Source organism: Bufo gargarizans, chromosome 3, assembly GCF_014858855.1.
Source record: "Bufo gargarizans isolate SCDJY-AF-19 chromosome 3, ASM1485885v1, whole genome shotgun sequence".
Classification (NCBI taxonomy): Eukaryota; Metazoa; Chordata; class Amphibia; order Anura; family Bufonidae; genus Bufo; species Bufo gargarizans.
The window spans coordinates 296651253-296795431 of NC_058082.1; positions in this window are offsets into that span (position 1 = coordinate 296651253).

The window sequence follows — 144179 nt, forward strand, 5'->3', positions numbered from 1 at the left end:
TTAGTTAAATTTTGATTAATAACAAAAAAAGTAAAAATTTCAGCAGCAATGAAATACCACCAAATGAAAGCTCTATTAGTGAAAAGAAAAGGAGGTAAAATTCATTTGGGTAGTAAGTTGCATGACCGAGCAATAAACGGTGAAAGTAGTGTAGTGCAGAAGTGTAAAAAGTGGCCTGGTCATTAAGGGTTTTTAAGCTAGGGGGGCTGAAGTGGTTAATTGATCTTTTCTGTACTGTGAATGCCTAATGTTTGGGGCCTGTACTCCAGTGGGCTACAGTAAAATTGTTATTCAGTGACCGCATAATGTACCTCGAGCCACATAACCACAATTTATTTTATGTCAGATGAATGCCTAATTTTTAGGGTCTGTACTCCCGTGACCTAAAATAAAAATTTTCTAGCCTCAAGCAGGGCATATTTTTGAGAATTTCCCTTTAAGACGTATAAAAATGGCCAATGATTAAAATAATTTTTGGGGTGGGAATTTTTGTCATTGATCCCTCTCTAGTATGTCACTGTCCATGTTGTGGAACTATTTGTGCACTTTTAGTATTAGGTGGCTACAAATATGACCTTGTAGTATTGGTTTCTCTGAGTATTTTTGTTTTAAAAGTAAATAATAAAGGTTAAAGTTTTAACATATAGATAGGACCCTAAAAAGAGTTTTTGGTCAGGTGACCGTGGTTTGATCTATGGGTACTACCCTATGTAGCGGAGGCCCCCGTCTCCTGCTCCTCCTCCTATCGTCCAATTTGCGCTGAGAAGACGAACTGAGGGTGGTCTGGCTATCACCCTGTGTAATGTCTTCCCCCATTTCCACCTCTTCCACATGCAAAGCATCATCCTTAATTGTGAGCAGCGAGCGTTTGAGTAGACACAGAAGTGGGATGGTTACGCTGATAATAGCGTTATCGCCGCTCACCATCTGTGTTGATTCCTCAAAGTTTCTTAAAACCTCACAGAGGTCAGACATCCATGCCCACTCCTCACTTGTGAATAGCGGAAGCTGACTGAAAAGGCGATGACTATGTTGCAGCTGGAATTTCACTACTGCCCTCTGCTGCTCACAAAGCCTGGCCAACATGTGGAACGTCGAGTTCCACCGCGTGCTCACGTTGCACAACAGCCCATGAGCTGGCAATTTCAAGTGCTGCTGCAGCGTTGACAAGCTGGCTGAAGCTGTCAATGACTTGCGGAAATGTGCACACACACGCGGCACCTTCACCAGTAGGTCAGGAAAATTGGGGTAGGATTTGAGAAACTGCTGAACCACTAAGTTTAAGATGTGAGCTAGGCATGGGATGTGTCTGAGCATGCCGAGCTCCAAAGCCGCCACCAAGTTACGGCCATTATCAGAAACAACCATGCTGGTTCTAGGTTGAGTGGCGAGAGCCACAGCTCAGTCTGGTCTCTTATCCTCTGCCACAGCTCTGCGGTGGTGTGCTGTTTGTCCCCTAAGCATATCAGCTTCAGCACGGCCTGTAGCTGCTTCCCCAATGCAGTGCTACACTGTTTCCAGCTACCGACTAATGACTGGTGCTGCACGCGGAAACTGGTGCTGATTTGGAGGTGGAAGTGGAGGAGGAGGCGGAGGAGAAGTGGAGGTTGGAGCCACTAACGTAGGTGCTGGCGGAAACCCTGATCGACATAGGGCCCGCAATCCTCGGCGTCGGTAGCACCTGTGCCATCCCAGGGTACGATTTGCTCCCGGCCTCCACAACATTCACCCAGTGTGCAGTCAGGGAAATGTAGCATCACTGGCCGAATGCACTTGTCCATGTGTCCGTGGTTGAGTGGACCTTCCCAGTAACTGCGTTGGTCAGGGCACGTGTGATGTTACGGGACACATGTTGGTGTAAGGCGGGAAAGGCACACCTTGAAAAATAGTGATGGCTGGGGACCTTTGTAACGTGGGACAGCTGCCGACATCAGGCTGCGGAAGGTCTCAGTGTCCATAAGTCTAAATGGCAACATTTCCAGGGCCAGTAATTTGGAAAGCTGCGCATTTAGTGCTATGGCCTGTGGGTGGGTATTTGCGCTTGTGTTAAAATGCCTGGGGTAAGGACATTTGGACGCTGTGCTGGGACAAGAAAGTGAATATGGTCGCTGATGGTGCTTGCGAAGGTCCAAATGCAGGGCGGGAGGCCTTCAGGCCTGCGTCTTGGACAGGAGATTGGCCAGCACGTAACACCAGGGAAGAGGAGGCAGTGGTGTGACCCGCAGACACAGATTGTGACCCAGGCGGTCGGCCCACCTAATACGGTGCTTTGATGCCATGTGGCGGATCATGCTGGTGGTGGTGTTCATGCCCCTGCTCATTTTTGTATCGCACAGGTTGCAAAAGACAATTCTTTTGTCATCTGCACTTTCCTCAAAAAAGCGCAAGACTGCAGAACACCTACCCCTTGGCAAGGGAGATTTCCGCAAGGGGGTGCTCTGTGTGAACAGTTACGGGCCCGTTTGGTGTGGCCCGCCTTCTCCATTTTGCCACCCCACTGCCTCTTCCAGCCTGTTGCGGTGCTGCAGATCCCTCCCCCTCTGTACTGCTGTCCTCACTCGGCTTTCCACCATCCCAGGTTAGGTCAGTGACTTAATCGTCCACCACCTCCTCTTCCACTTCTTGTGACTGTGGATGCTTCAAGCGTTCTTGGCGAGAGGGACAAATCAAGTAATGGCGATGAAAAGAGGTCCCCGGAATATCCGAGTGTGGGATCACTTGTTTGGCCAGACTCTTCATGGTGGGAAGAAGGAGTATCAAGACTGGACTTGGTGGAAGACAGGGTGGTGCTTGGACTGGAAGCGTTATCTGCTGCAATCCAACCAACCACCTGGTTGCACTGGTCTGACTTCAAGAGTGGTGTCCTGTGCTGCCCTGCAACCTGGGACATGAAGCTAGGTATCGTGGATGACTGTTTTTCCTGTGCTCTGGCAGCAGGCACAGATTTAACGTGCCCAGAGCCACGGCCTCTGCGTGCACAATCAGCATCACGGCCACTCCCCCGTCACCTCCTGCTCGCCTTCTTCATTTTAAATGTGATATATTCTTGAAAGTATGTCACACGTACAGTAGCATAGGATTTGAAAGTGTATGCTCAAAATAATGTAAAAAGTTATTTGGATAGAACATAGAATGTGTCGGCAGATAAGAACCATTTGGCCCATCTAGTCTGCCCAATATACTAAATACTATGGATAGCCCCTGGCCCTATCTTATATGAAGGATGGCCTTATGCCTATCCCATGCATGCTTAAACTCCTTCACTGTATTTGCAGCTACCACTTCTGCAGGAAGGCTATTCCATGCATCCACTACTCTCTCAGTAAAGTAATGCTTCCTGATATTACTTTTAAACCTTTGCCCCTCTAATTTAAAACGATGTCCTCTTGTAGCAGTTTTTCTTCTTTTAAATATTCTCTCTTCTTTTACCTTGTTGATTCCCTTTATATATTTAACATTTTCTATCATATCCCCTCTGTCTCGTCTTTCTTCCAAGCTATACATGTTAAGGTCCTTTAATCTTTCCTGGTAAGTTTTATCCTGCAATCCATGTACCAGTTTAGTAGCTCTTCTCTGAACTCTCTCCAAAGTATCAATATCCTTCTGGAGATCCGGTCGCCAGTACTGCAAACAATACTCCAAATGAGGTCTCAATAGAAACATAGAACATAGAATGAGAAACATAGAACATACAATGGGATGTGGATATGTCATACAGGAGATATCCTACAGATAATGTTAATGCTGTCAACAGCGGCAATTTTTTTTTACAGGGAATGTAACAGGTATTTGGGATGAGGAAACATTATACAGGAGAGGTACCACCGGTAATGTCACTGTCCAAACCGTCTACGTAAAAAGTCCACTGTATGTCACAGATAAAAATTTTAGGCGCACACTAGAGATGTGGCACTGGTAATGTCACTGTCCGCAGTGGACACTGTCTATTGAAATAGTACACTGGATATCACAGATATTTTTTGTATGCGCACACTTTTCACAGGATATGTGGCGCAGCTAATTTCACTGTCTGCAGCGGACACCGTCTATTGAAAAAGTGCACTGAATGTCACAGATATTTTTTGGATGCGCACACTTTACACTGGAGATGTGGCACTGGTAATGTCACTGTCTGCAGAGGACACCATCTATTGAAAAAGTACACTGGATGTCAAAGATATTTTTTGGATGCTCACACTTTACACAGGAGATGTGGCATGGATAATTTAACTGTCTGCAGGAGACACCGTCTACGGAAAAAGTACACTGGATGTCACAGATATTTTAGGGATGCGCACACTTTACACAGGAGATGTGGTGCGGATGATTTAACTGTCCGCAGCGGACACCATCTATGGAAAAAGCACACTGTATATTACTGATATTTTAGGGATGCGCACACTTTACACCGGAGATGTGGCGCAGCTAATGTCACTGTCCGCAGCAGACACCGTCTATCGAAAAAGTACACTGGATGTCAAAGATATTTTTTGGATGCGCATACTTTATACTGGCGTTGTGGAGCAGCTAATCTCACTGTCCGCAGCGGACACCATTTATTGAAAAAGTACACTGGATGTCACAGATATATTTTGGATGCGCACACTTTACACAAGAGATATGGCACGGATAATTTAACTGTCCGCAGTGGACACCAACTATGGAAAAAGCACACTGAATGTCACTGATATTTTAGGGATGCGCACACTTTACACAGAAGATGTTCAGTGGCCAGGTACGGGGGGATAATATTCTGTATTGGTTCGTGATGCCAATTGCAGCATGCGCAGGGTACTATCCCAGAGCCCTTCCAAGGTGTTATAACGCACGTCCCAGATTAGGAATGCCAGAGTGGTGTAATGGCCTATAATGTCTCTATAGCTTGATGTTAGTTGTGTTACAGTGTCTCCTACCTGGGTACGGCTGGACTCCTGGCTCCTTGGTCACTTGCAATAAATTTGAGTGTAGTGATAGTAGGAGTAATATGGAGGGGAATATTGCAGAAGAAATGATGTCCAGACCTTTAGATGAAGTTCAAACGTTGCTTTACTTGAAACAACTTGCATCCAAGCAGTATACAGCTTTGGTCTCTTGGTCCCAGGAGGTTTTGGCAATCATTGGCAGGAATGAGTATTTCTGCTTTAAATGTGGAGTTTGCAGGATAAACATCTGCTTGGTAGCTCTGTAACTGTGGCAGAATTAGCTTCTACACTTATCTGGTACCGTCTGCTGTGTGGGAACAGACTAGCTGAGGAGCAATAGGCTTCTCCTAGGACTCTGGACTTATCAAACAGTTGATTCTCAGGGGATGCTTTCTTCCTTTAACTGGAGTTGGTCTGTAGTTTCTGCTTTCTTCATCCAGCAAAGCTGAGGGTGCTCAGACTGGGTAAATGGCCAAGTCTCAGCCGAGAAGGGGTCCTTGCTGTCTTCCCTATGCAGGGGTGCTCCACACACATACCCTACCCTAGCAGGGGGTGGGCTACACTCCCTCTAACTTCCTTCTCCACCCATGCTGCAGGATGTGGGACCAGCCTACCTCTCCACAGAATAATCCATTCCAGCTCAGATACACTAAACTGTAACTTATACCTGCCAATGTGTTGCTGCCACCTACTGGTAACCAGGCAAAGTACATTAACAATTTCAGTAAACATAGATTTATATGCACATTTGTGGAAGACATGAGCAAAATGACATCAGATGACAGTATAAAGGCTCTTAGGAGATAGTAGCAGGGTAGAGGAGTGTAGTAACACAACTCTGGGGTGTTACAGATGTCCTGCAGATAATTTAACTGTCCGCAGCGGACACTGTCTATGGAAAAAGTACACTGGATGTCACAGATATTTTAGGGATGTGCACACTTTACACCGGAGATGTGGCGCGGATAATTTAAATGTCCGCAGAGAACACCGTCTATGGAAAAAGTACACTGGATGTCACAGATATTTTAGGGATGTGCATACTTTAAACTGGAGACGTGGCATCGTTAATGTCACTGTCCGCAGCGGACACTGTCTATTGAAAAAGTATACTGGATGTCACAGATATTTTTGGGATGCGCACACTTTACACTGGAGACGTAGCGCAGCTAATCTCACTGTCCGCAGCAGAGACCGTCTATTGAAAAAGTACACTGGATGTCACAGATATTTTTTGGATGCGCACACTTTACACTGGAGATGTGTAAAGTGTGCGCATCCAAAATGTCATTGTCTGCAGCGGACAACATGTATTGAAAAAGTACACTGGATGTCACAGATATTTTTTGAAAGCGCACACTTTACACTGGAGATGTGGCGCAGCTAATCTCACTGTCCATAGCGGACGCCGTCTACTGAAAAAGTGCACTGGATGTCACAGATATTTTTGGGATGTGCACACTTTACACTGGAGATGTGGCGCGGATAATTTCACTGTCCATAGCGGACGCCGTCTACTGAAAAAGTACACTTGATGTCACAAATATTTTTGGGATGTGCACACTTTACACTGGAAATGTGGCGCAGCTAATCTCACTGTCCGCAGCGTACACCGTCTATTGAAAAAGTACACTGGATGTCACAGATATTATTTGGATGGGCACACTTTACACTGGAAATGTGGCACGGATAATATAACTGTCCGCAGCGGACACCGTCTACAGAAAAAGTACACTGGATGTCACTGATATTTTAGGGATGCGCAGACTTTACACAGGAGATGTGGCGCATATAGTTTAACTGTCCGCAGCGGCCAATTAGACACTATTTAGCGCAGGTTGTGCTACAAACATATATATTGCTGCTGTCACACACAATAGTCCTTAAATGGACCTTTGGGTCTCTGAAATTATTATTTTTTTAAATCTTCCAATAACACTCAGCTCTCCCTGACTAAGACTGAGCTTGACACGTGTCATCGGGTGCTTTATAGCACCCTATGACGCATTTCGACCAGCCAATCACTGTAATGCCAGTAGTCAACAGGGTTATGGAATTACAGTGCGTACCAGGACCTCCCTGCACATTTATTGGCTGCATAGCAGCTGAGCATGCTGGATCATCACTACTTGACAGCTGCATTCTGTCGTGGTTGGTCGCACCTAGCAACCGCATCACGGTTCCTCCGCCCATTCTCTCCAGTGCACACTGGCTGTAAACACTTGTACTTTTGAGAGCCCCACCGCTCTCCATCACACTTTGTTCCCGTCAGTTGCCCTTGGCAATGGCACACACCACCTTTTCCTCCAAACCTCTAGGTCCATCACAGACACCTTGGACTTTAACAAAAGTGTCTATTCAGTGTTGAAGACTCTCTCTCCAGCGCCATCTGCAGCTGTGCCTCCAAAGCCTCCAGCTCCAGATTCCAGCACAGCAATTTCCATGGGGAATATCCCCTCTCCTTGGCCAGGGTTACTCGCCATTTTATATGCGACCACCGTCTGGCACATTTCTCCACAAGACCTATGGCAAAAGACTGTCAGCATGCAAGTCCATTTAATCAGAGACCACAATTTTTTTCCCCAGGTCAGTCTCTTTCACTTTTCCGTTGCCCCTTGCAACAATTTACTTTCCGTTGCCCCTAGCAACATGTTGTGCCCTTTTAACATGGACACTGCCCAGCAATTCCGCAGCCTTCAGCATGGACAACACTTGCTGGTGCCTGCATCCTCCACCAATTGTAAAGGATCACTTCCGGGGGTCGTCATCACAGGTTACTTTACCAGACACGGATATAATGTCCAAACTCGTGCTTTATTTTGCACACTCCAACCAATACACGTCATCATGAAGTCGCAGCTTCACCTCTCCATGTGTTACATCAACACAAAATAACAAACTCTTGCCCGGCTAGGCTCTAACTAATACATTAATTTGACTTCCTGACTTACCTACAGAGTACCGTTCACACCCTGTCTCAGGTGCGGCTTTCTCAGCCCAACGTCTATCAGCCTCCTGGCTGTACAGAGCACAGTTCACACACTGTCTTAGGTCCAATGTCTCTTGTGGGGCTGAGACCACACTCACAGAGCCATCCCAGGCCTCTGCTTCCAAGTCTCCCCCTCCTGATACAATGAGGGTTGTTTATAAGCCCTTGAGTACCTCCAGCTAGTTTCACCTGTGGTGGAATAAGGGTGTGGACTGTACTATCCACCCCTACTCTACCTCTAACCTGTATGAGACCTGTCACTGTCTCACAATATATCTTAAGATAAATACCATTGTTAGGTCCATCAGCTGGTATAGATTGTGCTGTGTGGTGGTGGGGTGGGGTGGGGTGGGGGGGCTGTGTGTCGCTGAATTGCCTGGATAGGAACTAGCTCTTACCCCGGCTAGAATGCAGTGGAGCAAGAATGCAGTCATGTGCATGAGTCATCACCCAGTGAAAATCAATGTATATTTCCAATTCTATTCCAATGTCTATTACCATGATTTTTGCATAATGGGGATAACTGCCTGCTCGTTGAGAGAGATGAACAACGCTTTCATCCAGTGCATGAATGAGCCTCGAGTATCAACCATGTGTCTATGTCCTAGTTACCTTGGTCCTCATTGCTCGGAATTTTCTAAAAATCTTGTCTAGCAAACTTTGTTAGATATATAATTTCAGACTACTATCATACACAGCAGATTTATTGGTATTAAGAAACTGGAAAAAAGAATGATAAAATAAATAATATATAACATAATACAAATGCTGCCATGTTGCCGTTGCTCTAATAACAATGCATTATTTCTAAAACATATAAATCAACAATTGCCACCCCTAAAGAATATTTTTCATAACACAACAGAAATTTGTAATATTGCATTTCTAGGCAGACATTTTTTTTATTGCTCATATTCTCCAGGTACTTCATTGCTGGCTCTGACTATTTTCTGTTTCCCTGGGGTATAACTATGTTGTTACATACTGTACATGCAAAATTCCTTAGTTATCCATCAATATGGGTTAGGAAAAATAGCTGTCCAGTCAAATGTAAGGAATATTTCCTTTATGTTTATATCAAGGGAAATGTACTCAGTGAATTCCCATTTAGAAGCATTTCTGAGACATCTGGTTGTTTCAAGACAGTATTAGGAATATTTTTTTTATTTTATTTTATATATTTTACAAGTGTTAGAAATATATTTTTTATTTCTGTAATTTTCACATTTTTGAAATGGAGTTGTTTATATCATGATAAATAGCTCATGATAAAGATGACAATTAAACATGTACTTGCTATGTACTTGCACATATTGTTGGATCCATTATACTGTATGAATTTTTATATTCTAAAACTAGCGAACATTGTATTGAAAAAATAAATAAATAGGTGCCAGGAGAAATAAACATCCCAGACCACCTTAAATAATTCAGTGAAAGTTTATTATTGCAGTAAATGTCATAAATAGCAGGGCTCCATCTAGAAACATATCCAGGAATCACAGCATGGAAAAATAGAGGGATTGGAATGCAAATTAAAATGAATCTATTTAATAAAAATGTTCCACATGTTATATTAAGAAAAACTCTTGTTAAAAACTGAATTGCAATAAACTAAGTGAGGGCTTTTTTGGACTGATATATTGTTCTTTCATTAAGAACTATAGCATATCTAATACATCAAATGTACAAAGACTAACGAATAAATGAATGGCAAATGATTAATGAATGAATAAATAAAATCAATGCACAATAAAACCTGTAAAATATATAAATACATGCACAGTGCAACTCTCTCTAATAAAACAACAGAACATTAACATGCTTTGCATTGAAGTGCATTATTGTGCTGAGATAGCAAAATATTCAATATGGTCTAAAGGCCCCTTTTACACTGGCCAACAATCAGGGCAATTATTGCACAGGAGAGTTCCTAGAAACTGTCAGGCAGCCAGGGAGACAGACGCAGTCTCGCTGGAAGCATGTCACCACGCAAAGACGTGTCTCTCATTCTCCAAGGGGCTCTCTGGCCCTCCGGCGGGACATTCCTTACCCCTCGCTTACCAAGAGGGGCAGGGTGTCACCTCCAGAGGGTGTAGCTAGTAAAGGTTGAAGTGTATCCTGGCCCTCAAGGGTGTTCAGAGTGTGACGGCTTGCCACACAAGAAAGGCAGCTGGAGATTAGGGAGATTAACAAGTGGCTCAATAACTGGTGTAGGAAGGAGGCGTTGGGGTTCCTGGAGAACTGGGTTGACTTCTCTGTTGGCTACAGGCTCTATTGTAGGGATGGGCTGCACCTCAATGGGGAAGGGGAAGCTGTGTTTGGTGAGAAGATCGCTAGACGGTTGGAGGAGTGTTTAAACTAGGGACTGGGAGGGAGGAAGATTACATTATAGGATGGGAAGATAGTGCAGATAGAGACCGGGGGCAAGGTAGTGGGACTGGGGGAGGAATGGAAGGAGGGACTAGAACAGCTCAGAAGGAAAAGTGTAGGGTACAAAATATACATAAACCTCTTAAATGTATGTATACTAATGCCAGAAGCCTGACTAATAAAACTGGTGACCTGGAATTAGTGATGTGTAAGGAGGACTATGACCTAGTGGGAATAACTGAGACATGGCTGGATGATAGCTATGACTGGGCGGTTAATGTACATGGTTACAGTCTGTTTAGAAAGGATCGCCAAAACTGGAGAGGGGGAAGGGTCTGCCTTTATGTTAAGTCCTGTCCAAAGCCCACACTCCGGGATGATAGGGACATGAACACGTGGAGTCACTGTGGATAGAAATACATGGAGGAAAAAACAATAATAAATTACTAATAGGAGTTTATTATAAACCACCTAATATGCCAGAGTCTACAGAAAGTCTGCTACTAAATGAGATAGACAAGGCGGCAAATCATAATGAGGTGGTTATTATGGGGGACTTCAATTACCCAGATATAGACTGGGAAACTGAAACCTGTATATCTCATAAAGGAAACAGGTTCTTGGCAATAACCAAAGACAATTACCTCTCCCAACTGGTTCAGGACCCGACTAGACGGACGGCCATACTGGACTTAGTATTAACCAATAGACCTGACAGAACAACAGATGTGCAGGTCGGGGGATAGTGACCATAAAGTAAAAACTTTCCAATTATCATTCAAAAGATGCCAAACTTCAAAAAAGCTAAATTTAGCCAACTAAGAAAAGCCATAGGCCTAACTGGGACAAAGTCCTCAAAAAAAAAAATAGAGCCACAAATGGGGTATTTTTAAAAGCATCCTAAATTCTAATTGTGAGAGGTACATACCGTAGGCACGCGGACCACCGGGTCAGATAATGAAGGAAAACACCCACCCCTAGGTGGAGTGAGAAACGCGGCCGCTGCTAATGAGAGAGCAGGATTGGGACAAACCCAGTTAGGCTCAGCCCCCTCCAGTCAGCTCATAGCAAGTGTGCAATCTCGCTTAGATTAGTACAGTTGTGTTCAAAATAATAGAAGTCAGACATCACTAACCTGATCAAACACTGTTTTTGGTAGAAATTATATTTCTACATGGCAAATAATTTACTAGTTACAGTGCATTTCTCTCTGAAATTCTGAGGAAAATGGATTGTTCCTTGATTAAAAAGTTGATTGGAGAGGGGGAATGTTACGGTAATGTTCACGCACACATAGGCGGAAGGATAGTGACCACTGCGCTCCACCCTCACCCCTGACCCTGCCTACTTGCCACACAAGTCCTGATGACAGGGGACAACTGGACAGCAGTCCCTAGCTTAAAATACATTGTGAGAGGACAGACAAGACAAACAACGAATAGTGAACAGACCGAGTCAATACCGAGAGGGCGACGAAGTACAAATGGAGAAAGCAGCGAATAGTCAGGGGAAGCCAAGGTCAAATACCAGGAGAGTAGATCAGTACCAGAGGAATAAACACAAACAGGTCAGGTCCGAAGCCGAAGGTCAAGCCAAGAGGTCAAGTCTAGAACTAAGAAGCAAACAGTAGTGGGTCAAAAACGGGCACAGGTCAAAATCCAAATAGCATTGGGAACAAAGTAACAACTAGCCTTGGACAATGAAGCACAGGCAACCTGTGGCTAGCAGGTTGCCTGTTTAAATAGTGAAGAGCAGAGGTCATGTGACGTGGCCAGCGCCACATGACCTCCCCCCTGTGTGTAGTCGAGCGCCGAGTGGCCAGCTCGGCACTCAGCCTCTTTGAGTGTAGCTACGGGGACGGGGAACACCGGCTGCACAGAGAGGAAGCGTGTGGCCGGGCGAGCTCCGCCCCCCGTTACTCCAGCAACCAGGACGCCGAGTGGCTCCCCGCTCTGCGCAACAAAAGAAAACGGCGAGCGAGACTGCCGCTGTGTCATCCCAGGATGCCGGCGGTGCAGTAGGGGAGAAGCATGCCGCCGGCGCCCTGTGACAGGGAAAACATAAAGAAGTGCAGAAAATTATAGTCTGTTTAGCTAAAATGATCGCAGGTGCTTTAAAATGGCTACCAAAACCTGAAAAACGTGGAAGAAAGCAAAAAACTAGCATTCACATGGATAGAAGAATAACCAAAATGGCAAGGACAATCAGCTCAAGGAAAATCAAAGAAGGTCTAAAGTTACCTGTAAGTACTGTTACAATTACAGGATACCTATGTGAAGCCAAGCTATCTGCAAGAAGCCCCTGCAAAGTCCCACTGTTGAAAAAAATATGTGCTGAAGAGGTTACAATTTGCCAAAGAGCACATTGACTGGCCTAAAGAGATATTTTGTGGACTGATGAAAGTAAGATTGTTCTTTTTGGGTCTAGTGTCCGGAGACAGTTTGTCAGACGACCCCCAAACACTGAATTCAAGCCACAGTACACTGTGAAGACAGTGAAGCATGGTGGCGCAAGCATCATGATATGGCAATGTTTCTCATACTAAGGTGTTGGGCCTATTTATCGCAGACCAGGGATCATGGATCAGTTTGAATACATCAGAATACTTGAACAAGATTGACGTTATGGAGTGACGAGCCCAATCCCCGGATCTTAATCTAATAGAAAACCTTTGGAGTGACATCAAAAATGCAGTTTCTGAGGCAAAACCAAGAATTAGAGAAGAGCTGTGGAATGTAGTCCAATCATCCTGGGCTGGAGTACCTGTTCACAGGTGCCAGAAGTTGGTTGACTCCATGCAACACAGATGTACAGCAGTTCTCAGAAACAGCGGTTATACAACGAAAAATATTAGTTAAGTGATTCAAAGGAAAGTAAAATCTTCAAACATTTTTCAGCTTATATTGTGAATGTTTGAGTTTGTAAAGAAGAATATAAACACTGCTATTTCACTTTTCTTCAATTTTTTAAGAGGAACAACACAAATTTGATATATTTTTCTTCATGTTTTGATTTGGAATAGAATGTATAGTGTTCCCAATGCATTTGTGTGTATGGAAATAAAAGCTATTAGGATTTTAAACTTTATTAAAAAAATTTAAACACACTGCTATTATTTTGAACACAACTGCATACCACGGTGTAAATGGGACATACAGGCGGCGTACAAGACGGGGAGAAAACAGGATATAAGAAGGGGTGGAAGAGGGTAAAAAAAAAGGTGAAAAAGGAATCTTACAGTCATCCCCAGGCAACAAGGGAACCATTAAACCCAGGTATCACCTAAAATACAGCACCCAAATCCTGAATTTACAGTATTTACAGTATACTATGACAGAAGGTATTGTCACAACACCTTGCAATCATCATAAGGGAACCATTGGCCATAGATCTCAGATAAAGCAAGCATAGCTTATCTGTTCAATTAGTCCCACCGGCTGTATGGTATGAAGTCGAAAAATCAACTGTGCTTCTTTTTAAAGTAAGAATTCATCAAAGTCGCCCCTGGAAGGACAGGACTTTCATATCGTTATTATGGCAGGTCTTGACATGTCACGCGATAGGGATCTCTTTTTCACTTCTAATATCCCCTACATGCTCACCTAACCGCCGTTTGAATTCCCAGACTGTCTTGCCAACATACTTCATTCCACAGCTTCAGGAGGCCAGATAAATCACCCCTGTAGTTCTGCAGTTATAGAAGGAACGTATCACACACACTTTGTCACTTTACATGCAAGTGCATGACTTCCCCATATCAATAAAGTCACACTCTACACAGTTCACATACTTGAAAGTGCCTGTGAGACCATGCACTAACCAGGTACTGGGAATTGAGGATTCGTAGAGGCTATGCACCAGACGGTCCCATCTAAATGTAATAGACGGAGCAGACCCAACAAGATGTCCAATGTCAGGGTCTGCCTGCAAAATGCTCCAGTACTGTTCCAGTACGTGTTGCACTTCCCGATGAACAATGTCAAACGTGCCAACAATGCGAATAGGGCATTCAGCTTCTTCCTTAGGTCTGGGGTGTAAAAGCGATTCCATGTTACTGCACAGTGCGTGTTGGTAAGCGGACTTAAGTGTCTCTTGCGGGTATCCCTGCTGTTGGAACCTGTTGGTCAGATCTTTAGCTGCCCTTTGAAAGTCAGATATAGTCGAGCAGTTGCGTCAAATCCACAGAAATTGGCCCTTTAGAATCCCGCGATTAAGTGGTAACAGATGCCAGTTATCCCACCTAAATAGATTGTTGGTAGAGGTGGGTTTGGGGAATAAGTCACCACGTGACCATCTGGTTCCTTGGTGATACGTATTTCCAAAAACGTAATCATAGTCTCGTGTATTTCAAACGTTAACAAGAGGCCTAAATGTCACGATCAGTGTGGGGGGAAAAAAACAGGTCACCTCCTAGACAACCCTAATCTGGGCCCTAACTATCTATCAATATGAATAGACCCTAAAGGTAGGAATATTCATATGCAGGATATCTAGGTCTTTATTCCCTATTAAGCCCTGGAAAAGGTTAGGACCAGAGACAACCTATTCCTCCCCAGATGGATGAATGGAAGTCTCTGTCTCAGGCCCAGATATAAACAACATGGAATATAACAAACACAAACAAACGCGACACTTAACTTCTGTAGAGATGGACGAGCAGGAACACCAGAGACAAACTCATGCCAACTCAGCCAAACCCAAATGAAGCTATCTACCGCATAGTCAGAAGGGTGGGGTCAGACTATAAAGGGTAGAAGTGATGACCACTGAGCAACAGCTGAGAAAAGGGAAGTGGTCATTAACCCTATCAACACTGAACCAAGAGAAATCAAGGAGGCTGTTAGATTCCTCCACGCTCAGCCAATCTCTTTTATTTTCTGACATCAGTCACCCGAGGGACCGAGACACTAGGTCAAAGCTCCATCTCCTGCTTTCTCCCTGTCTCTTACAAGCTGCCTGTATGTCCCATTTACACCGTGGTATACTGTAAGCAAGATTGCACACTTGCTGTGAGCTAACTGGGGGAGCCTGACAGGTCTGCTAGTCTCCTGTCACTGCATGCAGCTCCGCATGGGCAGGGAGTCTCCATCTACTTCCTGATAGAAGGGATCAGAACTGGAAGAGAAGTCTGAGGAAGAGGACTACAGGTGACACAGGAGAAGGTGAGGCATGAGTGGGTTCTGATATGAGGTGTGCCTGTATGTATGTATGTATGTATGTATTTAAGTATACATGCTTGTGACTGTAAGGAATATTCTTTACGTTCCCCCTTATTTATACCCCTGGTATAAGACTTCAGTATTCAGCTTGATTTGGTTCTTGTCTGGCCAGAGAGAGCAACGATGACACAAGACACACTTCTGTGCAGTTCAAAGTCACTCTGCATCTTTATTGATCTCATGAGACATACAGGTCCTTCTAAAAAAATTAGCATATTGTGATAAAGTTCATTATTTTCTGTAATGTACTGATAAACATTAGACTTTCATATATTTTAGATTCATTACACACAACTGAAGTAGTTCAAGCCTTTTATTGTTTTAATATTGATGATTTTGGCATACAGCTCATGAAAACCCAAAATTCCTATCTCAAAAAATTAGCATATCATGAAAAGGTTCTCTAAACGAGCTATTAACCTAATCATCTGAATCAACTAATTAACTCTAAACACCTGCAAAAGATTCCTGAGGCTTTTAAAAACTCCCAGCCTGGTTCATTACTCAAAACTGCAATCATGGGTAAGACTGCCGACCTGACTGCTGTCCAGAAGGCCATCATTGACACCCTCAAGCAAGAGGGTAAGACACAGAAAGAAATTTCTGAACGAATAGGCTGTTCCCAGAGTGCTGTATCAAGGCACCTCAGTGGGAAGTCTGTGGGAAGGAAAACGTGTGGCAGAAAACGCTGCACAACGAGAAGAGGTGACCAGACCCTGAGGAAGATTGTGGAGAAGGACCGATTCCAGACCTTGGGGGACCTGCGGAAGCAGTGGACTGAGTCTGGAGTAGAAACATCCAGAGCCACCGTGTACAGGCGTGTGCAGGAAATGGGCTACAGGTGCCGCATTCCCCAGGTCAAGCCACTTTTGAACCAGAAACAGCGGCAGAAGCGCCTGACCTTGGCTACAGAGAAGCAGCACTGGACTGTTGCATGTCATTCGGAGATCAAGGTGCCAGAATCTGGAGGAAGACTGGGGAAATGCCAAACTGCCTGAAGTCCAGTGTCAAGTACCCACAGTCAGTGATGGTCTGGGGTGCCATGTCAGCTGCTGGTGTTGGTCCACTGTGTTTTATCAAGGGCAGAGTCAATGCAGCTGGCTATCAGGAGATTTTGGAGCACTTCATGCTTCAATCTGCTGAAAAGCTTTATGGAGATGAAGATTTCATTTTTCAGCATGACCTGGCACCTGCTCACAGTGCCAAAACCACTGGTAAATGGTTTACTGACCATGGTATTACTGTGCTCAATTGGCCTGCCAACTCTCCTGACCTGAACCCCATAGAGAATCTGTGGGATATTGGGAAGAGAAAGTTGAGAGATGCAAGACCCAACACTCTGGATGAGCTTAAGGCCGCTATCGAAGCATCCTGGGCCTCCATAACACCTCAGCAGTGCCACAGGCTGCTTGCCTCCATGCCACGCCGCATTGAAGCAGTGATTTCTGCAAAAGGATTCCCGACCACGTATTGAGTGCATAACTGAACATAATTATTTGAAGGTTGACTTTTTTTGTATTAAAAACACTTTTCTTTTATTGGTCGGATGAAATATGCTAATTTTCTGAGATAGGAAATTTGGGTTTTCATGAGCTGTATGCCAAAATCATCAATATTAAAACAATAGAAGGCTTGAACTACTTCAGTTGGTGTGTAATGAATCTAAAATATATGAAAGTCTAATGTTTATCAGTACGTTACAGAAAATAATGAACTTTATCACAATATGCTAATTTTTTGAGAAGGACCTGTATATAGTCCTAAATGACATGATGTTTAAGTTAACCAGTAGCACACGTCTTAGTCAGCTACACATTTCAGTTATCTTATCTTTTATTAGAGTCCAAGGCTATATATGATATGTGAGTAAAAGCACTTAGTAGTAGTTTTCCAAGAACTTTGTCCCCTATGTGTTCCTGTGCGTGATGTACTAATGTATAGATAGTGATGGAATATAAGCTTATATAAGAAATAGACTTTGGACTGTAATAGAACCCTTCAGGGGGGAAGGGAGAAGGGGGATCTTGGAATAGTGCACTGGCCTGATGTAATCGTAATACACGTTGCTGATGAAGACAAAATGGAGTTACTTATACCCCATCAGTGACCTCAGTAGATGGTGTCTAATCAGGAATAGTATGGTTTTAAGGATTTATTCACATGTTCACATTTCTCAAATTCGCCCTCAAGGCAAAAAATTATGTATTCACACACTACCACCTTCCTCATGTTTATTATTGGTGTTTTAAAATTTGACTTTATTGGTGTTTTTTTTTCGTAAATGTGTTGGGCAAGTCAAGTGATTCTGATTAATATTACAAAACTGCCTTTGAAGTTTTCCCTCATCCATCTTCACAGCACAGTACTGAACAGTGAAGACCCCTGTGGTTCACTGTTAATGCACTTACTGCCTCCCTCCTATATCACTGGCCATATATACTATACATATTCTGCCCTGTCTGGCTGACATCAGTATACCGTCTGTGGTAAGAGCTGACAGTGTACGATATGTGTGATCTGTCCAGGAAATGCAGGAGATCAGTGATCTCATGCTTCTTCTGGGGGCTAAATGAAGTACATTCACACGACCGTATGTATTTTGCAGTCTGCAAAATGCACATCTGCGGAAGATACAGATGACATCTGTGTGACGTCCATGTTGCATCAGTTTTTTTCTGCAGACCCATTGTAACAATGCCACAGCCACCATCTGATTTCTTATGTGCCTGCAGGTCACATTGGCACTGTAAGATCAACACCCAGAACTGCGGGTCACAATTATTAGAAAATACGCCCCCACCATAATTCACTAGTAATTTGGCATTCCAAGGGTTTGGGGTCAATGACATTATTGGTTGCATGCAGTCAGGTGACAGTGCAGGACGGGCCCAGAGGAAGACCAGTGAGTGCGACTGGAAGTGAGTAGACACTGGACCTGGAGAGTGGCAGTGGAGCAGGAGAGGTAAGTTAATTTTATTATTTTAAGATCTGATCTGATATGGGCATCTGACATGGAGGTCTAATGAGGGTCTGATCTGAGGTCTGATATGGAGGGTCTAACATGGAGATTCGATCTGAGGTCTGATGTGGAGGTTGACATTGAGGTTTGAAGGGGGTCCGCGGGAGCTGATCTGAGGTCTGGAGTGGGGGTCTAACATGGAGGTCTAATGAGGGTAAGATCTGAAGTCTGATTTGGGGGTCTTTGGCAGAAGAATCCCAGCAAACGCTCAGTGTTTCAATAAGGTATATTCTTTATTTCAGCAGATAATCAAAGATAAAAAAAAATTGTTTTGGCGCATCCACCCTTCTTCAACTGCTCTATTACCCTGTATGTTTCGTAGAGCTGTAGGTAATGTTTTCCAAGTATGTCTTCAACAGTAGGGCTGGAGGGAAGGGGTTAGGTTGAGAATTTGGCATTAGGCTATTTCAATTTTTATCTCAGGCAGAAAGGCAATGTGCTCCCCTGCCCATGGCAACAAAGCACTAAGGGACAAGGGGCCTAAGCTGAACTCTTGCAGCAGGGCCCATGAGTGATTAGCTACGCCAGTACAGCATAAACCTGACTGAGCCCACCACTTGGTAAGTGGGGTGTTTGTGGACCAATCTCTGAGTTGGTATTCTTTGGGTGAGAATATAGCCTATATCATACTCTAAATCACCATGCGGTCTCAAATAAACGGCACACTCCAAATACTTAGATAAACCACAGAAATGAGTGCAAAACATACCAATAATAAGTCATAAAAGTTTATTAATAACAAATGTTAAAAATAATATTCACAGTACATAATTGTGAATAGGTGGGGACAAACAGACAGTTACACACCACCTCAAATACGGACTCTCCAACTATATCAAAACAGTCAATATCATACTCTACCTTAAGCCACCAATATATCAATCAGTCAACAATGAATTGCTTAAACATCAAATATCACATACTATTATATTGCCTAAATGTGAACCTTTGTCTTAATTGATACTGCTTAACTGCTTAATTGATACCGTATATCACATTCCAGTTAGTATTCTTGTCAGGTTTTGCACAGAGCCAACAGAGATTCAATATAATTACCTATAGTACTTAGGCTAAGCATTGTGGGCCAGATTTATCATTACTCTTACATCTTACTCCACTTTTAGATATGTCCAAAGTCACTTTTGGCTAAGTCAGATTTATTAATGGTCCTTTAAGGCCTCATGCACACGGCCGTTGTTTTGGTCTGCATCCGAGTCGCAGTTTTGGCGACTCGGATGCGGACCCATTCACTTCAATGGGACCACAAAAGATGAGGACTCTGTGTGCTGTCCGCATCCGTTGCTCCGTTCCATGGCCCCCGCAAAAAAAAATAACATGTCCTATTCTTGTCCTCGCTTTGCAGTTATATTAAAGGCTGTCCGTGCCTTTCCGCAAATTGCAGAACGCGCATGGACGCCATCCGTGCTTGCGGATCCGCGATTGGCGTACCACAAAACACACCACGTAGCCTAAGACCGTTGTGTGTTTTGCGGTCCGTTGTGTGTCTTGAGGTTTGCGGATCGCAAAACACACCACGGCCGTGTACATGTAGGCTTGTGTGCGTGTGTGTTTTGCGGCCCTGGGTGGGCCATTTACTGAGGTAACCAACAAATGTCTGACAAGTATTGCGTGCAGGTCCTACTAATTAGAATAGGACATATGCATGATTGTTGTGTTGAATGTGGCTTACTACCATCTCTCAGTCCCAAATGGGGCTTTTGGGGTACAAAAGGTTGGGTACCACTGCTCTTATAGAACAGAAATACAGAAACCACAGTGAAGATGTGACCTTAGCCTTATCTGCATTCTAATTGGAAAAACCAACATGGGGGTACAGCAGTGGCAGATCCAGAGCCTGGTCTCGGGAGGGGCACTTCCAGATTATTTTCTGTCCGCTGCCACAAGACTACACAGTGTAGCGGTATACTGTATACTATGTGGCACAGTGTATGCTATATGTGTATAACAAACATATTTCACCTGAAAACTTACAATTACTTGGCTTGGCCCTTGGGGATCCCAGACACCACTTTAACACTTTGGCTGGGGGCTCGGCAGAGCTGATGTGTTTTATCCTAATGAGAAAGATTTCATAATAAGGATTTGGAAAAGGGGCAGAGGGATAGCAGAGCAGGGAGAGGCTGGTGCTGCTACTAGGGGCTCATACCATGGGGGAGTAATAAAGCCTACCATAATGCCCCCCAGTAGTAATAATTCTCCTTATAATAGACAGTGCAAGAAATACCCCCTTGTAATGCCCCCAGTTGAGCTAATGTCCCCATAGTGCCCCCATAATGTGCCAGTATAAAATACCCCTATATAGTGCCCCCAGTAAATGCCCCATAGTGCTCCTCTCCCCCCTTCCTCCTAGTGCCCCCCATAATGTACCAGTATAAAATACCCCTATATAGTGCCCCAGTAGATGCCCTCAGTGTCCCTCATAATTTGCAAGTAAAAAATACCCCTTCATAGTGCCCCCCGTAGATGACCCCATAGTACTCATCTCCCCCTTCCCCATAGTACCCACTATAATGTGTCCCAGTATAAAATGCTACTGTACAGAGCCCCCATATAAAATACCCCTTCTTTGTGGCCTCAGTAGATGCCCCTATAGTGCCCACCAATAATGTGCCAGTAAGAAGTGCCCCCAATCATGGGCCAGTAAAATGTGCCCCCATAGATTCCCCCCAATCTTGTGCCAGTGCCGTGTGCCAGTAACAAGAGCCCCCATCACATGCCAGTAACAAGAGCCCCCCTAATGTGCCAGTAACAAGGGCCCCCCCCGAATGTGCCAGCAAAACTATTGTACATATAAAAAAAAAAAAACACTTATGCTTACCTCCATGTCAGCGATGCGATGCAGGCCTCTTCCGGCATGTGTCCCACGCTGTACAGCTCAGGTGGCGCGATTATGTCATCGCGCCGCCTGCGCCAGCCTCTGATAGGCTGCCGGCCTAGTGCCAGCAGCCTATGAGAGGAAGGGGAAGGGACACTCCTCTCCCTCCCCTGCCCGTTCGCATTTGCAGCACAGCCACCTGTATCGCTGTCCTGAGGATGGCGATACAGATGACTATGGAGATGAGAGCTTCACAATGGAAGTGCTCATCTCCCTGTGCCCTGTGGCCGCCGTCCCCATTTCTGAGCAGCTCGGGGGGAGGGGGGACAATTGCCCTGTTGCCCCCCCTCTGGATCCGCCAGTGGGGTACAGTAGATATTACATATTGTGCCTTGCTTGGAGCTATAGTTAAAATGTTTTAGATATTCATTAAACGTTGTCAAAAGATTTGTAGGTATTCTTATATCGGCCTCCATGTAATACAGTATTTATGCAAAAGTCAATAATTAAAAGGGTTAGTCTGGTTTCTCTAACTTTATTGAGTCCTAAAAGCACTGACATGTAGTAATATACCTGTTTATGAAATGTAGTCCCTGAGCTCAAATTTCAGGAGCCATAGCTGAACAGATAGAGTGTGTTTGCACTTCCATATAACAGCTATCATGGATCTGCTGTATGCAGTGAAGCCTATGGATATAGAATATCTATAGAGAATGCTCTGCGGAAGGTAATGCCATGTAGAAGACTGGAAGGAAAAAAACAAAACTGGAGAAACTCTTCAATTTATTCAGGTTCATTGCCCATTGCCATTACTAACCTATTACGGTGCCTATTACTAAATTTTACATCAAGGACAAGGCACCTATTAATTCCAGTGCCCCAATTCATTTATTGCAGGTAAAGTACTGATTAAAAAACTCTCCATGTCATGGAGAGTTATAGCAGAATACTTATGTCCACATTTATATTCCTGACCTGCTTGAAACATGTAAATGTGTTCACAAGTGCTTGTTAAAATTATCTGTGTTGAAAAGTCACCTCCGGAATGAATTTTGACCAGGACGTCCATTTATTTGTACTGTACTTGATCTGGAAAAAATAATAATAATTCAAATGATTGTCCAATTGCAATTTCTTTGAGATTGCAGGGTATGGAGTCATAAGACAAAAAAACTTAATTTGTCAAGGTGAAAAGTGTAAAATAAGTTATTGGCTGTTAACCATATGCATCCTCTGTTCACAAATAGTAACATTTATGAGATAGTAATGCTTACAGCTGTATTCTTCCAGCTAAAAACCTAGATAAAAATCCATTGTACGTTATTGGAGGCAACCTGGCACCAGTGCCATCCATCATATATGGGATCCAGCAACGCATTTTGGCTTCCAAGACGACACATTGCAACTTTCAATATAGCCTAATATGCATCTAACTATATTTAGTTTGGAATTACAATGTTACCAATAATATTACTTTAAACAAGAATTCTTAGAACACAAAGTATATGTGACCATCCTCCACATCATGGAAAGATTTTGCTGTATAACATGTTCAGTTTTGGACTGGGGTGTTTGATGATGTCATGAGTGGGAAGGGCCAGAACCAGAAAAATATTTTAAGAAGAGAAATGTGATCTTTTAATGACCATAATAGTGAGTGTATGTGTGTAAGATGTATATATAGCAAAGCTGTGTTTGTTAGGTGTGTATAGGAATTCTGTGTGTATATATATGTCAGCTGTGTAGCAAAACTGTGTTTCTCGTGGGGTGTGTGTAGCTGTGCTGTGTTTATATATAGTATGACTGCTGTGTAGCAAAACTGTATTTCCCATGGGGTGTGTGTAGCTGTGCTGTGTTTATATATATAGTATGTCTGCTGTGAAGCAAAGCAGTGTTTGTTAAGGGGAGTATGCAGCTGAATGTGTATGTTAGCTGTGTATCAAAGCTGTGTTTTTCAGGTGTGTATGCTGCAGTGCTTGTGATGCAGCAACCGGGCCACAGGACGCATGTAAGTGTGGGTCGCCAGATGGGTGCGGTAGTTTCCTGAAGCTCCTGGGGCCATCATGCAGTGACTGGAAGAGTGCACCAGTTGTTCTCTTTCGGGCACACTCTGGTTTTGGGGCTATCCTGCCTGATGGCGGTTGGCGCCCTTGATGTTGACGTTTTACTGTGCAAGTCAGGGTCCCTGTTGTCGTGAGTCCAAGGTAACAGCAAATGATTCTTTGCTGAAGCTTCAGATGCAGCAAATTCAGGACAGGTCTTACTTGATATGGAACGGCTGATGCTACACAGAAATGCAGTTTCCTCAGATGTTACAGATCTCACAGCTGTACAGATAACCATAGGCCAAACCGGTGTCTCCTCAGATGTTACAGATCTCACAGCTGCACAGATAACCATAGGCCAAACCAGTGTCTCCTTAGATGTTTTTAAGCAATCTTCCTTATCCTTCACTTCTCTAGCTTGGGTGAATAATCTTTTTTCTATTTTTATTTTATGAAGTGCTACCCGTTTTTTGACATATATATATATATATATATATATATACGCTTGATAAAGGCTTCATGTTGGAGACGAAAGGTCGCGTCACCACTGGGTGAATAAACCGCTTTCTTTTTTTCACCTTACTGGAGTGCTGCTCTGTTTTTCATTGATGCTGTCCTGGGACGCTGTTCCCACCGGAGCTTGCACCCAGTCTCCAATGTATTCCAAGGTTGGTGCTGCCATTTATTATATTTTATATATATAGTTATATATAAATTCAGGTCCATAAATATTGGGACATCGACACAATTCTAACATTTTTGGCTCTATACACCACCACAATGGATTTGAAATGAAACGAACAAGATGTGCTTTAACTGCAGATTGTCAGCTTTAATTTGAGGGTATTTACATCCAAATCAGGAGAACAGTATAGGAATTACAACAGTTTGCATATGTGCCTCCCACTTGTTACGGGACCAAAAGTAATGGGACATTTGGCTTCTCAGCTGTTCCATGGCCAGGGGTGCGTTATTCCCTCATTATCCCAATTACAATGAGCAAATAAAAGGTCCAGAGTTAATTTCAAGTGTGCTATTTGCATTTGGAATCTGTTGCTGTCAACTCTCAAGATGAGATCCAAAGAGCTGTCACTATCAGTAAAGCAAGCCATCAGGCTGAAAAAAACAAAACAAACCCATCAGAGAGATAGCAAAAACATTAGGCGTGGCCAAAACAACTGTTTGGAACATTCTTAAAAAGAAGGAACACACTGGTGAGCTCAGCAACACCAAAAGACCCGGCAGACCAAGGAAAACAACTGTGGTGGATGAACAAATAATTCTTTCCCTGGTGAAGAAAACACCCTTCACAACAGTTGGCCAGATCAAGAACACTCTCCAGGAGGTAGGTGTATGTGTGTCAAAGTCAACAATCAAGAGAAGACTTCACCAGAGTGAATACAGAGGGCTCACCACAAGATGTAAACCATTGGTGAGCCTTAAAAACAGGAAGGTCAGATTAGAGTTTGCCAAGCGACATCTAAAAAAGACTTCACAGTTCTGGAACAACATCTTATGGACAGATGAGACCAAGATCAACTTGTACCAGAGTGATGGGAAGAAAAGAGTATAGAGAAGGAAAGGAACTGCTCATGATCCTAAGCATACCACCTCATCAGTGAAGCATGGTGGTGGTAGTGTCATGGCGTGGGCATGTATGGCTGCCAATGGAACTGGTTCTCTTGTATTTATCGATGATGTGACTGCTGACAAAAGCAGCAGGATGAATTCTGAAGTGTTTAGGGCAATATTATCTGCTTATATTCAACCAAATGCTTCAGAACTCATTGGATGGCGCTTCACAGTGCAGATGGACAATGACCCAAAGCATACTGCAAAAGACACCAAAGAGTTTTTTAAGGGAAAGAAGTGGAATGTTATGCAATGGCCAAGTCAATCACCTGACCTGAATCCGATTGAGCATGCATTTCACTTGCTGAAGACAAAACTGAAGGGAAAATGCCCCCAAGAACAAGCAGGAACTGAAGACAGTTGCAGTAGAGGCCTTGGAGAGCATCACCAGGGATGAAACCCAGCGTCTGGTGATGTCTATGCGTTTCAGACTTCATGCTGTAATTGACTACAAAGGACTTGCAACCAAGTATTAAAAAGTGAAAGTTTGATTTATGTTTTATTATTATGTCCCATTACTTTTGGTCCCTTAACAAGTGGGATGGATATATGCAAAGTGTTGTAATTCCTACACCGTTCACCTGATTTGGATGTAAATACCCTCACATTAAAGCTGTCAGTCTGCAGTTAAAGCACATCTTGTTTGTTTCATTTCAAATCCATTGTGGTGGTGTATAGGGCCAAAATGTTAGAACTGTGTCGATGTTCCAATATTTATGGACCTGACTGTATATAAACCCCAGAGGAATTTTGTCAATTTTGCGTTTACGGTTTTCACTCTCTGCCTTTCCGGGGCAAAAATTCCAAATGGTTTAAAATAGGAAAAAAAATACGCAATTCTGCAACAGTTTTGGTTTTACATAATTCTCTATACGATAAAACTGACCAGTTACTTTAATTCTCCAAGTCAATAGGATCATGGCAATACCACATATGTTTAGTTTTCTTGCATTTTTATACTGAAAAAAATAAAAACTTGCAGACATTTTTTTTTTTCGCTGCCATATTCTGACCTCTAGAACTTTTTTGGAGTTATATGTATGGAGTTGTGTGAGGGCTAGTTTCTTGCGGGGTGATCTGCACTTTTCATTGATAACATTTTGCAATGTCTACAACTTTTTGGTCACTTTGGTTATGACCACCCTGCAATCTATCAGTGGTGGTCATGATTGCACACTATAGAAAAAAGCGCTGGCCTCTCTGATGGCTGGGACCATGGGAGCACACATAGACTAATGCTTTTTCCTAGGATTGCAGGGTAGTTGTAACCATGGAAACGAGCAGTGTATAATGCAATGGAAAAATGAATGAAGCCAGCAAAGGAGGCAATATGGACAATCGCAATACATTAGTAAGTGCCTTGTATTAAATTATTCATAATAAATGCTATTTGCTCAGATGAGACAACCCCTTTAATTTTTTTTAATTTTTTATTAAAGTTGATCATCTCTGGCCACATATATAAGGATATGTTGAACGAAGAAGAAAAGTAAGGAAGGACACATCTTCATCACTGGAATTATATTATTGTATGCATATGTATTACTATTATTACACATACTTGTACTATGTTATTATTACTGGTAAATTGGAAAAGTGTGACATTAGTATTAAGGGTGCCGCATGGCATAATTGGTTATAAAGGCAGATATACAGTGTTTGGTGTTAAGGTCTGGTCAAAGAGGTACTTTGAGTATGCATGCCATTGCTTCTGCAGGTATTACATAGTAGCTGATATATAGAGACTATATAGTTTTTTTATTCAGATGTAAATTCTCCCCATAGTATCTGTGTCAGGGAAATGAAAATAATATTTATCCATGTTGTATTAGCTCTTGTAAGAAAATATAATGCATTCTACCCTTGGGGAACATTTGCAAATCCCTTTTGAATTCAGTGGTGGAATGTGGTACTATTGTTAATAAGATGTTTGTGCTGGTCTGTTACTGTATAGAAAATGTCCACATCTATCATCAACTTATAATGCTCATAATCAATTTGTACACAAGCCACCGGAAATGGAAGCAACATGTAATCTTTAGGAATAAGCACCTTGCGTCTTTATAGTACTATGGAGGTTGTAATCTTTTTCTCTGCTGCCTATTTAAATGTACCATGTCTCTTTCCAGCAGACGTTTCAGCTGGAATATGCCTGGCCTCGAGAGAGTAAATGGACCATCTCTCTCTCACTACCCCTCCCCTGGAGCCCATCAACGCACTACCTGATTATCCTTCATTATATATATTAAGAATTACATTGAATGACAAATTATACAATCTTAATGCACACCACTGAGTGCTATTCTAGTTAAAACAATAAAAGGATTTCAAGGCCTAAGAGATGGGATGAATATTTATGAACTGAGTATTTTTCACAAAAAAAGTCAATTAGCACCGTTGCTACCTGAGATGGAATTACAATGCAAAAATGTAAAGACGCTCCTCTCGTGCTGTGCTCTCCTGCCCTCACCTCGTTGTAAGATTAAACCTTTTAATGACTGAGGTGCACAGAGATGAGGTTTAGAACTAAATGAATTCAATGCGTGGGGCTCAGAATTACTATCACAATAAAGATCTTCATTATCAGGTAATTTCCCTTTCCAACTAAATATGTATGTCCATTGAGCATCCACAGCAACCTCATTTTAGCAACTTTTAACACTATTTGAAGAATCAAACCAGCTTATCACCAGAATAAAAAGAAAATCAATGAATTCCCCCATCCCAGCATGCCTACTGTCACCCAAATTACATGTTCTTATTTGATGCTTGACTCTTGACATAATGGATATTTGTCAACATTGCCTATATGAATGGAGTTGCTAATAATCTATGGTTTGCAATATAAATTCATCAGAAGTTCACTTTGAATTGACCAATAGTCAATAGTATTATAAGGTCATTTGTTAGTGACCATTCTTCAAATACAAAGATCATTTTGTGAATACAGACCTAACATTTCTAATACTCAACCTGTACACAAGCTATCAGGTACAGTATATTGTCATGTAATAAGATATACTCTAGGTAAAACATCAGCATTAATATAAAAGCACTCAAACACTTAGTTAAAGAATATCTAAAAAAATAATTTATATAAAAGTTCCAAGGCCATGTACAGTTGCAAGAAAAAGTATGTGAACCCTTTGGAATGATATGGGTTTCTGCACAAATTGGTCATAAAATTTGATCCGATCTTCATCTAAGTCACAAAAATAGACAATCACAGTCTGCTTAAACTAATAACACACAAATAATTAAATGTTGCCATGTTTTTATTGAACACACCATGTAAACATTCACAGTGCAGGTGAAAAAAGAATGTGAACCCTTTGATTTAATAACTGGTTGAACCTCCTTTGGCAGCAATAACTTCAGCCAAACGTTTCCTGTAGTTGCAGATCAGACGTGCACAATGGTCAGGAGTAATTCTTGACCATTCCGCTTTACAGAACTGTTTCAGTTCAGCAACATTTTTGGGATGTCTGGTGTGAATCGCTTTCTTGAGGTCATGCCACAGCATCTCAATCGGGTTGAGGTCAGGACTCTGACTGGGCCACTCCAGAAGGCGTATTTTCTTCTTTTTAAGCCAATCTGTTGTTGATTTGCTTCTATGCTTTGGGTCGTTGTCCTGTTGCAACATTCATCTTCTGTTGAGCTTCAGCTGGTGGACAGATGGCCTTAAGTTCTCCTGCAAAATGTCTTGATAAACTTGGGAATTCATTTTTCCTTCGATGATAGCAATTCATCCAGGCCCTGATGCAGCAAAGCAGCTCCAAACCATGATGCCCCCACCACCATACTTCATAGTTGGGATGAGGTTTTGATGTTGGTGTGTTGTGCCTCTTTTTCTCCACACATAGTGTTGTGTGTTTCTTCCAAACAACTCAACTTTGGTTTCATCTGTCCACAGAATATTTTGCCAGTACTGCTTTGGAACATCCAGGTGCTTATGTGCAAACTGTAAACGTGCAGCAATGTTTTTTTTGGACAGCAGTGGCTTCCTCTGTGGTATCCTCCCATAAAATACATTCTTGTTTAGTGTTTTACGTATAGTAGATTCGCTAACAGGGATGTTAGCATATGCCAGAGACTTTTGCAAGTCTTTAGCTGACACTCTAGGATTCTTCTTCACCTCATTGAGCAGTCTGCGCTGTGCTCTTGCTCTTTCTCCATTTATAGACAATTTGTCTAACCATGGACTGATGAACAGCAAGGCATTTGGAGATACTTTTATAACCCTTTCCAGCTTTATGCAAGTCAACAATTCTTAATCGTAGGTCTTCTGAGAGCTCTTTTGTGCGAGGCATCATTCACATCAGGCAATGCTTCTTGTGAAAAGCAAACCCAGAACTGGTGTGTTTTATTTTTTATAGGGCATGGCAGCTGTAACAAACACCTCCAATCTCATCTCATTGATTGCACTCCAGTTGGCTGACTCCTCACTCCAATTAGCTCTTGGAGATGTCATTAGTCTAGGGGTTCACATACTTTTTCCACCTACATTGTGAATGTTTACATGGTGTGTTCAATAAAAACATGGCAACATTTAATTATTTGTGTGTTATTAGTTTAAGCAGACTAATTGTCTATTGTTGTGACTTAGATGAAGATCAGATCATATTTTATGACCAATTTGTGCAGAAATCCATATCATTCCAAACGGTTCACAGTACTTTTTCTTGCAACTGTACATATAAATTACAAAAGGATAAACACATAACATAAGGCAAAGAACTTATGATGTGACAGATCGAAGATGGACAAATAGAAAAAGGTCCCTGCCCCGGCTGACAGTCTACAAAGGAGGAGAGAGGGGGTGTCAATTGGGTAAAAGCTGCTCACTCAGACCCATAGTGGAGACACTATTAACCCCTTCCTGATGTTTTTTACTGCCTGCCTTCCTGGAGCCATAACATTTGTATTTTTCTGTTTGTATATACATATGAGGGCACCATTTAATATTGCATACAATATAGTGGGAAGCTGGAATTTTTTTTCCAAATGAGGTGGAATTGTAAAAATAACGCAATTCCGCCAAAGTTCTAAGGGTTTTGTTTCATATGTGGTAAAACTGTTTCATATGAGAAAAAACAATAGGTGAAAGTTATACAAAGAAACCCTGTTTCTGACCCATTTATCCAAATGCTACTTTTACGATTGTACTAATAAATAAACAATAGCGTTGATCACGAATATTCAAATTACGAATTTTTATCGCGAATATAGGTACTGACTTTAGGAGTAGTGTTTGCGAATTTTCGTAATTTGATTTTTCGTAATACAAAACTTTTATAGCAAATTTTTTAACTTACAACTATTAGACAAAGAAGATTTTAGCACTATATTAGCTAAATTGCTCTATATTCAATTTTTTTTGAATATACGCTATATTGCTATAACTTTGTTTTTTCGAATATTCGTAATATTCTAAAACAAGAATATATAGTAATATAGCGAATATTCGAAAAAAAAATATAGAGCAATTTAGCTAATATAGTGCTATAATCTTCTTTGTCTAATAGTTGTAATTTTTTTCTCATATGAAGTTCAGATTGGAAAAAAATTACAACTTAAAAAAAAAAGATTATAGCACTATATTAGCTAAACCATTCCTGTCCGCAACCATTCCTGCCCCATAGAGAATAATGGATCTGCACCCGTTCCAGATAATTGCAGAACGGGTGCAGACACATTCCACGGATGTGTGAGTGGACCCTAAATATGTCAGCATGTACTGCTGTGACTGGAGTAATTTTCTATCTTTTCTATTCAGAGCCTTATGGAAGGAATGAGGAGATAGACTAGCTTTGAGCTCCTGCTTCCTTGCCAGTGTAGTCAGTCTGGAGCAGTCTTAAGAGGAGGATGCATTTGAGAAGAAAAAGACGTAGGTCACAAGCCTCACGGCCCAGGACTAGGTCTTAGGCTTGAAGCCTAGCCATTTATTCACTGTGGGGTGTATTCTGTAAGGAGAACAGTTTGGTTACAGTCTCATAGCCTTGTATTAGGCCTTCGGCTTCCAGCCTAGCTTAGCATCTTTTTCAGCAGTCATCCTGCTTAAAGTTCTGCAACTCAATGTTAGGAACTGCAGAAAATCTGAGATATTTTTACTCCCCTCAGCTGGAATTGTAAAGCAGCGAAATTGCTATTTGAGAAATTGTATGAAGAAAAACAGATTGCTTCATCTAAGAGGACATTGAGAATTGGGAAACCTTGCTCTATCCCAGCCAGACCAAGATTAGGAAACTGAATTGTAAGATTGTCTAACTCTATCTTTTTTGGCTGCGTTGTGCAATTTGCAGCAAAGTAAAGAAAACTGTAAATTACTTTTTCAACTTCATCTCAGTCTTCTCCCTATCAACTTGTACACTAATACCAACGGAATCCCACCTTCTACCGGTCAGGAGACTTTATAAATGGTGTTCCCCAGGGGAACTACTACTTCCATCATCCCAACCCTCTCATCACTGCACTGTGCACTGTGACTAGGAATGAGAGAGGTTAATGAAGAGCCCTGTGACTACCAGTTGTATCCTGTTTACTACTAGTCACTTCCTCTCCACATTCCTCTTGGGTTACAGAAAATTGTAGAGCAGAAAAGAAGGTGTAGTGAGGACCACAGATTACATGTAAAGAGGGACCGTGAGATAAAGACAGAGGTGCATAGTTGGAGAGAGGATATGGATGGTCTCGTATGTCTTTGGTAGTATTTTGAATTTCATTTTCTGGTTAACAGATAGGTAGTGTAGGGATTGAAAGAGGAAAGCGGTAGAGAAGGAATGAGGAAAGAGGTGAATTAACCAAGCAGTAGTGTTAGCAGAGTGTTAGCCAAAGCAAGCTCCATTTCAGGTATGCATTCAAATAACTAAGTAATATGAAACCTGATAAGAACAGGTTAAAGGAACCATCAATATCAGATTGGTGAGGGTCACCACCCTACCTCATCATCTCATTATAGTATAACAAACACAACACTGTCCATTCTATAGCAATCAGATTTAGTATTGAATGAAAATGAGCTAAGAAGGGCTTTGTAAGGCGATGTATGGCTGTGACATCGCATGCTGACGAAAAGGCCTCAGCACTAGCAGTAGCAACAGCTTATCAATGGGGGTGCCAGGAGTCAAACCTCCACCAATCTCATATTGATAGAATTTACAAGGAAAAAATATATACTTTCCATTCTGAGTCTATCTTACTATCGTTTATTCCAACTGGTGATTAGTGTAATTTTTATCGCGAATATCGGCACTTTGAGAATTTGTAAAGATCTAGAATATAGTGTTATATCTTTGTAATCGCAAATATTTTAGATTTTTTTTATTAGAACCCTCCAGCTTCTTGCTTGTTGGCCAATGAGAAGGCTGCAATATCTTTGTCTGAGCTTAGCAACATCCCTAGCAACCAATGGGAAAGTTGCCTACCCCTTACTATATAGGAAACTCCCCAGCAGCCATGTTTTGCTGCTTTTTGCAGATAGTTAGTGGGAGTCAGTGTAGGTTAGATAGTGATATAGTGTAGCTGATATATTCCAGTGCAGGGTGTTAGGTAGTGTGATAGGAGTTACTGTGCTGTGATAGGAATTAGTGTCTTTGTCTTTCGTCTTAGGAAAAAAAAAGAAGTCATTTGCTGTCTGTTAATCAAAAACAGTGCTGTAATGTAAAATTGCTCACAGTGATCAGGAGTTCTTCCTCACAGTCACGAAAGTTGCTGCCAACCATTTTCTTCAGTCTCAGGAAACTTCTAGCAGCTTGAAAAATGTAGCAAAAGTGACCCACGCCTGTATTTCGTGCGCAATACGCACATATTACATTGCCGATTTGATCACGAATTCTAGGATTTGCAAATTTATGGCGAATATTAGGCCAAATATTCTGGAAATATCGCAAAAACTAATATTGCCTATGCTGCTGGTGATACAGTTGACTCCTCTTTAATCCTCATGATGGGCTGGCAAGCATACAAATTGGTGCATCTTTAATATTACAGATTTTCCACCAACCTTTCTGTAATTAGCAGCTTTATATTTCTCAGAGGCCTTCAAGCTATCAACGTGATTTCTTATTACGGGTTGACTCTTCGATTCTATGAAATATGCTTTCCTCTTAAAGTCATTCTCATATACCACATCCTTCAGGCTGAATATTCAACCTTTTATCAGGGATGATGATGATGTAGGCTAACCAGATTTGACATATCATTCTACAGTGGTAGAAAGAAGAAGATTTGTGACATTGTAAAGCATTAAAAAATGCACATAAGCCATGCAGAGAGGTTTATGCTTAGCGTAAGATTCTTTGATACAATACATAGTTCAGGTTGCCCTGGTAACAATTGTATCACATCGCTTGTCACTATCATGCAGCTAAAGTATTATTTTAGTTATTTTAGTCTTTGCAATGTTAGCCAAAAATCTGCCCTCAAAAAATAGGCAAATTTTATTCATGCATTCAGTAGCATCCCAGTCAAGATACAAGTACCTCCTCCTTCCTCTTGTCCTATCACATACCTTTCCCTGGTACTTCACTGACTCAGTCTGAGATGACAAAAAGCCAAAATGACAGTTTCCTTGGCAACATGTGAGTGCAGGTGGCATCTGCCAACACGTACATCACTAGGAGAAACACTAGTGACCTTCCTGCGTAGTTAAAATCCGAGATCATACCAGTAGAAGAAGAAGGACTAGATGAACTGTTATTGTCTATTGCCAACACTTGATTTATTGCCGAATTTGGAGGGTACTGTTTAGTAGCTGAGGGGCACGAACATTATTATGGCATTGCCTTTGTTTTCTCTAAATTTCTAATTCGAATGTAACACAGAGCTGATTTTGTAGTTTAACTTCCTGGGGCTTCCACTGCATTTAATATAATGCAATAGTATTTAAGCTTTCCAGTATTTTATTAATTTAACCCTGCTATAACATTTTACGCTAAAATGTATAATTTTGTTAATGTAACTTCCTGGGGCTGCGTTGCATTTAATATCATGCAATAGGATTTAAGCTGTCCAGCATTTTAATCTTTTACACTAAAATATATAATTGTGTTAACGTATACCTTACAGATAATAAGTGGTGTTACCAGAGTTCTATATGTCTCAGGACAAATATTGCACCTGAGCCCCCCCACCCCACTCCAATCCATGAGATTGCCTATATTAACTCATTGACAAAAAAACATCACAACACCAAATAGAAATTTTAGATTGCTGAAAACCCTGGCATGCAGTTATGTTTCAGGCAGATATGTAAATGATTACAGGTGTGGTCTAATTAGACACTGAGCTTTGCCACAAGAAGGTGTAAAAGGGCTTTCCCTGATTGTCCTATAAAAAGTTTCTTAGAGGCTACTCTTGGATAGTGTACCTCTTGAGGATAGTTTGTTGACTGCTAGACATACCTCTATTATGCACTCAAAGAATTGAAAAAACTTGGGAGGGGGCACATCACTGTACTGAGAGAAGCAGGATAATCATTTTAATGAATCTGCTTGCTATCTATGTGGTTTTGACTTTGCTGTTAGGTTTTGTTAAGAGCATGGTTATGTGAGGACACGCAAACATGGCAATAAAGCTCCAGATGGCTCAGATAAATCAGATTAGCACTCTTTCTCTTCCCCATGTACACTCTATAAGCATCATTGAAATAACTCCATTAATTGAATCTGGCAACTAACGGGTTAAACAGCCCGGTTTGGAGCTTCTGCTGGTCCAGGCCATTAGAGCAGGAGCCATGCTCTCATGAGGCCCACGCGAGGTCAATGAGCAACCCTAAGGCAAAGTTAGTAACATAGTTTATAAGGTCGAGAAAAGACATATGTCCATCTAGTTTGGCCTGTCATCCTGCAAGTTGATCCAGAGGAAGGCAAAAAAAAACTTTGAGGTAGAAGAACATTTTCCCCACTTAAGAGGAAAAAATTCCTTCCCGACTCCAATCAGGCAATCAGAATAACTCCCTGAATCAGCGACCTCTCTCTAGTAGCTACAGCATGTAATATTATTACACTCCAGAAATACATCCAGGCCCCTCTTGAATTCCTTTATTGTACTCACCATCATCACCTCCTCAGGCAGAGAGTTCCATAGTCTCACTGCTCTTACCGTAAAGAATCCTCTTCTATGTTTGTGTACAAACCTTCTTTCCTCCAGACGCAGAGGGTGTCCCCTCGTCACAGTCCTGGGGATAAATAGATGATGGGAGTGATCTCTGTACTGACCCCTGATATATTTATACATAGATATTAGATCTCCCCTCAGTTGTCTTTTTTCTAAAGTGAATAACCCTAATTTTGATAATCTTTCAGGGTACTGTAGTCCTCCCATTCCAGTTATTACTTTCATTGCGCTACTCTGAACCCCATCCAGCTCTGCTATGTCTGCCTTGTTCACAGGGGCCCAGAACTGTACACAGTACTCCATGTGTGGTCTGACTAATGATTTGTAAAGTGGTAGGACTATGTTCTTATCACGGGCATCTATGCCCCTTTTGATGCAACCCATTATCTTATTAGCCTTGGCAGCAGCTGCCTGACACTGGATTCTACAGCTTAGTTTGCTGTTTATTAAAATTCCTAGGTCCTTTTCCATGTCAGTGTTACCCAGTGTTTTACCATTTAGTATGTACGGATGACTTGCATTATTCCTTCCCATGTGCATAACCTTACATTTGTCAGTGTTAAACCTCATCTGCCACTTATCTGCCCAAGCCTCTAATCTATCCAGATCGCTCTGTAGTAGTATACTGTCCTCTTCCATGTCAATTAGTTTACACAGTTTAGTGTCATCTGCAAAAAATGATATTTTACTGTGCAAGCCTTCTACAAGATCATTAATAAATATATTGAAGAGAATAGCCCCCAATACTGACCCCTGAGGTACCCCACCAGTGACAGTTACCCAAACTGAGTGTGTACTATTAATAACCACCCTCTGTTTTCTATCACTGAGCCAGTTACTTACCCACATACAGACATTTTTACCAAGTCTGAGCATTCTCATTTTATATACTAACCTTTTATGTGGTACAGTGTCAAATGCTTTGGAGAAGTCCAGATATACGACATCCATTGATTAACCGCAGTCAAGTCTAGAACTTACCTCATCATAGAAACTGATAAAATTAGTTTGACATGACCAATCCCTCATGAAGCCATGCTGATATGGTGTTATTTGCTTATTTTCATTGAGGTACTCCAAGATAGCATCTCTTAGAAAACCTTTAAACAGTTTTCCCACGACAGATGTTAAACTTACCGGCCTAACCACAGCAGGTTGGTTAGATCTGTAAAAAGGTGTGTGAGTGGTCACTAATGGGTTGAATAGTACTCAATACCATTTATAGGTAGGTATATGGTGTGCAGCCAACCAGGGTGGTTGTCCTTTTGCTATGGGTGTCTAAACTACTTTCTCTATTTTAGACACAGACCACCAGAGAAACCAACAGGTACTGGCACACGTGATGTATATGCAGCCGATTTTCTGCAACTGAAGTGTTCACTTTTAGATGCCGGTCTTAATAAAGCCCCATAGGTGGCGGTGGTGCCACTGGAGTTATGATAAAGGCGCAGGCCTCTCCATAACTTTGCCGCATCCAGTGCTAGTTCTAAATGTAAGACAGCTTCAAAGCTGTCTTACATTTAGACTATTTTCTACGCCTAAACCAGGCTTAGGAAATGGTGAATGAGACGGACCTGCCAGCGCGTCCCCTTCCTACCCACGTCACGCCCACTATTTTAGACCTGGTGTGAGCGGGGCTAAGTCGCAGATAGAGGCGCAACTAACCTTTCCGCCGCTGTCTGCGCCTAAATGACCCCTCTAAGTCTGCAGCATGGAACTTTAATCGGCAGATTTCTTTTATAGATGAGGCTGCCATTAACTCCTTTACTGCCTTGGACTACCAAGAAAGTGGTTCTTAGTAATGTAGCTCCCACTAGTTGGCTCATATCACAAGGCAATTTAAGTCTTATCGTTACAGTGATCCCAAAATCTAGAAATTAGTATGTACATTTGCATTTGTTCAACCCTATAAAGGGCTGGTTCACAGGACTCATGAAAAAAGCTAAACTATCTACAAGTACAGTTGCATCTCAATAAATTAGAATATCAGTGTAAAGTTAATTTATTTCAGAAATTCAATTAAAAAGTGAAAATCGTATATTCTATAGATTAATTATACATACAGTGGTCTATTTCAAGTATTTAGTTCTTTTATTGTTAGATCTAATGAAAGCCCCAAAAAAACTCAGACAATTAGAATATTATAAAGACCAATAAAAAATAACTTTTAACACAGAAATGTTGGCCTGTTGAAAAGTATGTACAGTATATCCACTCAATACTTGGTCGGGGCTCAGTTTCCATGAATTAATGCATAAGTTCGGCATGGCATGGTGGCACTGCAAAGGTGTTAGGGAAGTCCATGTTGCTTTGATAGCAGTATTCAGCCCATCTGCATTGTCTCTTGTCTTCTTATTGACAATACCAATAGGTCAGAAGAGTTTTCTGGCCAATCAAGAGCAGTGATACCATGGTTATTAAACCAGGTATTGGTACTTTTGGCATTTTGGGCAGGTCCCAAGTCCTGTTGGAAAATTAAATCAGCGTCTCCATAAAGGTTTTTAGCAGAGAGAAGCAGGAAGTGCTGTAAAGTTTTCTGGTAGACGGCTGCACTAATCTTGGACTTGATATAACACAGTGGACCAACACCAGAAGATGACATGGCTCCCCAAACCATCACTGATTGTGGAAACTTCACACTGGACCTCAAGCAACTTAGTTTATGTGCCTCTCACACTCTTAGTAACATAGTACATAGTACATAAGGCCGAAAAAAGACATTTGTCCATCCAGTTCGGCCTGTCATCCTGCAAGTTGATCCAGAGGAAGGCAAAAAAACCCTGTGAGGTAGAAGCCAATTTTCCTCTCTTTAGGGGAATAAAAAGAAACATGGCTATGCAACACTGTTTCAAAAGGTCACGTTTGGGAGATTGGCTCTGACTTTAATCAGCATACCAATACAAGGAAGTGGGGACACTTTGCCTAACACAGTTATGGCACTCCAGCTATGGAGAAACTACAACATGCTCCATTCATTTCTATGAAGTTCTGAGAACTGCCAAGCAAGTGTACATCTTGGGAGTCATAGTTTTACCACAGGTGGACTGCAGGAGGTTAGCCATCACAGGCCTAACACTTCGCTTTCTTCTCTCTTGTGCTGAGCCCATTTCTTAAAAAAAAAACAACATACAGGATAACGGTGTTAGGTCATAGACTGGGTGCAAATTCTATGTCTGGCTTGTTAGTTATTAACTAGTGATAAGCGGCATAGGCAATATTCGTTTTTGCCATTTCGTGAATTTTTCGCATAATATAATTCTAGAATTTGTGATCGACAGTCATTATTATAGCAAATGCGCAAATCGGCACTAATGATATTACAATTACGCAAAATATATTGTAGGGTCTAGACGAGAATTATTTAGCCACTAAAAATGTAATAATTAGTTTTATTTTAGCATCACTAGGATAACGTAGTCTACGAGGTGCAGTCTTCTTGCTACATGGAAATGTGATAATAATGATGCACTTGTTCTTTCAGCATTAACCTCAGGATATTCTCTAGCAGTCGTCTTTCTGTCACGTATAAATAATTTCGGATCTTTAAGGCTGGTGTATGCGTGTGTGTTTTATTTCTCGTGTACGCATTCTTATCACAGCGCGCCTGTGAGATGCATGGTGGCATGTAATTAATTAACAGAGGGAGGGATAAGGAGAAAAATTTCACAAGATATTAGAAATACAGTCATTTAACTTCCCTGAGGGTGCTGCACTGTGAATTCCCTAAACATTTTTCAAATGGATTATATTTCTACAGTAGGGGGTGGAGATGGAAAAGGAGAAGGAAAAATGAAAAACATAAAATGGAAAGCTGAAAGTAGAAAAATACAGAGGGCAAAGAGGAGAAAAATAAAGCACCTACTAGAGAATAATGTGATGGAATAAAACAGCAAGAGGAGAAGTAAAGATAAGAAGCTAGCAGAAGGAAGATGATGATAAGATATTTAAGAGCTTTCTAAAGAAAAACTGCATTTTCTTCTGTCTAGCTAGGAAATAACCAGAATCTAATCCAGTCAGTGTATAAAGGACACCTGTTGATGATGATTTTCTGGGGGTCTTCTGTGGTTGACACACATTTTTATGTGCAACTATTGCACAGGGGTTATATTAAAATTTTACCCTGGAGAGAGTGGAGGTATCCTTCCACCACAGGATGGGGATAAGTTTCTGATTAGTGATGGTCTGACCGAAGGGGCATTTGAATGAGCAGCAGACATGTATGTGTGCTGCTGTTCCATTCAACTCTATGGCTCTGCCAGAGATAGCCAAGTACAAGTGTTTGGTTTTCTCTAAGATCCCATGGAGTTGAATGGGACTGCTGGATAAAACGGGAGAACACTGGTCCTTGTTCTAGTAATCCACATGGGCCCCAGTGGTCGGATCTGGGACGGTCAGACGCTTATCCCTTATCCTGTGTGTCATGGGACAAGTTACCCTTCTCTTAAAGTTGGTTTGACCTAAGGCTGAAACGATTACTCGATTAAATCGAGAAATTCGACACAAAAAAATCCTCGATGCAAATTTTTTGCATTGAAGATTCCTTTGTGTCACGTGACCACGGAGCGGGAGTGAAGCGCTTGCTATTACTCCCGCTCCGTGGTCTCCCGCTGGCCCAAAATACTCACCTTTCCAGCAGGGGGCCTCCGGACACTTCACAGCACGTCCATGGTCCCGTGCTGCACTGACATCCTGACGTACGCACGCCGTGACCTGACACGCTGTGTGACATCAGACGCAGAACAGCGCGGAATGATGAAGTGTCGTCGGCGCCCCTACTGGAAAGGTAAGTTGGTGTGACTAAGGCCAGAGTACACAGCATCATAGCACATGGGGGGAGCTGCTGTCACAAGGGGAGAGAGCTGCTGGCACAAGGGGGGGGAGAGCTGCTGGCTCTGGGGTGGGGGAGATCTGATGGCTCTGGGTGGGGAGAGCTGAAGGCACTGGGGGAATAGAGCTGATGGCACTAGGGGGAACTGAAGCACTTGGGCTGATCAGACAGGGGGAACGAAGGGTGTGGGGACTGATGGCAGGGGGTCTAATGAGTTTTTATAAAGGAAAACAGTCTATTAATTCATTTTTACTTTAGAATACTCGATTAATCGTAAAAATAATCAATAGAATACTCGATTTCTAAAATAATTGTTTACTGCAGCCCTAGTTTGACCTTATATCCTACCTCTCTTCATTGACCTAAGGCCTAGTTCACACGATTGTATGGCTTTTATAGTTTTTTGCAGTCCATTTTTAACGTATCCGTTCGTCCGTTTTTTACTTCCGTTGTGTTTCCGTTTCCGTTCCGTTTCCATTCCGTATGTCCACAAAGAATATCCGTATGGTTTCCGTTTTCAATCCGTTTTTTGCGGATCATAAACGGAATAGAAAAGGTTGGACATCATTAGTTTAGGCCACATCCCTTTTTCACTCCCCCTATTTAACTTGGTCATGTGATAGTTGTGACTCCATTTTCATCAGCTTGTTTCAGCATTGAGAGCGTATTTGGAATCCTGTGTTTGGCAGACATTGGTTTCTGGCTACAATTTTCTGCTGTATCATGGCTGAGGAGGAACTGGTTCTCTTGTGCTGGCTGCTTTCTCGGGACTTCGAACTGCAGCCAACTCTGCAGAACGTGGAACCGAGGAGGAGGAGGCAGTGGGTTCACCCTATTGTCTCTCAGCGGCACAGGAAGGGTCATTTCCACATGCTGTACATGGATATGCGACAGCATCCTGATAAATGTCATCGGTATTGTCGTATGTCTGTGAGCAGCTTTGACTGCGCCCTGGCCTCACCTACCAGGACACAAATATGAGGCGCTGCATTTCTCCAGAGGAACGGCTCATCGTCACGTTGAGGTATGCATCGTTTATTTTATAGAATCTGCTTAGTATTACATGTTATTAATGTTATCATGTTGTTATATGTGTCATAGTGTCGTGACAAATTTTTCAATGGTAAATTGAGAAATAGTAATGTAGACGGGCACTCTATACCAGGAGACACACACATGTAGATATAGAGTGCACGTCTACAGTACTATTTTTCGATTTTGCATTTTATCTGACTGGGTGAATCAGGCTAGACAACTAGCACCTATACATATTTACTGAGCCGGTGACCAACCACTTTGGTTATATTAGTTGTAAATGGTGGTTGTTATAGTATATAATCTTTTTTTCTTTTTGTTTTTCAGATTCTTGGCAACAGGGAATTCATTTGTATCTCTGCATTTTGAGTTCCTGCTGGGAGTCTCGACGATTTCTATGATAGTTCGTCAAACATGTGATGTGATTTGGCAGCGACTCAGGGAAGCGGTGATGCCAGAGCCCAAGGCTGAGGATTGGATCCAAATTGCTGAGGGTTTTTATGGTGATGCGCAGTTTCCAAACTGCATTGGGGCACTGGATGGCAAACACAGGGTCCCTGTACTACAAATATAAACAGTATTTCTCTGTCGTGCTAATGGCCTTGGCTGACAGTAATTACAAGTTTATAATAGTGGATATTGGGGCATATGGGAGCACTGCAGATGCGCGCATTTTCAGCGCTTCCAGAATGTGTGAGAGACTTCGAGCCAACCAGCTTGCCCTACCAGAGCCCAGATTGCTGCCAGGTTCTGTGGGACCACCGGCTCCATTTGTAATTGTGGCTGATGAAGGGTTTGCTTTGGCACCACATGTCATGCGACCCTTTCCCAGACGTAACCTGGATGACAGCAGATGTATCTTTAACTATCGGCTGAGTAGAGCTCATCGGTATGTTGAGTGTGCGTTTGGAATACTCACACAGAAGTGGAGAGTATTCCTGTCATCCTTACAGATGGCACCGGAGAATGCCACCCGGGTTATTCAAGCATGTGTGATCCTGCATAACTTTGTCAGGATTAATGATGGTCCCTCAGAAGTTGAGGATTTGAAATCTGGTATATATTCTTCTTCCAGAGGATTGGACCAGACCCTTCATGGACAACCTGGAACTGCAGCCCTTGCAGTTCGGGCCCTCAAGTCCTGAGGGAGCAGTGCCGTGGCAGATGGGCGTAGTTCATGGCAGAGTGTAAAATAATCAGGACTCTGGTAATCCTAGTAACTTTATTTTCCTAGTTGTATTATTTTTTTTTTGGTGGGGTTATATGTTGATAGTGTAGGGACTCACAAGACAAAGAGGACCCTTGACGTGGGCTTGTGGGCTGGGGTTATATTGTATGAATTGTCAAATAACATTCGTGTAGTCCAATTTGCGAAATTAGAAAATTTTCATGACTACAAAAATCAGATATTTGATTGTATACAACAACCCTCTAATACCTCTTAAAAACCATAACGAAAGCGGACCTATGTTATGATTGCATACGCACCCATATGTTGCAAAACGTATTCCAAACTTGTCGTTTTTCCCTAGGCATGCCGAAGACTTTTAAAGATGCTGTCCAAGGTCCCGGAATCGGAGAGTATTCAAGCACATACAACATGATTCCGGAAGGTTGAGCAGCGCTGACTTTACGTGTATTTCCAGCCCGAGTTGTCATGATTCACCAATAAAAAGATGTGTATGACGTTTGGAGTGTAGTGATGTAATTCAAACATGTAATGTTGTATACCGTTTAAATGTTGATGCTCTGCTAATAAAAGGATAGAGATTTTTGGAATCTTTGTATATATTTGTAATTAACATTTTCCAGGGTAAAAATAAAAGTGCTTCATATTCAGCTATCAAATACAAAAAAAAAACTTAACATCACAATTACATTTCGGATAATTCCCGCATAAAAGGGCCCTGTGTGCTAGGGCCAGCCACATTAGGGGGTGGTGGGTATCTCATCCATGGTACAGGACAAGGGGGTCAAGGGGCAAAATCATGTTCTTGGGAAAATATTGGCTGTGAATAAGTTTGTTGGATGGGCTGCTGGTAATACATACTGGGCCCTGGTTGGGCTGATGTGCCAACGCTTATAGTTAAAGCCCGACAATGTACATTATGGACTGCCAGCATTAGCTCCACTGGGTCCATAGGGCTTTTTAGAATGTTGGCTACAGTAGCCATAACAGAAACAAATATATCTTGCTTTTCAGCAGACAAAGGTTCTATAAGTGGCGCTAGGCCACTGAGCATTCGTTCTTCCTTGCCCTCACTCCTTCTCTGCCTTAAATACTCGAGCACCTAACTTTCAACAATGGCTCGAGTATTTAAGGCAGGTTCGGCAGGCTGTGGTGTGCCCCTTCTCCGCCGTGATGGTCTCCTTAATAAAGGTTCGGGGCTCGACTGAACCTCAGCCCCAACCTCCACAGCAGAGGACTCCTCCATCTCTGCCGGATCCAACGGTTGCGAAAGTTGTGGCTCTTCAATGGCCAGAGAAGGGGAATCCTGGGGAGCAGCCACACGCTCCTCATCAATATCTGTGTGTGCAGGTGACTATTACTGTACATAATTATTAGGCAACTTAACAAAAAACAAATATATACCCATTTCAATTATTTATTTTTACCAGTGAAACCAATATAACATCTCAACATTCACAAATATACATTTCTGACATTCAAAAACAAAACAAAAACAAATCAGTGACCAATATAGCCACCTTTCTTTGCAAGGACACTCAAAAGCCTGCCATCCATGGATTCTGTCAGTGTTTTGATCTGTTCACCATCAACATTGCGTGCAGCAGCAACCACAGCCTCCCAGACACTGTTCAGAGAGGTGTACTGTTTTCCCTCCTTGTAAATCTCACATTTGATGATGGACCACAGGTTCTCAATGGGGTTCAGATCAGGTGAACAAGGAGGCCATGTCATTAGATTTTCTTCTTTTATACCCTTTCTTGCCAGCCACGCTGTGGAGTACTTGGACGCGTGTGATGGAGCAATGTCCTGCATGAAAATCATGTTTTTCTTGAAGGATGCAGACTTCTTCCTGTACCACTGCTTGAAGAAGGTGTCTTCCAGAAACTGGCAGTAGGACTGGGAGTTGAGCTTGACTCCATCCTCAACCCGAAAAGGCCCCACAAGCTCATCTTTGATGATACCAGCCCAAACCAGTACTCCACCTCCACCTTGCTGGCGTCTGAGTCGGACTGGAGCTCTCTGCCCTTTACCAATCCAGCCACAGGCCCATCCATCTGGCCCATCAAGACTCACTCTCATTTCATCAGTCCATAAAACCTTAGAAAAATCAGTCTTGAGATATTTCTTGGCCCAGTCTTGACGTTTCAGCTTGTGTGTCTTGTTCAGTGGTGGTCGTCTTTCAGCCTTTCTTACCTTGGCCATGTCTCTGAGTATTGCACACCTTGTGCTTTTGGGCACTCCAGTGATGTTGCAGCTCTGAAATATTGCCAAACTGGTGGCAAGTGGCATCTTGGCAGCTGCACGCTTGACTTTTCTCAGTTCATGGGCAGTTATTTTGCGCCTTGGTTTTTCCACACGCTTCTTGCGACCCTGTTGACTATTTTGAATGAAACGCTTGATTGTTCGATGATCACGCTTCAGAAGCCTTGCAATTTTAAGAGTGCTGCATCCCTCTGCAAGATATCTCACTATTTTTGACTTTTCTGAGCCTGTCAAGTCCTTCTTTTGACCCATTTTGCCAAAGGAAAGGAAGTTGCCTAATAATTATGCACACCTGATATAGGGTGTTGATGTCATTAGACCACACCCCTTCTCATTACAGAGATGCACATCACCTAATATGTTTAATTGGTAGTAGGCTTTCGAGCCTATACAGCTTGGAGTAAGACAACATGCATAAAGAGGATGATGTGGTCAAAATACTCATTTGCCTAATAATTCTGCACTCCCTGTATATACATTGTATGAACATATAAGCCACATTTCGTAACCCACACTGGATGACATGGGTCCAGTAGACGGGTCACATATTGATTATCAGGATAACTAATCAATCAGAAAAGGCGTTTGGAGATCCTTATTATGTAATATAGAGCTGCACAGATGGTTGTCCCTTATCGCTATCCTCACCTGTTTATAATGTTAGATATTTGTGCTGGTCATATCAGGATAAACAATGGTAGCTGGAATACTTTAGTGATCATTGTGGTGACAAGGCCAGTATATTCACACAAGATATTATAACAACATGTACCTGGCTTGTGCACTCCAGCCCTAGTTGTATACTAGCCTATAAAACATTACTGGTAAAATGAAAAATATTTTACTAAAAATAAACCACTACTAATATATTTGGGGACATTTCTAAGCAAACATTCAAAATAATCTAGACATTTCATACTCACGGCCTAAGGTCCAGCACTGGCTTTAAGAAAGCCAACTGCCGGGTATAAATGTATGGCTTCTTTCTGACGCCTCCATCACCACTTTTGACCATAGCCTGAACTCGTTCCCGGCGGAACTGATCCCGGCAGGACTGCCAGCGAGTCTTTAAGCGTTGGACTGTAGAAATGCAACATAACAACAATTTGAACTTAAAAAATGTCATCACACGTATAAAATCACATCACAAAATATGGTTAACACCAGCAAATATTTAATTTAGTATACCATATACTGGAGATTTTCAAACCTCATAGGCTGAATAACCTGCGAGATAACAGGATTGTTGTAACCCGGCAATCATAACAGGCCTTTAAACATTATTCACACTTGATATTTGGACATTACAGGGATACACAATATGAAGCTCTAAAGCTGGTTAAAATGTATACTTCTAAGCATGTCCACACATGAAATATATATCAGACTGCAGCAGGCCATGGTTATAATTGAGGTTTTAGTACAGCAGGTGAGCCACAGGTAGCCATGGCTGATGAATAATCAAACAATATATAGTGCTGAGCACTTTCACATTGAAAAAGCAAGTGCTACACAACATCCTCATGGTGCACATTAAAAAGAAAAACATACTGATTTACCTGCTTGTGTAATATACTCCAATATACACCACTGCTTGACAAGTAACAATGACATTATAGGCATTTTACACATAAAACACATCAACATGGGTTGTCATACCTAATTTTCGGCGTTTGGAGGAAGTGCCCTTTTCCCACTCTCTGGGCAACATGTCACGGGTCACCTCGTTCCATGCCCGCTCCTTGCACACGCGGTCGCTATAGGCCTCCGTTCGAGTGTCCCAAAGCAGGGGACGTTCCTGGATCAGCAAGATCAATTTTTCCACATCCATCTTGAGAAGCTGCTATCTTGCAAGGCAGACAGGCTGGGGCCGGTTTCAGCACCTGCACATGTGCTCTTGGCAAAGTTGGTAAACACAGAACACATGGCTAAAGTAGGCTGGGCCTGGTATTTCTAAATTAGTGATCCGCAAAAAACGGATGACATACGGATGTGTTCCGTATGCATTCAGTTTTTTTTGCGGACCCATTGACTTTAATGGAGCCACGACCCGTGATTTACGGCCAAATATAGGACAAGTTCTATCTTTGAACGGAATGGAAAAACGGAAATACGGAAATGGAATGCACACGGAACACATTCAGTTTTTTTCGCGGAACCATTGAAATGAATGGTTCCGTATACGGAACACAAAAAAAACGGCCCGTTCACTCGCAAAAAAAACGTTCGTGTGAACTAGGTCTAATAGATCCTACATTTTTCATTCACATCTAGTCCATTCGGCTTAATCCTATAATATAGAGCCAGTATTAGACAATGTGCCAAACTGCACGTGTGTTCTGTTTATATTTTTTCATACAGAGTCTACATTTCTTACCGCGCAGGTTACTTTATCCATTGATGTAATGTAGCAGTAACTTCATATGTGGCAGTTTTATTGCAAAATCTGTTGTTTTTCTCTGAAAGGGACTTGCAAAAATACATGACTTGCCACATAAACAACCCCATCCAAATGAACTGAACTGATATTCAGTTGCAACATTTTCTATAAGAAATCAGCTGCATGTGAATCTAATATATAAAGCTGAGTGTATGTATGTCCACTAATGGAATCCGAACCGTCGCATTTACAATCACGAGATTTGGCACACAGGTATATCAGGCGTCCAGGTCTCAGCTCTCTAGAATGTACCGGTCCTGAGATATTCCCAAAAAATGCATTAGCCAATAGAAGCTTGGTCACATGACCCTTATCAGCCAATAGAATCTCGCATACAGTTTTACTCCAGGTTTCCATAACAAGCCAGCCATTTTTCTTCACTGTTGTAGGTGAGCTTTAAAGGAAATCTGTCACCAGGATAATCACTATTGAAGTAAAGCCATGGCCTAATAGCACTTAGTACCTTATTTGAAGATGTGCCTTTGGTCCAGCACTTAATGTTTTTATCCTCTGAAAATCCAGTTTATTTGGTATGCAAATTAGCCAGTAAGGTGCCCAGAGGTCCTGCTAAGCCACGCCCATGATCTGATTAGGCCACGTCCCCTCCCACTCCTCAGTCGACAAGGATTGAAAAAATGAAGGTAAAAATCAACTTCTGTCAGCTGCAGGGGTGGGAGGGAGGGTAACTTTCTCCCTGCAGCTCACACTCAGACAGCACAGTGCTGCTGTCTTAGAGTGAGCTGTTCAAAAGGACATGCCCCTGATCCAATTTGGCCACGCCCCCTCCCACTCGTCATCAGTGTGCTGCTGTCTTAGAGTGAGCTGTTTTAATGGACATCCTTGTGTCTACCCAGGCCCTGCGCCAGACGGAGGACAGGGATTCTGAAGGGGTCGGGGTAATGTAGAGGTCACTCTTATAGTGGATAGTGTTGATATATTTTAATGACACACAAACATTAAAGGGTTTCTACCACTTTGATTTCACATAATTAGGTGTCAGACACTAGCGATCCGCTAGTGTCTGCTCTGCCAAACTATCCTGCTATAAAAGCTTTTGGGGCAGCCGTTTACCAAAAAAAAAAACTTATATTGATATGTTAATGACCCTCTAGGTGCTATGGGGGCGTCATTAGCACCTAGAGGATCGGTCTACCTTCTCAAGATGCCGCCGCCCAGCGCCTCCCTCCAGCCCGCCCATCTGCTTCGGAATGCGATCAAACGGACGACTTCACGCGCATGCGCCGTGCGCGGCTGTATTCGGCGCATGCGCAGTGAATGTCCGACCGCTTCCCTGCTCAGACATCTCCACTGCGCCTGCTCCGATGGAGCACTATGACGTCATCGGCGCAGGCGCAGTGGAGATGTCTGAGCAGGGAAGCGGTCGGACATTCACTGCGCATGCGCCGAATACAGCCGCACACGGCTACAAGTTTGTACGTTTGGCAGATGAGGGGGATGTCAGTCCGGGGATGGCACTGCTGCAGCCTGTCACTTCCTCTGCCAGTCAGGGGAATGTCAGCTCCAGTAAGCAGGGAACCAGGAGAGCAGGGCAGGCCAGACAGGTGCTGGTAGTGGGAGACTCCATTATTAGGGGAACAGATAGGGAAATCTGTCACAAAGACCGTGATCGCCGAACAGTGTGCTGTCTTCCTGGCGCTAGAGTTCGACACATCGCGGATCGGGTTGACAGATTACTGGGAGGGGCTGGAGACGATCCAGCGGTCATGGTCCATATCGGAACCAATGACAAAGTTAGAGGTAGGTGGAGAGTCCTTAAAAATTATTTCAGGGATTTAGGTCAAAAGCTGAGGGCAAGGACCTCAAAGGTAGTATTTTCCAAAATACTGCCTGTACCACGAGCCACACAAGAAAGGCAACGGGAGATTAGGGAGATTAACAAGTGGCTCAAGAACTGGTGTAGGAAGGAGGGGTTTGGGTTCCTGGAGAACTGGGCCGATTTTTCTATCGGCTACAGGCTCTATCGTAGGGACGGGCTGCACCTCAATGGGGAAGGGGCAGCTGCGCTGGGGAGAAAGATGGCTAGAAGGTTGGAGGAGTGTTTAAACTAGGGACTGGGGGGGGGTAATTACGTTATAGGAGGGGAAGATAGTGCAGATAGAGACCGGGGGCAAGGTAGCGGGACTGGGGGAGGAATGGAAGGAGGGACTAGAACAGTTCAGAAGGAAAGGTGTAGGGTAAAAAATATACATAAACCTCTCAAATGTATGTATACTAATGCCAGAAGCCTGACTAATAAAACTGGTGAACTGGAATTAGTGATGTGTGAGGGGGACTATGACATAGTGGGAATAACTGAGACATGGCTGGATGATAGCTATGACTGGGCGGTTAATGTACAAGGTTACAGTCTGTTTAGAAAGGATCATCAAAACTGGAGAGGGGGAGGGGTCTGCCTTTATGTAAAGTCCGGTCTAAAGCCCACACTCCGCGAAGATATAAGTGAGGGACATGAACATGTGGAGTCACTGTGGGTAGAGATACATGGAGCTAAAAACAACAATAAATTACTAATAGGAGTTTACTATAAACCACCTAATATACCAGAGTCCACAGAAAATCTACTACTAAACGAGACAGACGAGGCGGCAAATCATAATGAGGTGGTTATTATGGGGGACTTCAACTACCCAGATATAGACTGGGAAACTGAAACTTGTATATCTCATAAGGGAAACAGGTTCTTGGCAATAACCAAAGACAATTACCTCTCCCAACTGGTTCAGGACCCGACTAGAGGGACGGCCATACTGGACTTAGTATTAACCAATAGGCCCGACAGAACAACAGACATGCAGGTTGGGGGACACCTGGGAAATAGTGACCATAAAGTAATAACCTTCCAATTATCATTCAAAAGAGCGTTTCTACAGGGAGGAACAAAAATACCAAACTTCAAAAAAGCTAAATTTAGCCAACTAAGAGAGGCCATAGGCCAAACTAACTGGGACAAAGTCCTCAAAAATACAAATACAGCCACAAAATGGGATATCTTTAAAAACATCCTAAAATCTCATTGTGAGAGGTACATACCGTATGGTAATAAAAGGTTAAGGAACAAAAAGAAACCAATGTGGATAAATAGAACTGTAAAGAAAGCAATAAATGACAAAAAGAAAGCATATAATTCACTGAAACAGGAGGGTAGCACGGAAGCACTGAGAAACTATAAGGAAAAAAATATAACATGTAAAAAACAAATAAAAGCAGCCAAACTAGAGACCGAGAGATTAATTGCCAAAGAGAGTAAAACTAACCCTAAAATGTTCTTCAATTATATAAATGTTAAAAAGTATAAATCTGAAGGTGTCGGCCCTTTAAAGAGTAATGAGAGGGAAGTCGCAGAGAGCGATGAGGAGAAAGCAAAGCTGTTAAATATTTTTTTCTCCAATGTATTCACTAAGGAAAATAAATTGTCAGATGACATGCAGAATGCAAAAATAAATTCCCCATTTAAAGTGTCCTGTCTGACCCAGGAAGAAGTACATCAGCGACTTAAAAAGATTAAAATAGACAAATCGCCAGGACCGGATGACATACACCCCCGTATCCTAAAGGAATTAAGTAATGTCATAGCCAGACCCTTATTTCTGATATTTGCAGACTCTATACTGACAGGGAATATCCCACAGAATTGGCGCATGGCATATGTGGTGCCAATATTCAAAAAGGGGCCAAAAACAGAGCCTGGAAACTATAGGCCGGTAAGTTTAACATCTGTTGTGGGTAAACTGTTTGAAGGTTTTCTGAGAGATGCTATATTAGAGCATCTCAACGGAAATAAGCAAATAACGCCATATCAGCATGGCTTCGTGAGGGATCGGTCATGTCAGACTAATTTAATCAGTTTCTATGAGGAGGTAAGTTCTAGACTTGACAACGGCGAATCAATGGATGTCGTATATCTGGACTTCTCCAAAGCATTTGACACTGTACCACATAAAAGGTTAGTATATAAAATGAGAATGCTCGGACTGGGAGAAAACATCTGTATGTGGGTAAGTAACTGGCTGAGTGATAGAAAACAGAGGGTGGTTATTAACGGTACACACTCAGATTGGGTCACTGTCACTAGTGGGGTACCTCAGGGGTCAGTATTGGGCCCTATTTTCTTCAATATATTTGTTAATGATCTTGTAGAAGGCTTGCATAGTAAAGTATCAATTTTCGCAGATGACACTAAACTGTGTAAAGTAATTTACACTGATGAGGACAGTATACTACTACAGAGGGATCTGGATAGATTGCAGGCTTGGGCAGATAAGTGGCAGATGAGGTTTAACACTGATAAATGAAAAGTTATGCACATGGGAAGGAAAAATGCAAGTCACCCGTACATACTAAATGGTAAAACACTCAGTAACACTGACATGGAAAAGGATCTAGGAATTTTAATAAACAGCAAACTAAGCTGCAAAAACCAGTGTCAGGCAGCTGCTGCCAAGGCCAATAAGATAATGGGTTGCATCAGAAGGGGCATAGATTCCCGTGATAAGAACATAGTCCTACCACTTTACAAATCGCTAGTCAGACCACACATGGAGTACTATGTACAGTTCTGGGCTCCTGTAAACAAGGCAGACATAGCAGAGCTGGAGAAGGTCCAGAGGAGGGCAACTAAAGTAATAACTGGAATGGGGCAACTACAGTACCCTGAAAGATTATCAAAATTAGGGTTATTCACTTTAGAAAAAAGACGACTGAGGGGAGATCTAATTAATATGTATAAATATATCAGGGGTCAGTACAGAGATCTATCCCATCAGCTATTTATCCCCAGGACTGTGACTGTGACGAGGGGACATCCTCTGCGTCTGGAGGAAAAAAGGTTTGTACACAAACATAGAAAAGGATTCTTTACGGTAAGAGCGGTGAGACTCTGGAACTCTCTGCCTGAGGAGGTGGTGATGGTGAGTACAATAAAGGAATTCAAGAGGGGCCTGGACGTATTTCTGGAGCTTAATAATATTACAGGCTATAGCTACTAGAGAGAGATCGTTGATCCAGGGAGTTATTCTGATTGCCTGATTGGAGTCGGGAAGGATTTTTTTATTCCCCTAAAGTGGAGAAAATTGGCTTCTACCTCACAGGGTTTTTTTTTTTTGCCTTCCTCTGGATCAACTTGCAGGATAACAGGCCGAACTGGATGGACAAATGTCTTTTTTCGGCCTTATGTACTATGTTACTATGTTACAATTTGAAGATAGACTGAAACGTAACCCTGTAGGACAAAAACGGCTGAACATTTTTAATAAAGACTAATTTAAAGAAAGATTTTATAGTACAAAATGAGTAAAACATAATCATAGAAGAAATTTTCCCAGGTGTTCATAGCCTTTAGATTTATGGGAAGCTTACATCTGAGAGGAAATGTGTTATGTACAGTATAGTTAGTGGCATAACTTGAACCTTAACACTGTTTTAGTAGTTTGTAAGCAGGTTTTTCATGGTGGTGGATCTCTGGAAAGGGTTTATGAAAATGTACATTTGGAACCCATTTCTTTCTGCACACCAAGATCGTATTTCTTAAAGTAGTAGTAAAATGCCTATACCCACAATAAAAAATAAAAATAAATAATACTCTCCAACTAATTTGGTCACACCTAAAACTGTATTAAACTAGGCAGTATCCTACATTGGTGGCATTTCTTCCATGGAGACAGACCACATGACTAATAGGGCCCATTTTCATGTAGCCGCCACTAAGGGGAGCTCAATAAAAAAAGATTTTTGCATGTTTTTAGTCAATAGCACATGTATAAATTCTGATACACTGAGCTCTAAGCAGTGTATGAGGGAAGCCACAGACATAGAACTGTAATAGGAGATTTGTTATAATTAATACCAGTTATCTGCTACATTGAGAAATATAGTGTTCAGAATGAACATTATTTCTAACATAGAAGGTGAAGTGGGTGAGCTGTAAAGATACTTTTCTGTTTAATACAATTTTTTAAATAAAAATGTATTCTTAAAAAATGTAAATTAGACGCAAATCTGGGGAGTCATGCTTTGCATTCCATGTTTGACAAAAGATTTGGGAGAAATACTGCAGCACCCGATGTCTTCAAAGCAATTCCTAATTCATTCACCAAGAATGCATAATAAATTAGGAATTGTATTGAAGACATGGAGTGCTGCAGTATTTCTCCCAAATCCTTGATTATCAGGGGCCTGCTGGGCTAAGGCTTAACACTGCTGGCACTGCCACTTCATGTACTGTCCAATTTGGATCTAACGGTAGTGCTGCTTAATTTTGGATATTACCATGTTTGATAAACATACTGGAAAACTAAATGGGGCCATGGGGCCAGTACTTTGCCAAGTTTTACTATGGAGCCCTATGTGATCTGTGTAAGCTTCTATCCTTTACTATTACAATTTTTAAACTGAGATGCTTCATTACTGCAGATAATACAAAAGGCTTGATTGGGCAAGTTGTGCATTGTACATTACATGAAAATAACGCCTTTTTTTTCTAATATACTTTTTGCATCCATTCTCGCAGTTTAAAACATGTCTGTAGTGAGACAGACATACTTACAAAGGTAGAACTGTACTGTACTATGCCTGCAAGTTATGTAACAAGCTGTGCAGATGTGGGAACATCACATGACAAGGATACATTTATGTTCTTTTGAAGAAAACAATGTAGGATCCTATTTAATGATAGAAAGCAAACATTTAGAATAGAGCAAGAAATTCGTACAGAAAGTATATCTGAACCTTTATTGACCACTTCACATCCAGGCCATTTTCCCCTTCCTGACAGAGCCTAATTTAGCAATTCTGACATATATTTTATGAGGTATCACTTTCTGTTTTAAAAGCAGAGAAATTGAAGTTTTGAAAATTGCTAATTTTTCCCAAAAATTTGTACATTTTGGATTATTTTATAAATAAATGTGAAATATATTGACTCACATTTACCACTTTCATGAAGTACAATGTGTCACGAGAAAACAATCTCAGAATGGCATGGATAAGTAAAAGCGTTCCAAAGTTATTACCACATAACCTGACACTTATTACATAACATTCTCCACATGTCTACTTTATGTTGGCATCATTTTGGAAATGTTATTAAATTTTTTAGGACGTTAGAAGGCTTAGAATTGTAGAACCAAAACCCACTTTTTAAGGACCAGTTCAGGTCTAAAGTCACTTTGTGGGGCTTACATAGTGGAAACCCTCCATAAATGACCCCATTGTAGAAACTACACGTCTCAAGTTACTCTAAACTAATTTTACAAACTTTGTTAACCCTTTAGGTGTTCCACAAGAATTAAAGGAAAATGGAGATGATTTCACTTTTTTGGCAGATTTTCCATTTTAATCCATTGTTTTCTTTAACACATCGAGGGTTAACAGCCAAACAAAACTTAGTATTTATTACACTGACTCTGCAGTTTATAGAAACACCCCACATGTGGTCGTAAACTGATGTAAAGGCACATGGCAGGGCACAGAAGAAAAGGAGCGCCGTATGGTTTTTGGAAGGCAGATTTACCTAAACTGATTTTTAGATGGCATGTCCCATTTGAAGCCCCCCTGATGCACCCTTACAGAAGAAACTCTCAAAAAGTGACCCCATTTTGTAAACTAGGGGATAAGGTGCCAGTTTTATTGGTACTATTTTGGGGTACATATAATTTTTAATTGCTCTGTATTACTTTATTTTGTGAGGCAAGGTTTTGGCACTGTTTTTATTTTTTACAACATTCATCTGACAGGGTAGATCATGTGCTATTTTTATAGACCAAGTGGTTACAGATGCAATGATATCAAATATATCTACTTTCTTTGTTTGTTTGCTCTAGTTTTACATAATAAAGCATTTTTGAAAAAAAAAATTATGTTTTTGTGTCTCTATTTTCTGAACGCCATATTTTTTTATTTTTCTGCCGATCATCTGGTGCAGGGGCTCGTTTTTTGCAGGAAGAGTTGACGTTTTTATTGGTACAATTTTTAGGTACATATGATTTTTAGATCATTTATTATTTCACTTTATGGGGCAAGGTGACAAAAAAATTTGTTGCTTTAGCACAGTTTTTATTTATTAATTTTTACAGTGTTCACCTGAGGGCTGACATGTGACATTTTTATGGAGCAGATCGTTACGGATGTGGCAATACCTAATATGTATACTTTTGATTATTTATTTAAGTTTTACACAATAATAGCATTTTATAAACAAAAAAAATTATGTTTTAGGGTCTCCATAGTTTGAGAGCCAAAGCTTTTTATTTTTTAAATTGATTGTCTTAGTTAGGGTCTCATTTTTAGCAGGATAAGGTGACGGCTAGATTGGTAATATTTTGTGGGGCATACGCCTTTTTGAAAGCTTGGTATTGCACTTTATGTGATGTTAGGTGATAAATATTTTTTTGGGCACTGTTTTTATTTTTTATGGTGTTCAGCTGAGGGGTTAGGTCATGTGATATTTTTATAGAACAGTTTTTTATGGATGCGGCGATACCTAAGCTGTCTACTTTTTTAATTTAATTCACTTTAACACAATAATAGCAGTTTTGAAGAAAAAAAACATATTTTAGTGTCTACATTGTCTGAGAGTCATAGCTTTTTTATTTTTTGACCGATTGTATTAGGTAAGGTCTAATTTTTTTGCGGGATGAGGTTACTGTTTGATACTATTTTGGGGGGCATAAGCCTTTTTGATCGCTTGGTGTTGACATTTTTGTGATGTAAGGTGACAAAAAATAGCTTTTTTTGGCACTGTTTTTATTTTTTACGGTGTTCAACTGAGGGGTGAGCTCACGTGATATTTTTATAGAGCTGGTTGTTACAGACACAGCAATATCTAATATGTATACTTTTTATTTATTTCACTTTAACACAGTTTTTTTTTTTTTTTTTTTTTTTTTTTATGGTGTTTATCGGATGGGGTGGATCATGTGATATATTCATAGAGCCAGTTGTTATGGAAGCGGAAATACCAAATATGTCTATTTTATTAAATTATTTTCTATTTTTAACATTCTTTTTAAATTACATAGGGTACTTTCACACTAGCAGCAGGGGACTCCTGCAGGCTGTTCTGACGGGTGAACAGCCTATCGGATCCATCCTGCCAGGTGTGACTATAATGGGGGCGGGGGTGGAGTTCCGGCGGCAGCGCATGCAGAGAGGCAGCCAGACTAAAAGTACTGCAGTTTTACATGTGAAACTTTTTTTTATTATTTTTTTTAACACTTCATTGTTTTATTTTTTATATTTTTTATTTCACACTTTGCGTTCCCCATAAGGTCATACAAGAACTCTGGGGGACATTTACCTTCACTTATTTTTTTTCACCATTGATTTCTCCTGTAACTAGGGCTCACATAGTAGCCCCAGTTGCAGGGGAATACCAGAATACAACGCTGTACAGCCTCAGTGCAGGGCTGATCGAGGTTTGTAGAAGAACTGACAGCTCCTGCACTATCCCGGCCTCGGCGGTCACTTGACCACCGGACCGCGACAGGAAGCGCATTGTGCTTCCTGATCTGTATACACAGCACTCGACAAGCGCTGTGTTTGCAGCGATTTAGAAGGCAGGGACACCTGTGAACTGTCCCTGCCTTCTCTCTGGGGTGGCCTGCTGTCACTGACAGTGGACCCCCGTTCAGCAGCTGCACGATTAGCGTTCAGCTTTCACCTATGGACGGATGTGAAGTTAAACAAAATGAAGTTATTTTGTTTTCTAAAAATTCACAATTACAGAAAAGTACATGGAATATATATATATATATATATATATATATATATACACACACACACTTTTGTTTTAAACAAAATTTTAAGGAATGAGCATAAGGTCCTAGTATAAAGTACACTACTGCACAATGACTACCATGAATATCATCCCTGTAGAATAGCACCAGCAGCGGGAGCAAACTCATCAGACCAACAGCACCCTTGTTGCCAGGCTAAGCCCGCTTGGCTATGGGCCTGTAGGCATTATTTGCTAAAACCACATATCTAAAGGGTCTCAGAGTTTTGAGAAAGTTTGACATATCAAAAGTTTTGATCGGTGGGTCCTGAGTGCTGAGATTCCCACCAATTGCTAAAACGTGCTCTTCAATGCAGGGCTCAGAAGCAAGACAGCGCTATAGACTTTGTATTGAGTCTGTCTCATTTCCTCTCCTGACGGCATTCTAGTGAACGATGGGAGTCTCTGCACTCAGACCCCCAAAGATCAAAACTTTTGATATGTCTTTATGACATATCAAAATTTTTCTCAAAACTCAATGACACTTTAAGGCTGTCAAGTGTATTTAAAAAAATTACCATCTTTTTAAAGAAATGGCCATAGGATGATATTAGTTTTTTTTTTTTGCATTAGCCTCATTAAATGTAGACCAAAAGTACAAAATGAATAGTGGATCTTAAACGCACATGAATAAAAATCACCTTGTGATTGATCTCTTTTAAAGATGAATTTATTGGTATTTATTCATGCAGTGAATTTAGAATTCGAATTCATTAGGTTTTGCTTCTCTATTATGGAAGCACACAGCATTTTCTTTATTTTTAGCTATCCGGTTACCATTTGTTACAAAGAGAAATATATGCCGTTACTTGTGATATATTTTTCCCGCAGACAAATTTGAATGATTATTCTTTTCCTTGCCATTATGCTATTGACTGTTGTTTTGAATGCCACAATAAAAATGTCTCCATGTAATCTACACGTTTTCTCTCAAGGGACTGAGACACTTTACTAGAGATGAAGAAGTCATTGTGAGAGCACTCACTAAGCCAACTCTTATATTTAATAGTTTCTAGGCACATTCTTTCATAAGTAATGTAATTTAATTGTACTTATGTGAATTGCAAACTGCGATATCTCAGTCCCCAGGGTTCAAGTTCATGATGTTTTTACACATAGACACATTCTGTAGAACATAACAGCAGAAAAAGTCAATTGAACTGCCTGTTTTCTACTTAGTCCTAGTTAAAGGGGTTGCCCCATCTCAGCTTTTCATGGCCACCAAGATGGGAATAACCTCAGTAAGCTAGGGACACATAGTTACGAAAATGGCCTAACTGCTGCCCGGCCTGCTGCTGTTTTTCTGTAACTCCCATAGCAGTGAATGGGAACTATTAGCGTTGGGCGAGCATGCTCTAATGAACACTAATTTTACTTGAGCATTGTGATGCTTGGCACATCGCGGTGTTCGAGTTCGAGTCTCCTCACCGCACGTTTTTTGGCTGCTACGCAGCCAATAAACGTGCGTGGAGGTACTGACACTCACTGTAATGCCGTAGCCATGTTGGCTACTGACATTACAGTGATTGACTGGCCGGAATGCATCATCAGGTGCTATATAGCACCCGATGACATGTGTTCGGCTCAGTCTTAGTCAGGGAGAGCTGTGCTGAAGAAGAACAGATAGTATAGGGAGTGAAATAGTAATATTTTAGTGAAAAAACTTGTTAGAGACCCAAAAGTCCTTTTAAGGACTACTGTTGTATCTGGCAGCAATATAATTATTAGCGCAACCTGCGCTAAATTGCATGGAATTGTTAAAGACCCAAAAGTCCTTTTAAGGACTATAGTTGTACAGTATCTGGCTGCAATATATATTATTAGAGCAACCTGTGCTAAATTGCGTGCAATTGTTAGTTCCGCTTCTGATGGTAACACAACCTCTGCTACATCTTTTATTTTACATTTTCGCAGCCTAAATATCTGTGTCATTCAGCGCAGTTGTTTGGCCACTGGTGACAGCGACATTATTTGCTCTATACCTCCTGTATAACTTTTGCGCATTCTAAATATCAGTGACATTAATTCAGTGTATTTTTTTATTAGCTGCTGGTGACAGCGACATTATTTGCGCTATACCTCCTGTATAACTTTTCCGCATCCTAAAATTATCTGTGACATACAGTGTACTTTTTTCATAGACGCTGCGGACAGCGACATTATCTGTGCTACATCTCCTGTTTAACATGTGGCATCCTAAAAATATCTGTGACATTCTGTGTACTTTATTTGCGCATAGACTTACAAAACCTGCGCTACTGTACATGTGATATACTTGCAAGCATATATACCATAACTAGTGTTGAGCGCGAATATTCGAATTATGAATATGTATCACGAATATTGCAACTTTGAGAATTCGCTAATATTTCGAATATAGTGCTATATATATTCGTTATATCGAATATTTGTCATTTTTTTCCATCTGAAAACATGATTCCTCTCTGCTTCTTGCTTGTGGGCCTGTTCACTTCAGATGGAAAAAATAATACAAATATTCAAAAAAACAAATTTATAGCACTATATTCTAAAGTGCAATATATTCGTTTTTGACACACTTCGCATTACTCGATTTTTAGATTGTAGATTTAATCTCGAATATGAATATCCACGAATATATGACGAATATTCTACCACATATTCGCAAAATATCGTAAATTCGAATATTGCCCCTGCCGCTCATCACTACATTTAATATGCGCAAGGCGAGTCGTAAGGGACGGGGAAGTGGCCGTGCTGCTGATGGTGCACGCAGAGGCCGTGACCCTGGGCGCGGTGAAACTATGCCTGCTGCCAGAGCACAAGAAACATACTCATCCACGATACCTAGCTTCATGTCCCAGTTTGCAGGGCGGTGCAGGACACCACTCTCGAAATCAGACCAGTGCGATCAGGTGGTCGGTTGGATTGGAGCAGATAATGCATCCAGTCGGTTAAGCACCACCCTGTCTTCCACAAAGTCCGGTCTCAGTAGCCAAGAGTCTGGTCAACCAAATCCTCACCCTGATACTCCTTCCTCCCACCATGGAGAGTCTTGGCAAATAAGTGAACCCATACTCGGAAATTCCAAGGAGCTATTTTCAGTGCCATTCCTTCATTTGGGCCCTTTCGACAAGCCAGCTTGAAAAGGGACATGAGAAGATATTGTGCCCTTAAATCCAAACTCGTGAGCATCCACAGTTAGAAGAAGATGACGGTGGGGAACGGCAATTAGTGTTTCACGAGGTGGATGATGATGATGAGACACAGTTGCCAATAAGTGAACCACAATTAGTATCTCAAGAGGTTCATGATGAGGATGAGACACAGTTGTCAATAACTGAGGTTGCTGTTAGGTCAACAAGTCAGGAGGATAACCAGAGTGAGGAAGTGGAAGAGGAGGTAATGGACGATGAAGACACTGACCCAACCTGGGAAGGTGACAAGCTGAGCGAGGACAGAAGTACAGAAGGGGAGGGATCTGCAGCACCGCAATAGGCTGGAAGAGGTAGTGGGGTGGCAAAAGGGAGAATGTGGTCCACACCAAAAAGGCCCGCAACTGTTCCCCGGATCGCCCTTTGAGGAAAGTGCGGACAATAAAAGAATTGTCATTTGCAACCTGTGCCGTATGAGCAGGGGTGTGAACACTAGCAACCTCACCACCACCAGCATGATTCGCCACATGGCATCAAAGCACCCTAATAGGTGGGCCGAAAGCCTGGGTCTACAATCAGTGTCTGCTGGTCTCACCACTACCTCCTCTTCCCCTGTGTTACGTGCTGGCCAATCCCCTGTCCAAGATGCAGGCTCGGATGCCTCCCGCCATGCACCTGGACCTTCGCAAGCACCATCAGCTAGCACATCCACTTCTGTGTCCCAACGCAGCGTACATATGTCTATACCCCAGGCCATTGAACAAAAGTGCAAATACCCAGCCACCCACTCATAGGCCATAGCACTAAATGCGCAGATTTCCAAATTGCTGGCCTTGGATATGTTGCAATTTAGGCTTGTGGACAATGAGGCTTTCTGTAGCCTGATGGCGGTGGCCGTCCCGTGTTACTCTGTCCCCAGGTGCCAATATATTTCCTGGTGTGCAGTTCCAACCTTAAACCAGCATGTGTCCTGTAAAATTACCCGTGCCCTCACCAATGCAGTTACTGGGAAGGTCCACGTAATGACTGACACATGGACAAGTGCTTTTGACCAGGGACACTACATTTCCCTGACGGCACATTGGGTGAGCGTTGTGGAGGCTGGGAGCGAGTCGTACCCTGGGATGGCACAGGTGATACTGACGCCAAGGATTGCGGGCCCTACTTACATCAGGGTTCACGCCACAACCTATTTAGTGGCTGCAATCCCCCCCTTCTCCTCATCCACCTCCTCCTACACTTCCACCTCTGAATTATCATCTTGTAGCACCAGTCAGACATCAGTCAGTAGCTGGAAGCAGTGTAGCACTGCAGTGGGGAAGTGGTAACAGGCCGCTCTTAAACTGATCTGCTTAGGTGACAAACAACAGACCGCCGCAGAGCTTTGGCAGGGAATGAGGGACCAGACTGAGCTGTGGCTCTCGCCACTCAACCTAGAACTTGGCATGATTGTGTCTGATAATGGCCGTAACTTGGTGGCAGCTTTGGAGCTTGGCAAGCTCACAAACATACCAAGCCGAGCCCACGTGTTCAATCTAGTGGTTCAGCGGTTTCTCAAAACCTACCCCAATTTGCCTGAGCTACTGGTGAAGGTGCGCCACGTATGTGCCCATTTCCGCAAGTCATCGACAGCTTCCACTGGTCTGGCAACGCTGCAGCAGTGCTTGCAATTGCCAGCTCACCGACTGTTGTGCGACGTGAGCACGTGCTGGAACTCGATGTTCCACATGTTGGCAAGGCTTTGTGAGTAGCAGATGGCAGTAGTGAAATACCAGCTGCAACATATTAGTCGTCTTTCCAGTCAGCTTCCGCTCTTCACAAGCGACGAGTGGGCATTGATGTCTGACCTCTGTGAGGTTTTAAGAAACTTTGAGGAATCAACACAGATGGTGAGCGGTGATAATGCTATTATCAGCGTAACCATACCACTTCTGTGTCTACTCAAACGCTCACTGCTCACAATTAAGGTGGACGCTTTGCATGTGGAAGAGGTAGAAATGGGGGAAGACAGTACACAGGGTGAAAGCCAGACCAACCTCAGTTCGTCTTATCAGCGCGAATTGGATGATGTGGAGGAGGAGGAGCAGGAGACGATACAGAGGGTAGTACCCATGGAAGTTTTATTTCATCTGCTCAACGTGGATAGGTAGAAGAGGAGGAAGAGGATGAGGAGATTGAGAGTAATCCTCCTGATGAGGACAGTGAAGTCTTGTCTGTTGGAACTCTGGTATACATGGCTGACTTTATGTTAGACTGCCTTTCCCGTGACCCTTACGTTATATGCATTTTGGCCAATACCAATTACTGGTTGTTTACCCTTCTCGACCCCCACTACAAAGACAACTCCTCATCTCTCATTCCTGTGGTGGAGAGGACGAGCAAAATGGTGCAATACCAGAAGGTTCTTGTGGAAAAATTGCTCCAAAAATTTCCAGCTGACAACGCTGGCTGCAGAGTACATAGTTCCTTGGCCAACTGAGAAGGGAAGACAAGGGGAACACACAGCAGTTCCAACAGAGGCAGCGCAACACTCTCCAAGGCCTGGGACAGTTTTATGACAACCCGCCAGCACCCTCAACCTAGTGTCACAAAGAGAAAACATTTTGGAAGATTGTGAAGGAGTACGTAGCAGACCGTGTCAATGTCCTCAGTTATCACTCTGTGTCTTACAACTACTGTACACGTGACACGAACTGGTGCTTTACGCCTTGGAGGTGCTGGCCTGCCCCACCGCCAGCATTTTGTCAGAGCATGTATTTAGTGCTTCTGGGGGCAAAATAACTGATAAGCGCATCCGTCTGTCAACTGAAAATGCTTTTGACTGTTTGACTGTTATAATGTATTCCCATGCACCCCTTCCACCACTAAAAAGGATATATGTTTCAATCTCCCTTTTCTTGTCCTCCTCCTCCATTATATCAACATGCTTATTAGACTGCCCTAGCTCCTAATGTTTTAGAGGGTCACCAGCAGGCCCTCGCCCATAATGTTTTTGAGGGTCACCAGCAGGCCCTTAACCATAATGTTTTTGAGAGTCACCAGCAGGCCTTCACCCATAATGTTTTTGAGGATCACCAGCAGGCGCCTCGCCCATAATGTTTTTGAGGGTCACCAGCAGGCCCTTGTTCATAATGTTTTTGAGGGTCACCAGCAGGCCCTCGCCCCTAATATTTTAGATGGTCAGATCAGCAGCAGGTACTCACCCGTAATGTTTTAGAGGGTCAGATCAGCAGCAGACCCTCACCCCTAATGTTTTTGATGGTCAACTCAGCAGCAGACCCTCACCCCTAATATTTTAGATGGTCAGATCAGCAGCAGGCACTCGCCCCTAATGTTTTAGAGGGTCAGCTCAGCAGCAGACCCTCACTCCTAATGTTTTAGATGGTCACATCAGCAACAGGCCCTCGCCCCTAATGTTTTAGATGGTCAGATTAGCAGGCCCTTGCTCCAATAGTTTTTGAGGGTCACCAGCAGGCCATCAATCATAATTTTTCAAGGGTATGTAGGATGCCCTCCTTAATGTGTAATAAAGTGTGTATTGTAGTGCCAGTCCTTGTAATTTTTGGCAGCCCTTTCACTTAGTACATAGGCTTCATGAGAGTAGGATTCCCACTACCTGAACAATTGTACCACAATGTGAATGAAGCCCTCCTTTATGTGATATGCAGGTTGTATCGGAGTGCCTCTTCCTTGTAATTTTTGGCAGCACTTGCACTTTATATACAAGTAAATATACAGGAAAGAATGTTTCCTAACAGTTTTTCCTCTAAAATCGATTTTATCTTTGGTTTTGTGCGTATTATTGTCAGTCTGTGAAAGTGGCGTACTTCTCGGACAACATTGTTCCCAGCAGCAACCTGGGAGTCCAAGATGCATCCATATATCATCCCCATGCTGTTCCCCAACCATTTTAGTGGTGTTTGCATCAATTTCTGACCTTTTCCTGTGAACCAGACACACTCCCCTCTTCAGAGCAGGGGGTGACTGGTTTAATGCTCTGGTTCTCCCATTGACTTCCATTGTGCTCGGGTGCATCCCGAGGTGTTGTACTTGAGCACCCGAGCACTTTGGTGCTGGACCAGCACTAGGAACTATGCAAACAGAAAACTACACTGTTTCCATAACTTAGTATTTACAAAACAGCTCAACATGTTGTGCTACGCTGTTTACATGACTCCCATTCTCTGCTATTCGAGTTACAGGAAGAGCACAGCGTCGGCCGCTAGTATGTTTCCATAAATTCATCCACCCTTGGCCGGAACTTAGTGCTGTCATTCCCATCTTAGCCATGAAAGGTCAACATGGGACAACCCCTTTAAGTATTTTTTTTTTTTTTTGTATAGCTGAGTTAATGTTATACTGGGCTATTTCTCCTTAGACCTGTCTATTTAGAGGAGATATATTAATGAGCCCATAAACAGAAGAGAAATAAATGTAAGAGAATAATTTGTTTAGCATGAGCAAAATGGATGCTACAGTGTGTCCAATAAAGACCATTAGGAGGAAATGTATTATAACTTGTGTTTCTTATGCCAGTCCAAATAGCAAACTCCATTGGGATACAAATTGTCAAATTGTCCTGCCTCATTTCCAGGAGTTCTGCGATTCGGAAAAATAAATCTAACCCCACTAAGGAGCTAGCATAGATTTCTGGTCTAATGTGCGCTAGGTTTGCTGGCACACATCTTCTTAAATAACTCAGCCCATTCTGGTGTGGCCTGCGTCTTCACACCTACTCTTTGTAAAATTGGAGAAGGATATGAAAAGGGGGCAAAAAGTCACATTTTTGCAGCAAAATGACACTTGCACCAAAAACTAGCCTACAAAATTGATACATTTTCCCAAGGTTTTTTAGAAAACCACCCTGATCTAGACCAGACATTTTGTAGGTGTATATTTTTTCTGTTAATGTATTAACCAACGGATCACTGCACCTTAAAATGATGGTAATTAGTGATGAGCGAAGTATTGAAAAATTTGATTTGTCTGCTTTGCTGAATTTTGCAAAAAAATTTGCTTAGTGACAAATTACTTAGTCACAAAGCACATTTCTTTGTAAGTAGTGGGTGCAATAACAGGGAGCAGCAATTGTGCCACCTGTCATTGTCCCCCCACAGATGCTGCATTCATAGCTAATTACGGCATCTGACTGCAATAATACAGTATAAAATGTTTAAAAAAAGAATACAATCATACTCATCCATTTGATCGCGAAGGGCCAGTTGCAGCCATCTTGGTTGAAGATCTAGTGCAAAATCTCACACAGCCCATGATGACATCATCACGTCGGCCAGCATGGTGACGTCATATGTCACTGCACACCGGATTTAATGCGAGATCTTCAATCATGATCTTTAATATTCAATTTGCACAGATGGGGCAAGTATGATTTTTTTGCCACCATTCAAAGATTCGCTACCACGAAGCATGAGGAAATTCGGCTTTGTGGAGAATCAAATTTTCCCTGAAATTTGGATTGAGTTCCACTTTGCGGAGTTCGATTCACTCAGCCTTAATGGTAATGTTCTCATTTCTTAAGAATCTCAACTAGAAGCCTTTATACAAAAGAGATAGAGGGATGAAAAAAGTACTTACCAAACCCCATGCATACCATATGATCAGAACTATAGCTTTGTTGGACAATTATTAAAAATAATTAAAAACACACAGCAGACCAGGGGGTCTCAAATGAAATTTATATGAAACCCCCCACACACAGAGAATAGTAATATTTAGGTATTTTCATTTTCTTAATTCCCAGAGAATCCCTTTAAGCCTTAACCCTTAGTACCAAGAAGTAACTGCAAAACAAATATAATTTAATGGCTCAGATTTTTTGCCATTTTCCTTCTGCAGACTGTCTTTACTTATGAGTTTTTCTTGAACCCAGCTCCAGACTGTGGAAAAACTAGTTACTAAAATGTATCCCATACACAGCACACATATAGAAAAGGAGATCCTGCTCCCCTATATCTCTGTAGCGCCCCCTTAGAAATAGCAGCAGCATGAAGGGCATTATATAGTAGTACTAAAGAGAATAGCTGTGCATCAAAGACAGCCTTCAGTAGCATACCTGTGTATATCTCCCCCTGCCTCTCACTAAACAGCTGAATCCTCTTCCTCCATGCCCTCTCCATAAACTTCTATGAACAACATGTAGCCTTAACCATCACAAAGTTGAAAGTCTCTCAAGATGAGACCTAGGAGTAGAAAGAACCTGTGGGCAAAATGACTATAGTTGTGGCTAGACTAGCAATGTAATGAGCGCCAGGAAAGTTTTTTGTCGTTTCAAGAGTAAACAAAATATGCCTAGCATTTTTGTATGCTTGTGTGTGCTTTCACTATCCCTTTACAGAATTCTATGTACACCTTAAGACTACTCCCTTGCTCACAAAAAGCAGTTACATACGGGAATCCTACATTTGCACGCAGTGAGTTCTTTGGATGGGATTTGTCAGCTATAGTTTTTGGTGAACCTGTGTCTGAGCACGTGGGCTTGTGTGTTCATTCAATCTGGAAAATTCTGTAGTGTTGCAATCTTTGAATTCTAGCTGCAGTGACCTCCACTGTTATAAAAGATTTGTGCTAAAAGAAAGTTTATGAGAAGTAACACTAAGTACTAGAGAAGAATTTAGAAGAAGGGCTGAATGACTGCAGAACAAGTGTACCGAAACTGACAAATGATCAGGCATGGAGAATCAGAAGGAACTGACCTTACATTGATCTTGAATCTTTATGGAAGAACAACAGGTCATATTGAGAGTAAGATCTCATGCAAACAACTGTATTGAAATAAAAAGTAAAAATAGAAATATTAAGCACATGAATTACATTGTCTGCATCTAGCTCTGTTTCTGTGGTTTTCATAATCCATAATGTTATAGAAAAGAAAAGTATTAATCAATATTGAGATTAATATGGATTAGATAATGTGGATAAATGTAAAATGATTATGCTAATAATCTACATGCATCATATGTCCTGGGGGGAGTAACAATGCGAGAGTCACTTGTAGAGAAGCATCTGGGTATACGTGTAGACTAGACTATGTTGACTAAATTAAAAAAATGGTGTGGTGTTAAACCGGCAGGAAGTGCTCAAACCCATATGCAGTTGTCCATATATATGCAGGGGAGCAAATCCTGCACTTGTAGCCCGTTGCTAATGGTGATCCCCAGCAAAAAATGCATACAGTGGAAGATGCCCGCAGCGGACCACAAGTACCACAATAAACATCCTACACAAGGTAGCAATTATGTGGATGTGATAACCAATATAATAATATAATAATAGCAAAGACAGTTGCACACTGCGGACTTACTAAACCCTCAAACTGATGTTAAAATTGAGAGATTAGCTAACATATCCTACTGTGGAGGACATGTCTGAGCCCGAGCATCGTGCTAAGGTTTCTCAAAAGTAGCTTGGGTCCTAACACTCACCTACCTGAGCCGTATGGACAATACCAGGGGCCAGTGGGTGAAGTACAGGAGCGTGAGGTCCGACTCACAGACCACTCTCCAGTTACCTCCAGCATGTAACCATGCTAGCAATGGGAAGAGGGAGTAGTCTGCGAGTCCCACTCAAGACTGGCTGATAAGGCCCAGGCCTCGCAGGTGCACCTAAATGTAGCCTGTGGATGGAAAACAGGCTCATTTAAATTGGAGTTTATACACCTCTAGGCATCTCTATATACAAACAAACTAAAATAAATGGTGTGGTGTTAAACCGACAGGAAGTGCTAAAACCCATATGCAGTTGTGCATATATATACAGGGGAGCAAATCCTGCACTTGTGGCCCGCTGCTAATGGTGATCCCAAGCAAAAATGCATACAGTGGAGAATGCCCGCAGCGGACCACAAGTACCACAATAAACATCCTATACAAGATAGCAATTATGTGGCTGTGATAATCAATATAACAATATAATAATAGCAAAGACAGTTGCACTCTGCGGACTTACTAAACCCTCAAACTGATATAGAAATTGAGAGATTAGCCAACATGTTGGCTAATCTCAAAATTTTAACATCAGTTTGAGGGTTTAGTAAGTACGCAGAATGCAACTGTCTTTGCTATTATTATATTGGGTTCTCATCGACATAATTGCACTGTCCAATCTGTGGAATAGTCTACCTCTGGATGTGGTAACAGTTGACAGCTTTAAAAAGACTTACAATTAAATAACATTAAAGGGGTTATCCGATTTAAGGGGAAAAAAATTAAAACCTCATAAAACTCATCAGGACTTACATATACAGTCGTGGCCAAAAGTTTTGAGAATTACATAAATATTGGAAATTGGAAAAGTTGCTGCTTAAGTTTTTATAATAGCAATTTGCATATACTCCAGAATGTTATGAAGAGTGATCAGCCATGAAAATTAACTTAATCCCCAAAAAACCTTTCCACTGCATTTCATTGCTGTCATTAAACAACCTGCTGAGATCATTTCAGTAATCGTCTTGTTAACTCAGGTGAGAATGTTGACGAGCACAAGGCTGGAGATCATTATGTCAGGCTGATTGGGTTAAAATGGCAGACTTGACCTGTTAAAAGGAGGGTGATGCTTGAAATCATTGTTTTTCCATTGTTAACTATGGTGACCTGCAAAGAAACGCGTGCAGCCATCATTGCAGTTGCATAAAAATAGCTTCACAGGCAAGGATATTGTGGCTACTTAAGGCTACTTTCACACCTGCGTTCGATTGGATCCGTTCTGAACGGATCCACTCATATTAATGCAGACGGTGGCTCCGTTCAGAACGGATCCGTCTGCATTAGAACTTAGAAAAAATTTCAAAGTCTGAATATAGCCTGAGCGGATCCGTTCCGACTTTACATTGAAAGTCAATGGGGGACGGATCCACTTGAAGATTGAGCCATATGGTGTCATCTTCAAGCGGATCCGTCCCCATTGACTTACATTGTAAGTCGGAATGGATCCGCTCGCCTCCGCACGGCCAGGCGGACACCCGAACGCTGCTTGCAGCGTTCAGGTGTCCGCTCACTGAGCGGAGCGGAGGCTGAGCGCTGGCAGGCGGATGCATTCTCAGTGGATCCGCCTCCACTGAGAATGCATTAGGGCCAGACGGCTGCGTTCAGGGCCGCTCGTGAGCCCCTTCAAACGGAGCTCACGAGCGGAAACCTGAACGCAGGTGTGAAAGAAGCCTAAGATTGCACCTCAATCAACAATTTATAGGATCATCAAGAACTTCAAGGAAAGAGGTTCAATTCTTGGTAAGAAGGCTTCAGGGCGTTCAAGAAAGTCCAGCAAGCACCAGGATCATCTCCGAAAGAGGATTCAGCTGCGGGATCGGAGTGCCACCAGTGCAGAGCTTGCTCAGGAATGGCAGCAGGCAGGTGTGAGCGCATCTGCACGCACAGTGAGGCGAAGACTTTTGGAAGATGGCCTGGTGTCAAGAAGGGCAGCAAATAAGCCACTTCTCTTCCAAAAAAACATCAGGGACAGATTGATCTTCTGCAGAAAATATGGTGAATGGACTGCTGAGGACTGGGGCAAAGTCATATTCTCCGATGAAGCCTCTTTCCGATTGTTTGGGGCATCAGGAAAAAGGCTTGTCCGGAGAAGAAAAGGTGAGCGCTACCATCAGTCCTGTCTCATGCCAACAGTAAAGCATCCTGAGACCATTCATGTGTGGGGTTGCTTCTCATCCAAGGGAGTGGGCTCACTCACAATTTTGCCCAAAAACACAGCCAGGAATAAAGAATGGTACCAAAACACCCTCCAACAGCGACTTCTTCCAACAATCCAACAATGGATTTTCCAGCTTGATGGAGCACCGTGCCATAAGGCAAAAGTGATATCTAAGTGGCTCGGGAACCAAAACGTTGACATTTTTGGTCCATGACCTGGAAACTCCCCAGATCTTAATCTCATTGAGAACTTGTGGTCAATCCTCAAGAGGCGGGTGGACAAACAAAAACCCACTAATTCTGACAAACTCCAAGAAGTGATTATGAAAGAATGGGTTGCTATCAGTCAGGAATTGGCCCAGAAGTTGATTGAGAGCATGCCCAGTCGAATTGCAGAGGTCCTGAAAAAGAAGGGCTAACACTGCAAATACCGACTCTGCATAAATGTCATGTAATTGTCGATAAAAGCCTTTGAAACGTATGAAGTGCGTGTAATTATATTCCACTACATCACAGAAACAACTGAAACAAAGATCTAAAAGCAGTTTAGCAGCAAACTATGTGAAAACTAATATTTGTGTCATTCTCAAAACTTTTGGCCACGACTGTACATTAGTTAAGCTTGATTTCTTGAGCGAAACCCATACTTACACCTTTTCATGGTTCTGTTATTGCTGTGTTTACATGCTGAGGGGGCGTATAACAATGCCTGAGCTCTCCCTCATGGACATCTGTGGGCGTAAACAATCTGACCTTCCCTCACCCTGGTCTGCACATCCTAACTTTGCATTAAAAAAACTGATCATCTCCTAGCTCACACAGGTAGATCTTCCTGTCACATTGCAGATACACAGGGTAAATTCTAAGCTATATCTGTATCTAAACTATATCTGTATTTATTCTATATCTGTTTCCAATTATTTTCTGTATCTAAGTTATATCTGTATCTAAGTTATATCTGTATCTAAGCAATATCTGTATCTAAGCTATATCTATATCTAAGCTATATCTGTATCCAAGCTATATCTGTATCCAAGCTATTTCTGTATCCAAGCTATTTCTGTATCTAAGCAATATATGTATCTAAGCTATATCTGTATCTAAGCTATATCGGTATCTAAGCTATATCTGTATCTAAGCTCTCTCTCTCTCTATATATATATATATATATTAGATATATACAGCTTATTCATATATATAACTTAGATACATATAAATCTTAGATACAGTTCAAGCTTTGCTACAGATAAAGCTTAGCTACAGTTACAGCTTAGATACAGATATAGGTTAGACATAGCTATAGCTATGTAAAGCAAAACATGCAATGCAACAGCTCTCTGCAAACCAAATAAAGTGCAAAAATGCATAATAATTGCTAGTGCTATACTTATAAATTAGAGATGCTTGGAAAATACATTTTGAACAAAATTATTTGAGCCCATCTGCTGCATGTCAAGGCGATCTCTGTAAGACGGGTTCCTAACACTAAATTCTACCTGTTACGTGCCATGACGGCTACCATACAATTCAGGGAGTGTAGGTTCCACATGCATGCTGGTCCTGCTTTAATTTCTGTCATCTTTGGTGCCAAAATGGCCTCCATTGTATCCAAGGAATGCAGGTACAAACATGCATGCCGAGCCCACTCCACACCACTCCTGGTGCCAAATGGCCACCAAAAAATGCAATGAGAGTCCCCACTATACCTCTCCTGGTGCCAAATGGCTTCCAGTGAATGAGGGAGAGCAGGCTAAGCTATATACTCACACTAATTAACCCCTTAAGCCCTATTTCACCTTAAGGACTTGGCCATTTTTTGCAAATCTGACCAGTGTCACTTTAAGTGCTGATAACTTTAAAACGCTTTGACTTATCCAGATCATTCTGAGATTGTTTTTTCGTCAGATATTGTACTTCATGACACTGGTAAAATGAAGTAAACAAAAATCATTTTTATTTATAAAAAATACCAAATTTTCCAAAAATTTGCAAAAAATTGCAAATTTCCAAGTTTCAATTTCTCTACTTCTATAATACATAGTGATATCTCCAAAAAAATTTATTACTTTACATTCCCCATTTGTCTACTTCATGTTTGTATCAGTTTGGGAATGATATTTTATTTTTTGGGGAGGTTACAAGGCTTAGAAGTTTAGAAGCAAATCTTGAAATGTATCAGAAATTTTAAAAAAAAAAACATTTTTAGGGTCCAGTTCAGGTCTGAAGTCACTTTGCGAGGCTTACATAATAGAAACCACCCAAAAATGACCCCATTCTGTAAACTACACCCCTCAAGTTATTATTTACAAACTTTGTTAACCCTTTAGGTGTTCCACTAGAGTTAATGGCAAATGGAGATGAAATTTCAAAATTTCTATTTTTTGTTACTTTTCCTCACAAAAAGTGTAATATAGAGCAACCAAAAATCATATGTACCCTAAAATAGTACCAACAACACTGCCACCTTATCCCGTAGTTTCCAAAATGGAAAATAGAGATACAATTTAAAAATTTCACTTTTTTGGCAGATTTTCCATTTTAATATTTTTTTTCAGTTACAAGGCAAGGGTTAACAGCCAAACCAAACTCAATATTTATGGCCCTGAATCTGTAGTTTACAGAAACACCCCATATGTGGTCGTAAAAACCTCTGTACGGGCACACGGCAGGACGCAGAAGGAAAGGAATGCCATACGGTTTTTGGAAGGCAGGTCTTGCAGGACTGTTTTTTTGACAACATGTCCCATTTGAAGCCCCCCTGATGCACCCCTGGAGTAGAAACTCCATAAAAGTGACCCCATCTAAGAAACTACACCCCTCAAGGTATTCAAAACTGATTTTTCAAACGTCATTAACCCTTTAGGTATTCCACAAGAATTAATGTAAAATAGAGATACAAATTCAAACTTTCACTTTTTTGGCAGATTTTCCATTTTAATAATTTTTTTACAGTTACAAAGCAAGGGTTAACAGCCAAACCAAACTCAATATTTATGGCTCTGATTCTGTAGTTTACAGAAACACCCCATATGTGGTTGTAAACTACTGTACGGGCACACGGCAGGGCGCAGAAGGAAAGGAATGCCATACAGTTTTTGGAAGGCAGGTTTTGCTGGACTGTTTTTTTGACAACATATCCCATTTGAAGCCCCCCTGATGTACGCCTAGAGTAGAAACTCCAAAAAATGACCCATCTAAGAAACTACACCCCTCAAGGTATTCAAAACTGAGTTTACAAATGTTGTTAACCCTTTAGGTGTTCCACAAGAGTTATTGGTAAATGGAGATGAAATTTCAGAATTTCAAGTTTTGGGCAAATTTTACATTTTAATGGATTTTTCCCAGTAACAAAGCAAGGGTTAACAGCCAAACAAAACTCATTATTTATGGCCCTGATTCTGTAATTTACAGAAACACCCCATATGTGGTCGTAAACTACTGTACGGGAACACGTCAGGGCGCAGAAGGAAAGGAATGCCATACGGTTTTTGGAAGGCAGGTTTTGCTGGACTGTTTTTTTTGACACCATGTCCCATTTGAAGCCCCCCTGATGCGCCCCTAGAGTAGAAACTCCAAAAAAGTGACCCCATTTTAGAAACTACGGGATAGGGTGGCAGTATTGTTGGTACTAGTTTAGGGTACATATAATTTTTGGTTGCTCTATAATACACTTTTTGTGAGGCAAGGTAACAAGAAATAGCTGTTTTGGCACCGTTTTTATTTTTTGTTATTTACAACATTCATCTGACAGGTTAGATCATGTGATATTTTTATAGACCAGGTTGTCACGGATGCGGCGATACCTAATATGTATACTTTTTTTATGTAAGTTTTGCACAATGATTTCATTTTTGAAGCAAAAAAAAATCATGTTTTAGTGTTTCCATAGTCTGAGAGCCATAATTTTTTCAGTTTCTGGGCGATTACCTTGGGTAGGGTATGACTTTTGCGGGATGAGATGATGGTTTTATTGGCACTATTTTGGGGTGCATGTGACTTTTTGATCGCTTGCTTGCTTGCTATTACACTTTTTGTGATGTATGGTGACAAAAAATAGCTTTTTTACACCGTTTTTATTTTAATTTTTTTACGGTATTCACCTGAGGTGTTAGGTCATGTGATATTTTATAGAGGAAGTTATTACTGACACTGCGATACCTAATATGTAAACTTTTTTTTTTATTTATGTAAATTTTACACAATGATTTCATTTTTGAAGCAAAAAAAAATCATGTTTTAGTGTTTCCATAGTCTGAGAGCCATAATTATTTCAGTTTTTGGGTGATTACCTTAGGTAGGGTATGATTTTTGTGAGATGATATGACGGTTTTATTGGCGCTATTTTGGGGAGCGTGTGACTTTTTGATTGCTTGCTATTACACTTTTTGTGATGTACGGTGACAAAAAAATGTTTATTTAGCACAGTTTTTATTTTAAATTTTTTACTGTGTTCACCTGAGGGGTTAGGTCATGTGATATTTTTATAGAGCCAGTCGATACGGACACGGCGATACCTAATATGTATACTTTTTTTTTTTATGTAAGTTTTACACAATAACTGTAATGCTGCAGAACCCCAAGCAACCAGGCAAAGATCTGAACAAACGTGGATTTATTGAAAACACAGCAGTAAAGTCCAAGCCAGAAATCATACAGAAATAACGTAGTCCAAATAATAACCTCTGTGGGAAAACGTCAGAGAAAAGCCAGACCAGACGTCACGGAGCACGTTGAGATGACGCCGTGCAGCGCATGCGTTATACGCGACCCAATAGAACGCAGGTGACCCGCAAACACCAGCGAATAGATCCTATTGGGGAAGACTACAAATCATGTTGTACATGTAAATACTACCGATCGAAGAAAGGTATGAATCATGTTTACAGGAGGAACATCCATATTAGGCCCGCGATCATCCACATACACCGAGATATCCATAAACAGAACAAAGGGTCCAGCAGTATATCAGGTAGAATCATACCACCAGTCCACATAGTGACATGATCATGAAAAACATAATCAGCCATAAATAAGTGCCCCCATAAACAAGAGAATATTAATAAAAAATAAATAAATAACAATAACAATAGAAATATGTAAAAAGCACCATAAAAGGCACTGAAAGCGGTGCTGTAATAATTCATAAGTAATCAATATCATGATTATTGTGCAATTCATGATGAACCATGAATTCATGATAACCCTAATGTGACACCAGTGAATAATCAGTGTGATTGTGCAAATGATATTTAAAAAAATACTATATTGAATCATTGATCACAATTAATTAATAGGTGCATCTTACTGATCCAAAATAGTGATAATGAGACTAATACATCACAAAGAAGTGGTTGTAATAGTCATGATGATATGTCCACACTAAAAACCGCTGGGCACATGTCACCCCCATGCAAAATATTAAGTACCAAAAATATGGTGTGAGAGTGTCAATGGCGGCCCCACCGGTAGCAAATGGCCGCCCATGGGGTCGACCGAGGCACTCACAACCCACCATACATAAAAGAACCGCAAACCACTGGTACAGTCCACAGCAATTTTAGACATCATAGAATAACAGTACAAGGGGATTTCAGAATATGGGGCGAGAGTGACAGGGGCGGCCCCACCGGCGGCAAAGGCCGCCCGTGGGGTCGACCGTAGCACTTCCAACCCACCATACATAAAAAACCGCAGGCCAATAGTATATATGGTATTTACAGGGACAGTCCCCAGCATTTTCAAACATCACAAAATAGTAGTACAAAGGATTTCAAAGTATGGGGCGAGAGTGTCAGGGGCGGCTCCACCGCGGTGTCGACTGAGACACTCCCGACCCACTGCACACAGAAACCCACATACCAATAGTGTGTACAGAAACAGTACCAAGCAGAGTTAGACATCAAAGTATGAACAACAATAACCCCAATGATGATATGGGGAGTACACACACGCTCAATACATGTAATTCTCCATATAATGCATTTTCCTATATGTGTGTTGTTTGATGTTCATTCAGGGTCCTGTAATTCATCCCGAACGTGTCTTCCCCAGTAGGTAATTGGATCCATCGCCATATCCCAGATATAAAGAAATAATTAATCTCAAAGGAAAGAAGAAAAAATTATATTATAATAAAGAATTAAGGAATATTGGATATAAAACATACTATACCCTGCTGATTATTCGCGCTATTCTTATAGGAAGGAAGAGAAACTGTTAGACTCATTCAGGCCATACGGGGTAACAGTGTCCAGAACAACTATCCATCTAGTTTCTCTGCGAAGCAGAGCTAATTGAACATTACCACCCCTGGGTCCTAGGTGGACTCTATCAATACCTCTCACTGTAAGACCCCGTGGGTCAGACCCATGGAATCTACGGAAATGCCATGGAACTGCTTGTAATGTTTCCCCATCTTTCTCAGGTACCTCCAAGGCTGCATGAATTGTTCCAACACCCAAACCTTGAGGGCCCTAGTTGTCATACCAATGTAAATAAGATTACATGGCCATGTGATCAGGTATATAACTGCCTCTGTGTTTCAATTAATGTTATGCATGATCTTAAAATTCTTTTTCCCAGAGGAATCACAGAAGGTAGTAGAGCGGACCATGTATTTGCATGCAACAAATGATCCACAGGAAAATGACCCCCATCTAGGGCCCTTACTACCAAATATGCCTCCTGCTGTTTTAGAAACGTAATGACTCTTGGTCAGGATGTCCCGCAAATTGCGAGACCTCCTCCATGTAATCTGGGGGTATGATGTAAGACACACTGCCAGATCCCCATCTGTTTGTAAAACCGGCCAGTGCCTACGCAAGATGTTTTAAATAAACCGCGCGGTATCCAGGCGGGGACGCGCTGAGAGATGGCTCCGTGGATCATGATGTTTCCGCGCCTGCTCCACTGGATCACAGGCGTTCGCAACCCAGGTAAATTCCTCTCATTCTGTTACTTAGTACCTCCTGACGAAGCCGCTGAGGTGAAACGCGCGTCGAGGTCTTGCGCTCAGGGCTAGTATCCTCCTGTGTTCACTATGTCTTCAGGAACGTCCTACATATAGTACTGTTTTGCATCTATATATGTTTTTTTATCACATCCATATTAGGCCCTGGATATATTTTGTTGGGTCATCGCTATACCTCGGGACTTAGTGACAGACTTGACTCGAGATATTTCGGTTGTCCTTGTATTACAGCCACCTCTACCTGTCGGCCATCTATGTTTATTGTTGCGTGGGTATATATGTAAACGCAGTTGTGTATACTGCCCTTTGCTTCTCTGTACACTGTCTACCATCCTGTCTTTTCCCTATTTTTTATATTTGATAATAAATTGATATTTTGGTATATTATCTCCACTTGCTTTTTTGCTATCACTTGTGCGTTGCATGAAAATCGCAGCATGCTCTATATTTTGTGCGTTTTTCACGCAATGCAGGCCCCATGAAAGTGAATCGCAAGTATCCGCAAGCAAGTGTGGATGCGGTGCGATTTTCACGCATGGTTGCTAGGTGACGATCGGGATGGGGACTCGATCGTTATTATTTTCCCTTATAACATCGTGACATCACCAAAGGTCCTTTTCGATCAAGGTCCTCAAAGAAGAAGAAAGAAGACAAGCCGGGCTGCGCGAACAAGTGGATGAGGTGAGTTAAATTATTTTTATTTATTTGACATTCCGCATTAAGAATGCTATTATTTTTCCTTATAACCATGTTATAAGGGAAAATAATAAAATCTACACAACACCGATCCCAAACCCGAACTTCTGTGAAAAAGTCCGGGTTCGGGTCTGGGTACCAAACATGCCGATTTTTCTCACACCCTTGCAAAACGCATTAAAACGCTTTGCACTCGCGCTGAAAAATTTGCCCGCAATGCACCCGCATCTTTTCTTACCAACGCATCAGCAACGCCCGTGTGAAAGAGGCATTAACCACTTAAGGACCACATGTTTATACCCCCCTAGTGACCAGGCCCTTTTTTACAAATCGGCACTCCACAACTTTAGCGGTTTATTGCTCGGTCATGCAACTTACCACCCAAATTAATTTTACCTCCTTTTCTTCTCACTAATAGAGCTTTCATTTGGTGGTATTTCATTGCTGCTGACATTTTTACTTTTTTTGTTATTAATCGAAATTTAACGATTTTTTTGCAAAAAAAGGACATTTTTCACTTTCAGTTGTAAAATTTTGCAAAAAAAACGACATCCATATATAAATTTAAATTTTTCGCTAAATTTATTGTTCTACATGTCTTTGATTAAAAAAAAAAGTTTGGGTAAAAAAAAAAATGGTTTGGGTAAAAGTTATAGCGTTTACAAACTATGGTACAAAAATGTGAATTTCCACTTTTTGAAGCAGCTCTGACTTTCGGAGCACCTGTCATGTTTCCTGAGGTTCTACAATGCCCAGACAGTAGAAACCCCCCACAAATGACCCCATTTCGGAAAGTAGACACCCTAAGGTATTCGGTAAGGTTATTTTTGTCACAAGTTAGCGGAAAATGATGATTTATTTTTATTTTTATTTTTTTTCTTACAAAGTCTCATATTCCACTAACTTGTGACAAAAAATAAAAACTTCCATGAACTCACTATGCCCATCACGAAATACCTTGGGGTGTCTTCTTTCCAAAATGGGGTCATTTGTGGGGAAGTTATACTGCCCTGGCATTCTAGGGCCCCTAATGTGTGGTTAGTAGTTTGAAATCAAAATGTGTAAAAAATGGCCTGTGAAATCCGAAAGGTGCTCTTTGGAATGTGTGCCCCTTTGCCCACCTAGGCGGCAAAAAAGTGACACACATCTGGTATCACCGTACTCAGGAGAAGTTGGGGAATGTGTTTTGGGGTGTCATTTTACATATACCCATGCTGGGTGAGAGAAATATCTTGGCAAAAGACAACTTTTCCCATTTTTTTATACAAAGTTGGCATTTGACCAAGATATTTCTCTCACCCAGCATGGGTATATGTAAAATGACACCCCAAAACACATTGCCCAACTTCTCCTGAGTACGGCGATACTAGATGTGTGACACTTTTTTGCAGTCTAGGTGGGCAAAGGGGCCCACATTCCAAAGAGCACCTTTAGGATTTCACCGGCCATTTTTTACAGATTTTGATTTCAAACTACTTCGCACACATTAGGGCCCCTAAATTGCCAGGGCAGTATAACTACCCCACAAATGACCCCATTTTGGAAAGAAGACACCCCAAGGTATTCCGTGAGGGGCATGGCGAGTTCCTGGAATTTTTTATTTTTTGTCACAAGTTAGTGGAATATGAGACTTTGTAAGAAAAAAAAAAAAAAAAAAAATCATAATTTTCCGCTAACTTGTGACAAACAATAAAAAATTATAGGAACTCGCCATGCCCCTCACGGAATACCTTGGGGTGTCTTCTTTCCAAAATGGGGTCACTTGTGGGGTAGTTATACTGCCCTGGCATTCTAGGGGCCCTAATGTGTGGTAAGTAGTTTGAAATCAAAATGTGTAAAAAATTACCTGTGAAATCCGAAAGGTGCTCTTTGGAATGTGTGCCCCTTTGCCCACCTAGGCGGCAAAAAAGTGACACACATCTGGTATCGCCGTACTCAGGAGAAGTTGGGGAATGTGTTTTGGGGTGTCATTTTACATATACCCATGCTGGGTGAGAAAAATATCTCTGCAAAAGACAACTTTTCCCATTTTTTTATACAAAGTTGGCATTTGACCAAGATATTTATCTCACCCAGCATGGGTATATGTAAAATGACACCCCAAAACACATTGCCCAACTTCTCCTGAGTACGGCGATACCAGATGTGTGACACTTTTTTGCAGCCTAGATGCGCAAAGGGGCCCAAATTCCTTTTAGGGGGGCATTTTTAGACATTTGGATCCCAGACTTCTTCTCACGGTTTTAGGCCCCTAAAATGCCAGGGCAGTATAAATACCCCACATGTGACCCCATTTTGGAAAGAAGACACCCCAAGGTATTCAATGAGGGGCCTGGCGAGTTCATAGAATTTTTTTTTTTTTGCATAAGTTAGCGGAAATTGTTTTTTTTTGTTTTTTTCTCACAAAGTCTCACTTTCCGCTAACTTAGGACAAAAATTTCAATCTTTCATGGACTCAATATGCCCCTCACGGAATACCTTGTGGTGTCTTCTTTCCGAAATGGGGTCACATGTGGGGTATTTATACTGCCCTGGCTTTTTAGGGGCCCTAAAGCGTGAGAAGAAGTCTGGAATATAAATGTCTAAAAATGTTACGCATTTGGATTCCGTGAGGGGTATGGCGAGTTCATGTGAGATTTTATTTTTTGACACAAGTTAGTGGAACATGAGACTTTGTAAGAAAAAAAATAATAATAATATTTCCGCTAACTTGGGCCCAAAAAAATTCTGAATGGAGCCTTACAGGGGGGCGGTCAATGACAGGGGGGTGATCAGGGAGTGTATATGGGGTGATCACCCCCCTGTCACTGATCACCCCTCTGTCATTGATCACCCCTCTGAAAGGCTCAATTCAGACGTCCATATGTTTTTTACGGATCCACGGATACATAGATCGGAACCGCAAAACACATACGGACGTCTGAATGGAGCCTTACATGGTGGTAATCAATGACAGGGAGGTGATCAGGGAGTGTATATGGGGTGATCACCCCCCTGTCATTGATCACCCCCCTGTAAGGCTCCATTCAGACGTCCGTATGCGTTTTGCGGATCCGATCCATGGATGCGTGGATCTGTAAAATACATGCAGACGTCTGAATGGAGCCTTACAGGGTGGTGATCAATGACAGGGGGGTGATCAGGGAGTGTATATGAGGTGATCACCCCCCTGTCACTGATCACCCCCCTGTAAGGCTCCATTCAGACGTCCGTATGCGTTTTGCGGATCCGATCCATGGATGCGTGAATCCGTAAAACACATGCAGACGTCTGAATGGAGCCTTACAGGGGGGTGATCATCCCATATAGACTCCCTGATCACCCCCCTGTAAGGCTCCATTCAGACGTCCGTATGCGTTTTACGGATCTGAACCATGGATGCGTGGATCCGTAAAAATCATACGGACGTCTGAATGGAGCCTTACAGGGGGGTGATCAATGACAGGGGGGTGATCAGGAAGTCTATATGGGGTGATCACCCCCCTGTCACTGATCACCCCCCTGTAAGGCTCCATTCAGACGTCCGTATGCGTTTTGCGGATCCGATCCATGTATGCGTGGATCCGTAAAAATCATACGGACGTCTGAATGGAGCCTTACAGGGGGGTGATCAATGACGGAGGTGATCAGGGAGTCTATATGGGTGATCACTCCTCTGTCATTGATCACCCCCCTGTAAGGCTCCATTCAGACGTCCGCATGTGTTTTGCGGATCCGATCCATGTATCAGTGGATCCGTAAAAATCATACGGACGTCTGAATGGAGCCTTACAGGGGGTGATCAATGACAGGGGGGTGATCAATGACAGGGAAGTGATCAGGAAGTCTATATGCGTGATCACCCCCTTGTCATTGATCACCCCCCTGTAAGGCTCCATTCAGACGTCCGTATGCGTTTTGCGGATCCGATCCATGTATCCGTGGATCCGTAAAAATCATACGGACCTCTGAATGGAGCCTTACAGGGGGGTGATCAATGACAGGGGGTGATCAATGACAGGGGGGTGATCAGGGAGTCTATATGGGCTGATCAGTGGTTTATAAAGGGTTAATAAGTGACAGGGGGGGGGGTGTAGTGTAGTGTAGTGGTGTTTGGTGCTACTTTACTGAGCTGCCTGTGTCCTCTGGTGGTCGATCCTAACAAAAGGGACCACCAGAGGACCAGGTAGCAGGTATATTAGACGCTGTTATCAAAACAGCGTCTAATATACCTGTTAGGGGTTAAAAAAATCAACATCTCCAGCCTGCCAGCGAGTGATCGCCGCTGGCAGGCTGGAGATCCATTCGCTTACCTTACGTTCCTTTGAGCGCGCGCCTGCGTGCGCGCTTTCACAGGAAATCTCGGCTCACGCGAGATGACGCCTATTGGCGTTAGCGTAGCCTGGGAGCGCCGCAGAGATGACGCCTTTCGGCGTTAGCGTAGCGCTAAGTGGTTAAAGGGGCTATCTGACTTAAATTAATTCATTCTAATTATTCTTATTATAGTCCATTGAAAGTTTCTTCAAATCACTTCCATAAGCTATCTTTCACTGTTTGGCCAGTTCAATTCTGGGTCATGTGACCCCCGACGTCAGCAAGCTGGTGATGACGTATCGTTTACAGGCTTCTCCCTGCTTGAGGGAATGGCCAGGCTCTGTAAACGAGACGTCAAAGCTTCTGGTGCCCTCCCCTCTCCAGCTCTTCTAACACTGCCTCGGCGATGGTATGCGATCGCTCATGCGCGGTACATACCAGAGCCGAGGCGATCTCTTCTCCAGCAGCAGGGTATGTCTATCGCTCCTGCACTCACATGGGCTAGAGGTGCCAGTTTGTACACGTTCCCCTCTGCGTCTAGGGATCGTTCTTACAGCCCTGTTCCCCCCCACTAGTACACATTCCACATTGAACACCCCCTGGGAAAAATAAATAAATAATTGTCCATCATATTTTTTGATTCAGCTATACATAATCCATATCTACCACCAATATATATATATTTATCTAAGCAATATCCATATTAAATATATATTTGAATAATATAGATATTGCTTAGATACAGATAATGCTAATGGTACTTTCACACTAACGTAAGTGTATTTTCACACTAACGGCAGGACGTATCCGACAGGCTGTTCACCCTGTCGGATCCGCCCTGCCGCTATTTGGCCGTGCCGCTGGACTACAGCTCCGTCCCCATTGACTATAATGGGGACAAGGGCGGAGATCCGGTGCAGCATAGCGAGAGGTCGCAGGACTAAGTTTACTTTCACACTTGCAGCATAGTGATCCGGCAAGCAGTTCCGACGACTATTGCAAAACAACTGAAGGATGGATCCGTCCTTCCAGTCTGCGCATGAGCAGACCATGAAAACTGAAAAAGACTGCCACACGGATCCGTTCATCCATATGACAAGCGGATAGACGTATCCGTTCTTGCAATGCATTTCTAGACGGTCCGTCTACAAATGCTGTCAGTTGTCACACTGATCGTCGGATCCGGCAGGCAGCTCCGACGTCAGAACTGCCTGCCGGATCCGGCATTGCAAAACAACTGAAGGACGGATCCGTCCTTCCGGTCTGCGCATGCACAAACCGGGAAAACTGTGAAAAAGTGCAGAGCAGGGTGAGGGGAAGGTCAGGTTGTTCACACCCAGAAATATTCATGAGGCAGAGCTCAGGCTTTGTTGGTATAAGCCTCCTCAGCATGTACTTCAGCGTGTAAACACAGCAATAAAAGAACCATGAAAAGGTGTACATATGGGTTTTTACTTGATGAAATCTAGCTTAACCAAATTATATGTATATCCAGATGGGTTTTAAGAATTATTATTATTTTTTTATTAAGTCTGATAACCCCTTTAAAGGGTTTCTACCACTTTGAATTCACATAATTAGGTGTCAGACACTAGCGATCCACTAGTGTCTGCTCTGCCAAACTATCCTGCTATAATAGCTTTTGGGGCAGCCGTTTACCTAAAAAAAGAACTTATATTGATATGTTAATGACCCTCTAGGTGCTATGGGGGCGTCATTAGCACCTAGAGGATCGGTCTACCTTCTCAAGATGCCGGCGCCCAGCGCCCCCCTCCAGCCCGCCCATCTGCTTCGGAATGCGATCAAACGGATGACTTCACGCGCATGCGCCGTGCGTGGCTGTATTCGGCGCATGCGCAGTGAATGTCCGACCGCTTCCCTGCTCAGACCTCTCCACTGCGCCTGCGCCGATGACGTCATAGTGCTCCATCGGCGCAGGCGCAGTGGAGATGTCTGAGCAGGGAAGCGGTCGGACATTCACTGCGCATGCGCCGAATACAGCCGCGCACGGCGCATGCGCGTGAAGTCGTCCGTTTGATCGCATTCCGAAGCAGATGGGCGGGCTGGAGGGAGGCGCTGGGCGGCGGCATCTTGAGAAGGTAGACCGATCCTCTAGGTGCTAATGACGCCCCCATAGCACCTAGAGGGTCATTAACATATCAATATAAGTTCTTTTTTTAGGTAAACGGCTGCCCCAAAAGCTATTATAGCAGGATAGTTTGGCAGAGCAGACACTAGCGGATCGCTAGTGTCTGACACCTAATTATGTGAAATCAAAGTGGTAGAAACCCTTTAATGTTTGTGTGTCATTAAAATATATCAACACTATCCACTATAAGAGTGACCTCTACATTACCCCGACCCCTTCAGAATCCCTGTCCTCCGTCTGGCGCAGGGCCTGGGTAGACACAAGGATGTCCATTAAAACAGCTCACTCTAAGACAGCAGCACACTGATGAGGAGTGGGAGGGGGCGTGGCCAAATTGGATCAGGGGCATGTCCTTTTGAACAGCTCACTCTAAGACAGCAGCACTGTGCTGTCTGAGTGTGAGCTGCAGGGAGAAAGTTACCCTCCCTCCCACCCCTGCAGCTGACAGAAGTTGATTTTTACCTTCATTTTTTCAATCCTTGTCGACTGAGGAGTGGGAGGGGACGTGGCCTAATCAGATCATGGGCGTGGCTTAGCAGGACCTCTGGGCACCTTACTGGCTCATTTGCATACCAAATAAACTGGATTTTCAGAGGATAAAAACATCAAGTGCTGGACCAAAGGCACATCTTCAAATAAGGTACTAAGTGCTATTAGGCCATGGCTTTACTTCAATAGTGATTATCCTGGTGACAGATTTCCTTTAAAGCTCACCTACAACAGTGAAGAAAAATGGCTGGCTTGTTATGGAAACCTGGAGTAAAACTGTATGCGAGATTCTATTGGCTGATAAGGGTCATGTGACCAAGCTTCTATTGGCTAATGCATGTTTTGGGAATATCTCAGGACCGGTACATTCTAGAGAGCTGAGACCTGGTCTAAAACCTTCCCGGACGCCTGATATACCTGTGTGCCAAATCTCGTGATTGTAAATGCGACGGTACGGATTCCATTAGTGGACATACATACACTCAGCTTTATATATTAGATTCACATGCAGCTGATTTCTTATAGAAAATGTTGCAACTGAAAATCACTTCAGTTCATTTGGATGGGGTTGTTTATGTGGCAAGTCATGTATTTTTGCAAGTCCCTTTCAGAGAAAAACAACAGATTTTGCAATAAAACTGCCACATATGAAGTTACTGCTACATTACATCAATGGATAAAGTAACCTGCGCGGTAAGAAATGTAGACTCTGTATGAAAAAATATAAACAGAACACACGTGCAGTTTGGCACATTGTCTAATACTGGCTCTATATTATAGGATTAAGTCGAATGGACTAGATGTCAATGAAAAATGTAGGATCTATTAGACCTAGTTCACACGAACGTTTTTTTTGCGAGTGAACGGGCCGTTTTTTTGTGTTCCGTATACGGAACCATTCATTTCAATGGTTCCGCAAAAAAAACGGAATGTGTTCCGTGTGCATTCCGTTTCCGTATTTCCGTTTTTCCATTCCGTTGAAAGATAGAACTTGTCCTATATTTGGCCGTAAATCACGGGTCGTGGCTCCATTAAAGTCAATGGGTCTGCAAAAAAAACTGAATGCATCCGTATGTCATCCGTTTTTTGCGGATCACTAATTTAGAAATACCAGGCCCAGCCTACTTTAGCCATGTGTTTACCAACTTTGCCAAGAGCACATGTGCAGGTGCTGAAACCGGCCCCAGCCTGTCTGCCTTGCAAGATAGCAGCTTCTCAAGATGGATGTGGAAAAATTGATCTTGCTGATCCAGGAACGTCCCCTGCTTTGGGACACTCGAACGGAGGCCTATCACGATCGCGTGTGCAAGGAGCGGGCATGGGACGAGGTGACCCGTGACATGTTGCCCAGAGAGTGGGAAAAGGGCACTTCCTCCAAACGCCGAAAATTAGGTATGACAACCCATGTTGATGTGTTTTATGTGTAAAATGCCTATAATGTCATTGTTACTTGTCAAGCAGTGGTGTATATTGGAGTATATTACACAAGCAGGTAAATCAGTATGTTTTTTTTTTTTAATGTGCACCATGAGGATGTTGTGTAGCACTTGCTTTTTCAATGTGAAAGTGCTCAGCACTATATATTGTTTGATTATTCATCAGCCATGGCTACCTGTGGCTCACCTGCTGTACTAAAACCTCAATTATAACCATGGCCTGCTGCAGTCTGATATATATTTCATGTGTGGACATGCTTAGAAGGTATACATTTTAACCAGCTTTAGAGCTTCATATTGTGTATCCCTGTAATGTCCAAATATCAAGTGTGAATAATGTTTAAAGGCCTGTTATGATTGCCGGGTTACAACAATCCTGTTATCTCGCAGGTTATTCAGCCTATGAGGTTTGAAAATCTCCAGTATATGGTATACTAAATTAAATATTTGCTAGTTTTAACCATATTTTGTGATGTGATTTTATACGTGTGATGACATTTTTAAAGTTCCAATTGTTGTTATGTTGCATTTCTACAGTCCAACGCTTAAAGACTCGCTGGCAGTCCTGCCGGGATCAGTTCCGCCGGGAACGAGTTCAGGCTTTGGTCAAAAGTGGTGATGGAGGCGTCAGAAAGAAGCCATACATTTATACCCGGCAGTTGGCTTTCTTAAAGCCAGTGCTGGACCTTAGGCCGTGAGTATGAAATGTCTAGATTATTTTGAATGTTTGCTTAGAAATGTCCCCAAATATATTAGTAGTGGTTTATTTTTAGTAAAATATTTTTCATTTTACCAGTAATGTTTTATAGGCTAGTATACAACTAGGGCTGGAGTGCACAAGCCAGGTACATGTTGTTATAATATCTTGTGTGAATATACTGGCCTTGTCACCACAATGATCACTAAAGTATTCCAGCTACCATTGTTTATCCTGATATGACCGGCACAAATGGCTAACATTATAAACAGGTGAGGATAGCGATAAGGGACAACCATCTGTGCAGCTCTATATTACATAATAAGGATCTCCAAACGCCTTTTCTGATTGATTAGTTATCCTGATAATCAATATGTGACCCGTCTACTGGACCCATGTCATCCAGTGTGGGTTACGAAATGTGGCTTATATGTTCATACAATGTATATATATATACCAATCTTATTTACATTACTCTCTCATTCCACAGCACCATTGACAGCCTGGAAGAGCAGAGGGGCCATGAGTCTACGACCAGTGATGAGGAGCGTGTGGCTGCTCCCCAGGATTCCCCTTCTCTGGCCACTGAAGAGCCACAACTGTCGCAACCGTTGGATCCGGCAGAGATGGAGGAGTCCTCTGCTGTGGAGGTTGGGGCTGAGGTTCAGTCGAGCCCCGAACCTTTATTAAGGAGACCATCACGGCGGAGAAGGGGCGCACCACAGCCTGCCGAACATGCCTTAAATACTCGAGCCATTGTTGAAAGTTAGGTGCTCGAGTATTTAAGGCAGAGAAGGATTGAGGGCGAGGAAGAACGAATGCTCAGTGGCCTAGCGCCACTTATAGAACCTTTGTCTGCTGAAAAGCAAGATATATTTGTTTCTGTTATGGCTACTGTAGCCAACATTCTAAAAAGCCCTATGGACCCAGTGGAGCTAATGCTGGCAGTCCATAATGTACATTGTCGGGCTTTAACTATAAGCGTTGGCACATCAGCCCAACCAGGGCCCAGTATGTATTACCAGCAGCCCATCCAACAAACTTATTCACAGCCAATATTTTCCCAAGAACATGATTTTGCCCCTTGACCCCCTTGTCCTGTACCAAGGATGAGATACCCACCACCCCCTAATGTGGCTGGCCCTAGCACACAGGGCCCTTTTATGCGGGAATTATCCGAAATGTAATTGTGATGTTAAGTTTTTTTTTTGTATTTGATAGCTGAATATGAAGCACTTTTATTTTTACCCTGGAAAATGTTAATTACAAATATATACAAAGATTCCAAAAATCTCTATCCTTTTATTAGCAGAGCATCAACATTTAAACGGTATACAACATTACATGTTTGAATTACATCACTACACTCCAAACGTCATACACATCTTTTTATTGGTGAATCATGACAACTCGGGCTGGAAATACACGTAAAGTCAGCGCTGCTCAACCTTCCGGAATCATGTTGTATGTGCTTGAATACTCTCCGATTCCGGGACCTTGGACAGCATCTTTAAAAGTCTTCGGCATGCCTAGGGAAAAATGACAAGTTTGGAATACGTTTTGCAACATATGCAATCATAACATAGGTCCGCTTTCGTTATGGTTTTTAAGAGGTATTAGAGGGTTGTTGTATACAATCAAATATCTGATTTTTGTAGTCATGAAAATTTTCTAATTTCGCAAATTCGACTACACGAATGTTATTTGACAATTCATACAATATAACCCCAGCCCACAAGCCCACGTCAAGGGTCCTCTTTGTCTTGTGAGTCCCTACACTATCAACATATAACCCCACCACCAAAAAAAAAAAATACAACTAGGAAAATAAAGTTACTAGGATTACCAGAGTCCTGATTATTTTACACTCTGCCATGAACTACGCCCATCTGCCACGGCACTGCTCCCTCAGGACTTGAAAAATATTCTTCATAGAGGGCCCGAACTGCAAGGGCTGCAGTTCCAGGTCGTCCGTGAAGGGTCTGGTCCAATCCTCCGGAAGAAGAATATGTACCAGATTCCAAATCCTCAACTTCTGAGGGACCATCATTAATCCTGACAAAGTTATGCAGGATCACACATGCTGAATAACCCGGGTGGCATTCTCCGGTGCCATCTGTAAGGATGACAGGAATACTCTCCACTTCTGTGTGAGTATTCCAAACGCACACTCAACATACCGATGAGCTCTACTCAGCCGATAGTTAAAGATACGTCTGCTGTCATCCAGGTTACGTCTGGGAAAGGGTCGCATGACATGTGGTGCCAAAGCAAACCCTTCATCAGCCACAATTACAAATGGAGCCGGTGGTCCCACAGAACCTGGCAGCAATCTGGGCTCTGGTAGGGCAAGCTGGTTGGCTCGAAGTCTCTCACACATTCTGGAAGCGCTGAAAATGCGTGCATCTGCAGTGCTCCCATATGCCGCAATATCCACGATTATAAACGTGTATTTACTGTCAGCCAAGGCTATTAGCACGACAGAGAAATACTGTTTATATTTGTAGTACAGGGACCCTGTGTTTGCCATCCAGTGCCCTAATGCAGTTTGGAAACTGCGCATCACCATAAAAACCCTCAGCAAATAAATTACTGCCAACCACACACAATAGTCCTTAATAGTCGGCCGAGTACCACCATGTGCCGAGCATAGCGATGCTCAAGCCGAACAGGTATTCGGCAGAGCATGCTTGCTTATCACTACTTATAGGTGAGGGACTATTTTAAGTAACATATCACAAAAAATAGCAATAACACCCAACAGCAGCGCTGCATTTGTAAAAGCCTTGCATAAACAAATACTTTTTTTTTTTTAGCAAAACATATTTTATTTAGAATAATTAGTTTACTGTATTCCATCTCCATGTACAGTAACAAAAGAGAATGTATAAACAAAAGCAGATGGTATATAGCTTTCAAATAATAACATTTAACATATACCATTGAGTAACAGCAGATGATTTCCGATGACTCTTGGTTCCTAGAGTTCCCTGTGCAGTGGGAACATTTGCAGTATATAATGGGTTTTAAGCACAATCCTCCAGCTATGTTCAAGTTTGCATGACATCATTTTCCCTCAACGATTAAAAAGGGGACAAAAGCAGTATCAAAGTTGTACATAAAAATCATACAATGCAAAACCATGGATATAAATTGTGCTTTCTTTAGTGTTTTTTCAGATGCAGCTCACACCATTCCACTGCCATACATGTGTATTTGCAGGTACCATACACTAACATTTCTTCTTGAATTTTAATGGTATTTTAGATTTAGGGGATTGCAAGTGGAAAATATGCAGCATAATCAGCAAAGTGGATGAGATTTTACATGCTCCCCATCATAAATTGACCTGTAAACAAACAAGAAATGGCTCAACCTAGACTGGTTACAAGTGCACAGTACAACTGGGTACCCAAACCCAGCTAAAATGTACACAAAAATATAAACGCAACACTTTCGGTTTTGCTCCCATTTTGCATGAGCTGAACTCAAAGATCTGAAACATTTTCCACACACACAAAAGACCCATTACTCTCAAATATTGTTCACAAATCTATCTTAAATCTGTGTTAGGTGAGCACTTTTCCTTTGCCGAGATAATCCATCCCACCTCAAAGGTGTGGCATATCAAGGTGCTGATTAGACAGCATAAATATTGCACAGGTGTGCCTTAGACTGCTCACAATAAAATGACACTCTGAAATGTGCACAGTTTTGCCTTACTGGGGGGAGGATGGGGGTCAGAAAACAAGTCAGTATCTGGTGTGGACACCATTTGCCTCACGCAGTGCAACACATCTCTGTTACATGGAGTTAATCAGGTTGTTGACTGTGGCCTGTGGAATGTTGGTTCACTCCTCTTCAATAGCTGTGCGAAGTTGCAGAATATTGGCAGGAACTAGAACACACTGTCATATACGCCGATCCAGAGCATCCCAAACATACTCAATGGGTGACATGTCTGGTGAGTATGCTGACCGTGCAAGAACTGGGATGTTTTCAGTTCCAGGAATTGCATACAGATCCTTGCAATATGTGGCCATGCATTATCATGCTGCAATATAAGGTGATGGTCGTGGATGAATGGCACAACAATGGGCCTCAGGATCTCGTCACGGTATCTCTGTGCATTCAAAATGCCATCAATAAAATGCACCTGTGTTTGTTGTCCATAACATATGCCTGCCCATACCATAACCCCACGGCCACCATGGGCCACTCGATCCACAACGTTGACGTCAGCAAACCGCTGACCCACACGACGCCACACATGCTGTCTGCCATCTTCCCTGAACAGTGAAAACCGGGACTCATCCGTGAACAGAACATCTCTCCAACATGCCAGACGCCATAGAATGTGAGCATTTGCCCACTTAAATCGGTTACGACGACGAACTGCAATCAGGTCCAGACCTTGATGAGGACGATGATAATGCAGATGAGCTTCCCTGAGACGGTTTCTGACAGCTTGTGCAGAAATTCTTTGGTTATGAAAACCAATTGTTGCTGCAGATGTACGGGTGGCTGGTCTCAGATGATCATGGAGATGAACATGCTCGATGTGGAGGTCCTGGGTTGGTGTGGCTACACGTGGTCGTGAGGCCGGTTGGATGTACTGCCAAATTCTCTGAAACGCCTTTGAAGACGGCTTATGGTAGAGAAATGAACATTCATTGCACAGGCAACAGCTTTGTTAGACATTCCTGCAGTCAGCATGCCAATTGCACGCTCCCTCAAACATTGCGACATCTGTGCCATTATGCTGTGTGATCAAACTGCACATTTCAGAGTGTCCTTTTATTGTGGGAAGTCCAAGGCACACCTGTGCAATATTCATGCTGTCTAATCAGCACCTTGATATGCCACACCTGTGAGGTGGGATGGATTATCTCGGCAAAGAAGAAGTGCTCACTAACACAGATTTAGACAGATTTGTGAACAATATTTGAGAGTAATGGGTCTTTTGTGTATGTGTATGTGGAAAATGTTTAAAATCTTTGAGTTCAGCTCATGCAAAATAGGAGCAAAACCGAAACTGTTGCATTTATATTTTTGTTCAGTGTATTAAGCAATTTTAATTATACTGACTCTCAAGTAAATCGCAATTACACTATTCACCTTTTGTACTTTTATTGATGAATGTCAATAAAAGTACAGAGTGTATTAAAACACTCTACAATTAAATTCAATAATATTGTCATGGCAGCAATCTTTGTATAGGACAGGCACAGCTGCATCACTTACCCAGTCTTTGCTTGGTAGCCAGTCCCTGATTGGTCCCCTTTGTCTTCCAGCAGTACTTTTTCCCTTGCTGGAGGCTGCAGCCAGCACCAGGATGCAATACCCCTTCCTGTCTTCTATAGGGCATGCATGCTCTTGAAGGGCCAGTGCACTTTAGCTCTAATCTCTGCCAGCCAACGGCTGGACACCTGTGAGTACTTAAGGCGCCTTTACCAAAGAAGAAGTCTCGGAACTTATTAGCTTGCTAGTTTGACCAGTGAAGGAGTGTTTGTCTGTCTGTGTACTGAACCTCTGCCTATTAACTGATTCTGTTACTCAGCTGCCTGCCCTGACCTTAGCCAATCTTCTGTACTGACCCTCTGCTGCCTGCCCGGACCTTAGATTAATTTCAGGGAATTGCACAGACTTTGCCTGCCCTGACCTCTGCCTTTTTTACTGATCACGAGTATTGCCTGATCCCTTGGTGCTTTGCACCAGTGTTTTTGGCACATGTGGGTCAACAGCCAACTACAAACCGGATTCCAAAAAAGTTGGGACACTATACAAATCGTGAATAAATACTGAATGCAATGATGTGGAGGTGCCAACTTCTAATATTTTATTCAGAATAGAACATAAATCACGGAACAAAAGTTTAAACTGAGAAAATGTACTATTTTAAGGGAAGAATATGTCAACAAATCCCCAAAAAGTTGGGACAAGGCCATTTTCACCACTGTGTGGCATCTCCCCTTCTTCTTACAACACTCAACAGACGTCTGGGGACCGAGGAGACCAGTTTCTCAAGTTTAGAAATAGGAATGCTCTCCAATTCTTGTCTAATACAGGCCTCTAACTGTTCAATCGTCTTGGGCCTTCTTTGTTGCACCTTCCTCTTTATGATGCGCCAAATGTTCTCTATAGGTGAAAGATCTGGACTGCAGACTGGCCATTTCAGTACCCGGATCCTTCTCCTATGCAGCCATGATGTTGTGATTGATGCAGAATGTGGTCTGGCATTATCTTGTTGAAAAATGCAGGGTCTTCCCTGAAAGAGATGACGTCTGGATGGGAGCATATGTTGTTCTAGAACCTGAATATATTTTTCTGCATTGATGGTGCCTTTCCAGACATGCAAGCTGCCCATGCCACACGCACTCATGCAACCCCATACCATCAGAGATGCAGGCTTCTGAACTGAGCGTTCATAACAACTTGGGTTGTCCTTGTCCTCTTTGGTCCGAATGACATGGCGTCCCAGATTTCCAAAAAGAACTTCGAATCGTGACTCGTCTGACCACAGAACAGTCTTCCATTTTGCCACACTCCATTTTAAATGAACCCTGGCCCATTGAAAACGCCTGAGGATCTTGCTTAGAAATGGCTTCTTCTTTGCACTGTAGAGTTTAAGCTGGCAACGTCGGATGGCGCGGTGGATTGTGTTCACTGACAATGGTTTCTGGAAGTATTCCTGAGCCCATTCTGTGATTTCCTTTACAGTAGCATTCCTGTTTGTGGTGCAGTGTCGTTTAAGGGCCCGGAGATCACGGGCATCCAGTATGGTTTTACGGCCTTGACCCTTACGCAACATAGAGATTGTTCCAGATTCTCTGAATCTTCGGATGATGTTATGCACAGTTGATGATGATAGATGCAAAGTCTTTGCAATTTTTTGCTGAGTAACACCTTTCTGATATTGCTCCACTATCTTTCTGCGCAACATTGTGGGAATTGGTGATCCTCTACCCATCTTGGCTTCTGAGAGACACTGCCACTCTGAGAAGCTCTTTTTATACCCAATCATGTTGCCAATTGACCTAATTAGTGTTAATTGTTCTTCCAGCTCTTCGTTATGCTCAAATTTACTTTTTCCAGCCTCTTATTGCTACTTGTCCCAACTTTTTGGGGATTTGTTGACACCGTGAAATTTTGAATCAATGTATTTTTCCTTTAAAATGATACATTTACTCGGATTAAACGTTTGATCTGTCATCTACGTTCTATTACAAATAAAATATTGACATTTGCCATCTCCACATCATTGCATTCAGTTTTTATTCACGATTTGCATAGTGTCCCAACTTTTTTGGAATCTGGTTTGTACTATTCCAAGAGGTAGAGGCTTGGTGAAGACCAAATCCATGTTTAGGAGTTAAAGGGTGAAAACTAGGGGACTGCCAGGACTAGCCCAAAGCCAAACTGTTATGTTGGTACAGTGGGTCCGCAACTACTCTCTGTTACAGATAAACAGTACACAATCAAAGCTATTAGTGCAATCCTGGTCTTGTAATATAGTATACTGTGGGGGCCCTCGCGGTCTTTGTTAACGTTATTCTCAGTATAGCACTTTTCAATAAAGTCATAACATGAATCCTAAATAAATCATAGTAGGTTGAAAGTTTCAATAGCACTTGTGCTGAATAGTTCTAGTAGGTGAAAAACCTAATGCTGTTTAAAACCGTGCTGATTATAAATAGTTCTAGTTCTGCCCTGAATAAATCAATTGCCTCATATGAAGCACTGCTCACCAACTTGGATGTCCCAGTCAATAATCCTGTTATGCTGAATGAATCAGCTTGTTCCCCATCCTCAGAGCAGTTATGCTGCAATCTTGCCTTTCTCGGAATCTGTCCGTTCCTCCGGCGCATGCAGGACAGAAAGTTCATTGTACCTCGGAGAATGTTCATTGAATGCAGACAGCACTTATTCATAGGGCAATGGTTGAAATATTGAAAAATATTAGAGGCAGAGGTATGCTTGATTAGCATGGTCACATATGAAATAACACCACTGGTGTGAATAATAACTACTGCCAGACATGTTTCAGTTCCTCCCTAGGCTCCCTCCTCAGTGGCTATAATTTTTTTTTATTTTACTGTGTTTTATCTCCGTGCATTTAACTAAATAGACGAAAGTGTTTCCCTAAAAACTTGAACGGATTGTGCTGTATGTTAATTTATCAGTGTAATTAACTTATACCCCAAAAATAAAATGATATATTAAAATATTATAATACAATAATTCCTCAATGCATACCGAGAAATACTATGAAATTAAATACTATAAAAATGAAAAATATAAATGAACTGAAAATCCACATAAATTCAGACGTGGATGACCTCCACCTCTACAGTATCCTCCATATGGCAATGTCATCCACATTTGAATTTTGTCATCCACATTTGTACAAGAGATGTCATGATCTCTATCTGGTCAAATCTTCATTTACAATTCAGCTGGATACAAAGAACAAAACAGTGATCAGCACAATATTGCCAGTCTACATAGCATTTATTCCTAAAAGAAAAATCTCAACTATGAATATGTGTAACAAAAATTGTGAGTAACCATAACATGCTATTTATTGCAAACTCCCATCAAAGGAGAAGGACCATCTATACGCAACCCATTCTCCTCCTAGCTACAAGCCCTGTAAAGCCCTCCTATGCACTGGTTAACAAAGAACCTATGGACCAGGTCACTCTCCAGAATGAAGGGACAAAGGACTACAGAGGGATAAGGACACCCCCTTTTTGTTTTTAGAGAACAACACACAACCACTTGGATGCTGGTACATAAAGCAAACAGATGCACAGCTGATATGATAATCCATCTAGGACCAAACTATAAGTGGGCATTAGTGATGAGCGGCAGGTGCCATATTCGATTTCGACGAAATTCGCGAATATTCGATAGAATATTCGTTTTATATTCGTCGAAATCGAATATTCGTCATTATTCTTGTTATCGCGATTAATATGCGATTTAAATAATCGAATTTCGATTTTAACTTAAAGGCTACTCTCCTATTGAAATCGCAATTCGATTTTTTCAAGTTATAATAATCGAATTTCGATTTTAACTTAGCACTGCTATATGCCATATTAGGCTAACTAATATGGCATATAGCAGTGCCAAGTTAAAATCGAAATTCGATTATTATAACTTGAAAAAATCGAATTGCGATTTCAACGTAATTCTCAAATCCGACAGTACATTCTAGTATATGGAGTCGTTCCCATGGTGATGGGGACGCTCCATAAGCATGGAATATGGATTCAATGGCTTGGTAGAATTAGCGAATTGACGAATATATTCGTTATATTCCACAAAACGAATATAACGAATGTATTCAGCATATTCCACAAAAGGAATATAACGAATGTATTCGTCATATTCCACAAAACGAAGATAATGAAGTATTCTGCATCTTCATTTTAGCTACCTATTCATCAATTTCGCTAATTCTAGCAATGATATAGGAAAGTTGACTATAGAGACAGCTAAGTGTAATTCGCTATGCGATTATATGACTGCTTTTTTTTTAAATAAATAGAATAATTATAATACCTGATAATTATTATAATTATACTATTTATAAAAAAAAGCAGTCATATAATCGCATAGCGAATTATACTTAGCTGTCTCTATAGTCAACTTTCCTATATCATTGCTAGAATTAGCGAAATTGATGAATAGGTAGCTAAAACGAAGATGCAGAATACTTCGTTATCTTCGTTTTGTGGAATATGACGAATACATTCGTTATATTCCTTTTGTGGAATATGACGAATACATTCGTTATATTCGTTTTGTGGAATATAACGAATATATTCGTCAATTCGCTAATTCTACCAAGCCATTGAAGCCATATTCCATGCTTATGGAGCGTCCCCATCACCATGGGAACGACTCCATATACTAGAATGTACTGTCGGATTTGAGAATTACGTTGAAATTGCAATTCGATTTTTTCAAGTTATAATAATCGAATTTCGATTTTAACTTAGCACTGCTATATGCCATATTAGTTAGCCTAATATGGCATATAGCAGTGCTAAGTTAAAATCGAAATTCGATTATTATAACTTGAAAAAATCGAATTGCGATTTCAACGTAATTCTCAAATCCGACAGTACATTCTAGTATATGGAGATGTTCCCATGGTGATGAGGACGCTCCATGAGCATGTAAGTCGGCAGAAGCGGCAACGGGCACTGACTGGAGCAGCCAGGAAGCCAGGAATCCAAAGGACAGGTAAGAACAACTTTAGGGAAGTGGGAAAGAAAAAAATATAACAATAAAAAAAAAAAAAAAAAAAACGAATATTCGAAATATCGAATTTATATCACTATATTCGAAATATTCGCGAATTAGCGAAGTGCCGATATTCGCGAAAAAAATTCGATATTCGAATATTCGCGCTCAACACTAGTGGGCATTCACTTATGACTAACTCCCACAAGACATTACGAATTCAGATTGATGAACGTGCACAGAAATAGAAAGAGAGAGACTAAACTGCTGCCAGACCCCTCTGGCTGAGGCATCTTTCACACAACCGTTTTTTTTTTTTTTTTTCGTTTACAGGCCGTTTTTTGCGTTCCATATACAGTCCATATACGGAACTATTCATTTCAATGGTTCCGCAAAAAAAAGGGGAATGTACTCCGTATGCATTCTGTTTACGTATTTCCTTTTTTACGTTCCGTTGAAAGATAGAACATGTCCTATTATTGCCCGCAAATCACGTTCCGTGGCTCAATTCAAGTCACTGGGTCTGCAAAAAAAAAAGGAACATATACGGAAATGCATCCGCATGTCTTCTGTATCCGTTCCGTTTTTGCGGAACCATCTATTGAAATTTTTTTCTATGGAATTACTGTATACTGTATATGCCATACGGAAAAAACGGAACCGAAAAACAGAACAGAAAGGGAAACACAATGGAAACAAAAAGCGGAAGAACGGATCCGTGAAAAACGGACCTCAAAACACTGAAAAAGCCATACGGTCGTGTGAAAGAGGACTTATTTTGAAAGCATGAAACAGGTTGAAAACCTTTTGTCCTCTGACATTGGCTGTTAGTGAAGAGTCAAGGTACCCCATACAGAATGATTGTTGGCTGGTCCTACCAAAATCGGCAACTGGCATTCAAAATTTGGCCACCAGGACAAATAAAGGTGCAGAAATGTGCCTGTTCTAAGCTCATCCTAAACTGGCCAAGCCACAGACCAGCCCGTGCAGACATTTTTAAAGCTGTAAATAGTTCTTAAGAGCTATATACAGCATGATCTTCTGAAGCTCCACAAAACCTAAGATCATAGTGTTCTAATGCCAATGACATATTGAAATGGACATCAGCACCCTGCTACAAATCATCTTAATTAAAAAGAGCATGTTATAAAAACTGCTGTGAAATGTCCTTGGCAGAGAGAAGAAGATCAGTGTGTAATTGTTTTCTCTCTAAATCACCACTTATTTAAAAACATATTCATTTATGCCATATCATAATTAAAGCTAGAATGAAAGCTGATTTTATGTGACGTGCTCTACAGGATTCACTAGATGTAAGGAAGCACTGACATATTGTCCCTGAAAAAGGTAAACCTGTCCCAAATGCATGTCACATTTCTTATAGCTTGTTAGCTTCCCCTTGTACAATGTATTAAATTGGACAATCGTGACATCCCCCTTTGTTACCACTATTTGTACCATCTATTAAAGCATGTTTGGCTAATATAAACTATAGGGGTCATTTATCAAACCGTTGTAAAGTAGAACTGGCTTAGTTACCCATAGCAACCAATCAGAATCCACCTCTCATTTTGGACAGCTCCTTTGGAAAATGAAAGGAGGAATCTCATTGGTTGCTATGGGCAACTAAGCCAGTTCTACTTTACACCAGTTTGATAAATGACCCCCAACAATGTGCCCTTTGGTTTGTATAATTCTATTCATTTCAGATATGAGTGACTCTTGCAAAATACATCCTCATTTCTGCTTGTGTCAGAGATCACACTTGTTGCCTCCTCCACCATGCTTTACACTGCATTGAGAATACACAGGGATTTGCCATTGGATATTTCTCGTCATTTTTGTTCAGCTACATACCATGTCCTCTTTTTAATGAGCCATTCTACTTCTCGTAGAAGTTTTTAAAGCCAAAAAAATAATAATAATGATGCAACTAGTTCATATTCATCAATGAATACTTTTGAATTTGCCTCGGAGCAGTAACATGACTGATAATGCTCCGTGCCTCTCTGTGATCTCTTTACTACGTAATCACAGTGAGATAAAGTTGTCATTGTGATTTCGTAGTAAAGAGATCACAGAGAGACACGGAGCATTATCAGTCATGTTACTGCTCCGTGCTTCTGCTGTCCGCATCGGGTCTTGGCTGTCATTCACGGAGCGGATGTCATGCACGGCATCCGCTCGTGTGAAACAGCCATATAAGTTCTTTTAAAGAGCTGAAACTAGCAGAGATTATGCGGAATTTTTATGTGGAATGTATTATTATAGGTGTTTTTGAAGTTAGTTTTAAGCTTGGAGTTGCTATGCGCACTTGCACCATATTTATGAAAAATGGCACGCAGTAATAATACATTTGGCAGAAGTGCAATGTGGTTGCACTTGTTTCATTAAAAGTACAGTATGCCTAGGGGATGCCTGGCGTGGAGTTGTAACTTTTTGGTAACTTTCTAAAAAGTCACAATTTGTAAATCTGACACAAAAGTGATCTACTGTACTCTGAAATTCTGACCACATTTTCACTGCCTATCTTTAGATAGTGCTGGAAGACGTAGTGCTTAAAAAATCACAAAGCCCCTACTTGTGACAAATTTTTATAAGTAACAGTGTATGCTGAACTGTATTAACAAATGAATCCGAACCCACATTAGTTGGGGCACAATCCATAATGAATCTGGATTAGAATTAGTTTTTTAATATAGCTCAGCATGCGCCGCTACTTACAGAAATGGCACGTACGAGATTTTCATAGTCTCGTGTTACTAGTCGCCTTGTTCATTAGGCTGCAGAGAGGGAAATACCTTACACGTCAATATGGCGATTGACATCAACATCAGATCGGTAGGGGTCTGACTCCCGGCATTCCCGCTGATCAGCTGTTTGCAGAGTGGCTCCATTGGGCTTCGCAGCTTACCAACAAACAGCGGATAGTGGCTGTGCTTGGTATCGCAGCTCAGCCTCATTCATTTGAATGAGACTGAGCTTCGCTTAGGCCATGTGACCAATAAATGTGTGGTCACAGGCTTAGGAAGAGGCTGTAGCACACTCCGGAGAACCGCAGCCTCTTCAAACGGCTGATGGGCGGTGGTGCCAGGAGTGGGAGCTCCACCTATCTGGCATTCATGGACAATTCTGAGGATAGGCCATCAATATGATAATCTCATACAGCCCCTTTAAATTACTATTCCTGGAGCTCAAGTTCCTGAAACAGAATTTACCTTCATACTCCTCACCATAATCTCCCATATCACCTGACATTGTTACTACAAGCATAATAGTGCAGCATAAATGCACCGTCCAATGGGTGCAAAATCTTATAGATTTTTTTTTACATAACGTACAGGTAACGGCTATTTAGCAGCTTAATAAAGAAGACATGTTTTATTAACTGTCTGAATAATAGCTTGGTTGCCTTTAGTGTAGTTAAATGTGCTAAAGAAGACAATTATATTGTCCTATCATTTACAGAAGGCTGAGCTTTGGATCCCTTAGTGGAATTAAATCTTTAGAATAAACTTTGAATTGAGTTCCTATCACTGGCAATTGCTCCCTTTGTAAAGTTTATTAGCTATTTAATTATATTTATAATTGGAAGGCATTTCACAAACGCATCTCCACCTAAATAGAGATTTCCTTTGGTTCTTGCTTCCATTGCTCAAAACAAAGATTTTGCACTTGGGTAACATTTCTACATATTTTAATGAGTTCATGGTAAGATGTTACATTATTAGTAGGATTTATATAAACTATACATTATGAGACTATGGTTGTGTATGTGCTTTATATGCTTTCTTCATGTTTTATTTAATATTAGTACAACACATTAAATATAATACCATATGTGTCTTTCATGCTGTACAGGGAGTGCAGAATTATTAGGCAAGTTGTATTTCTGAGGATTAATTTTATTATTATAACAACAACCATGTTCCCAATGAACCCAAAAAACTCATTAATATCAAAGCTGAATATTTTTGGAAGTAGTTTTTAGTTTGTTTTTAGTTTTAGCTATTTTAGGGGGATATCTGTGTGTGCAGGTGACTATTACTGTGCATAATTATTAGGCAACTTAACAAAAAACAAATATATACCCATTTCAATTATTTATTTTTACCAGTAAAACCAATATAACATCTCAACATTCACAAATATACATTTCTGACATTCAAAAACAAAACAAAAACAAATCAGTGACCAATATAGCCACCTTTCTTTGCAAGAACACTCAAAAGCCTGCCATCCATGGATTCTGTCAGTGTTTTGATCTGTTCACCATCAACATTGCGTGAAGCAGCAACCACAGCCTCCCAGACACTGTTCAGAGAGTTGTACTGTTTTCTCTCCTTGTAAATCTCACATTTGATGATGGACCACAGGTTCTCAACGGGGTTCAGATCAGGTGAACAAGGAGGCCATGTCATTAGATTTTCTTCTTTTATACCCTTTCTTGCCAGCCACGCTGTGGAGTACTTGGACGCGTGTGATGGAGCATTGTCCTGCATGAAAATCATGTTTTTCTTGAAGGATGCAGACTTCTTCCTGTACCACTGCTTGCAGTCCAAAATTCTTAGGAAACATTCTTTCCTGTATATTTACTTGTATATAAAGTGCAAGTTCAGCCCAAAATTTTGTTGGTTTTCGGAACTGGGGCCATGATTAACAGAGTACAGTGGCATCCGTATTGCGCCACTAGAGGTGAAATTCGTGGACCAGCGCTAGACAAACCACAGTGAAAGCATTTTCCAAGAATGTTTTCATTAACAACGAAAGTCAGAGGTTCGAAAACCATCCGACAGGCGATCCGGCGGCATTATTCCCATGACCCACCGAGCAGCTTCCGAGATACCAAAATCTTTGACATATTAATAGCTCTTTCTCGATTCTGTGGGTGGTGGTGCATGGCCGTTAATTTCGATAACCAATGAGACTCCTCCATGCTAATTAGTTACGTGACCCCCAGCGGTGACCAGACTCTTATGGGAGAGTGCCTGCTGCTTAGCTGACCATTGAAAAAATTATGGTTGAGGGCCTGCAGGTGAGCTGACCATCGCAAACATTATGGGCGAGGGCCTGCTGCCGCTTTGTTGACTCTAGATAACTTCTGCCTGATCGCATGTCCCCGTGACATCGATGATTCATTTGGATGTCTGCCCTATCAATTTTCGATGTTCTTTTATGCGCCTAACATGGTGACCACAGGTAACGGGGAATCAGTGTTCGATTCCGGAGAGGGAGCCTGAGAAACGGCTATCACATCCAAGGAAGGCAAGCGGGGGGGGGGGGGGGGGGGGGGGCTTGCAAATAACCCACTCTCGACTGTCAGACTATTAAAAAATAAAATTTTATGTCACATAAAATTTTTCAAAGCGCACACGTTACACAGCAGATGTGGGCCTGGTCAGGTCACTGTCAGAAGAGGACATAGTCTATTAAAAAATTACATTTTATGTCACAGAAATTTTTTAGAAGCGCACACGTTACACAGCAGATGTGGGCCTGGTAAGGTCACTGTCAGAAGCGGACACAGTCTACGGAAAAAATGCACTGAATGTAACTGATATTTTAGGGATGCACACACTTTACACTGGAGATGTGGCGTGGATAATATAACTGTCCGCAGGGGACACCGTCTACGGAAAAAGTGCACTGTATGTCACTGATATTTTAGGGATGCGCACATTTTAAACAGTAGATGTGGCACGGATAATTTAACTGTCCACAGCAGACACTGTCTACGGAAAAAGTGCACTGGATGTCACTGATATTTTAGGGATGCGCACACTTTACACTGGAGATGTGGCGCAGATAATTTAACTGTCCGCAGGGGACACCGTCTACGGAAAAAGTGCACTGGATGTCACTGATATTTTAGGGATGCGCACAATTTAAACCGGAGATGTGACGCGGATAATTTAACTGTCCACAGGGGGCACTGTCTACAGAAAAAGTGCGATGCTATAGTCAAACTGGTATTCGGCCGAGCATGCTCGCTAAACACTAGTAATTACACTTGTAGGGACAGAGATATTGAAACTGCACTTGTTTTGTTGCTGCTACCATTTTTACACAAGGGACAATAGGACTTGCAACCATATTGGCTACACTCACCCAGTCCCACTCAATAAAATCAATCATAGGATACACGGCGGTACCAGTACACATTGCAATAAATGAAAGAACCAACTGGTCCTACCTCCAGTGTGTCACTGGTGTTGGCATGATATCCCTTGGATCTGGAACAATGTCCCTGTGGTGATGGAGAAAAAAGAATAATCAAATAAGGAAGGGATAGTGACTGTACCTGGTAAATCTAGGGCGCTGTGCTGGCCTTGTAAGACCGAACCATCCCAATGTATAACAGGGTAATCTAGGCATTTCCCTTTTGTGCTACCACACAGTACTAATGCTCACATTATGCCCCCTCACAGTAGTTATGCCTACATTGTGTCTCCTTTACAGCATAAATGCCCACTTTGTGCCCCTTCACAGTCGTTATGTCCTCCTTGTGGCCCCTCATTGTAGTTATGCCCTAGAAACTACGTACTCTGCCGCCAGCGTTGTCAGATGGAAATTTTTTGAGCAATTTTTCAACAAGGATCTTCTGGTATTGCACCGTTTTGCTCGTCCTCTCCACCAGAGGAATGAGAGATGAGAAGTTCTCTTTGTAGCGGGGGTTGAGAAGGGTGAACAACCAGTAACTAACAGTAATGTTGTCTAAAATGTGTATAACGTGCGGGTCGCTGGAAAGGCAGCCTAACATGAGTCAGCCATGTGTGCCAGAGTACCAACAGGCAAGACTTTGCTGTCGTCATCAGAAGGATCACTCTTAATCTCCTCATCTGCTTCCTCCTCTTCTGCCCAACCACCAGATGAAATTAAACTTCCATGGGTATTACCCTCTGTAGCAGAGGCAACCGTCTCCTGCTCCTGCTCCTCCTCCTCTTCATTGTCCAATTCGTGCTGAGAAGACAAACTGAGGCTAGTCTGGCTATCACTCTGAGTAATGTCATCCCCATTTCCACCTCTTCCACATGAAAAGCGTTGTCCTTAATTGTGAGCAACAAGCGTTTGAGTAGACACAGAAGTGGGATGGTTACGCTAATAATAGTGTTATCACCATTTGTGTTGATTCCTCAAAGTTTCTTAAAACCTCACAGAGGTCAGACGACCATGTTGCAGCTGGTATGCCACTACTGTCCTCTGCTGCTCACAAAGCCTGGCCAGCATGTGGAACGTCGAGTTCCAGCGCTTGCTCACATCGCACAACAGCCGGTGAGCTGGCAATTTCAAGCGCTGCTGCCGCATTGACAGAGTGGCTGAAGCTGTCGATTACTTGCGGAAATGTGCCCACGCGCGGCGCACCTTCACCAGTAGCTCAGGCAAATTGGGGTAGATTTTGAGAAACCACTGAACCCCCAAGTTTAAGACGTGGGCTAGGCATGTGATGTGTCTGAGCTTGCCGAGCTCCAAAGCCGCCATCAAGTTAGCGCCATTATCAGACACAACCATGCCCAGTTCTAGGTTAAGAGGCGAGAGCAACAGCTCAGTTTTGTCTCTTATCCCCTGCCACAGCTCTACGGCGGTGTGCTGTTTGTCCCCTAAGCATATCAGCTTCAGCCTGGCCTGTTGCTGCTTCCCCACTGCAGTGATACACTGCTTCCAGTTGCCGACTGATGACTGACTGGTGCTGCACGCGGATAATTTGGAGGTGGAAGTGGAGGCAGAGGAGGAGAAGTGGGGTTTGGAGCCACTAACGTAGGTGTTGACGGAAACCCTGATCGATGTAGGGCCCGCAATTCTTGGCGTCGGTAGCACCTGTGCCATCCCAGGGTACGACTCGCTCTCGACCTCCACAACATTCCCTGTGCCGTCAGGGAAAAGAAGTGTCCCTGGCCGAATGCACTTGTCAATGTGTCCGTGGTTAAGTGGACCTTCCCAGTAACTGCGTTGGTCAGGGCACTTGTGATGTCACGGGACACATGTTGGTGTAAGGCAGGCACGGCACACCTTGAAAAATAGTGGCACCTGGGGACTGCGTAACACGGGACAGCCAGTAACATTAGGCTGCGGAAGGCCTCAGTGTCCACAAGTCTAAATGACAACATTTCCAGGGCCAGTAATTTGGAAAGCTGCTAAGTACCGCCATGTGCCAAGCATCGTGATGCTCGAGCCGAGCAGGTGTTCGGCCGAGCATGCTCGATCATCACTAGTAGTTATGCCCACCTTTGTGCCCCCTCACAGTATGTATGCCCATCTTGGTACCCCCTCACTGTAGTTATGCCCACTTTTGTGCCCCTCACAGTAGGTATTCACATCTTTGTTATCCTCCCAGTATATGTGCTCAGTTTGTACCTCGTAACTATAGATATGCCCACTTTTGTGCCCCCTCACAGTAGTTATGTCTTCCTTGTGCCCTCTCCAGCTCCATTAAAGGGAAAAAAAAGACAAATACTTACCTGCTTCCCTGATGATCAGCATAAACAGCAGCAGGACGCGCTCCCACACACACATCATGTTGCTGGCTGTACAGGAGACTGGTTCCCAGGCCTCCTCCCCCAGCAGCGTAATGTGTGACCTGAGGACGAAGTGGCAGATCTCAGAAGAATAGTCAAGCAAGATGCAAACGTCTCACTGCTTCACCATAGAAATGAACTGCCCTGCAGTGAAAGGAATTGCTGGGCGGGTGCGTTCCCCTTCACCATGTGCACCCGGGGCACATGCCCCGCCTGCCCTCCCCTGTTTTTATGTTTGGAGACTACATGCTGGAATCTTTGGGCTTTGCGTCTTTTTGGTCTTATTTGAGGATTATTATTTGTTTACCTATTATTACACCTCTCACTCCAGTTTTGGAAAGTGTGTGTGTGTGGGGGAGGGGGGGTGGTCGTGGTTACCCCGATGAGCTTATATAAGCCAGGTTTACTAACTGCAACATTTTAAAAACTCACAAAAATTGTCTCAATCTTACTCCAGTAAAGGGGTAGCACAGAAAATGGAGTAACATCTCAAGGTATAAGTGTTAGACTTAAATATACACCAATTTTATCAAACATCATGAAAGACTTGCAACTCAAACTCCTGCAAAACTGATAAATTTCCCCTACTGTGTATTTTCTGTCATGCATTTATTTTTACCAGATAAATTACAGTATAATACGCAAAGTATAATTTAGTCACTGTTCAGGTGAAGAACAAGCATAAAGAGATAGATTTGTCTATTGTATATTTGTATTTGCTAGAGTTCAGGGCTAGTTTGGATCCTGATTGCGGTTAGCGTTAGCTCAATGCACACATGCGTACTACAGAAGCTTTGTGCATACAAATGCACAAATAGCAGTGATTGCTAACCTCTGGAACTCCAGCTGTGGTGAAACTACGACTCTCAGCATGCTCCATTCATTTCTATGGAGTTCTGATAAATGCCAAGCAAGTGTACATCTTTGGAGTCATAGTTTTACCACAGCTGGAGTGCCAAAGGTTAGCCATCACAGCTATAGAGCCACACTTACCCCTATGTGTCTATCATTGAGGTTTAATTCATGTATTCATATTGAATAGAGAAGAAAATAGATTTTTTATTCAATGCACTGTATGTCGCACTTGCGGTGCACTTAGCTTTCCTACAGGTCCATCTACTATTGTGGGTCAGGCTGGATGATAAAATTTGGATGTATTGCTAGACACTATTATTTAACTTCTTTTCTTTTTGGCACAATGATGTAGCATATTGCAACATTTTCAACCACCCCTGCCAGCTAAGCCACACTTCTTGTCTAGTGAGGTGCAAAAAGTGCACATTTTTCTTAGTGAATCTCCATGTCCAATCATGACCTGCAACAGCACAAACAGAGCACTCATTAATGGGAAAATTCTGCTGCTGCCTCAGCATGATGATCTTTAGGATTTTTAATGTGGCTATTGACCTGGATTGAGGGGATATGCAATTTTTTTTAAATCTTTCCATGACTGCACATTGATTCACTTTGCCATTGGTCTGTTTTATGGAAATTAATAGGATTCACTGACTAATTAGTCATGATCAGTTTTTTTTCTACTAAAACATAATGTCAGTGTGCCCATATGATATAATTAGTGTTGAGCGAACCGAAGAATTCAAAGCAGAATTCAGTCCGAAGTTTAGGAAAACTTTGAATCAACATGAATCTGAATTTCCTTGCGTTTTGTGTTAACGAGTCAGATGTTCATAAAATGGCGGCTGTATGTATTAAAAATTGAAAGTAAGACTCCCAGGAACATAACATGGCCCCTAATGCTGTGCAGCTAGCTTATAGGCAGGTAGCCATCACCTGTGATGTCACAGCCCTAATAAACCCTCATCCCGCACGGTTCCGCCATTGTCCTGTGAGCTGAGCATAGGGAGAGACATGGCAAGTGCTCATGCGCTAGAGACAGTGTTGCTGCAATAATCCAGCAGCCATGTTTGATCCATCCACCACGTTCGGCCGTCTGGTCTTAACCCTAATAATTTTAAACTCAAATTACCACTAGGTTCATAGTAGTTCACATCGGATTATTGTCAACCCTGTTGTAAATCCCTCAATTTTGTTGATTTGAGGAAGGTTTTGCCTACTAAATGCTGTGTACCATCACTGGTACCATCACACAGGAGGACATGGGCTGCTGCATACGTGCTTCAGCTCCCCCGATCCCCGCAGAAGAGACACGGAGCACATCTGTATGACCATAGCATCTGAAGGGTTAAAAGTACACCAACAGCAATAACGCCAGTTGCAGACATTAGTGCCGGGTGTCTGCTCTTTAAAACAGCAGACAGCTGGCTGCCATCTGCCTGCTGCATGTGCCAGCAGCGCCATTTTTAAATGCCCGGCTGCCGATGTAAATTTACTGTTGGTGGTCAAGAAAGGGTTAACTTCCAAGACTTCACACTGAAATTGGGCCACCAAGTGGCAAGAATATGACTAGGCAGAGTAGCCTGGGTATATCTGATTTATAGTGATTCATATCAAAGTGATTCGGAGCAAATCAAATTTCTTGGCAAACTTTAGCAAATTGGCCAAATCAAATTTTTAAAAACTTCGCTCATCTCTAGCTATAATAGTCACTGTAAAAATGTTATGAAAACTGCATATAAATCCACCATCTTCATATTTGGATTTTTTCATGCATTTGGTAATTATTATGGAGGACTCAAACTACCCAGATATAGACTGGGAAACTGAAACCTGTAGATCTCATAATTGAAACTGGTTCTTGGCAATAACCAAATACAATGACCTTTCACAAATGGTTCAGGACCCGACTAGAGGGACAGCCATACTGGACTTAGTACTAACCAATAGACCTGACAGAAAAACAGATGTGCAGGTTGAGGGACACCTGGGAAGCAATGACCATAATAATAATTTTCCAGCTGTCATTCAATAGGGTGTTTTTTTAGGGATGCACAAAGAATGTGAACTTCAGAAGAACAAAATTTAACCGGTTTAGAGGGGCCATTAGCATGACTAACTGGGACAATGTCCTGAAAATTAAAAACACAGACTTCAAATATAATATTTTAAAAAATCATCCTAAATGTTCATTGTGAGAAGTACATACCTTATAGAAATAAAAGGGTTAGCAGCAGGGAAAAAATATGTAAAAGGCACAATAAATAACAGAAAGAAAGCATTTAAGTTACTTAAGCAAGAAGGTTGCGAAGAAGTAATAAAATACTCTGTAGAGCAAAGATAATATGTGAAAAACAGATAAAGGCAGCCAAGCTGCAAATAGAGAGGCTCATTGCCAAAGTGAGTAAAACTAATCCTAATATGTTCTTCAATTATATAAATTGTAAAAAGGTAAACATAAAAGTTTTGGCCCTTTAAAGAGTGATGAGGGAGGGGTTGTAGAGGGCAGTGAGGGCGAATTTATGATTTTTTTTTCTCCTCTGTATCCACTGAGGAAAATGAAATGTCAGATGTAATGCAGAAAATCAAAGTAAACTCCCCATTAAAAGTGACCTGTCTAACCTAGGAAGACGTGCATCAGTGTCTTAAAAAGATTAAAAATAGACAAATGATACATTTGTTCCACAGGATTGGCGCTTAGCAAATGTGGTGCCAATATTCAAGAAGGGGTCAAAAGCTGAGCCCAAAAACTATAGGCTGGTAACTCTAAAATCTGTTGTGAGACGCTATTCTGGAGTATCTCAATGAAAATAAGCGCATAACACCATATCAGCATTGGTTTATGAGGGATCGGGTGAGTCATTGAATATCATATATATACAGTCATGTGAAAAAATTAGGACACCCTTTGAAAGCATGTGGTTTTTTGTAACATTTTTAATAAAAGGTTATTTCATCTCCGTTTCAACAATACAGAGAGATTAAAGTAATCCGACTAAACAAAGAAAACTGAAGAAAAGTCTTTTCAAGATCTTCTGTAAATGTCATTCTACAAAAATGCCTATTCTAACTGAGGAAAAAGATAGGACACCCTTGCCCCTAATAGCGAGTGTTACCTCCTTTGGCTGAAATAACTGCAGTGAGACGGTTCTTGTAGCCATCTACCAGTCTTCGACATCGGTCTGAGGAAATTTTACCCCACTCCTCAATGCAGAACTTTTTCAGCTGTGAGATGTTTGAGGGGTTTCTTGCACGTACAGCCCTTTTCAAGTCACCCCACAGCATCTCAATGGGATTCAAATCTGGACTTTGACTTGGCCATTCCAGGACTCTCCATTTCTTCTTTTTCAGCCAATCTTTGGTTGATTTACTAGTATGTTTTGGGTCATTGTCATGTTGCATGGTCCAGTTCCGCTTCAGCTTTAATTTTCTAACTGATGGTCTCACATGTTCTTCAAGCACCTTCTGATACACAGTAGAATTCATCGTGGATTCTATGATGGTGAGCTGACCAGGTCCTGCTGCAGCAAAGCAGCCCCAAACCATGACACTTCCACCTCCATGCTTCACAGTTGGTATGAGGTTCTTTTCTTGGAATGCTGTGTTTGGTTTACGCCAAACATGTCCTCTGCTGTTGTGTCCAAATAATTCAATTTTGGACTCATCTGTCCAAAGAACATTATTCCAGAAGTCCTGGTCTTTGTCAACTTTATCTCTGGCAAATGTCAGTCTGGCCTCGATGTTTCTCTTGGAAAGCAAAGGTTTCCTCCTTGCACACCTCCCATGCAAGTTAAACTTGTACAGTCTCTTTCTGATTGTAGAGGCATGTACTTCTACATCAACAGTAGCCAGAGCCTGCTGTAGTTCTCGAGATGACACTTTAGGGTTTTTGGAGACCTCTTTTAGCATCTTGCGGTCTGCTCTTGGGGTGAACTTGCTGGGGCGACCAGTCCTGGGCATGTTGGCAGTTGTTTTGAAAGCCCTCCACTTGTAGACTATCTTCCGGACAGTGGAATGGCTGATTTCAAAATCTTTTGAGATCTTTTTAAATCCCTTCCCAGACTCATAGGCTGCTACAATCTTTTTTCTGAAGTCCTCTGACAGCTCTTTTGCTCTCACCATGGTGCTCACTCTCACTTCAACAGTCAGGAGCACACCAAACTAAATGTCTGAGGTTTAAATAGGGCAAGCCTCATTCAACATGCAGAGTAACGATCTACTAATTATGTGCACCTGGTGTGATATACCTGTGTGAGATCTGAGCCAATTTAAGAGGGAATACATGTGAGGGTGTCCTATCTTTTTCCTCAGTTAGAATAGGCATTTTTGTAGAATGACATTTACAGAAGATCTTGAAAAGACTTTTCTTCAGTTTTCTTTGTTTAGTTGGATTACTTTAATCTCTCTGTATTGTTGAAACGGAGATGAAATAACCTTTTATTAAAAATGTTACAAAAAACCACATGCTTTCAAAGGGTGTCCTAATTTTTTCACATGACTGTATATCTTGATATCTCCAAAGTATTTGATACTGTGTCACATAAAAGGTGAATACATAAAATAAAATGCTTGGACTGTGTGAAAATGTGTGTATGTGGGTAATAAGTGATTTACCCCTTTCTTACTGTGGAAACAACAAAACCTCTCGTTGTTGCCCTGATCCATTCTCATCTTGATTACTGTAACTCACTTTTATTCGGTCTCCCCTCCATAAACTCTCCTCTCTCCAATCCACCCTGAATGTGCTGCAAGCCCTGGAGGAGCAAAGTGGAGGATGGGAGTGGGAATGACTCTGGCTGCAAGTTTTTCACAGTGGAAATCCTCACGCCGATGCTCCCTAGAGCTGGGCAGTGACACAAGAGCACTCCATTCTTCCTTCTGGCACTCCCTGATGTGGGGTCTCCTGCCCGATGGTAGTTAGGGTGCCCTTGGAGTTATGAGTCTGGTATAGGTGTAAAGCAAGAGATGTAGGTGCTTTGGCGGCAAATGTTACTGGAGTCGGTAACTAGGCCAGTTGTACAAAATAGATAAGTCTCTCTTTACTAAAGTGCAGAATGAGGTTTGTAGTAGTGATGAGCGGGAGGTGCAATATTCGATTTTGTGATATTTTGCGAATATTCGATTGAATATCCATATTATATTCGTTGAAATTGAATATTCGTAATTATTTCATTTATCGCGATTAATATGCGATTTAAATAATCGCGTACTGCGATTTTTAACTTAAGACTAGTACTTTCCTATTGGTTTCAATGGTTTGATATCTAGAATTAGCGAAGATGACGAATATATTCGTCATATTCCACAAAACGAAGATAACAAAGTATTCTCCATCTTCGTTTTTAGCTACCTATTCGTCAACTTTGCTAATTCTAGCAAACAAATAGGAAAGTTGACTATAGAGACAGCTAAGTTTAATTCGCTATGCGATTATATTACTTAGCTTTTTTAAAATAAATAGAATAATTATAATACCTGATAATTATTATAATTATTCTATTTATAAAAAAAAGCAGCAAAGTAATATAATCGCATAGTGAACTAAACTTAGCTGTCTCTATAGTAAACTTTCCTATATGATTGCTAGAATTAGCGAAGTTGATGAATAGGTAGCTAAAACAAAGATGGAGAATACTTTGTTAACTTCGTTTTGTGGAATATGACGAATACATTCGTTATCTTCGTTTTGTGGAATATGACGAATACATTCGTCATATTCGCTAATTCTACCAAGCCATTGAAGCCAACCATAGTAAACCAGGTCCAAGTTGAAATCGCAATTCGATTATTATTATAACTTGAATTAATCGAATTGCGATTTCAACTTAGCACTGCTATATTCCATATAAGGCTAGAATTAACAAATATGGAATATAGCAGTACTAAGTTGAAATCGCCATGCGATTACTTTGAGTTATTTTAATCGCATTGCGATTTCAACTTGATGCTGCTGCTGGGTCTAAACTAAACCAGGTCCAAGTTGAAATCGCAATTCGATTAAACCTGGTTTACTATGGTTGGCTTCAATGGCTAGGTAGAATTAGCGAATATGACGAATGTATTCGTCATATTCCACAAAACGAAGATAATGAATGTATTCGTCATATTCCACAAAACGAAGATAATGAATGTATTCGTCCATCTTCGTTTTAGCTACCTATTCATCAACTTCGCTAATTCTAGCAATCATATAGGAAAGTTGACTATAGAGACAGCTAAGTTTAATTCGCTATGCGATTATATGACTGCTTTTTTTTTTATAAATAGAATAATTATAATAATTATCAGGTATTATAATTATTCTATTTATTAAAAAAAAAAGCTAAGTCATATAATCGCATAGCGAATTAAACTTAGCTGTCTCTATAGTCAACTTTCCTATTTGATTGCTAGAATTAGCGAAGTTGATGAATAGGTAGCTAAAAACGAAGATGGAGAATACTTCGATATCTTCGTTTTGTGAAATATGATGAATACATTCGTCATATTCGCTAATTCTACCAAGCCAACCATAGTAAACCAGGTCCAAGTTGAAATCACAATGCGATTAACATAACTCGAAGTAATCGAATTGCGATTTCAACTTAGCACTGCTATATTCCATATTAGGCTAGAATTAACGAATATGGAATATAGCAGTGTTAAGTTGAAATCCCAATTCGATTATTATAACTTGAATTAATCGAAATTGCGAGTTCAACGTAATTCTCAAATCCCACAGTACATTCTAGTATATGGAGACGTTCCCATGGTGATGGGGACGCTCCATGAGCACGGAAGTTGGCAGAAGCGGCAACGGGCACTGACTGGAGCAGCCAGGAAGCCAGGAATCCAAAGGACAGGTAAGAACAACTTTAGGGAAGTGGGAAAGAAAAAAATTTAACAATAAAAAAAAACTAAAAAAACAAAAACAAACGAATATTCGATTTCGCGAATATATAGAACTATATTCTAAATATTCGCGAAATCTCGAAGTCACGATATTCGAGAAAATAATTCGCAATTCGAATATTCGCGCTAAACACTAGTTTGTAGTACACCCAACATGATCAAACACGGTACCAAACAATTCATAGTACAAATCTCAAATAGCGTTGTATGCATATATGCAAGGATGGGGGTTGTAGTAATCCTTTCCTCTGTCTCTCCAAAGTCTCTCTCTGCCGAGTTTAAGAGTGGCAATATTATTCTTGCCATTCTAGTTTCATTCCCAACTGAGTGGAACAGAATTAAGATACAGTGAGCCAGACCGTGTCAAGGAGTGGAAGATGTATTAGCAATGTCCCACTCACTGCAATAAAGTCTCTATCATCCTTAAACAGCAAATACCTCACTGACTGATTCAGCCATGAAGATTCTGGACTTTGTAGTTCTTTCCTTTCTCTTTCTCTGTAGTACGGTGAAGTAGAGATGGTTATATTTTTGTGGATCTCTCAGAGAGAGTGGTTTTCTGGAGTTCAGGCCTAGTAAGCTGAGGAATGGGCACAGCTTTCTCTCACTTTTTCAGCTAGAAGGACTGACTGAGCTGGGTACAGTTTTAAGTCCAACACCTAATTTCCTACAGGGAGATTATTAACCCTGACTAATCCATACAAAACTATTCTGGTGCATCTCAATACATTAGAATATTAAATAACATTATGCAACAAAAAACAATTTGCATGTACCCTGCAGTCTTTTCTATAGGTCTAACTGCTGCTCCAATGACTCCACGCATGGCAGTCATTCCACTGGTTGCCCATACAGTATAGGATTCAATTTAAGCTTCTCACTCTTACCCATAATACTCTCCACAGCACTGCACCCTCTATATCTCTGCCCTGATCTCTGTCTACCACCCTACATGTGCTGTTTGCTCTTCAAATGATTTAAGACTAACATCCTCCATAATCTGAACATCTCACTGCCATCTTCAAGACCTCTGTCAAGTTGCACCAGTTCTGACTCGCCGTACCCCTGAGCAATTGGGGTAACTCCCAACATCTACAGTAGAGATCAGCAATCCATTTAAGATTAGGTTTAGTTCAGGTTTGTAGAATTTTTTTAAAAGTTCGGTTCCGACCCAAATCGATTCTGGCCAAACCAAAATTGCTCTGATTCCTATGAAAATTGGTATATACAGTAACACCCGTTTGTATATTTTTTTCCCTCCCCCTCCCTAAGCTCTTGAATGCAGTGACAGTAATAGTAAATGATGTATGAGTGACACTGACATACAGTTGCAAGAAAAAGTATGTGAACCCTTTGGAATGATATGGATTTCTGCACAAAGTGGTCATAAAATGTGATCTGATCTTCATCTAAGTCACAACAATAGACAATCACAGTCTGCTTAAACTAATAACACACAAATAATTTTATGTTACCATGTTTTTATTGAACACACCATGTAAACATTCACAGTGCAGGTGGAAAAAGTATGTGAACCCTTGGATTTAATAACTGGTTGAACCTCCTTTGGCAGCAATAACTTCAACCAAACATTTCCTGTAGTTGCAGATCAGACGTGCACAACGGTCAGGAGTAATTCTTGACCATTCCTCTTTACAGAACTGTTTCAGTTCAGAAATATTCTTGGGATGTCTGGTGTGAATTACTTTCTTGAGGTCATGCCACAGCATCTCAATTGGGTTGAGGCCAGGACTATGACTGGGCCACTCCAGAAGGCGTATTTTCTTCTGTTTAAGCCATTCTGATATTGATTTACTTGTATGCTTTGGGTTGTTGTCCTGTTGCAATACCTATCTTCTGTTGAGCTTCAGCTGTTGGACAGATGGCCTTAAGTTCTCCTGCAAAATATCTTGATAAACTTGTGAATTCATTTTTCCTTTGATGATAGCAATCCGTCCAGGCCCTGACGCAGCAAAGCAGCCCCAAAACCATGATGCCCCCACCACCATATTTCACAGTTGGGATGAGTTTTTGATGTTGGTGTGCTGTGCCTCTTTTTCTCCCCACATAGTGTTGTGTGTTTTTTCCAAACAACTTAACTTTGGTTTCATCTATCCACAGAATATTTTGCCAGTACTGCTGTGGAACACCCAGGTGCTCTTGTGCAAACTGTAATCGTGCAGCAATATTTTTTTGGGACAGCAGTGGCTTCCTCTGTGGTATCCTCTAATGAAATCCATTCTTGTTTAGTGTTTTATGTATCGTAGATTCGCTAACAGGGATGTTAGCATATGCCAGAGACTTTTGTAACTCTTTAGCTGGCACTCTAGAATTTTTCTTCACCTCATTGAGCAGTCTGCGCTGTGCTCTTGCAGTCATCTTTACAGGACGGCCACTCCTAGGGAGAGTAGCAGCAGTGCTGAACTTTCTCCATTTATAGACAATTTGTCTTACCATGGACTGATGAACAGCAAGGCTTTTGGAGATACTTTCATAACCCTTTCCAGCTTTATGCAAGTCAACAATTCTTAATCGTAGGTCTGAGAGCTCTTTTGTGTGAGACATCATTCACATCAGGCAATGCTTCTTGTGAAAAGCAACCCCAGAACTGGTGTGTGTTTTTTACAGGGCAGGGCAGCTGTAACCAACACCACCAATCTCATCTCATTGATTGGACTCCAGTTGGCTGACACCTCACTCCAATTAGCTCCTGGAGATGTCATTAGTATAGAGGTTCACATACTTTTTCCACCTGCACTGTGAATGTTTACATGGTGTGTTCAATAAAAACATGGTAACATTTAATTATTTGTGTGTTATTAATTATTTGTGTGTTATTAATTTGTGATTGTCTATTGTTGTGACTTAGATGAAGATCAGATCACATTTTATGACCAATTTGTGCAGAAATCCATTTCATTCCAAACGGTTCACATACTTTTTCTTGCAACTGTTCATAGCTATGGGTAAACGCATGTTAATGGCCTTAACATATAGTGTGTTTAAAAACACAGTATGCCGGCACATGAGTTATGCTTTTTCATATTCCAAAGCTTTCACAAATTGTCCCTTATTGAGGGCAAATGATGTTTAAACACACACGGTGTTATGAGATACAAAAATTTTAAAAAGCAGTTTGTTGGGCCAAGGGTCCAAAGATTATGCCTTGACATGGTCAGAATGCCTGCCCATACAACACATGTGTTGGAAGGTGAAAATAAGTGTAAAGGAGACAAGCTCAGGAACGTGATATCACCCATACTGCCGTGCAGCCAGCCAATCCACAGTTAGCCATTCCCTGTCATGTCACAGCCCTATAAAACCCTAATTCCGTGTGGTCGCCATTGTCCTGTGAACTGAGCATAGGGAGAGACGTGACAAGTGCTCATGCGCTAGTGACAGTGTTGCTACAAACAGTTTTAAGGAACAATATTAGAGAGGGAGAGTGTACCATACCTCCGAGCTTTTGAAAAGAAAGAAGAGGGACATTATGTGCAACGCGCACATTTTTGTCATACTAGCCCACGTCTCTAACTTTGCCCAAAACATAACTATACACCTAATCCCACCGAGTCCCCTAAATTCCTCCCACATAGTAATTATTCCTTCTTTTGTGCCAGCACACAGTACTTATGTCCACATTGTGTCCCCTTCACAGGTTATCCCCAAATATGTGCCCCTTGCAGTAGTTATTCCCATATATGTGCACCCTCACAGTAGTTATGCCCAGATATGTGCCCCCTATCACCCCAGCACAGGGGGGTGATGGAGTCAGAGGGAGTCCGCTCTCTCTGCAAAACCCACACGTGCTGCAGTCAGTGCTGACTGCAGCATGTGAAAGGGTTAATCCTCAGACATTACCGCATACAGCGATGCCTATGGATGCAGCAGTGGCCTGGCTATTAGTAACAGCCGGGCCTGTACTGCAGATCGGGCGGTTGCAGTTCCTGCACCTGCCCGATCACATCACATACATGCACGTGAGGATGCGGCAAGAAGCCGCATTCCCTCACATACATGTATGTGATTATGCTCAAAGGGACGTGAGTTTGTCCACATTGGCTGTAGACAGGCGGATGCGCCTGTCGGTGATTACACCCCCTGCCATGCTAAACACACGTTCGAACAATACACTTGCCACAGGGCAGGCAAGCAACTCCAAGGCATAAAGGGCAAGCTCGGCCATGTGTCCAATGTGGAGACCCAGAAGTTAAATGGGGCAGAGCCATCAGTCAGTACATGCAGACGTATACACATGGACTCTTTCTCCATGTTGCTCCTCCTCTTCCTCCTGTGCCACATCCTCATCCATCATCGCCAAAGCGTTTTTTCAAGGAGACCTCATGCACACAACCGTTGTTCTGGTCCGCATCTGAGCCGCAGTTTTTGAGGCTCGGGTGCAGACCCATGCACTTCAATGGGGCCGCAAAAGATACAGACAGCCCTCCGTGTGCTGTCCACATCCGTTGCTCCGTTCCGTGGCCCCGTTTTGCGGACAAGAATAAGCATTTCTATAATGGGCCGCCTGTTCCGTTCCGCAAATGGCGGAAGGCACATGGGCAGCTTCCGTGTTTTGCGGATCCGCAATTTGTGCATGAGGCCTAAGGCTGCGTCATCCCCACTGGCCATGTTGGTGGAGTACTCGAAACAGTGCAACACGGCACACACGTCCCGCATGGAGGCCGACTCACTGGTGATAAAGTGTTCCTGTTCCGCAGAGAGACTGACCCGTGCGTGCTGCAGCTGAAACTCCACTATTGTCTGCTGATGCTCTCACAGTCTTTCCAGAATGTTCAAGATGCAGTTCCACCTTGTGGGTACGTCGCATATAAGGCAGTGAGCGTGAAGGCCGAATTTATGCTGCAGTGCAGACAGGCAAGCAGCAGCAAGGTGAGAACACCAAAAGCGCAGATGGCTCTCACTTTCTGCAGCAGCTCTAACATATCTGGGTAATTTTTCAGGAACCTCTGCACCACCAAATTCAGCACGTGCCAGGTAAGGGATGTGCGTCAAATCGGCTAGTCCCAGAGCTGCTACAAGATTTCGCCTGTTATCTCACACCACCAGGCCGGGCTTGAGGCTCAGCGGCACCAAACACTCATTGGTCTGTTCTTTGCTGCCTGTCCACAGCTCCTGTGCGGTGAGTTTCAAAACAGCCTGCTGTCGTTTCACCCTGGCTGTGCTGAAGTTAGTGGTGCAGGATTTAAGCTGATGTGATGAGGAGGTGCAGCGTCCCACTTGTATACATGGGCACTGCAAATCTTGTTATATTATATGTTGTATCATGTTGTATTGCACTCTTGTATAAAGATCCCTGTTAACAGGCTGTTAGGTGCACTACACATATTCCACCAGTAGATGGGGATAGCACACAGTATATATACCACAGATCAGGCCTAGTTAGAGGGAGTGAGTGGTGTGGAGTGGGAGAAGCTGGAGTGAGGAGCATGGGGAAGGAGAGGACCCCCCTCCTCTCAGCTCTCTCTCGGGCTCCATGGCCCAGAGGGGCCAATTTGTTTGTCTCAGTGTCAAGCTAAGAAATCGGCAGAGGTGAGATCTTTATTTTACCATCTACTCTTCTGGAGTGGAGTGCTAAGTGGATTTTACCATTTTCTATGTAAAAAGACAAAGGAAGGACAATAGCCATTATTCTAGGCTTTAGGCGCCTTTGTATTAAGGTGAAGGTTAATCAGCTTCCGGCAGCCTCACCATTACTTCAAGGACGTACAGGCTATCTGTTGTAGCACTTGTGTGTAGAAGATAAGGATCTGAACTACCTTTACTGAGATTAGAACAAGGCAAAGAGCTAAATACCAGTGAGTACACAATCTCCTACCATAGCCTGAGATATAGCCACATATACAGCCTGTTACCTGGATTTACAGCATTCAACCTCCATATTCATGAGAGACTGTTTATATTTGTATGTAAATTGCTGTCAAGACCCTGTTTTTTTTCTTAGTTGGATTTGAACCCTGCCTCATTCTTCCATCTCCATACTACAACCACTCTCATTGTTTTGCACCACCAGGGTGCTGGCGTCACAATTTAATCTAATTCAGGGGCCCAGCCGCATAAACACCCAGAAAATCCAATCACCATCAAGGGCACCTCGGTCACCACCTGGCCGGTGTCCCCTGTAATAGAGTGTGCCCTGGAGAATCTAGTGATTTTCTCCCCTTCACTGCACTGCTGGCCCAGGGAGGCATGTGCTAACCGTGAGTACCGATGAACTGTTGAGGCCATTGGCCCACAGTGAACCTCACTCATTCTCTCCTGTGGACAGACTCACTGCAGAGGTGGTAGAGTAGGATGAGGAGGGGGAAGCGGAGTAGGAGGAGGAGGCAACAGGAGGCACTGAGAAACCTCTAGCAATCCTCGGTGGTGGTAGGACATGCGCCAAACCGCTGTCCGCCTCAGGCCCAGCCACCACTAGATTTACTCAGTGGGCAGTTAGGGAGATATAAAGTCCCTGCCCGTGTTTACTGGTCCATGTATGAGTGGTTATGTGGACCTTGCCACTGATGGCGTTGCACAGCTCACATCTGATTTTGGCCACCACTTGTTCGCGCAGGGCAGGGATGGCTTGCCTGGAAAAGTAGTGGCGGCTGGGAACCACATACTGTTGGACAGCCACTGTCATTAAGTTTTAAAAGTGTCCGTCTCCACCAGAAGGAATGGCAGCAATTCAAAGGACAGGAATTTAGAAATGCTGACATTCTGGGCCAGGGCTTATGGGTGGGTAGCGGGGTACTTCCTCTTTCTCCCCAGTGTTTGAGAGAAGGGCAAATGAACGCTTCCATGGGACAGTGTGGAGATGCTCGGTGACACTACTGGTGGTGGTGATGGTGGTGCTGTCACATACTCTCTTTGCTGGGTATCAGGTGGCCCTGTTACTCCAGAAGGGGAGGAAGAAGCCGAGACTGCAGCAGAAGAGGTTTTTCTGTGTCAAGAATGTAAAGGAGGTGTTTCAATCCCCAAAAATGGCTATAGGTAACCAACTGAATTAACAGCTAAATTAAGTATTGTTTTTCTGTGTCACAGATGCAAAGTAGGTATATTGCACCCCAAAAAATGGCTTTAGGTTACCCACATAATTAACAGCACAATAATGTATTGTATTTCTGTGTATCTGGTGCAACGAATGTGATTAGCACCCACCAAAAATGCCTATAGGTCACCCACAGATTTCTTAGCCTCATTACACTAGTTAGAGCAGAAGGGCGGCGCAATATGTGACCCAGCATTTATGCTTGAAGGGCCACATGCCAATACTAGGCATGACTGTGATGGCTTCAAAATGCCCATAGCTTAAAAGCTTGTTGATTGGCTGTGCTACAGCTTGTCAACAAGCTTTATTTATCATCTCAACACCGAACACGGACTTTCTCAGCAAAGTCCGTGTTTGGGTTTGAATACCCGGACACCGTAATGTTCGGTACGAACCCGAACATTCCGATCCAGGTTTGCTCATCCCTAACTAAGCAGAATAACAGACCAAACTGTATGGACAGATGTCATTTTCCAGCCTTACAAACTATGTTACTATGTTACTATTTCACCCTTTACATTGCAAAGAGTAAAATCCACAGCACATCTACAACATGCCCTTGAATTTCTGCAGATTTTTTTCAACAGTATATTCTCATTTCCATGAATTGTAATACAATTTGTTGCAGAACATACATGGTCTTAATTTGTACTTTGGAGAAGGGAGTCTGAACAGGGTGAATCCAATATGGCTTTTCTGCTTACAGCTTTCCTTTGCTGTAACTAATCTTGTCCACTGATATGTAATCACATAAGGAATTATGCTAGAAGCTTATCTGAGTGGAGCTTATGGGAGATATAGTACAATTATCAGATCTTTGTAGTAGGAGTAAATCTGATTGATTTTGCAGACTGTGTTAAATTTGGTAGTATCAGTAAGCTAGTCAGTTATCAGACAGGCCAATTGTATTTTTAATGTTATTTTCACTGCTTCTTATTCAGATAAATAAGGCATTTTTTCATTGCTAAATGTTTTTTTCTTCTTCATATTTTTACTTACAAATTAAAAGCCATGGAATACTATCACTAAATTGCAGTAATCTGCATAATTTTTTTTTAACAAAAAGTAAATGTCTACTATAAGAAAGACCCATAGGATATCATTCAAAGCAGGTGCCCGTAGGGGCTTTAGTGGGCTCTAATAAAGTAATGAGACAGTCAGTGTGAATTGTTAAAGGGATTCTGTCACCTCCCCTAACCCAAAATCCGATTTTAAAGCAGTCATGCAGCACAGCCTGCTGACTGAGGGAAGAGCGAGCATCGGACGTCACATGGCTCGACGCATGCCCAGTGACGAGGATGAAGCTCCTGCCCTCAGTCTCCTGCAGATCGCACTGGCACAGCCCTCAGTGGGTACTGCGCCTGTGCGAGAGTTCGTTCGGCCGTGAGGGAGGGAGGGAGAGGAGAGGGATGAGAGGCTGTGGGAGGCTGGGGGCGGTTAGACAGTCGCAAGGAAGGCGGGCTGGGCACTGTAAGAGGGGCGTTACTGGGCTCACTAAGGGGAACAAAACGCCCCTCTGGGCACCTTCAGGGCTAATTTGCATAACCATAAAAGTCGATTTTCACATAAACTACTGGACGGATTACAAGATAGAAGAGCACAGCCTATTCAAGGTAAGCTGTGCTGCATGGCTGCTTTAAAATCGGATTTTGGGTTAGGGGAGGTGACAGAATCCCTTTAATGGACTCACAGCACCTTCTGTTCCCCTGATACTCAAATACAGCACAGCCACGTCGCAAGTGCCACATTATGGTGTCCTGTGGTTGTACCCTTACTGTTACTGACAAATTGCACAGACAACTTCAAGGTATGACGGGAGTCTCTTTTCAAAAGTTTTATGCTGTCAGGATACTTTAAATGCACTATGGTATTGTTATCCTGAAAATATTGCAAGCCAACCCAACTGATAGACATTATCTGAGGGGATATACTGCTCTATTTCCTTTTGAAAGTTGCATATTTGTAAGGTAACATGAATTGAACAGATTTGAGAATGAATAAGCTTACGCAGGCTTTGTGAATACATATATTTACTAGGTGATTAAATATAAGATGAAGCAGCGAAATCACATACAGAGTAGTAAAAAGTAAATAATCATCCCCAGCCTAAATATGGGGTAGGGATCCGGTCGGTTATGTTATGACACATGGCTGTCTACCTAGTTATAACACATGACCGACACCCCAGGGTGTACAAGACATAGGGCAAACAATACTTACATCCTACCTAGGATGAAGTGTCTGGTCGAATCCCAATTAATTTGTTGGTGCAGAGCACACTTATTCTCATCAGCCCCTCCTCCAGTGTCCAGTGTGTATCACGCATGTCTCTGAGATCACTCAGGAATGTGTTCTTATCAGCACAATGGAGGATGGGTACTATCTCTAACCAACTTCATTACAAGAAAAACTTATAAACTATTACATAGAGTATTAAACAGAATTAAAGGGGACAGAACCAATCAGTACTTAAAAATACCCTCACAATACAATATTTTATTCAGAGGCTTTAAACTAGACCTGTAGCTTACAGGTTGCATAGTGCATACTGCACAACATCTGATTTCTTTCTGTGTGGCACTCAAAACAGTCACAAATACACAATGTCAGTATACTGTATTGATTGAGGGGCATATAACTGGTACTGATACAATAGCATTACTAGAATTTGGATTCATGTGTTATCTGTTATGTTATCCCTATGAAATGTTTATTTTGGACAAAGGTTCAGACAAATGAAACTATTTTATTTGTATGCAGTTGTATTGAATAGTTGGACTGATCATACACCAAATGTGGATTAATTAACCACTTCAACCCCGCTAGCTAAAACCCCCTTCATGACCAGGCCACTTTTTACACTTCTGCACTACACTACTTTCACCGTTTATCGCTCGGTCATGCAACTTACCACCCATATGAATTTTACCTCCTTTTCTTCTCACTAATAGAGCTTTCATTTGGTGGTATTTTATTGCTGCTGACATTTTTACTTTTTTTGTTATTAATCAAAATTTAACTATTTTTTTGCAAAAAAATGTAATTTTTCACTTTCAGCTGTAAAATTTTGCAAAAAAAAACGACATCCATATATAAATTTTTCGCTAAATTTATTGTTCTACATGTCTTTGATAAAAAAAATGTTTGGGCAAAAAAAAAAATGGTTTGGGTAAAAGTTATAGCGTTTACAAACTATGGTACAAAAATGTGAATTTCCGCTTTTTGAAGCAGCTCTGACTTTCTGAGCACCTGTCATGTTTCCTGAGGTTCTACAATGCCCAGACAGTAGAAAATCCCCACAAATGACCCCATTTCGGAAAGTAGACACCCTAAGGTATTCGCTGATGGGCATAGTGAGTTCATAGAACTTTTTATTTTTTGTCACAAGCTAGCAGAAAATGATGATTTTTATTTTAATTTTTTTTTTCCTTACAAAGTCTCATATTCCACTACCTTGCGACAAAAAATAAAAAATTCTAGGAACTCGCCGTGCCCCTCACGGAATACCTTGGGGTGTCTTCTTTCCAAAATGGGGTCACTTGTGGGGTAGTTATACTGCCCTAGCAATTTAGGGGCCCAAATGTGTGAGAAGAACTTTGCAATCAAAATGTGTAAAAAATGGCCTGCGAAATCCGAAAGGTGCACTTTGGAATATGTGCCCCTTTGCACACCTTGGCTGCAAAAAAGTGTCACACATCCGGTATCGCCGTACTCAGGAGAAGTTGGGGAATGTGTTTTGGGGTGTCATTTTACATATACCCATGCTGGGTGAGAAAAATATCTTGGTCAAATGCCAACTTTGTATAAAAAAATGGGAAAAGTTGTCTTTTGCCAAGATATTTCTCTCACCCAGCATGGGTATATGTAAAATGACACCCCAAAACACATTCCTCAACTTCTCCTGAGTACGGTGATACCAGATGTGTGACACTTTTTTGCAGCCAAGGTGGGCAAAGGGGCACACATTCCAAAGTGCACCTTTTGGATTTCGCAGGCCATTTTTTACACATTTTGATTGCAAAGTTCTTCTCACACATTTGGGCCCCTAAATTGCCAGGGCAGTATAACTACACCACAAGTGACCCCATTTTGGAAAGAAGACACCCCAAGGTATTCCGTGAGGGGCATGGCGAGTTCCTAGAATTTTTTATTTTTTGTCGCAAGTTAGTGGAATATGAGACTTTGTAAGGAAAAAAGAAAAAAAATGAAAAATCAACATTTTCCGCTAACTTGTGACAAAAAATAAAAAAGGCATGGCGAGTTCATAGAAAAAACATTTTTGGGCATAAGTTAGCGGAAATTGATTTTTTTTTTGTTTTTTTCTCACAAAGTCTCACTTTCCGCTAACTTAGGACAAAAATTTCAATCTTTCATGGACTCAATATGCCCCTGACGGAATAGCTTGGGGTGTCTTCTTTCCAAAATGGGGTCACATGTGGGGTATTTATACTGTCCTGGCATTTTAGGGGCCCTAAAGCGTGAGAAGAAGTCTGGAATATAAATGTCTAAAAATGTTTACGCATTTGGATTCCGTGAGGGGTATGGTGAGTTCATGTGAGATTTTATTTTTTGACACAAGTTAGTGGAATATGAGACTTAGTAAGAAAAAACAAACAAAAAAATATATATATTTCCGCTAACTTGGGCCAAAAAAATGTCTGAATGGAGCCTTACAGGGGGGGGTGATCAATGACAGGGGGGTGATCAATGACAGAGGGTGATCAGGGAGTGTATATGGGATGATCACCCCCCTGTAAGGCTCCATTCAGACGTCCGTATGATTTTTACGGATCCATGGATACATGGATCGGATCCGCAAAACACATGCGGACGTCTGAATGGAGCCTTACAGGGGGGTGATCAATGACAGGGGGGTGATCAATGACAGGGGGTGATCAGGGAGTGTATATGGGTGATCACCCGCCTGTCATTGATCACCCCCCTGTAAGGCTCCATTCAGACGTCCGTATGATTTTTACGGATCCATGGATACATGGATCGGATCCGCAAAACACATGCGGACGTCTGAATGGAGCCTTACAGGGGGGTGATCAATGACAGGGGGGTGATCACCCATATACACTCCCTGATCACCCCCTGTCATTGATCACCCCCCCTGTAAGGCTCCATTCAGAGGTCCGTATGTGTTTTGTGGATCTGATCCATGTATCCATTGATCCGTAAAAATCATACGGACGTCTGAATGGAGCCTTACAGGGGGGTGATCAATGACAGGGGGTGATCAGGGAGTGTATATGGGTGATCACCCCCCTGTCATTGATCACCCCCCTGTAAGGCTCCATTCAGACGTCCGTATGATTTTTACGGATCCATGGATACATGGATCGGATCCGCAAAACACATGCGGACGTCTGAATGGAGCCTTACAGGGGGGTGATCAATGACAGGGGGGTGATCAATGACAGGGGGTGATCAGGGAATCTATATGGGTGATCACCCGCCTGTCATTGATCACCCCCCTGTAAGGCTCCATTCAGACGTCCGTACGTGTTTTGCGGATCCGATCCATGTATCCGTGGATCCGTAAAAATCATACGGACGTCTGAACGGAGCCTAACAGGGGGGTGATCAATGACAGGGGGGTGATCAGGGAGTTTATATGGGGTGATCATGGGTTCATAAGGGGTTAATAAGTGCCGTGGGGGGGGGGGGGTGTAGTGTAGTGTGGTGTTTGGTGCGACTTTACTGAGCTGCCTGTGTCCTCTGGTGGTCGATCCTAACAAAAGGGACCACCAGAGGACCAGGTAGCAGGTATATTAGACGCTGTTATCAAAACAGCGTCTAATATACCTGTTAGGGGTTAAAAAAAATCACATCTCCAGCCTGCCAGCGAGCGATCGCCGCTGGCAGGCTGGAGATCCACTCGCTTACCTTCTTTTCCTGTGAGCGCGCGCGCCTGTGTGCGCGCGTTCACAGGAAATCTCGGCCCTCGCGAGATGACGCGTGTATGCGTCACTCTGCGCAGGGCTGCCGCCTTCGGACCGCACATCTGCGTTAGGCGGTCCGGAGGCGGTTAAAACAAACCTGCAAAAAAAGAATGGAGTCTAAAGGACAAAGAAAGCACTAGAGGGGATTCATTTTTATTGGGCCAAGTTTGAGGATGTACCCAGTGATAGGGTTTGCAGCCAGGACCAGCTCTAGGTTCATGTGGGCCCTTCGGTGATAAAGTCTCAGTGGGCCACCTTATGGCATTTTCCACGGCATTTACAGCAATGAAACTGCATGTATTATAGATTAAATACTTTGCACAGAGCATGCTACAGAGTGGATATATGTGAATCAGTCCTTATGTGCCTCCTTTTATTTTCTACCCAGTGTTTCAGTCCTTCAGGTCTACTCACACATATGTTCCCCCTCACAGTAGATATGCCAAGATATGCCCCCTTCACAGTAGATATGCCAAGATATGTGCCCCCTCACAGTAGATATGCCAAGATATGTGCCCCCTCAAAGTACATATGCCAAGATATGTGCCCTGTGCCCCCTTCACAGTGGTTATGCACAGATGTGCCCCCTTCACAGGAAGTGAAAAAATAAAATAAAAATACTCCTCACCTCAATCACCTGGCTCCTCCTATGATCTGCGCTCCGCATCAGAAGCAGCAGGATACTGTGACACATTGCACTGCTGTGTTGGAGGAGAAAAGGCTGATTCTCAGCCTGCCCTGCTCCTCCTCCTACACAGATCACCAGGACAATGTGTGAGGACATTGTGCTGCTGCTACTGTGGTGCGCTGGCGGCTCAATGATGGAGCGGGGAACGAATAGTTTCCTGCTTCAGTGGCGTGCCTACAGTGTTTGGCAACCGGGGTGGGTCCTTTCTCTGGCACCCCCCCAATATGTTAAAAAAAAATGGTACCCCCTCACAGTAGTATTGCCCTCACTGTACAACCTTAGCTTTGTACAGATGTGTGCCCCCTCACAGTAGTTATGCCCACATTGTGCCCTCTCACAGTAGTTATGCCCTCTCTGTGCCCCTTTCACAGTTGTAATGCCCTATCTGTGCCCCCTTTACAGTAATAATCCCCACTGTGCCCCCTTCATAGTAATAATCCCCATTTTGCCCCTTCACAGTAATAATCACCATTGTGCCCCCTTCATAGTAATATTCCCCATTGTGCCGCCTTCATAGTAATAATCCCCATTGTGCCCCCTTCATAGTAATAATCCCCATTGTGCCCCATTCATAGTAGAAATCCTCATTGTGCCCCCTTCACAGTAATAATGCCCACTGTGCCCCATTCACAGTAATAATGCCCACGGTGCCCCCTTCTTTGTAGTAATGTCCTCTGGCTCTGTGCCCCCTCCGTGGTAAAAATGACCATTGTGCCCCCTTCACATTAGTAATATCCTCTGTTCCCCCTCCAGAGTAGTAATGCCCTATGTGCCCCCTCCATAGTAATAAAGACCTCTGTGCGCACTCCATAGTAATAAAATCCTCTGTGCACTCTCCATAATCCCCATTGTGCCCCCTTCACAGTAAATGTCACGGTACCTTCTGTGACAGAGGTTAAAAGATCGGAGAGACTGACTGCACATGAGGTTAACTGACAGTCTCTTGATTCTCAGTGTTGTGGTTTGGTAATGACCACACCTCTTGTCAGGTGCAGCCCATGGTCATTACTGCATTCCCTACTTAGTTTGGTCTCATACTTCATACCACGCGGTTGATATTCTCTGCTTGGATTTGGAAGAGTTGGTGTGTGGACCTTACCTATGTTCCTGCTCATCCATTTTCTATAAGATAAGTTGTACTGCTCTTTGTATTTGGTTGTTCCCCTGTGCTTGTTCCTGGGAAGGAACCAGTAGTCTCATTCCCTGCCACTACCAAGGGCTTTTCAGGGCTCCTAGGGTCTAGGTTCCAGCGTATGCATTTTCCCACCTTCAGGGTCTATACATACTGACAGGAGTCAGGGCCAGGTTTAGGGGCTTCCTATGAGGTGACCTTTTCCTTCTCCCTAGCCTTGAGGCCTAGTTCTGTGTCCCTCCCCTCCCCTGTAATCGTAACATTATCAACCATCAAAAACCGTCATTTTGTTTGGATCAGTTCGGCTATGGATCCTATATCTGCACTCTTCTGGGGAATGAGAGTCTCAATGTGTGGGTATGATAATTTCATTGCTTAAAGGATAACTGTCACACTTAGACCCTAATTTCAATTTTCATATACGTAGTTACTAATAACATGATATTTCAGAATCAGTTACTATTAGACTGACTTACCCCATATTTAATAAGATTCAGCCCTTAGCAACCAGTCTGCATAAAACTGCAATTTCACTATTCAGTTAAGATGGCCACCACTGCCCTCACCCTGAGGCTAATCCCGCCTGCCCTCACTAGCCAGTAACAATAGCCCCCCAACAGTATCAGTAACCAGAGCCCTCCCCCTAAAGGGTTAATCTCCTGCAGCCCAAAGGGGTCCTCTTACCACATGTTGCTTTCATTTATACACTGAGCAGATGGCAGATCTCCCTTCCCTGTTCTGCGCTGCTTCGACTCTACTTCTTCAGCTCTGCTGAGTGAGGGAGCGTCTGCCAAGTGCAGGGACAGGGAGAAGTGCACACAGCCCAGGCACTGTTATCAGCTGCTGGGGAGGACCTGGCTTCAATCAATTACTTACAGTCCCTGGCTGTCAGGAATGTGACCTTGCACGTGCTTCTGCGTCCTCCTCCTTCAACACATAGGCGGATCATGCCTAGCAACCTTATTTTAAGCACAGGTAAAAATAGGCAGTACAGGGAACAAAACTGTGGAATTAAGAGGTAATTGAATACACAGTGAAAAGTTGAAATAGGGCCACCAAGGAGATATTAATCACCACAATCCAATACTCCCCCCCAAAAAAATATGACAGTTATACTTTAAAGGTGACGCCCAGTCTTGGGCTTTTTCTCTGCTGACCAGATCACAGTCCCTCCAGTCGGTAGATTAATTTTTTAGAGCCTTGGGTCTTATTAATGATGACCCAGATCGGGTCTCTCAGGCCAAGACCAAATTACGTGGTTTACGGCAGGGAGAATGCTCCACGGAGACCTATTGCTCTGAATTTAGGAGATGGTCTACGGATATGGATTGAAATGATCCTGCTCTCCATAGCCAATTATGTCAGGGGCTATCTAAGAGGCTGAAGGACGCCTTGGTCTTTCATGAAAATCCTGAGTCATTTGAAGCAGCTATGTCCCTTGCTGTAAGTCTTGATAGACGCCTGAGAGAGAGATCTAGGGTTCCTCACCCTGAGGACGTACTGTCGAATAATGTGGCGGCTTCCTTTAGCCTATGATGGAGAGACATCTGTGGTTACGCCTCGTGACGAGCCTATGCAGTTAGGAGGAGCTATTCCTGGAACTGCTGGCAAGAGCTTTGGTCATATGAAGGTAGTCTATTCTTGTTGTGAAAAGAAGGGATATTTTGTGAATATGTGTCAGTACGTCCAGCGTCAAGGTGAAAACAAAAAAAAAGAAAGTTTAATCCCCAACTTACTATTGGTGGTGTGGGTGGGGAGCCAGAAAACTTACTTTTTTCATTTACTGGTAGTACCCGATTTAACCTGTCGGCCAAGGAGGCGCTAGATGCCAAAACTGTGGGAATTGAGGTGTTTATTGACAGTGGGGCAGGGATTAACCTAGTTAATGGTCAGTTTGTTCGTATGCATGGGTTGACAACAAATGCATTAAACAAAAATATTTCGGTGTTTGCAATTGATTCCGCTCCACTCACTCATTGTTTATCACAAATTGTGCAGGACATCCGTTTAAAGGTGGGTGATTTTCATCAAGAATCCATCTCGTGTTTTGTGCTGGAGGGTCTGCCTGCTCGGATGTTGCTAGGTTTACCATGGTTAAGTAAACATAATCCTACCATCGATTGGCAAGCGAGTCTTAGCACATCGCTTTCTGTTGTAACCCCTAAAGTTGTACCTTCCTTTACTTCAGATTTTTCTGATGTATTCTCTGAAAGTGGATATCAGGAGTTACCCCCACATCGAGAGTATGATTGCCCTATCAACCTTATTCCTGGAGCTAAATTGCCCAAATCTCGGTTGTAATCTTTCTGAACCCGAAAGAGCAGCCATGCGAGAGTATATCACCAAGAGTTTTGCTAAGGGACATATTATACCATCCAAATCCCCAGTTGCTGTAGGGTTTTTGTTTGTTAAGTAAAAGGATGGAACTCTTAGGTCATGATTACTGTCCGTAATCCCTATCCCCTTCCTTTGATCCCAGATTTGTTCAATCAGATTGTCGGTGCCAACGTTTTCTCTAAGTTGAATTTGAGGGGGGCATATAATCTTGGTAAGGATTGAGGGGGACGAATGGAAGACGGCCTTTAATACTCCTGAAGGTCATTTTGAGAATTTCGTCATGCCTTTTGGGTTGACACATGCTCCTGCTGTTTTTCAACATTTCATCAATTACCTCTTTTATCATCTGGTAGGCAGGTTTGTGGTGGTATATCTGGATGATATTTTAATTTATTCCCCCGACATGGAGAGGCATCAGGATCACGTGAGACAGGTCTTACAGATCCTAAGGGAGAATAAATTGTATGCTAAGATGGAGAAGTGTCTTGGTCCTATTATTGCCCCAAAGCCAGACTCTGATGATTTTCTGGATTATGCCCAGTTTACTACAGTATGCTAATTTTCAAGAGAGTTTTCAATGTGGTAGCTGGGGTCATACTCCTAAAGCAAGAGGCAGACTGGGATCTTAAAGTGGCCTTGGAAAAAATACTAAAAGTGGCCCCATTTTGTAGTCAGGTCCAAATTGATGGAAGGCAGGGCCAGCATTACTATATTGTGGCACATTATACCACCCCAACAGAGCCAAATACCAAAGTCCATAATAAAATACTGACAGAAGCACAAAACACATGCCCAAAAACTTCCACTGGTGAGAATGCCTCAGACGGCCTCCTGGGCATTGGCCCTCGGGAAATTTGCCCATAAGGTCTATGGCCAATCTGCCCTTACCTAAAGCATGCACATGTGAGGTTATGGATATCTAGTCTAGGAGTCTAGCCAAATTAAACATTTATATGCTATACCTGGAGGATTTTTTTTGTTTGTTTGTTTCATTGGTTTTCATTGTGTGGACCTTTGAGCACTTTTAATTCTTATTCCTTAGAAATGCTTGATAATTTATTTATTTTTGTTTTATAGAAGGAGTTGTTGATGAAGTCATAGTAAGTGAGCAATTTTGTGCCATTTTGTATTTTTTATTTTCATTTTTTTTTAATCCTTTTTTAAATATTTGAATCATGGTGAATGCCTTATTTTTGGGGGCTGTACTCAAGTGGACTACAGTAAAAATTTTATCCAGTGACCACCTAATGTACCTCCAGCCACATCATCACAACTTATTTTCTGTCAGGTGATTGCCTAATGTTTGGGGCCTGTACTGGCCTACAGTAAAATTTTTATCCAGTGACCACCTAATGTACCTCCAGCCACATCATCACAAGTTCTGTTCTGTCAGGTGAATGCCTAATTTCTGGGGCCTGTAAGATGCCTTTATTGTCACTGTACAATACAATGTAATACAATGTACAATACAATGAAATGTTGTTTGGAGCAATCCTAGATGCCATGGACAGGGGAACAAGAACTGACATTTAAACTAAAGCATTACACTAGAAGGCATTTCTATTCACAGTTCACAGCATATATATATATATAGCAAGAGCAAAGTAGGAAGTGCTTATGAGTATATATACACACTGATTCAGACACCACTGCAAACAAGAGGTCATTATGGGGTCATGAATGCAGCAGTCACTTTCAGTCTGTGGTAGTTTCTATCCTAGGAAGGGGCAATAATCTCCGAGCATTTAGGAGACTGTTTTGGGGTAAAAGCTGTTCTTCAGCCTAGTGGTGCGGGCATGTAGGGCTCTAAGACGCCTACCAGAGGGTAGGGGAGTGAAAAGGCTGTGGCCGGGGTGAGTTGGATCCCCGCAGATAATTTTTGCCCTGTTGCTGCAGCGAGCAGTGAAGATGTCATCCAGTGATGGTAACTGAGTACCAGTAATTCTGCCAGCCATTCTGATGATGCGCTTGAGGGCCTTCTTGTCCTCAGAGGAGCAGCAGGAGTACCAGACTGTAATGCAGTATGTGATAACAGATTCTATGGTGCACCTGTAAAAATTGACAAGCAGCTGTTTTGGGAGTTGTGCTTTCTTCAGACTCCTAAGAAAATAAAGCCTCTGAAGGCCTTTTTGGTAATTTCAGTTGTGTTTTTTATCCATGATAGGTCCTGACTAATATGAACTCCCAAGAATCTGAAACTTTGAACTATCTCCACGTTTCCACCATTAATGCTAATATTGAGTATTGAGTATGAGGTTGTTCTTCTTACTCCATCTCTCTAGGTTTCATCATTGTTGGAGATTAGGCCTATCACGGTCATGTCATCTGCAAATTTTATAATGGTATTGGTATTGTGAATAGGTTTACAGTCATTTGTGAAGAGGGAGTAAAGGAGAGGGCTCAACACACAGCCTTGCGGTACCCCACTGGCCTACAGTAAAATTTTTATCCAGTGACCACCTAATGTACCTCCAGCCACATCATCACAAGTTCTTTTCTGTCAGATGAATGCCTAATTTTTGGGGCCTGTACTCCAGTGGCCTACAGTAAAAATTTTATCCAGTGACATCCTAATGTATCTCCAGCCACATCATCACAAGATCTTTTCTGTCAGGTGATTTCCTAATATTTGGGGCCTGTACTGGCCTAGAGTAAAATCTGTATACAGTGATCGCCTAATGTACCTCCAGCCACATAATCACAAGTTCTTTTCTGTCAGGTGAATGCCTAATTTTTGGGGCCTGTACTGGCCTACAGTAAAATTGTTATCCAGTGACCGTCTAATGTACCTCCAGCCACATCATCACAAGTTCTTTTCTGTCAGGTGAATGCCTAATTTCTGGGGCCTGGCATAAAATAATTTTTTTCTAGTCTCCAGCAGGGCACATTTTTGAGAGTTTCCCTTTAAGATATATAAAAATGGCACCTACATATTTTTTGTGGGAATTTTTGCCAATGACCCCCCTCTGGTATTTCACTGTCCATGTTGTGGGACGATTTGTGCACTTCTAGTAAGTATTTGGTCGCTGCAAATATGAAGGTTTTTCAGGTTCGCCTGCCATTAAAGTCAATGAGGCCCGCCGCGAACCCCTGGTTCTCGAACATTTGATCGCAAACGCGTGTTAGCATTCGTTAACTACCGTCCATACATACATGCTACAGACATAGTGCTGTGATGTCACAAGTTCACAACAATACTTAGTGCACCAATCAGTAATATGTTGTCACTACCAGAGCTTTGAGATGTTCTCACAGCTCTGTTTCTCCACCCCTGTGATGATGTCACTACTAGAGCTTGGAGGAGTTTCCTCTGCCCTGTTTCTCCGCCCCTGTGATGAGGTCTTTACTCTCTGTTTCCTTCCTCCCAGCTGTCCCTCCTATGTTTGATTTTGTTGCCTTTAAATCACCCCTCCTCCTTTGTAGAGGTGCGGATTATACTTTTCATTTGAGCTGTATCTCTCGCTTGAGTATCTTCACCTGTGTGATATCTTTTCACTGGATCTGTGTTCGGCTGAAGCAAGTACTTTGGATATTGTCTGCTGACTTTGGATCTGTTTTCACTGCAGCTGCAGCACCTCCAGTTAAGTGTACATTCATTTGTGATTTTCTGTTTGCTGGATCCCAGGTGACCCTGACTCCCTCCGTGTCTAGTGTAGGGAGCCGGTGGTCGTGTCCCCTCACTATTATAGGGTGTTCAGTTGTTATATAGTCAAGGTTCGAGGATATGCGATCATCCACCATTGGGGTGTTCGCATAGGCTGAGCAGCGTAGGGAGAGCTTTTAGGGTCTGACAGGGGTCACCCTTTATCCTCCCTAGTTTGGGTCCGGTCAGTTGCTTTTCACGGTGTAGGCTCTTGTTGCTCACTTACAGCCGTGACATTATAATCCGCCAAACCGTCCTTTTTTGACATGGATCCGCTTTCTGACCTGGTTGACCGCATGCAGGGTCTTTCTTTGGAGGTAGCGGATCTCCGTCAATCTATGACTCAGCTTCAAGCATTGGGCTCTGCTCCGGCCCATGGAGTCTGTTGCGAGCCAAAGGTCTCACTTCCGGAAACATTCTCCGGGGGCAGTGAGAATTTTGTTCGTTTCAGAGAGGCATGCAAACTCCATTTTTTCTTGTGTCCCCATTCCTCTGGTAATGAGGAACAGAGGGTGAGGATTGTCATCTCCCTGCTCAGGGGTAGTGCTCAGACTTGGGCTTTTTCGTTGCCATCGGGGGATCCCTCCCTTCGATCCGTGGAAAGATTTTTTGTGGCCCTGGGGCAGATATATGATGACCCGGATCGTGTTGCTCTGGCCGAATCTAACTTACGTTTTTTATGCCAGAACAAACTGTCTGCGGAGCTTTATTGTTCTGAATTTCGGAGATGGGCAGCTGATTCAGGTTGGAATGATGCTGCACTCCAGAGTCAGTTCTCTCATGGTCTCTCAGAGAGATTGAAAGATGCGTTTGCTTTCCATGAGAGACCAACGTCCTTAGAGTCTGCCATGGCATTGGCGGTACGCCTTGACAGGCGTCTAAGAGAAAGAAACGAGACCTCTCTGTCCAGTCATTTTCAGTCTTGGGGCAGTGGTGCGGACTCATTCAGTGTGCAGGGGCCTCATCCTCTCTCGGTTCCCTCTGTGGAGGAGCCCATGCAGCTAGGTCGACTTGCCCCTGATAAAGGAGGATTTAGTCCTCAGAGAATGGTGTGTTTTTGTTGTGGGGGCATAGGTCATTTGGCAAATGTTTGTCTGTCTAGGAAATTCTTGAACTGTACAAAGAGTTATAATAAGAGAAAAACCTCAAAAGGTAAATCATCAAACTCTGCTTCATCTGCTACTTTGGGCAAAGTTGATGTAGGAATTGATGCTTTTCCTCTGACCTGCAGTTCCCGTTTTCTCCTTTCTGCCAGGGTAGCGCTAGGGAGCAAAGTCATTTCTTGTGAAATTTTTGTCGATAGTGGAGCGTCCGTCAATCTTATATATACTCAATTTGTAGCCATGCATGGTTTTCAGGTTTGCACATTGGAAAAGGATATACCTGTTTTTGCTATTGACTCTGCTCCACTCTCACAGAGATCCCTGAAGGGCATTGTTCACAATATCCGGTTAGCGGTAGGTGACACTCATGTGGTGGATATATCTTGTTTTGTCCTTAACGGATTGCCTTCTCCTCTAGTTTTGGGGTTACCCTGGCTCACTAGACATAACCCCACTATTGATTGGCAAAGAAGGCAAATAAATGAGTGGAGTGAGTTTTGTAAAGAGAATTGTCTCACAGCGATTTTTGCAGAGGTGTCTACTAAAACGGTGCCATCATTTCTCTCTGATTTCTCGGACGTGTTTTCCGAGAGCGGTGTTCAGGAGCTACCTCCTCACCGGGAGTTTGACTGTCTCATTAACCTCATTCCCGGCGCCAAGCTGCCAATCTCTCACAACCGGAAAGAATCGCAATGCGAACTTATATCTTTGAGAGTCTCGATAAGGGGCATATTCGTCCCTCAAAATCACCTGTTGCCGCAGTTTTTTTTTCTTAAAAAGAAAGATGGCTCTCTGAGACCTTGCCTAGATTTTAGGGAGCTGAACCGTATCACGATTCGCGATCCCTATCCCCTTCCTCTGATCCCGGACCTCTTCAACCAAATTGTTGGGGCCAAGGTTTTTTCCAAATTGGATTTGAGAGGCGCGTACAACCTAGTCAGGGTCAGAGAGTGGGATGAATGGAAAACGGCCTTTAATACCCTTAACGGGCATTTTGAGAATCTCGTTATGCCTTTCGGCCTGATGAATGCTCCGGCCGTCTTTCAGCATTTTGTTAACAGTATTTTCTACCATTTAATGGGGAAATTTGTATTGGTGTATCTTGATGATATTTAGATTTTTTCCCCTGATGTTCAGACCCATCAGGATCATCTTTTTCAGGTTCTGCGGATTCTGCGGGAGAATAAATTGTATGCCAAGCTGGAGAAATATGTTTTTATGGTATCGGAGATTCAATTTCTGGGTTTTTTCCTCTCTGCTTCTGGTTTTCGCATGGATCCGGAGAAGGTCCGTGCTGTGCTGGAGTGGGAGCTTCCTGAGAATCAGAAGGCATTGATGCGCTTTCTGGGTTTTGCAAACTATTACAGAAAGTTAATTTTGAATTATTCCTCTGTTGTCAAACCCCTCACTGACATGACAAAAAAGAGGGCGGATTTTTCCTCTTGGTCGGAGGAGGCGCTTGCAGCTTTCTCTAAGATTAAAGAGAGTTTTGCGTCTGCTCCCGTCTTGGTGCATCCCGATGTTTCCTTACCTTTTATTGTTGAGGTGGATGGTCCCAGGGCCCTTCTCCTGCCAAGTGGCGACCCTGTGCCTTTTTCTCTAAAAAACTCTCCCCAGCAGAGAGAAACTATGATGTGGGAGATAGGGAGTTGTTGGCCATCAAGTTGGCTTTCGAGGAATGGTGCCATTGGTTGGAGGGGGCCAGGCACCCTATCATCGTTTTTACCGACCATAAGAATCTGGCGTACTTGGAGTCGGCCAGGCGTATGAATCCGAGACAGGCCAGATGGTCTCTGTTCTTCTCCAGATTCAATTTTGTCGTTGCATTCCGTACTGGGATCAAAAATGTGAAGGCTGATGCTCTCTCTCGCTGTTTTCCGGGAGGAGGAAACTCCGAGGACCCGGGTCCCATTTTTGGCGCAGGGGGTGGTTGTTTCTGCTCTGTATTCTGATTTGGAGGTCGAGGTCCAGGCTGCCCAGACTGAGATACCTGCCCGTTGTCCTCCTGGGAAGTTGTTTGTGCCTCCTGAGTTACGTCACAAACTCTTCAAGGAGCATCATGATACTGTTCTTGCTGGTCACCCCGGGAGTAGAGCCACGGTAGATCTCATTGCTCAGAGATTTTGGTGGCCGGCTCTTCGTAAGTCGGTGGAGGGTTTTGTGGCTGCTTGTGAGACGTGCACTCGCGCTAAGGTCCCTCGTTCACGGCCTTCAGGTCCCCTTCTCCCGTTACCCATACCTTCCCGTCCTTGGACACACCTCTCCATGGACTTTATCACGGATCTTCCTCGTTCCTCAGGGAAGTCGGTGATCCTGGTGGTGGTGGACCGAGTAATCTTAGAAAGATGAGTGAGAAATATAAGCGTGTGGCTGTTAAGAGACGTATGCCTGGTCTGGACCTGAATGTGGGTGATCTGGTGTGGTAGTCTACAAGAAATATTAAACTGAAGGTTCCCTCCTGGAAATTGGGTCCCAAGTTTATTGGGCCTTATAAAATCTTGTCAGTCGTCAATCCTGTTGCCTTCCGTCTTGATCTTCCGCGGGTTTGGAAGATACATAATGTGTTTCACAGGGCTCTTTTAAAACCATATGTCCAGCCCACGGTGCCCTCCTCTTTGCCTCCTCCTCCGATTTTGGTTGATGGCAATCTGGAGTTTGAGGTTTCCAGAATTGTGGACTCTCGCATTGTCCGCGGTTCTCTTCAGTACCTCGTTCATTGGAAGGGTTATGGTCAATGAGGAGAGGATGTGGGTTCCGGTGTCGGACATTAAAGCCACTCGCCTCATCAGGGCATTTCATAGGGCTCATCCTGAGAAGGTGGGTCCTGGGTGTCCGGAGTCCACCCGTAGAGGGGGGGGGGGTACTGTCACTACCAGAGCTTTGAGACGTTCTCACAGCTCTGTTTCTCCACCCCTGTGATTATGTCACTACTAGAGCTTGGAGGAGTTTCCTCTGCCCTGTTTCTCCGCCCCTGTGATGAGGTCTTTACTCTCTGTTTCCTTCCTCCCAGCTGTCCCTCCTGTGTTTGATTTCGTTGCCTTTAAATCACCCCTCCTCCTTTGTAGAGGTGCAGATTATACTTTTCATTTGAGCTGTATCTCTCGCTTGAGTATCTTCACCTGTGTGATATCTTTTCACTGGATCTGTGTTCGGCTGAAGCAAGTACTTTGGATATTGTCTGCTGACTTTGGATCTGTTTTCACTGCAGCTGCATCACCTTCAGTTAAGTGTACATTCATTTCTGTTTGCTGGATCCCAGGTGACCCTGACTCCCTCCGTGTCTAGTGTAGGGAGCCGGTGGCTGTGTCCCCTCACTATTGTAGGGTGTTCAGGTTTATATAGTCGAGGTTCGAGGATATGCGATCATCCACCATTGGGGTGTTCGCATAGGCTGAGCAGCGTAGGGAGAGCTTTTAGGGTCTGACAGGGGTCACCCTTTATCCTCCCTAGTTTGGGTCCGGTCAGTTGCTTTTCACGGTGTAGGCTCTTGTTGCTCACTTACAGCCGTGACATATGTAGTCAGACCTGCTAAAAAGTGAAGTTGCATGTATTGCACAAAAATATGTGCATAATTAATTGACACAGATATATTGGAGCACTCTATCTGCATATAAAGCTATTGTAATGTTTTGCTGTGCCAACCATTTTCTCCAGTCTCAGGAAACTTCTAGCAGCTTGAAAAATGTAGCAAAAGTGACCCACACCTGTATTGCACACGCAATATGCGCATATTACATTGCCGATTTTTGCAATTAAGAAAATAATGACGAATTCTTGAATTCACAAATTTATGACGAATATTCGCCCAAATATTTGCAAAATATTGCGAATTCGAATATTGCCCCTGCCGCTCATAACTACTCATTGGCACCCTGCATATTTGAAATATGTAAGGCTACTTTCACACTGGCGTTTTGGTTTCCGTTTGTGAGATCCGTTCAGGGATCTTACAAGCGTTCCAAAATGGATCCGTTTTGCCCTTAATGCATTCTGAATGGATAAGGATCCACTCAGAATGCATCAGTTTGGCTCCGTTCCATCTCCATTCTGCTTTGGAGGCAGACACCAAAACGCTGCTTGCAGCGTTTTTGTGTCCGTCTGACAAAACTGAGCCAAACGGATCCGTCCTCACACACAATGTAAGTCAATGGAAACGGATCAGTTTTCACTGACACAATATGGGTTGGTTCACACTAGCGTTAGGGATTCCGTTATAGCTTTCTGTTATATTATGGTTATAACGGAAGATAACGGAATGCCCAGACAGAATGCAAAACAGAAGCCTGTCGACAGGACTTTGTTTTCCGTCTTGCATAACGGGACCCAGATAAATCCGTTTTGATTCCCATAAACTTCTATTAGGACGTAGAGCAAACTGAATGCCTTCTATAGGCTTCCGTTTTGCATTCCGTCATAATACAAGTCTAAGGGCAGAAGAACGGATGCGTCCTTCCGTTTTATGGATTCCGTTATTTTCCATTATAGCCATGTTATAACGGAAAGCCATAACATAATCCCTAACGCTGAACCCACCCTGTGGCACAATAGAAAACGGATACGTCCCCCATTGACTTTCAATAGTGTTCAAGACGGATCCATTTTGACTATGTTAACGATAATATAAACGGATCCGTTCTGAACGGATGCATGCGGTTGTATTATCTGAAAGGATGCGTTTGTGCAGATCCATGATGGATCCGCACCAAACGCGACTATTGTCTTTGAAGGTTCTCATTTATCCAGGTCATGGTATATCTGTAAAGAATAAATCAAGGCAACTGGATGTACTGTAGATTTCTTGAAAACATTTCACTCGTTCTTCCAACGAGCTTTCTCAATTCTGAGTGACTGTACAAAAATTCTCTGGGAATAAATATGTAACTGAATCAACATCTGGTAATTATACCCAGCATGGGGTCAAAGGTGTTGATGCCATTATCCTAATTGGAGTCAGTAGGTGATAAAGACTTCCCAGAAAAAGGTGTCAAGACAGCATTGTATGTGGCAGACAATAGATGTCTAACCCCCCCTCGCCTCTATTCAAGCTTGGCTTCTCCATTTTTACGTAGATGGCCTCCTTCACACCTCGTTTGTACCAATCGGCCTCCTTATCCAAAACACATACTTGACTGTCTTCAAAGGTGTGACCTGTTTCTTTTAGATGTAAGTACATGGCTGAATCTTGACCAGAGGTTTTAGCTCTTCTATGCTGAGCCATATGCTGATGTAGTTGTTGTTTTGTTTCGCTGATATACAGTTCTGAGCATTCCTCATTGCACTGGACTGCGTACACAATGTTGTTGTCCATCTTGTGTTTAGGCGTTGGGTCTTTGGGGTGAACCAGTTCTTGCCTCAGTGTGTTGCTGGGTTTAAGGCAGACAGGGATGTGATGTTTATTAAATAGTGGTCACTATTGACTGCGATGGCCAGTCGGAGGTTTTCTGGAATTATACAAATATAGGCTAAATGGAAAAAAAGTCTAAACTATGCTTTTTAAATATTTAAAAAATATAAAAAATGGATCAATTCACACCTCTGACTGAGAGATTCTTTGAGTGATGAGTCTTGTCTTTATACATTATTCTTTAGTACTTTGCATTATTTATTCTGCATCTGAGAAAAAGCAGGTGGAAGCTGTAGCGTTATCTCAGGCTCCTCCTCTGGGAAGCATAGATAAGATTGTTCTGATGTCTCCTGTGATATAAATATGTGTAGTAGTACAAAGTGTTCTTGTGTGGAAAGCCATCATGTATTGAAAGAACAAGTGATTTGATGGATATATATATATTTTTGTTGTCCTTAATCTACCTTCTACCTACTGTACTACTGTGCATGTTGCATAAACTACAGTTGTGAATGGAGCTAAATATTAAAGGTTGGATTGATTTTGTTTTGTTAGAACACATGATATATTTACACTATTTAGATGACTTTGTTATTTTAAGGATTGTCTTATGTCTTATTATGGCTCTACCTTTAATGGAGCCATAAAAGGACTGCCATATAATAGTGTGAACCCTATACTGAATCTTTGTATGCATCAAATTCCAAAGGCATATTCAGGTTTTGCTTTTGTATTCCCTTCAAATTGAAAAATATAGTTGTATGTATCAATGGATGCTATGTGCACAGTAGAATTTTCTCCTGGATGGACTGCTTCTGGGTCACAATATAGCCATAAACATGGCACCCACCACAGACCTTAAGACAGCACAGGAGGCTCTGTACTATGCAGTTGTACTTCTTTTCTGGCTGCAGTTCTGCTAACTAACAATCCAGTCATCTTACTTTGAGCTTGTGATATTCTCCCTGAATGCTTTCTTTAGAGCATAAATCGAGGGTCATAATGTCCCTGTTAATTTAGCAGAGACTATTAATTTTATTGAAGCTCAGCGCTAATTATGACACTGCTCCAATGTCAGCACCTGGCTAATTCTAATTTAGCAGACCTAGGCTGGGAAAACCATCTCCTCCAAGATGATTGTGTCAGTGGAGTTAAGATTTCGGTATGTAGGAGATTAAACCTACCGGTAAATCTTCATTTAATTTCAAAAATACAGTTGAGTCATTTTTAATATGATTTCCTTTATTCAACCATAGTTAAAAAGGTTATCTCATGTCACATATTGGCACCATATCACTTGGATATGCCACCACTACTATTTCTAAAATGGGCCCCCTAGAATGAAAGAGTGTGCTACACAAACACAACCACCCTCCATTCACTACTACTACTACATTGAGCCAGGGGTCACTGCATTCCTCCTACTTCTCTTCCTTGCAACTCCAGAGAAGCTTTACAGTTGCATTCTCTCTCTCACCACTGCTCCCCTCCAGACGGTTGCCTTTTGTTTTTCCTAAGATGAGGCAACAAAGCCCCACCATGCACTACTTAATGGTCAAGAGAGTTTTCCTGTTGATGATTTGTGTTAGAGCAGTCAACATTTGGACTGTCAAGAAGAGGGGGTATAGTGGTGGTCGCCACGGTATTGGTGGTAGAGGCAGTGGTAGTGACAGTGGCACTCGGAGCAAATACAGAGCAAGAAATTAGGAGGATGATGATTGTGTGTTGGATAGGACCTTGATGCTGGATTGGGGTGCTGAGAAGGAGGTAACATAAGAAAAGGAGGGGGCAGCAGTTGCAACAATAGAGAGCAAAGGCAAATGCCAGGGCCAGATCTACTTCTGAAAATGGTGATTCCGCTGATACTGTGGTTGTCAGGGCAAAACGTGCCAGACTTAAGCCAAGCTTAGCTGCTGCTAGCTCTGTGCAGAGTGTGTGGGTATCTTCCCTCTGGCAGTTTTTCTGAGTTTTGTTCCCATTCCCAACCCTCCACATCACATGTGTAAAGTAAAGCATTGCCATGCGGTGAGCTAATCGGTCTGGGTGGGAGTAGCCCCACAGCCAATCACTTGCTGAATTGCATCAAGCAGCAAACATCCTGCTGTCTCCCTGCCAACTCCAACTGGGAAAGGTGGTTAGTGACAATGGCTGCAACATCATAGCCATGCTGCATTTGTGGGAAATAACACATGATCCCTGCATAGCGCACGTGATAAACCAAGTTGTGCAACACCATTTTTTTTAAGTAGGGTCCTAGGAGACTAGTGGGTGTTGTTATATACCAATTTTCAGGGCTAATGGAGCAACTCTGATTCATGTAGAATTGATTTGAGTATGAATTTAAAAAAAAAAATCCTCATCCGTATTTCACACTTAACTCACCCAACCATGCCTTTATGGACCTTACTTTCTGCACTGGTGCACAGTCATGCAGGATTAACAAGGGCCTTCCCAAAACTGTTCCCACAAAGTTGGAAGCATATAATTGTTCAAAATGTCTTGGTATGCCGAAACATTATTATTCCCTTTCACTGAAAAAAAAAAAAGGCCTAGGCCTGAAAAAACACTCCATAGCATAATCCATCCTCCATCAAACTTTACAGTTGGCACAATGCAGTCAGGCAAGTTATGTTTTTTAGGCATTGGCCAATCCAGATCTAGACTACCAGATAGAGAAGTGTGATTCGTCGCTCCACAGAACATGTTCCCACTGCTCCAGAGTCTAATGGTGGCATGTTGACACCACTCCATTTGACGTTTGACAACGTGCTTGGCTTAGTAAGGCTTGTATGTAGCTGTTTGTCTATTGAAATCCATGCCATGAAGCTCCTGGTGTTCAGTTTTTGTGCTGATGTCAATGACAGAGAAGGTTTGGAATGCTTCAGTTATTAAAGAGCCTTGGTAACTTTTATGCACTTTGCATCTTAGCACTCGGTGACTCCAATCTCTAACTTTACATGGTTTGCAACATCGTAGCTGAGTTGCTGTGGTTCCGAAACACTTTCACTACGTAATAATACCACTCACAGCTGATCATGAAGACTATCTGGGAGGGAAGACACTTCATGAAATGACTTGTTGCAATGGTGGCATCCTAGTCCAGTACCACATGGCAATTCAGCAAGCTCTTTAGAATGTACTATTCTTTCAGAAATGGCTTGGGGCTGGATTTTATACACCTGTGGCAATGAGGATGAATAAAACTGTAGTTATAGTTGGTTATAAGCTTATTTTTCTGTAACGATGCATTAACTGCATTCCTTGCGCCACCATAATCTTTGATGTGTCTGTGTGTGTGTGGTCCACTATAAATTATTGACTGGCAGACTGTGGACTGGACTGGAAGTTTATCACATAACACAGAGAATTTATACAAGCATTTCCGCTACGTAATAAAGAGACAAGACAGGTCTAGACAAGAACTGGCTGAGCTTTGGAGAAAAACGTATCCAATCTCAATAGTAATCTGAATCTGAATAGTAATTATTTGTGTGTTGAATGGGCTTATATACTGTATGTTGGGCATATGTTGCATTTGCCAATTAAGCAAGTGGCACAGACCTCCAGCAGGCTGTTCCGGCGGGTGAAAAGCCTGTCGGATCTGTCTTGCCGCTATTTACTATAATGGGGGCGGGGCGGAGTTCCGGCGGCAGCACATGTCGAGAGGCCGTTGGAATAAAAGTACGACAAAAGCATCCGGAACTCTGCCCTGCCCCCATTATAGTCAATGGGGCCGGAGCGGTAGTCCGCGGGCACGCGTTCACTAGCGGCAGGACAGATCCGACAGGCTGTTCACCCCCCGAAACAGCCTGCCGGAGGTCTGTGCCGCTAGTGTGAAAGTACCCAAAAATGGGTGTCTGCCATTAGAAAATAGGGCCTGTTGTTTTTCTGAAATAGCTTCACTCATTGGCTATGTTTGGTATTGCAGTTCGGCATCAAACAAGCAAACTCGATAGAGGAAGGTGCTGCCCAATGAACAAAGTGAGAGCGTTTCTGAAAAAAAGAACATTCTAACTACAGAAAGTGCCTGTATGCAAACACATGGGTTTTATTGCTTCACAACGCTAAATAATGCAGCTGTAAACATACAATCGCTCCATGCCTTCTTTGCCTTTAAATTGCTAAGCATTTTAGCAAACATCACTTTAATGAAACCCTTGTGTTTGGTTTATATTGTTGTGGTTATATTAGACACT